The 144,179-nt window shown below is 36.6% G+C and overlaps 5 protein-coding genes, 1 long non-coding RNA gene and 3 pseudogenes across 7 annotated transcripts; 5 read left to right on the forward strand and 4 right to left on the reverse strand.

The window, feature by feature from the left end:
• Positions 1–8,393: 8,393 nt before the first annotated feature.
• LOC143571434 (uncharacterized) lies at positions 8,394–11,761 on the forward strand. Its single transcript, XR_013142093.1, has 3 exons — positions 8,394–8,547; positions 8,642–8,718; positions 11,293–11,761. It is a non-coding gene; the product is annotated as an uncharacterized LOC143571434 (long non-coding RNA).
• Positions 11,762–25,097: 13,336 nt separating this feature from the next.
• Positions 25,098–34,907, forward strand: LOC143571435 (putative F-box protein At2g36090). The gene is made up of 5 exons (XM_077056863.1): positions 25,098–25,236; positions 32,084–32,636; positions 33,454–33,556; positions 33,660–33,846; positions 34,542–34,907. The coding sequence occupies exons 2-5, from the start codon at positions 32,105–32,107 to the stop codon at positions 34,833–34,835; spliced, it is 1,116 nt and encodes a 371-aa protein (XP_076912978.1). The 5' UTR covers positions 25,098–25,236; positions 32,084–32,104; the 3' UTR covers positions 34,836–34,907.
• Positions 34,908–40,582: 5,675 nt separating this feature from the next.
• On the forward strand, positions 40,583–46,410 carry LOC143571446 (protein trichome birefringence-like 10; annotated as a pseudogene). Its single transcript, XR_013142098.1, has 4 exons — positions 40,583–41,577; positions 44,299–44,677; positions 45,507–45,665; positions 45,744–46,410. The product of XR_013142098.1 is annotated as a protein trichome birefringence-like 10 (transcript).
• A 2,208-nt stretch (positions 46,411–48,618) lies between these two features.
• LOC143571447 (general transcription and DNA repair factor IIH helicase subunit XPD-like) lies at positions 48,619–54,551 on the reverse strand. The gene is made up of 12 exons (XM_077056870.1): positions 53,940–54,551; positions 51,829–52,109; positions 51,603–51,685; positions 50,879–51,282; positions 50,440–50,633; positions 50,046–50,226; positions 49,845–49,969; positions 49,646–49,735; positions 49,485–49,563; positions 49,332–49,408; positions 49,129–49,237; positions 48,619–49,027 (listed from the first exon to the last, which is right to left on the reverse strand). The coding sequence occupies exons 1-12, from the start codon at positions 54,471–54,473 to the stop codon at positions 48,914–48,916; spliced, it is 2,271 nt and encodes a 756-aa protein (XP_076912985.1). The 5' UTR covers positions 54,474–54,551; the 3' UTR covers positions 48,619–48,913.
• Positions 54,552–60,259: 5,708 nt separating this feature from the next.
• LOC143571451 (putative aspartic proteinase GIP2 pseudogene) lies at positions 60,260–73,705 on the reverse strand (annotated as a pseudogene).
• A 4,219-nt stretch (positions 73,706–77,924) lies between these two features.
• Positions 77,925–81,727, reverse strand: LOC143571436 (uncharacterized). The gene is made up of 7 exons (XM_077056864.1): positions 81,569–81,727; positions 80,425–80,482; positions 80,035–80,340; positions 79,889–79,937; positions 79,692–79,786; positions 78,547–78,671; positions 77,925–78,220 (listed from the first exon to the last, which is right to left on the reverse strand). Exons 1-7 carry the CDS (start codon positions 81,721–81,723, stop codon positions 78,163–78,165), a joined length of 846 nt encoding a protein of 281 aa, XP_076912979.1. The 5' UTR covers positions 81,724–81,727; the 3' UTR covers positions 77,925–78,162.
• A 2,930-nt stretch (positions 81,728–84,657) lies between these two features.
• LOC143571452 (amino acid permease 6-like) lies at positions 84,658–86,266 on the forward strand. Its single transcript, XM_077056873.1, has 5 exons — positions 84,658–84,754; positions 84,869–85,057; positions 85,597–85,690; positions 85,771–85,985; positions 86,089–86,266. Exons 1-5 carry the CDS (start codon positions 84,658–84,660, stop codon positions 86,244–86,246), a joined length of 753 nt encoding a protein of 250 aa, XP_076912988.1. The 3' UTR covers positions 86,247–86,266.
• Positions 86,267–86,524: 258 nt separating this feature from the next.
• Positions 86,525–87,679, forward strand: LOC143571453 (amino acid permease 6 pseudogene; annotated as a pseudogene).
• A 914-nt stretch (positions 87,680–88,593) lies between these two features.
• LOC143571448 (preprotein translocase subunit SCY2, chloroplastic-like) lies at positions 88,594–94,597 on the reverse strand. Its single transcript, XM_077056871.1, has 13 exons — positions 94,298–94,597; positions 92,943–93,371; positions 92,778–92,866; positions 92,503–92,582; positions 92,308–92,403; positions 92,135–92,226; positions 91,157–91,240; positions 90,848–90,995; positions 90,623–90,739; positions 89,996–90,125; positions 89,793–89,916; positions 89,603–89,709; positions 88,594–88,990 (listed from the first exon to the last, which is right to left on the reverse strand). Exons 1-13 carry the CDS (start codon positions 94,395–94,397, stop codon positions 88,901–88,903), a joined length of 1,686 nt encoding a protein of 561 aa, XP_076912986.1. The 5' UTR covers positions 94,398–94,597; the 3' UTR covers positions 88,594–88,900.
• Between the last annotated feature and the right edge of the window lie 49,582 nt (positions 94,598–144,179).

Consider the following 144,179-nt stretch of genomic DNA (forward strand, 5'->3'; position numbering starts at 1 on the left):
GACTACAACAATGAATATAACTATTTACGCATTTATTAAAATTTAAACGAACGAACGTAAATAAACAAACACAAATAGAAAAAAAAACATAAACGAACATTCAGGAACACAAAAGACCAAACAAAACGTTTGTTCGTGTTTGTTCAATTAATCAAATTAACAAAAAAAAAAATTCTGTTCATCGGTTCATCCATCCGAACAGTTGATGAAAAATCGGTTCAATTTAAACGAACAAACGTAAATAAACAAACACAAGTGAAAAAATATATATAAACGGAAGTTCATGAACACAAACGACCGAACAAAACACGTGTTCGTGTCCGTTCAATTAATCAAATGAACAAAAAAAAATCTGTTCATTCATCTGAACAGTTGACGAAAAATCGGTTAAATTTAAACGAACGTAAATAAACAAACACATGAAAAAAAAACATAAACGGACGTTCATGAACACAAACGAACGAACAAAACACGTGCTCGTGTTCGTTTGACCAATCAAACGAATAAAAAAATCTGTTCATCCATCCAAACAGTTGACGTAAAATCAGTTAAATTTAAATAAACAAACACAAATGCAAAAAAAAACATAAACGGACGTTCACGGACACAAACGAACAAACAAAGCGCGTGCTCATGTTCGATCGACCAATCAAAATCAAATGACATAAAAAAGAATCTGTTCATCCATCCGAACAGTTGACGCAAAATCGGTTAAATTCATATAAGCAAAAAATAAACACACTAACCCAAATCCAAATCAAAATCAACTAAACATCAACTTCCATCAAACTGTTAACAACTTCACACTTACAATCAATTACATCAATTATACGTACGAAGTACGATCACACACACATCAATTGCTCAGTTCCAAACTAACAATTAAAACGAAGTTGAATTGATATTAACACAAAATTAACTTAATATAAAAATTGCAACAACAATTGGAATGTATCAATGCAATTGAAGGATTAGATCGATCAAATAAGCAATGAAATGGATCGAATTGCAGAATCGCACCGCGAATTTGGGTTTTGGAATCGGAATTTGACGAATGTTTTTTTTAGGGTTTTTGCCCGCCAGGCGACTGGTAATAATAATATTAACATTAATAGGTGGGCGAAGAGGGTACAAAACAAACGGGCAATTGAAAACCGCCTGAAGATGTGTTAAACGTCGTCGTTTCCCCATTTTTAGTAAAATATTAACATTTAATAACATACTTTATTATTATTATTATTACTATTTATTATTATATTAATTATTATTATTTATTATTATTATTATATAAACCTAGTAAGACTATGCGTTGTGGTCAAGCGAGCACCGGCTTCAGCGAGTGGCGCGAGCCAGGTGGCCACGAACACCACAACACCCTCGCCGCGAGCGGGTGCCGCGACCCTGGGCGAGTGTGGTTGCTTGGGCTTACGGAAGAAGATTGTGGGTTGGCTCGCGAATGGATGAATTCAGTGGGCGCGAATGACGACAGGGTGAATTCACTGGTGGCGTGATTGACAAGGGTTGAAGGGTAGGGTTCAGTCAGCGTCACGTAGCACAATATGATTTGATGAATTCACATGTTGAGTTTAGCGACAAAACACAACTTAAGGTTTTATATAAGGTGTTATTCCTTTATTGGTTATGGTTAGACCATGTGTTATGGTGATTCTGAAGGAGTGTCATTCTTGTATACGTAAGCATCACTAGGCACTAAACTGTTATAGAATAGAGCGATAAGCCGCTAAGGGAAATTGCCCATTTAAGCGCTAACTGGGTAACGACGTTAAGGGCAGGGGGTGCGAGGCCAACTCAGTTTTAAACTAAAGAAATCATTTTTTCGTAATTTATAAAATAAATGATAATTTGAGTGTTTGTTAGATAACAACCCCCCCCCCCCCCCCCCACACACACACACACACAGACAAGTTTTATGGGTTAGTTACTTAATGATAATTGGGGTTCTGGTTAGTTAAAGCTTATTCTCTAAGAAGTTTGATGAGTTATTTAGTAAATGTCTAACGATCTATGTGGCAATGACGTGACAACACTTTTGGTTAACTAACCATGCTCCATAACACATAGTCTTGAAGATCGATATCATTAGTTGGTTGATGATTATACTGATTTTCAAGTGGTCTTATAGTCGTGTGTGTAAGATGTTGATTATATGCATGAATTAGCGTGGGCATGTATGAATAGAAGTTAATGATATTTGGTCGAATAATATCCAAAGCGTATCTAATTTTCATCCATCAAGTGATTACGCATTTAAGTCGAGGAGATCTTGCATTTTATAATCTCGGCATTGAATTAGATATTTTAGGTTTAAGCTCGAGTTAAATTTTGTCTCTTATAAACATATTTTGTTAACCTAAATGTAGTGTATCATGTATGTAATCCTTCGTATGATATTTAACTTAAAACAAAAATCTTTATAGAAGTCTTTAAAAACTCAAATCGAAGTAGCCCAAACTCGTCTATCTTGGGTTTGTCTCAGTCTGGAATTATTAATTTGAAGATAAAAAAATATCCATTCTTCCTAAGATTAATTATAATTTTAGACTAATAAACAGTAGTTTGAATTTTGAAAGATAAAATATTAAATAAACAAATTAGAACCCCAAATAATAATAAATATCTACAATTAAATGTGCGTTTTCTTCGACCCAGTTTTCCATGATCCATCGTCTTCCCCATTTCCTCATTCTCTCTGGATGGTGTTACTGGATCAAGTTTCCTCATTTTTCATGTTTTTCTTCCTGCAAATAGGTGAAATTCGGTAAATGCTTCCCACCCGCATGCTCTTAAATTAAAATGATATAAAGTATCATACTTTTCCAAATCATTATATTATATATAGATCAACGGAGTCGGAATTATAATTTTCAGGCGTCTATTTGCTGTTAAAAGGATAAATAAAAAGGATAATATTATTGCCCATTTTCTCAAACATGAGTTATTTAATTAGATGAAATTAATACCATAGATACAACACAACACAACACAACACAACACAACACAAAACACCATTTGAACCATAACATATTAATTCCAACACTACATATGCAAAACAATGATCCTTGCTAGCTAAGTTTAGCACACAACAAGGATTAATAATAATAAGCCCACAAGCGTACAAGGAAGAGAAGGCGTGTTGTAATTCCTTACTACACCACCACCAGCTGGAAAACCACTACCAACTGGATAACCAGCACCACCATCATAACCACCAAAACCACCATCTCTGCCTCCACCAAAACCACCACCTCTGCCTCCACCACCACCTCCGCCTTCACCACCACCTCCTTCTCCCGGCCTTTCGACGACAGCGGATGCATGAAGATCGTTGTTAACCATGCAAATCATAATAAACATAAACACGATGATGATCATCTTCTTCTTCATCTTGATCTATGTTGGATACTTGGATCATGTAAGTCTAGCTAGCTATATAATTAAGTAACAAAATGTAACGATTCCGACGAAACCCGGTATACCCTAACCAGTAGACGATAGTTACGTCATATTTAATGTCGGGTACATGAATTACCATAGTAATTATACGAGAATACATGGTTCACTGTATTGATCGTACGTGAATATATAATTCATCGTATTGAATATGCGATTAATCGATCGATAGTTATTGAAACCCGAATGAATCGAGGGTTCAATTATAGACGAGATATATGATATTTAGTAATGTTTACGAAGTATTAAAGCTTCGGGATAAGTGAATTAAAGCACAGAAAAATAATTTCGATTTAATGGTACGTCGGTACATTAAACGAAACCTTTAATACCAAACCGAGCAAGAGACAATCGATCAAGCCGAAAAAGATGTGCAATTATTAATAACATGGTATTTTAAGTTAATGGAAGTCATGGTTTAAGTTTTTAAAGTGGTTTTATATAAATTTCATTTTTAGCCGAAAAACGACCGTTTTAGCCTCGTTTTAAGCCAAATTAAACATTTAACCGAAAAACGAACTGAACCGGATTATCCAAAACATTATCCAGATATCCGAAATCCAAACATGTGGCTAAAAATGAAGAGGTGGGTCCCACCCCACCCCCTCACTACTTCCGATCGGACTCCCTCTTACACCCCATTCATCCTCATTTTTTTTTTTTACAACCAATTCCACAAGATCATCAATTCTCTCAATAATTTCATCAAAAAACCGAGAGTTCTAGCAAGAAAAACAAGGTAATGATCGAGTTATTCACGTGTTCATCTTCGTTTCTTGAGTTTGTTTGCAAGAAAATGAGGTTTCAAAGATGAAAACCGATTCTTGCATGATCAAGTGATGTATACGGGTTATACAAGGGATCTTGGTCCAAGAAAGGAGTTAAACGAATCAAAAACGAATTTTTACGGTTAAATCTTTGTTTTGGAATCATAACCGAAACCATGAAAGAAATGGCTTGATCGTGAGTGTAACTTGTTTGGTATTGTGGTCTGTTATTTGTAGGCTCTGTGTTTAGTGGTTGATAAGGCGGAAAGAAGAGTCTGTAGCTTGTAGTGGCGGAAAACGAAAGGTATATTCGGTTTATGTTCGGTGTATGTGTTTTGGGACAGATTGTTGATGGTTTAGAGTTAGGTCATGAAATTTTACAGGGATGTTCTACACATGAAAATAAGAGTTCTGTGAATTTTTGGTAATTTTTGGATAAAGGATGAATATTTGGTGAATTTAATGCTCGGTTTTGGCTAAAAATGGTGAAAAATAGTTAAATATCATAAAAAATTCTGGAAAATTGCAGATAAGCTTTTTATATCATGTATAAGTCACACACAAAATTTGAGGTCAGTTGGAGAAGTCTAAGTAGGCTTTTCGGTTAAACGAGTTATAGGGTTTTCTAGCTCGGTTTTAGTGAAAATGGCATGTAAAAGAAGATTTTGGTTCTGGAAAAATTACAGGGGACTATGTGGATGGCAGGGGACATCCAGGAGAAATTTGGGATTTTTCTAAGGTCGTTTGGTGTTTACGACATATTTAGTGTTTAAATGGTGTTTAAAAATAGATAAATAAATTTTAAATATAAGAATTAATTCTGGAAATACTTTTATAAAATTCCCCACTGTTAAAAAGTGATTTTTTCAAAATTTCAAGATCCGAGATTAAACGGATAATTATTTGTGCTAATTATCAAACTTTTAAAGTTAAAACGCGTAAACCGGTGAAGTTCGCTTAAGCGAGCTGACTGGTGTATAAAAACCCTAAAAATGAACTATTTTCATATAATTGAGTTAAACAAGTAAAAATAAATCATCCGAACATAATTCGGATGATTTGAGTAATTTTAACCTATTTTAACAGTTTCCGGTACGCCAAAGACGGAAACGAGTCCCGCGGCCAATCGGGACGTCTAAACCGAGCTCTAATTTCACATCTTTAATTAAATTATCAGTCAACCACTACTCTCGGGTCGTGTGTGACCAAACTCATTTTTGAAACATAAAAACGGGTAACCGTGCTAGGCACGCAAAACGGGGAAAACAAGCTATTAGAAAATTTGACTGTTGAACTCTAAACGACATCACAATCTGAGTCCGGAGAAGTGTTTTCTGGGTTAACCCTGCCCCAGAACGGGTACAGTGCTGGGTTAACAGTGTCCCCAGATGTACCGGTTAACTTGGTTAAAGTTATATTAATAATGAGTGTATAGTAACGATCGTATGGATCATGTTACAGATTGGACGTGTTAACTGATAATGATTGTTGTTACCTGCTTGCATGTGCTAAGGTGAGTTTCACGAGCCCCTTTTTCTGAACTGTTTTCGAATATTTTTACGGGGCGGAAGCATGTTTTTACTGAAATGTTTAAATACATACTGAACGCATGGACTTGCGTGGATTTATATATATTTTATTGTACGGGAATCGTACGGAAATGTACTAAGATGGTAATTGTCTGAGTTGCTAACATTCTAAGGCCCCAGAACACGAGTGATTAACTGAAAGCCGGTAGAGTGTGGATAGTACTATTGGTTTGACAAACACAACTGGTCCGGCATGGATTTGCTGATGTTTCCCAGCCAGTTGCACATGTCTATTTTGTTGTTATTTATTTTGCTATGTAATGTTAGACATAGCGGTTTGGGGCAGTTCCGTGGGCGGGGGATATGCCACGGGCCCGTGGGCGGGGGGTATGCCACGGGGGTTGTGTGTGATAGTCAGAGGTTTCACTTGTGGGCTCAACATAATTACATCGTAATTTTGGGTTAACATTGCCCCCAGAATGAGTACAGTACTGGGTTAACAGTGTCCCCAGATAATATTATATTTTGATATGGATTTATCATGGTTTACTCAAATTGTGAAACTCACCAACTATTCGTAGTTGACCCGTTTTCTCACATGCTTTTCAGGTACAATTAAGATGAAGTGATTGCTTACGTGCTAAGTGCTTGATGTGTGTAAGATTTGCGTGCAGGATATTAGGATACATTATAACAAATAGAATTGTGTATCGTATTGTATGATGTGTGTATCACCTAGACGGTAATGAAATACAAGATAATGTAATTTGAAGTATATTAATGTATTCAGTTTTCTTTATAAACAATGTGGTTGATATCAGAGATGTCTGTTTCATCCCGTTTACGTTTCCGCTGCGGTTACGGGGTGTTACATAAAAGAAATTAATAATTACAAAACGACACCTTATCCATGACAAGTTTTAGGAATCACACGATTATAAAAAGTGTATGGCTATGCTTGATTTATAAGAATTAAAACAAGACTTACTGTACGTGATAGAATGTCAAGTAGATATATAGCTATTTCCTAATTCCTACTAAGTCTTAATTACTATCAAACATTTTAAATCAGAAATAAATTATTCCATTACATGGACCGTTTTCTAATTTTATTACTCGCGACTATTTCCAATAGTCAAACCAATTAACAAACGTCTTGTGGTAAAATTATGAAAGTGATGTCTTGAATCGAAGACCTCGTGTTTGAAACTAAAAATGTTTTTCTAACTCTTAAGTGATAATTGTGTTTGATTCCTTAATTTAACATATATAAATATCCTTTCTTTTTAACCATTAAACCAAAATATATTCATCTTTTACAATTAATAGACTCGACCATTAATATTTTTAGAATTTCTATTATTTCAATATTTTTAAATTAATTTTGACGTCATCCAGTTCAACACTTCAACGTCCGGTCCGAATTGTGATTCGGTAAGGCGTTTGGTTCAATATGTCCGGTCTTAGTATGAAAACATTGACTGTTATGTATCTCACAAAACCCGCTTATAACTAATATTTTTATTTGTATAGTTTTTAAGTTTTTATAAGTTGACTATAAAATATTTACTCAAACTTCATTACATCTATAGTTCGAAAGAAATGTATGTTATTATAAGTTATTTATCTCATTTTGTCATATACAAAATTCCTCTCAAAGCAAACAATAATTATTCGATTACGTATTGTATGTTTACCACATGTCAATGAAGCATCCGAGAACAGTCCCATGCTTAATGAGATCGACGTACCCAACAATGATTATGTTATTAAGGTTCGAGTCACAATACTTTCAGTCTGTTTAGGATCGTAGGTTTCCCATAGACGACTTCTTCATTGAAATGGTGTTCATCGATGAAATGATAAAGTTCATAATTTTGGTTGTTTGTTTTTTAAGTATAGTTGTTTCTAAGTGTCAACTGTTAAATGTATCTTAATCGTTCAATACAGGGAAACATAATTTAAGCTAGCGTGTTCAAATAATAATTTTTTTCATTTTCAAAGGGTCCTTATATGAAAATGCAAATTTGATTATCAGCAACCCAACCTTGGAGCCAATACTTCTATTTGCCTTCTTTACACTTTATTTTAATTATTATTTAGAAAATACACATGCGTGCTTCAACATATCACATATACTTTTCGTTTGTTCGAGCCTATTCGATTCATATTTTCAATGGCCTGAATGAGTTAAAATAAATCTTAACAAGATAATATAAAATTACTTTATTTATTCTTTACCCATTTTATGTCCCACCCACAGACACGGAGACTTGTAATAAGCTCAAAACTTATTTTATGTTCAAACTCTCTCTCTCTCTCTCTCTCTCTCTCTCTCTCTCTCTCGAGACCAAGTCTGTTAAAAAAGTTCGGGCTCGTAGCTTGCTCGAATAAAACTAGCTAAAAAAACTTGATTCGAAACAACGTGAGCCGAGCTAGCTCATTTTTGTAACCGAGCCGAATTCGACCCTAGCTCGGCTCGGGTCATGTCTCGGCTCAATATTAGGCTCGTTTAACTCCAATATCGAAGTCAAGCTTATCCGAGCTGTCTCTTTAATTTCAAGCTCGAGCTCAAACCCACCCTAACTCGACTCTTGTACAACAGTTAGAACATGGGCTTTTTAAATGGACCTTAACCGGCCCATATATATAAACAACCATACCAAAACATAACACTCATTATTATATTCTCGTGCCGAAGCCCTAAATCACTATTCACCAAAACCCTTCTTCTCCGGCGAATCGTTAACCGCAAACTCTCCGGCAATGAAGCTCGTCAGGTAGTTATTATTATTATTATTTACATCCTCTAACGGTTTATATAACTTATTATTGTTTCTTACGCGACTAATTGACTGATGATCTGTTCGTTAGGTTTTTGATGAAGCTGAACAACGAGACAGTGTTGATTGAGCTAAAAAACGGCACTGTTGTTCACGGCACTATTACTGGTACGTGCTGTTATGTTTACGTGAATTTGTTGCTGAAATTGTGTGTTCTAGGGTTTGATTTTGTTATGATTTGAATTTGTTGTGGTTTTAGGGACTTGTGTTGATATATGTTTAAAGTGGAATCGTATATTATTAGTAGGATATTGAATTGGTTAAGGTTATAAGCATATTAACAGTATCTTGTCTGCACTATATGTTATAATATAATGCTTCCAGGAAGTAGCTAAGTAGGAGTTAGGTAATTTTCACATGCTTCAGTGTACCAGCAAAATACATTTACGTATTCGGCACTATAGTTTCTATTGCTTATTTCTAGTTTTGTTTTTGTTACTAATGTTTCGTTTGCAATTTGTGTTTATGCAGTTCTGCCTTTTAACTTTTTTTTTATTAAAAAAACTATAGTAATCTTAGTAGTCTTACTACCACTATGTAGAATTGACACTCGATACTAGAAGTTCTATCACTAGATAATTGAGTTATCTACATATTACATACTACAAGATTTGATTTAAAGTTAGCATGCTAACATGACACATATTTAAGAAACATATGCGCAGTTGCATACGGTCAACAGTTAAGTGATAGTTACAGGTAAGTAAAAATCATACAAAGATTAAATTCAGTGGTTACCAAACATCAACAATGTAGGCTATGCTAAAAGATGCATAAAAGGCACAAAATTACTGTCACAATATTGTTACAGAGTTATGCCTAGTGATGTTTAGTAAGTGGATCATATCACATAAGAACCTTTTTAGGCCTTTTTTGAATATATAGCCGTACAGTTTTGTGTTCGTTCATTAGTGTTAGTCAGATTTGGATTTAGGCTACAAAGTCTGTTATACTATCATCATGCATTTACAATTTTAGACAGCTTATGGTTCAAATACTTGATATGATAACTAACTATCATGAATGTGTTTAATCATTTCTTTCTTCAGGTAACAACTAATAAGTGGTTGCAGTCAGTCAATCACATATTTTAAGTGTTAATTTACTTGGGTCAATGCTGCTTCATGTCTCATATAAAACATCTAAAGTTTACCATTACGTTCTATGACAAAATTTTGATTCCATACGCTATTAGTAAAACCAAACATTTTGGTTTGGAACTTTTAGTTCTCGTTGTTTATCTCTCAAAGTTATCTCTTTATAATATACTAAATCAAACTTAATAAAATCAATAAAGAACCTAAAAGACCCTTATTTTACTCATTCTATACTTTATTTACATAGAATAAAATCCCTCAAAGGATTATAACAAAGGATTATAAACTTTTGACTAAAAAATTGAGTCTTTTTTTAGTCAAACTTGAGAAAACAATACACCTTCAATTTGAAAATTTGAACGAGACTATTAATAAATCTGTTAAAGGATTATGTTTTATATATTATTAAAGTTGTGCAATTGAAGTCAATGTGTGCCACAATGCCAAACACATTAGCGAAGTTGGTCTGGTGTAACTAATAGCCTGCTGGTGTAATTTGAAGTTTTGATCCTAAATCTTAATGCATTACAAATATTGCTATGCGATTTGGCTTTTGTTTGACACTTGGTATTGGTCAAAATGTCAAATGCAAGAAAAAAGATATCTAAAACCTTTGTTTTTAGTTATGAAGATTTTAGATTTTGGAAATTGACATTGCAGGTTGATGGTTAGTCTGTTATTAGTTGCCGATTCGACAGATTGATCAATCAGCTTTTTTTGACTTTTAAGTATATAAAATTATACCTGAACATTTATATTTATAAGCATTTATTTTTTACTTATAGTTTTTGGACAATACTGCATTTCAGTTTTCTTTTTGTTTACAGTTTTAACATCAATTCGGTGGCAATTTCAATGTTTTTGTAGTTTTATTTTTTAGGGGTGTGTAGTTCCAAGTAGCAGTACTGTATTAATGTGGACTTTAAGATCTTGTTCCTTTTCAATTTTATTACAACTAGATCTTAAACTTTTGCTACCAATTAAAACAGGCCCGGGTGGGCCAGACTGCTTTGACCCATAATATATTACATCCAAATGTTTTGTGAGTAGTTGAATATAATTGCAGCAATTATATTTTTTTGGCAATAATTTATGAGGTTTTATGCATTAAAAGTACATTTTTGGTGACTTTTGGCCCATTTATGTTTAGCCTATTTTTTGTTTTTATTGTTTTTCCTGTTAAGAGATAAGAATATAACGTGCCACCTTATTTATTCCACTTATAAGTTTTAAGTGACCTAAGGTTTTGGCATTCTTCTTGTCTCTAAATGTTTAAATGCAATTACATACTTGATCTAACAAAGAATCAAACTAATTGACTTGCATATAGTTATACAAAATGTTTGATCGTCACTTGAAATCTCTAAAATGCCCTTCAATAAGTACAAAATAATGATCAGAACGAAACTTGCATTGATTGTGGTTGGTGCTTCCAGCTGTTTCAGTCATTAGTCCAAACAGATGAAAATTAATTAGAAAGATACTAGATGTTTTCTTTTGATTATCTTCATGTTCATAACCGGGACCATATGTCAATATCTTGCCACCGAGCTTTGATTTTGACCTTTGTTTTGTGATGTTACAGGAGTGGATATTAGTATGAACACACATTTAAAGACGGTTAAACTCACTTTAAAGGGGAAAAATCCAGTGACCTTGGATCACCTAAGTGTCAGGGGCAACAATATCAGATACTACATCTTACCCGACAGCTTAAATCTTGAGACTTTGTTGGTTGAAGAAACACCCCGGGTCAAACCAAAGAATCCAACTGCAGGCAATCTTGATTTGAAATTAATTACTCGTTTTTAATTATCTGGAATTGAAATTAGCCTCTAATATTGTATTTATATTCATTGTTTCAGGAAAACCGGTGGGACGTGGAAGGGGTCGGGGACGCGGACGTGGTCGTGGCCGAGGCCGTTAATTTCCAGAGACTTGTTATATTTGGTTTTGTAAACACTTGTATTGTTGTTGGACTGAACATGGATAGTATGATCGTCTTGCGAGTTATTTTCCCTTAATGCCAAACTTGCCATTTTCACCTTATGCCATTCTAGGCTTCTAGCCCAATGCTATAACTAGCTAAGTCATAATATATATCAGTGTCATATGCAAGTAATATTTTTTTTTTACAAATCCTGTTGTATTAATAGATATTTAACGGTTTTGTGAGTCTATTAAGCTGCCTTGTTAGGCTGAGCTTGTTTATATTCGTGAGTGGCTTGGTTACTTGGTTAGCTTACAATCTTAGCTTTTAAGTAAGATGTATACAAATTGATATTCTTAGTTCCATACTCGATTGTAAAATGTGAAGGTAAGGTATCAGACACATTATACAAACAATAAGTCATCTACTATACAAAAAGAGAAACCCGTAGAAGGATTATTCTCCGCGGGATGGCGCAAATCCGCCGCGGAGGAAATATTTGTAACGTGAGATAATAAGCACAACGAAAGATCCAGCATGGAAAGACACGTCATGTGGCAGAGAGCCACTGGTTAATAACTTAGTGTTTCTTCATAAAACAATGTTCTTAATGTGCAATTTAAGCTTAATTAAACTACTTAACGATAATAAGTGGTGTAAACTAGCTGGGCCCGATGTACTCGTCTGGTTTAAGTTAATAGAGTTCGAGTTTGGTTCGTTTCGAGCTTTATTTTAAAGCATGAGTTCAACTTGACTTGGTCATGTTAATTAAATATTTAATTGTTTTCATTATATATATTAGCAATATTTTTTATATAGTTTTATTAATAATGTATTATAAAATAATATTACTTATATACCCAATGTATAGAATAAAAGTTATTATATTCATATTAAACATCTTTGACTCTAGTCATATCATTAAACGGCTTAAATTTACACTCGAAACTAGTAACTTCGAATCTGCTAACTTTGTCCTTGCCGCCTCTATTGTAGTTATGATCTTTCATTCTGCGACACCCTTTTGTTGAAGCACATATGAAGCACTGAATCCTTGACGAACACATTTTTTAAAGATAGAATAGCTACATATGATTATTCTTAAGATTAAGAGTCAGTGTCAATTTATTATAACGACTCCACTTTAGTTATTAAACTTTGAAAGAGCCGGTTACCTACACTTATACTCACGAGTCGGTTCAAGCTTTTAACGAGCTGTGATATTTTTATTTTAAAATTCTAAAAAAGTAATAAAAAGAAACGTAGGTTATCTATCCAAGGAAGCCACGAATGGTATTGGTCCGTCTCAAGAAGAAACCAAAAATGAGGCGTTACTTGGTCCTCTTAAATCTAACCCTATTTCAATCCTATAATAATATTCAAACCTTTCAATCTCACAAACAGATCCAATAACAACATGACTAAAGGAGACTCATCACATCTCAAGCAAGTCGTGGTGGTCATCGGAGCCCTAGCGTTCGGCTGGGCCACAATCGAGCTAGCCTTCAAGCCATGCCTCCATCGATAAGTCGGATCCTGCTCGTGATCCTGATGACGCTGCTGTTGCTGATGTGGACACTGAGGATGAACTTGTGGCTGCCGCTGAAGAAGCAATAGCAGCCTCTGATGATTGATTAATAAGGGTTTGTTGTTCTGATTCAGTTATGTGACTTATATATATTTATGTGGTGTAAGGTTTTATCGTTTGAAATTGATTGATGATTAATATTTGGATTGGATTAGGGTTTTTTTTTAGTGTGTTTGCGTTTGGTTTTGATGAATCAATTTCTTATAATTTGTTGTTTACATGGATTGGTTGGTTATATCTTTGTAAATATATTCGTTTTGATAAAGCGTTGTGAAGAAAACACGATGCAAACATCCGCAAATTTGTTAGTTTTCACCCGATACCAAACACCCCTTAGGTGGGGTTTATTTATTTATCTTTATTATTACTACTATTACTAATATATATAAAAAATAAAATTTGGCGACGTTGATATATAATTGGTCCACTTAGTAAAGTTTTTTTGAGCCAAGGTTTTTTATATAATTTTTGTTTTTTTGTTTTGCTTTTCTTTTTCTAAGATAGATAATTATATTTCTAATTAGTTTTGTATGTTTTTTATTTGTTTTATTTTAGTATCGATACCGTGACGAATGTGATAAAAACTGACCTAATGTGTAGACTTATCGCATTTTGTTTTAGTTCCAATACCATAACGAATAACGAAAACCAACTTAATGCCATTTTTTTAGTTTCCAAATTCGTAACGGACGTGAAAAAACCGACCCAATTTGCATAGACTCACCACATCAACATTAGGGATCAACAACGCTCGAGTTTACCAACCGGCGTCACCCCATTGATCAATCTCAATTTTTATAACTTTTTGGTTTTGGTTCTCGTACAATAACACACGTAACCTAAACCAACTGTATTCACGTCGACTTACCGTCTCAACGCTTAGGACCTGTAATGCTTGGGTTTACCACTGTCCGGATTTATCAACTTGCCCGGAGTAACGCGCCGGGTAAAAAACTAGTTATTATTATTACTACATGAGTGACGACTTTTTTGTATTTAGGATATTGTAGTTGTCAGATTTTGAGAGTTTCATTGTCCCACTCTAGTCAGATTATGTTGTATTAACCAGCCCGTGCTGTTGGATTTAGAGTTTGGCTTAGGCGTTTTTTCAGGAAACCATACTTCACGGTTAGGGGTAACATTTTCAACAAATCAAATAAACAACACATCTCGTTCACACAAACAAATTGAATACAAGTAACATTTATATTGTTCGTTTTACTAATATCCTAAAGGTCTTGGTAACATTTTCATCAAGTCCTCGAGTCAACAAAAGTCAAACCTGTAACATTTCATAAAATAAAGTTTGTCAACACAAAGGTTGGTGAGCAATTTATAAGTTTGAGCATATAAGTATATAGTAATAAAAAACCACAAAACTTGTATACAAAACAATAAATAAAAGCAACAACTTGGATAAATTGACAATCGCTAATAGAATTACATTAGCGCCACCTAGCTACAAGGGGTTGCCAAGTAGTCTAGGATTTAATAGAATATCGTTAATTGAATTACGTTAACGACACCGTGCTATAAGAGAATACCAGATAGATAACGGATTTACAGACTTCCCCATGACTGAAAACGATAAACACATAGGCACATGGCATGTAAGCATAGAACACCAAGTCAAGCAATTATTCAAGTAGAGTATACAATCACGTTTGTGGGTTTAAAGATTCAAGTAATTGAAGCACTTAGTTTGATAAGTATGAAATGTCACCCCAAAATGAAAGATTGGAAAAAGAGGTATGAATGTACTCACCTCGATTGATGAATTGAGAACTAATTAATGATGGACATATAGAAAGCTTGTGAACAAAACGAACGAATCCGACTTGAAACGATAAACCTTATCTAAAAATAAATAATGTAATATATTAATGAACTTGAAACCATGATGAAACTATATTGGAAAACAATGAACGATGAGGTTCGGTTATAAATCGGATTACCGGTTAATTTGTTAATGATTAGGGACTCATACTTAATTAATAATTTAAAATAAAATAATATTATTTTATTGGGCTTTTAAATAACTAAACCAATATCAAAATAGAAACAAGACAGGCTTAAATTAAGAGTTCGGTTTTATAAAAATGAATTGATAAAGTTTATGATGATATTATTAATGATAAGATAGTAATGATAATAATAATGCTAACAGATATGTTGGATATATATATATATAGATATATAGGATAATGATGTTAATAATAATAACAATAATTATTTTTAATAATACTAATATAGTATAGTTTAGAATATAAATCTTGGTATTAATTATAATGTGGTTGATAAAAGATAATAATAGTAAATAATATTGATTGTAAATAATGATACCATATTCGATGTTGGCTCGATTTCTAAACGAGTTCACAAATTAAAAATAATAATATTATTGCTAATAATTATGAATAAAAATATGATTTTACTAAATAATAATAATATGATTCTTTATTAATAATAATAAAGATGTTAATATTTATAATATTAAGGCCCAATTACAAATTTTGTCCTTTAAAAAAAGCCAAATTACGGTTCGTGTCCTTTACTTGCAGGCGGTGTCCTTTAAACTTTTTTTTCCTACAAGTTTTGTCCTTTACGCTAACTGGGTTAGAAAAAGTCAGTTAAATGCCCTCACGTGAGACGCATGTGAGGGCATTTTTGTCCTTTCTTATATCTCCGCAACTAAGCCTCTGTATCACTCTTCCCCCTCCCTGTCGATCGAATCAATTCCCGGCGATCAGAAACCTTAAACCCTCGTGTGTCCGACGCGACTAATCAATTAGGGCTTCAATCAATTGCACATCATTCTCAGAACTTAAACACGTAAGATGGATGATCCTCCTCATCCTCCATTCTACATTCGTGAAGCTGATGAACAATCAAATGCTGATGCGTTTTATGGTAAGTTAAAACTTTAGGGTTTATAATTGGGTTTATTTAACTAACAGCTGTTTAATCTTGTTTGTATAGTAAATAATCCACATTTGTTCACGATCAAGATGCACCATGGTGGCAGTTTCACTAAATTTCCAGGACGGGTTTATAAGAGAGCCGTTGTCCATTATGTTGACATGCTAGATATTGACAAGTTTTCAGTTCACGAGCTTGATCGAATCTTGCTTGAATTATCCTATCCTACAGATAAGGTTAGATTCTACCATTATGTAGTACCGGGTTCAGATTTGGATTGGGGGCTTAGAGCTTTGGGAAGTGATGATGATGTTAGGGGATTTGCTAAGTATATTGGAGCTTTTAATCAGTTAATGAATGTGTATGTTGAGCATGAGTTCACCTCTGTACACACATACTTCTGCTCAACCTCAAAGTTTACCATTGAAGAGATAACAAATGAGGAGTTTCTTGCAAGCGAGGTCGTACTAGATAAAGCAAACTCAGTTAAGAAAATGTTGTTGTTGGAATGGCAAGATAGCACAAATGAGGTAGTTGTGGAACAAGACAAACAGGATGCAAATGTGAATGTTCAAGAAGAGAATAATGTTGGTGTTGTTGAACAACAAGACCAGATTGATATATGTCATGAGGATCCAGAATTTGACCCTATGTTTGGAGAGGATGCTTTTGGTGTGCAACCTACAAATGAGGTGGAGATTGATTACAATGGTGATGTAGATGGAGGTGGGGATGGAGGTGGATATGGTGTGCAGCCTACAAATGAGGTGGATATGGATTACAATGGAGGTGGGGATGGAGGTGGGGATGGAGGTGGATATGGTGTGCAGCCTACAAATGAGGTGGATATGGATTACAATGGAGGTGGGGATGGAGGTGGGGATGGAGGTGGGGATGAAGATAGTGAAGATTCTTCAATTTCAGATGAAGAAAGTGGAGATGAGTCTTCAAGTTCAGATGAAAGTGGAACTGATGATAGTAGGGATTCTAACTATGAAATGAGAGATGAGAGTTCTGATGATGATGAACATCTAGAGGGTTGTCCAGTTAAGAAACCAAAGAATGTGAAGAAATCTAAGAACAAAAAGAAATCTAAAAATGTTAAGAAAACTAGGGATGGTGATGAAGATTCAGAAAGTGATTCAGATAGTGACTTCAACTATGAAGATGGTGAAATACATGATGTAGATGTAGATATGAGGGATTTCAGACTGCATACTGATTTTGAAGTTGAACAGCAGGATGCAAATTGTGTTTTGGACATAGAAACGGATGATGTGATGTTGGATAATGATAGGATGTATAATGAGAAACAAAGAAATGAGGGGGACATGGATTATCTTTTCCATGTGGGACAAGTTTTTGGTACAAAAGCAGAGGTGAAGGATATGATCAAGGCACATGCAGTTGAAACAAGAAGACAAATTAGGATAAGAAAAGATGATTTGGTAAGGGTCAGGGCTGTGTGTGAAGGAGATATGGAAGTGCAGGGGGGTGGATCTAGCAGTGCTAATAAAGATGAGGGACCAGTCCAGAAAAGTATTGGGGGTAGGGGAAAAAGGAAAGACCCACTTGCTATTAGATGCCCTTGGTTACTGTTGTTGTCATACCAAAAGAGAACAGCTTCATGGAAAATTACAAGGTTGATAAATGAACATAAATGCCTTCAATCTAGGGAAATTTATGCTTGCACAGCCGGGTTCCTCTCAAACCATTTGGTTACTGATCTTCAAGATGACCCAAAGCTGAAAGTTAAATCCATCAAAGAAAGGTTTCAAAGGAGGTTTGAAGTTGGTGTGTCTGAGATGAAAGCTTATAGGGCAAAGATGTTGGCCAGGGAACATATAATTGGAAATTTCAAAGGCCAATATGGGTTATTGAGGGATTATATTGAAGAGTTGAAGAGGACTAATCCAGATACAACAGTGAAGCTTGAATTAGAAGAATGCTCAGATCCAACATCTGAGACAAGACAATTCAAGAGGATATACATCTGTTTGGGGTCTTTGAAAAAGGGGTTCAAAGCAATAGGTAGGGATCTGTTGGGACTGGATGGGGCTTTCCTTAAAAGTGCTTGGCCTGGTCAACTTTTAACAGCAGTTGCTCTAGATCCAAACAATGGATACTACCCTGTTGCATATGCTGTAGTTGAAGCTGAAACATTGAACTCTTGGGAATGGTTCTTGGAATGCCTTGGTGATGACTTGGATATAAACAACAGATCCAAGTTTACCTTTATGAGTGACAGGCAAAAGGGTCTTATACAGGCTGTAGATAAGTTGTTTCCTTCTGCAGAGCATAGGTTTTGTGTGAGGCACATTGAAGATAACCTAAGAACACTCTTCAAAGGAAAGCTTTTAAGGGATGCTCTTTGGAAGCTGGCTAGATGTACATCACCTACACAATATGAGAGAGAGATGAACAACCTAAAAAACTTGAACAAAAGGTGTCATCTTTGGGTATCTAAGATCCCACCAGAAACATGGTCAAGGTCACACTTCTCTGGTAAGTTTTTAATTTTGTATCCTTTATTCTCTCATAACTTTCAAGTTTTGTCCTTTATCTTTTGTGTTTTGTTATAATAGGTAGAGCAATGTCTGATGTGTTGACCAACAACATGTGTGAATGTTTCAATTCAAAGCTGGTAGATGGAAGGGACAAGCCTATTATCACATTGCTGGAATACATCAGAGAATATGTGATGAGGAAGATTGTTACTGTGTTGAAGGTAATTGATAGGTCATCAGGGTTACTAACACCATATGCTACACAAATTATGGAGTCAGTGAAGAAGGAAGCAAGCAGGTGAGTTGTATGTGAATATTTACTTGTCTTGTAAATGATGTGAATGGTTTACATATTTGGATGATAGGTACTCTGTGCATTGGAACGGTGAGGATCATTATCAGGTAACAGGTCCATATGGTGATCAGTGTGTAGTGAACATGAGCACAAGTACATGTGCATGTAGGAGATGGGAGATAACTGGGATACCTTGTAGACATGTGGTGGCATGTATTTGGTTGAAGGGTGCACATGACAGATCTGTTGGCAGGCCAGAAACATTTGTCAAACCAATTTACACAATGGATAGGTGGAAGGCAGTGTATAGCTACAAGGTGTATCCCATCAATGGTATGAGTATGTGGCCCATATCACAAGTCCCAATCCAGATCACAGCTCCTAAATTAAAAAAGCAAACTGGAAGGCCAAAGAAATCAAGGAAAAAGTCAGCAGTGGAAAGGGAAGATGGTGGTTCAAGGAAAAAGTCAAAGGTTGATGCAAAGGGCAAGGGAAAGGCTGTGGAGGGTGAAGGCCAGAAAGTGAAGGCAGTGAGAAAGACAAAGCCAAAAGGATCAAACACTTGTGGGACATGTGGTCAAAAGGGTCACAACAAGAGATCATGCATGAAAAATTTTGCAGATTAATGTGCCTACTGTTTGACTGTTTTTGTAGTTTTTATGACTTTATGGTATGGATATTTTTATGACTGTTTTTGCAGATTAAGTTGTTAGACTTTTTTTGAAGTTTTTCATGGTATGGATGTATTAAGTTGTTGTCTGGACTTATTTTAAGTTTTTCAAACACTTGTATGGATGTATTAAGTTGTTATGGATGTATTAAGTTTTTCATGTAATGGTTTGGCAGTTTTTACTTATTTGCAGATTGTGCATGATGTGCAGATAGATGGATGTGTAGATAGATAGTGCACAATGTGCAGATAGATGGATGTGTAGATAGATAGTGCACAATGTGCAGATTGTGCATGATGTGCAGATAGATGGATGTGCAGATTGCAGATTGTGCATGATGTGCAGATAGATGGATGTGCAGATTGTGTATGATGTGCAGATTGTGCATAATGTGCAGATTCTGCATAATGTGTAGATTGTGCATAATGTGTAGATAGTGCACAATGTGCAGATTGTGCATCATGTGTAGATAGTGCACAATGTGCAGATTGTGTATTCAATCCATCCAAAAGTCCAAAATAAACTAACCAAAGATTCAAAATAAACTGATGATACATTGCTTAAAAGGGATCCAAAATTACATCCAAAATAAAGTCAAAATACATAATACTTAAACTGCATAAAGTCCTAAATTAACTAATAAAGTCAAAATACAAATAGTCAACAACTTCAAATTCAGTCAACTAGTTACATTTTCATTGCAATTACAATTGCAATGAAAATGATCCAACTAATGACCAATCTGTTCTTCATCTTCATTGCTTGTTCTTTATAACTCTCTAAACTTTGTTCAACCTTGTTTTTCGACTTCAATAAGCCCGGGATAATCTCCAATGCCCGTTCACACATTGGTGGGTCACGCCATCCAAGAAAGGGGCAATCCGATGTCTGGAAAAGAGGAGAAACATGAAGTATAAACAATTGACTGGAACTTAAATCGAATTACACACTTACCATGTCCGGACAAGAGAAAAACCGACGACCTGGATTTCTATCAGTCCATGAAGTTCGAACAACTGCTACCTTGCCACAAACACAGTAAGCCATCATCAATTGAGCCCTGGTATTTGAATTTCGCATCGAGCCCTAATTGATTGAAGCCCTAATTGAGTCGCGTCGGACACGAGCCCTAATTGAAGCCCTGATTGAAGCCCTAATTGAGTCGCGTCGCCGGAGAATTGAATCGATTGAAGGACACACTGATGGAAAAGAGGGGGAAGAGTGATACAGAGGCTTAGTTGCAGAGATATAAGAAAGGACAAAAGTACCCTCACATGCGACTCACGTGATGGGATTTAACTGACTTTTTCTAACCCAGTTAGCGTAAAGGACAAAACTTGTAGGAAAAAAAAGTTTAAAGTACACCGCCTGCAAGGAAACTTAGAAAAGGACACGAACCGAAATTTGGCTTATTTTAAAGGACAAAATTTGTAATTCTGTCTAATATTAATTATAAAAATAATAATATTATTAATGGATACGTATAATAGTAAGTTAACCATAATAATACTAACGATAATTCTTATGTAGTAACATTAGTACTAATAATAACCATTATTTGTTAAGTATAAAGATAATACCAAAACCGGTCTAGGATGAGACGTGAACCCGAGACCTCTAGTTTATTAACTAACGTACAAACCAAAACGAACACAAGATGACGATTGTTAATTAAACCCGTAGGAACTTAATATATCTATTACCCGACTACTCATCTTTTCCCCAAATCAAACCAACTCTTTACCAAACCAACTCGTTTCAACGTATATGACCAAATATATATAAAACCGGTTATTAACGAACTTAAATCCGATAATCGATATATGAAATTTAATAACACTAACACCTAAATTATATACCTTTTTCGTTTTCACGAGTCATGGCTCTATACCGAGAAGGAACCGAGCCGAACTCGCTGGAGATGAAGCAACATCAGTCCCCGAGGCCGATTCCGGCCACCTGAGGTGCGCCGGAAATGAAGAAACAGAAAGAGAGAAGAGAGAGAGGGCGGCAAGAGAGAGAAAGAGAGGGAGATAGAGACTGAGCCGAGAGAGAGAGATAGCGTCGGAGAGGGAGAGACCGAAGAGAGACATAGGGAGATAGAGAGAGAGAACAGAGCGGCGGCGCGTCTAGGCTCGCCGGAAAAACGAGCCGGAGGTGGTGGGGGTGTTGCGGGGCTCGCCGGACCAAGGGAGGGAGGTGTTTGGCGGTGAGGGTGGTGGCTGGAGAAGGAGAAGGGGAGGCGGCCGGAGCTCAGGGCTCACCGGAATGATAACTTTACAAAACTCAGTTTGAACCCTATAAGTTTTCTTAACAACACCTTATTATGACAAACATCGATTTATTTAAGGTCGAGGTCCATCTTAATATTATAAAATAATACTTAAAGAAAGAGACAAAAGTGTTGAGTCGGTTTTACAAAATAAAAGTTTAAAAAACTAATACAACTCGAGACTCAAATTTGACGAATGTCACACCTGTTTTGGTGGTTAAATTCACAGCGGCGGTGTTTGAGTTTCGAGTATGATACCCGTTTTTGGTTTGCCACATACACCCCTCTTGCCCTAAGTTTAAGCTAATTATGTGAATGTCAGTGTTATCTAATATATGCCTATATGCCTCTTAGTTGATCTGAATGTTCTCGAACAATATAACAAAGACTATCACACGGATAGTGTCGATCGTCAAGCCAATAGCGTTGCAATAGTACCTCTTTGATGTAGTTGACTCATTGGACATATCACATATCTACAAATCTAGGTTTCTATCAAGTGAACATATAATTCAACGTCACGCCATATATGTATATGAACCTTACACGAGGATGCTAAATAAAAGGAAGTCAAATGAAGTCTCAGTAAGTGTTTTTTGTTTAAAAAAAACACAAATTAATTCCAAACAAAAATAACACTAATAATAGTAGTATTGATAGTCTTAACTTTATCTTGTAATCGGGTGTGAATTGGTGTATCTAGGTGGCTAGTCACTTGCTAGTCTCAAATTTTTTTTTAAATAAAAGTTGTTATAAAAATATAATATTGATTACTTTTCCTTTCTTTAAAAAATCCCACGTTATAATAAATTCTTATGATTGTTATTATTATGAATAGCAGTATTAATAAATAATAATATCAATGATAATAAATTATTGTTACTGTATGTTAACAAATGACAATATTATGAATTTTATATTAAAAAAAATTTCATAACAAAGAATTAAAAGGTGGGTTGTCAATTGTCATCTTCCTTGCTTTGAGTCTTGACCCCTAACACTTAACCAACTTAATTAAAGAACACAATTAAGTTTTCCCTTTCTATTCTAGCTTCAATAATTAGTTAGTAATCTATTAATCGATCTCCTACCGACTTAATTGATTTTTAGGGTTTAACATCCGCAAGGGCTAAAAGCATTTACAAAAAAAACATCAATTCTAAACACTCGTTTGAAAAACCGCTAAGTCTAAATGCTATTGTACTAGACGAAAAGACCAGAGAGAGGTGGGGTACGTTCAGTATAACTCTCTTTGAGAGTGTTTCTTTAACATGTCACTTTAATTAAACTTTATAATTTAGCGGAGCATCTAGAGCATCCCACATATGCTAAATTTTAATTTGGGAGAGATTAAAGCTAAAAGTCGGACCTTACAACATCTCTACAATGTCAGTTTTGTGAACTTGTTTTAAGAAGTATACATGTAACATGAGTGTTTTAAACCAACCAAATAATGAATGATTCAATGCTATAAAGTTGAAATGTCTGTTTATGTTTTGTTATTTTCAATATTTATACATTTAGCATATTTATACATTTAGCTATATGTTTCTCTCAAAAATTAATTTTCTTTATACCAAAAAAACAAATGTTGTAATCATGTACTATATTTGAACGATTAAGAACCAAGAAACAAATAGTAAACCATCTTTATAACAAAACTGATGAGGGTGGGTGGGGGATGCATCATCCATATACAATCGATATCTATCAAGATATAATCGACATGTGTTAAGGAACAACCAGACTATACACAACCACAACTCAAAACCTTTAATGCTACACGGTTGGAAGAGTTGTTAATTGATTTTGCGTCTTGTTAATTGATGGAACTTTATCATCCTTATGTGATCGATGTCTATAGACATTGAAGACTTAGTTTTCACAACCAACCGGATAACTAAGATCTTTGCTACAAAACTGAAGTGTCCAATTGATCTATGGCATGACAACTCTTACAACGGTTACACAACTTGCTTAAAAAACCAAATTGCAATAACGAATACCAAGAATTTTAAGATGACTAATAGACCGGACTAAGTCTCATAATTAAAGCAACCAATTAAAGATATTTGCCTTCACCAATTAAACAAGTAGATTCATCAATATACGTCGATGCTTAGTAAAGAAAAAAAAGAATAACAAAGCGTGAATCAAAACTCACTTAAAAAAATAGAATCATATATCTTTTATGTCAACTTAATCAGAGAAACATAGTATTATTTTTATTTTTTAAAAGCGACTACTTTCTTGTGTGTTAGGCCACCACACTCTTCAAAACTTCAAATTAGAGAGCCCTGTTGCCCCCACTCTATCTTGGATGTATTGTCTTTAGGGGTGCAAACGAGCCGAGCCGAGCCCGAGCTCGACCAGGCTCGAGCTCGGCTCGTTTAACTTACACAAAGCTCGAGCTCGGCTTGTTTCGAGCTATATTTTCAAAGCTCGAGCTCGGCTCGTGAATGGATTTTGAAGCTCGAGCTCGGCTCGTTTACTATTTATCAATTATTTTTTTATAATTATAAATATTTTATATATTTTTTTCTATTATAACTTTATGTATAAACAAATATATATTATTTAGTAATTTTTATTTATTTTTTCATAACATTATACTTATTAATTAATAATTATTAAACATATATTTTAAAAGAATTATATAAATAGCAAACTCGCTTAGGCTCGCGAGCCGGCTCGAGCTCGATAAGTAAAGCTAGGGCTCGAGCTTGTTTATTAAACGAGCTTATTTTTAGGCTTGAGCTCGGGCTCGGGCTCGATAAAGCTCGACTCGAACGAGTTTTTTAACGAGCCGATCTCGAGTAACTCGCGAGTAGCTCGGCTCATTTGCACCCCTAATTGTCTTAACCAGATCCACACTGACTTTAGAGTTTGACTTGAACGTTCACTGGGAAACAATTCCGTCTACTGTCACTTGACAATCATTGTGTTACTACAAGAGCAGAACTCATCGTTAAATAAGTGCAATTACTCATACAATGTGTTGCGATGCAAAACTACTATCAAGTTAGGAGGTCTTACCGGAAATAAACTCTTTATTAATGCGGACGGTCTTTAGATTAGATATTTACTATTTAGAAAAGGTTGACAAGATGTTTGTGGTGGACCCGAACAACAGAAACCGTTGTCTATAATCTCATAATAATAATAATAATAATAATAATAATAATAATAATAATAATAATATCTATTCATCTCATTTTATTCCCAAATTCCATAAACCCTAAAATTAGCTAACCTAACAATCTTCAAATTTCATCACCGGATCGCCGTCGACGGCGTGTTATTCACTTATTATTATTACGTTTCAGATCAAAGCCTGTTTACTAAAGGTGCGTTTTATAATCATTCTGTTAACAATTTGATATTATGTCAAAATTAGGGTTTGAATTTGATACTGTTTGCAATTCGCGTGACTTTAGTGTTGTTATTGAATCCATTTCCGTGTTATAGTATTTGTGATTATCGAATTTTAGATTTGTAAGTGTTGCAGTCAATTTATACAGTATCACACAATAACAGACATTTATACAATGGAAACTGAGACAGTGAATAGGAATCTATAATATAAATAAATATCTTGAAGCATGCTTCATATTGAACAGTTGGTCCTGTAAACGAGCTGAGTCGAGCCAGGTTGGGATCAGATCGGCTGGGTTTTTTTAGTGAGCCGAAGTGTTGAGCTTGATTTCAGCTCGTAAAAAACTCGAGCCAGCTTATTATTATTATTATTATTTTTAAAGTTTGTATATTCACACCTATTGATATATGTAAAACAAAATAACAAAAAAAATTGACATACAAATAATGCAGAATTTATAATATACTAGTTTGATCCTCCCGTGTTACGGGGGTTTATTCAAGTTTTTGTTTTAATCGTTTTGTTATTCTATGATGATTTATTTTAATTTTTAACGTAGTTTATTTTTAATTTAATACATATATATTAGTTTGTTATTATAGTTTTTAGAGTTTGAGTTTTTTCAATTGAGATGCGTAGGTTTTTTAGATTTTTAACGAACAAACATAAACGGACACGAGAATGTTGATTTTTTTAAATGAACAAACATGAACACAAATATTTGTCTAATGAAAAAGGGGTTGTTAGTGTAGTTGACAATGGTGGGTAGTATCGGAAGTTAACCGACGATGAAGATGATAAGGAGATAAATTAAATTAGGGTTTAATGATAGTGTTTACCAATAAATGAGATCTTATAACCCATTTTGAGCTATTAGGGTTTGTTAAAACCCATAACTTGTGTAAATTATTCTTTGATGATTAAGGGGTTATTTCACAAATAAATGAGATGTTATAACCCGTTTAGGAGTTATCCGGGTTTGGTGAAACTCATGACCCCCAAAAATTATTGTTTGATTATGAAAGAGTTTCATAAATATATGAGATGTTATAACCCATTTAAAGACTATCCGGTTTTGGTAAGACCCATACCCGTGAATTCGGGTCAAATGCATGAGAAGCCTCCATTTAGAAATCAAGCAATCTGGTGGCTCTAGAGAATGAGGGGAACAACCTGAGAGCGACACATAGGATATCATGGTAGGCAATTATATAGATAGTTAGATATAATAAACTTTGTGTTATACTTTTAGGTTGTAATTTATATGTATTAAAATTTGGGCTTTAATTCAAATGAGCCAACAAGTCAGCTAAACAAGCCCACAAACCAAGCTTACCGTGGCTTGGGCTCGGCTTTTTTGTCTTAACGAGCTGAAAGTTGAGGTTGATATCAGCTCGTAAAATGCTCAAGCTAACTTGTGTATTAAAAAAAACTAATTTCATGTTTTTACACATATTGATACATATACAAAATCAAAACATAACATGTTTATCATACACATAATGCAGATTTTATAAAGAAAGAATTTATAGTTTATGTATATTAAAATGTGCGATACTTTTGGGTTAGAACTTATATATTAAAATTTGGGCTTTAGTTTTAACGAGCGAGCCAACGAGCTGGGTGTTAGGTTCGGAGTCACACACAAACACGAATACAATAGTAAAACCGAAAGAATAAACGAAAGAGACACAAGGATTTAAGTGGTTCGGTCACGGTGTATGACCTACATCCACTGTCGATAACTAGGGTTTTCTTATTATTGAGTGATACCAACTTACAAGTACAGGAGAGAATATATAGACTAGACAATTAGGGTTTAACCCTTTAACTAAACTGGGCCTGATTAGAGCTTTTGGGCTTGGCCAAAACTCAAACAGCTTAATCTCCTAATTCTGTCTATTCGTCTAAACCGGACCCGACCCATGATGGATTGGAGACCACAACATAACAATCTCCCACTTGGGCTTCGAGACATCTTCTCTAAACCACCACTTGGATGCGTCAAACATTTCAACCTGCTCCCATTTGGAGACGTAAAATGTCTTCACCTGCATTGCCTTGTACATGTAAAATAAAACCCATCTGGTTTTGCACCTCCTAGTTACCCTTCGCCTTCTCAACATTATTCCTGAAGGCCTGCTGAAGCTCTGCACAGCTTCAGCTTATCCAGCATCACCGGCTTGGTGAACATATCTGCTGGATTCTTAGCACCTGAGATATTTTTCAAACTGAAAACACCATCACTGATCAAATCTCTGACAAAGTGATATCTCCTCCCGATGTGCTTAGTCTTCGAATGATAGACTGGATTCTTCGCAAGTTTCACTGCACTCTCATTGTCACAATATAAGAAGAACTCTGCCTGTTTCTTTCCCAACTCTTCAAGAAAAGTTCTCAACCATACTAATTCTTTACTTGCTTCGGCTGCTGCCATATATTCTGCCTCAGTGGTTGATAAAGCAACACTTTTCTGAAGTCTGGACATCCAACATACTGCTGTTCCCCCAACTGTGAAAACATAACCAGTAGTGCTTTTAAACGTCTTCTTACATCCACCCAGATCAGCATCTGAATAACCCCTGAGAATTGTATCCTTCCTCTTAAAACATAACCCCAAACTGGAAGTACCCTTTAAGTATCTGAGTAACCATTTCACCGCTTCCCAATGTTCCTTTCCCGGATCCGACATAAAACGACTAACTACCCCGACAGCATGAGCAATGTCTGGCCGTGTACAAACCATGGCGTACATGAGACTGCCAACAGCAGATGCATACGGAACTTTAGTCATCTCTGTTCTTTCTTCCTCTGTTCTGGGAGACTGGTCTTTGGTAAGTTTGAAATGACTTCCCAGAGGTGTGTTTCTCGGTTTAGTCTTCTCATCATTCATCCTGAATCTTTCTAACACTTTCCCTATGTATTTCTCTTGGGATAGTGTTATGGAGCCATCTTTCTTTCTGGATATACTCATCCCCAAAATCTGTTTGGCTGGACCAAGATCTTTCATCTCAAATTCATCAGACAACTGTTTCTTCAACTTGCGAATCTCCTTCATATCAGATCCTGCAATTAACATATCATCTACATAAAGAAGTAGAATGATATATGAGCCTTTAAACTTCTTTAAGTAGCAGCAATGGTCGGCCTCGCATTTCTTGTACCCAGTTCTCACCATAAAATCATCAAACTTTAGGTACCATTGCCTAGGTGCCTGCTTCAGACCATACAAGCTTTTCTTCAATTTGCAGACCCATTTTTCTTTCCCGGCAACCTGAAATCCCTCAGGTTGTGCCATATAGATCTCCTCGTCAAGATCACCATGTAAAAATGCTGTCTGAACATCTAATTGCTCTAGATGTAAATTTTCTGCAGCAACAATACTTAAGATCAATCTGATGGTGGTCATCTTCATAACTGGAGAGAATATTTCATTATAATCAATTCCCTTCTTTTGCTGGAAACCCTTGACCACTAAACGAGCTTTGTATCGTTTAGACCCATCATGTTCTTCCTTGACTCTATAGACCCATTTATTCTGTAGAACTCTTTTATCTGGTGGAAACTTGGTTAAAACCCATGTCTGGTTTTTACTCAAAGAGTTCATCTCCTCCTTCATAGCATGCTCCCATTGGAGCGAATCTTTCAACTTAAGTGCTTCATAATAACTCTCTGGCTCACCATTTTCAGTTAAAAGGAGATAATTAACTGAAGGTTTGTAACGTACCGGCTGTTTAGAAACTCTGGTGGACCTCCTAACCCAGTGCTGAGGCGGGTCAGGTTCTTGTGGAGACTGTTCATCCTCAGACTCTGAACTCCCACTGTCAGAGACTCCCTCTGACTCTTCATTTCCACCAATATCATCATCTTCAAATTCAGGAAATGTGGTTTCTTCAGTTTCTGTCTCGGGTTCGGTAGCTGACTCAACTGTCTTTTTCTGAGCATCAATTTCATATTCAACCTGCTCTTTCTGAACCCTTGATTTTGAAGTGTTTCTATCTTTGTATAACTCAGCCTCATTAAAAGTTGCATGCTTGCTTCTGACTACTTTTCTGCTTTCTAAATCCCAAAGCCTGTAGCCCATTTCGTTTGACCCATATCCAATGAAAACATATTTTTTTAGCTTTAGCATCAAGCTTGTCATTTTTCACTAGATCATAAGCGCTACACCCAAAGACTTTCAAATGCTTATAATCTGCAGCTTTACCTTTCCACTCTTCTTCTGGTGTCTTGAAACCCAACGGTACTGACAATCCCCGGTTAATTAAATAAGCTGCAGTGTTAACTGCATCTGCCCAGAACGTCTTTGGAAGCCCGGCATTAAGTCTCATACTTCTTGCCCTTTCATTTAACGTCCTGTTCATTCGTTCTGCCACTCCATTTTGTTGAGGAGTGCCAGGGACTGTAAAGATCATCCGAATACCGTACTCTTCACAATAATCACGGAATTCTTTGCTAACGTATTCACCACCGTTATCCGACTTCAAGCATTTCACCTTCAAATCAGTTTCCAATTCAACAGCAGTTTTCCATTTCTTAAAAGTATCAAAAACATCAGATTTATTTTTAAGAAAGTAAACCCATACCTTGCGTGTCGAATCATCAATGAAGGTGACATAATAGTGCGATCCTCCCAAAGAAGAGACTGAAGTTGGTCCATAGACATCAGAGTGAATAAGCTCCAATTTCTGAGCTTTCGGTTGTTTTCTGGTCTTCACAAAAGATACTTTCTTCTTTTTACCGAAAACACATGGTTCACAAAATTCAGATTCAACCTTCTTCAGTTCTGGAATTTTTCCTCTAGCAACGAGCATTTTCATCCCTTTTTCACTCATGTGGCCGAGTCGTTGGTGCCACAAACTAGACTGACTCGGTCCACTGGTCACTGCATTTACCCCATCAGCTGGAATTTCAACCATGTATAAAGTGCCCTTCTTTTTACCTCTGGCGATCACAAGATTCCCTTTCACAACTTTCCATTTACCCCCACCAAACATAACATCATATCCTTGGTCATCTAACTGCCCAACAGAAATTAGCTTTCTTCTAAGGCTAGGAACGACCCGAACATCCTTTAGAGTCCATGAGGTGCCCAATGAAGTTTTTAGTTCAATATCCCCCATCCCCGTGATATCAACAGCATGATTATTAGCCAAACGAACTTTACCAAAATTACCTGTTCGGAGATTCTTCATCTTCTTCGTGCTATAAGTGGCATGAAAAGATGCACCAGAATCCATAATCCATGAATCTGTTGATTCTTCAACACAGCAGATAAGAGTCTCTTCTGAACCTTCTGAATCATCTGAACCGGTGGCCAGATTAACTTCCTTCTTAGATTCTTTCTTTTCTTTTGAAATTGAGGGGTTAGGGCATTGGTTTCTGAAATGCCCCATTTCTTTGCAATTCCAACACTCAATGTCTTTTCTGGGCTTTGACTGACTTCTTCTTCTAGACTTTGACCTACCCCTGCCATTACCTTTCTCTCTTCTCCTACCTCTCCCTTCGGTGCTCAATATAGAACTAGATGTCTCACCAGAATTCCTTCTTCTTATGTCCTCCCCTAAAATCAAATCCCGGACTCCTTCAAAAGTAAGCTTAGTATTCCCAGAAGAACTACTAACTGCAGTAACAGTCCCTGACCAACTTTCGGGTAACGAGGATAACAAGAGTAACGCTTGAACGTCATCATCAAACTTGATATCAACAGAAGACAAACGAGAAATAATAGTGTTGAAGTCATTAACATGAGAGGTAACAGATGCCCCTTCCTCCATTCTGGTGTTAACTAGCTGTCTAATCAGAAATACCTTGTTTGATGCAGAAGGCTTTTCATACATATTTGACAAGGCTTTCATAAGACCATACGTGGTAGTTTCATTTACAATATTGAATGCCACATTCTTAGCTAGTGAGAGTCTAATAACAGCTATGGCTTTTCTGTCAAGTACCTTCCACTCATCATCTTTCATACTTTCCGGTTTCCTCTCTTCTAGTGCTTCCATTAAGTCTTTCTGACATAGCAAATCCTCAATTTGCATTTTCCACCATCCAAAATCCTGACCATCAAACTTCTCAATCTTGATCTTTCCGTCCTCAGCCATTATCCAAACTGAGTTTTGATTACAGCAAACAACCAAACTACCCAAGGAATAAAAGGACTGGAAACTGATCAGAAAAAACGAACCAGCAGCTGCGGAACCCTAATCAGCGGCGGCGGCACTGTAGCAGCGGCGCGGTACTGTAGCGGCGGCGGTACTGTAGCGGCCGAGGTACTGTAGCAGCGGCAGCGGAGCGGCGGCGGCGGAACTGTGTGTATAATCGAGAACCAGGCTCTGATGCCAATTGTTAGGTTCGGAGTCACACACAAACACGAATACAATAGTAAAACCGAAAGAATAAACGAAAGAGACACAAGGATTTAAGTGGTTCGGTCACGGTGTATGACCTACATCCACTGTCGATAACTAGGGTTTTCTTATTATTGAGTGATACCAACTTACAAGTACAGGAGAGAATATATAGACTAGACAATTAGGGTTTAACCCTTTAACTAAACTGAGCCTGATTAGAGCTTTTGGGCTTGGCCAAAACTCAAACAGCTTAATCTCCTAATTCTGTCTATTCGTCTAAACCGGACCCGACCCATGATGGATCGGAGACCACAACATAACACTGGGCTCGACTTGTTTACAAATCGAGCCAACTCGTCTCAGTGTGTTTACAAGCGAACCAATTTCGAGCGAGATACGAGCTTTATGAACAACCCTATTTATTTTTTTCAATGCAATTAAATATTGAAATGTATACTTCTTCAGATGATCGGTAAACTATAAAAAATGTCGATAGGACCTGCTGATACCATGGCGACACTAAGCAGTGATCTATTTTACGACATACTAAACCGGGTAGACGGTGCAACCCTAGCAAGCGCATCATGCGCGTGTGCAGCGTTTAGTTCAATGTCAAAAGAGGAAAGATTATGGGAAAACGTGTGTTCTTCAATGTGGCCTTCAACAAACCGAGACGATGTTAAAAACTTAATATCACAAATCGGGGGCTTTAAAAAGTTTTATGCAGATTGCTTCCCGCTTATTGTTAACAAGAATGTTTCTGAGTTTGCATGGAGTGATTATCCCGAGTTTTCTGAAGAACTTACGGAAGCGGAATATTATGGTGATTTTGATGGGTTTCAAAATGTTTCACCTTCTGATTTTGTGTCCATAGTGGATGTTAGATATAAAGATAAAGCAATATGTTCTAAGGTTATCTGGGGTATACCAAATGCTAATGGGTTTAATGGTTGGTTCTTTAATTGCCCGTTTCGGATCGATCTTTTTAACTTTTCGGGTCAAGGCGATGATCATACGGGTATGCTTCTTTTTCATGCATTTATAATGTGCGGGTAGGTTAATGGGTCAAAACAGTTAGTTTCATATACGGGTCAAAACACGCAGGGTCAACCTGCTGACACTTTTTTGTGCCTTTTTGAATTTGGAAAATAATTAATGTTCTAATCTAATTGTAATTAAAAAAAAATTGTTTTCTTATTATAGTAAGCTAGATTCTGTTAAATGAAACTACATACGACATCATAAGTATTTGAGTTCAGGTTACCCATTTGACTTGTTTCACACTTTCTGGATTTGACTTGTTTACCTATTATTAATAAACACAACCCATATTTGACCCGTTATAAGATATAACACAAATTGATTTATATTCACATCAATAAGTAGAATTCGCTCATAATTCTCAAAAAATTGTCACACGGATATTAGTAACAGGAAGGATGTGTCGTGGCAAAATGGTCGGGTTGGGTAATGGGTCAAAACATGTAACTTTTATGATACTGGTTAAAACGGGCCAATCCGCGTTTGATTGACCCGAAAAATCTCATGTTCAAATTTTGATTTTATATTTTATATTTTTTTATTGAAATATATGATTACAGAAACATATTCTTAGAATAATAATCTATACTTTTGAATAAATCGATTTGGTATAGATGAAACATAACCTTAATTAACCCAATTAAAAATGGGTCAAAATTGCCACTCATGGGTATCTAGTTTATGACTGATTTCTAAGAATTTACTAACAAAATCAATAAACTATTCTTGAAAAATAAAATTTAAAATCAGTTATTGATACTTCTTGCTGGTCTTAATTCAGATAATTTGTACAGGTGGCGTCACTCTTTCCGTAGCTGATGGTCTACCTCTGGTAACCTCCATGGAAAGAGAGAGAAAAGACGGGAAACTTTGGCAAGAACTTTGTGACGGAATCAGGTTATACAAACCGACATAATTATGTAAATTGTACATAAACTGGATAACAATATTCTCGGTTTATTTACTTGTGTGATTGCTGCATTTATGCATCTAACAACAGGCTGAGTTGGATAGTGGTGAACACAAAAGCTAAAAAAGCAGCCAATTTGTCAAGCTGGAGCCCGTTGGGCGGTCAAAGACACTGGCCCACCGAAAAGGACTTTTTGCTTCGGTTCGGGTCAATCCTCCCAGCCGAAGACATTCTTCCTTGCCAAATGGTCGAGTGCATCATCGCCATGAAGTTTCAGGTAAATGTTGCTAGATGAGCTGGTCGGGTTGGGTTGCGATTATCGGACAACGGGTCACCCCAATCCGACCCGTTTACATTATCATTGAACTGGTAAAGCCTGTTTTATCTAGGGCTGTTCAAAAAGCCTGCGGCTCGCTCGACTCTCGCTCGAAAATAGCTCGATTCTAAATGAGCTCGGCTCGGCTCATTTCAATTTCTAGACGAGCCGAGCTCGAGCCAGGGTCAGCTCGGCTCGTGGCTCGGTATTGGCTCGACTCGTTGGCTCGTTTAGATTAAACCCTAAATTTTAATATCTATATATAATAATAGCATACCAGTAAATAAATAAATAAAAATTATACATATATTATGTCACTCGATACCTAAAACCTTATAAAAGAATAACTAAAATATAACATATAAAGTTATAAATTCTCTAGTTTATAAATTTTATATAATATGTATGTTAAAATTATAATTTTTGTCTTTTATATATCAAAATTTGTAAAATATAAAATAAAAAATAATAAATAAAAAATAAAAAGATTTAAAAAAAATTGAAGGAGCCCGGCTCGACGAGCTCGAGCTCGATAAAGAAAACGAGCCGAGCTCGAGCCAACTCGATTAAGTTCGAGCTCAAGCACACTCTGGCTCGACTCGGCTCGGCTCGTTTACAGCCCTAGTTTTATCAAGCATTAACTCGCCCATTTGCAGGTAACCGAGGCTAGTGAGGTCGAGACAACTCTTAACCTGACTGAACTTTGTATGCAACTGGGTGACATGGAAGGTGCGCATGTTAACGGTAGAAACAGTCTGCTTGTGCTTAATGAAGCCTTGAGCTGTGACAGAAGCAAGAATTATAATTTGGCATTGGAATCTTGTCATTTATATTCAAAAGTGCAAAGTGCAATTAAGGAAGAAAAGATGAGGCATGAAAGCAGGTTGGATCAGCTCTGGATTTTAGGTAGTATAACTGTTTTTGTCACATTATGTTGTTATTTTATGTAAAATTAGCTGTTGGTTATTGGTTGTTAATCTTTCTTTTAGAAATTGTGTTGTAAATTGTATTTGTGTGTGTTTTTTTTAAATGTAAAAAAATAAAATAAAATTCCAATGTAGATAGTTATTAGAGCTTTAGTCTTGCTTTTTTAAGTTATTTTATTTTATTTAGAGTAAATTGCAGTTTTCGTCCCTGTGTTTTGTCCAAGTCTGCGGTTTTAGTCCGACAGTATTAAATTTGTGATTTTTGTTTTTGTGGTTTCATTTCACTTGCAATTAAACCCGATCCCAATAACCTCGTTAAGTCTGGTCGTTAAACCCATAAGTGTGCCCTTCACGTGAGGCACAATTTTGTCCTTTCCCCCCAAAATACATCCCGACCCTTCACGTAATGGGGGCTTGCGAGTTATGACTGGGGTGTTTTTGGGGAGAAAAGGGATAAAACTTCCCCTCACGTGAGGGCCACACTTATGGGTTTAACGACCAACCTTAATAGGATTAGTGAGGTCGGGTCTAATTGCAAGTGAAATGAAACCACATGGATGAAAATCGCAAATTTGAAACTATTGAACTAAAACCGTATATTTAGACAAACCACATGGATGAAAACCGCAATTTACTCTTTTATTTATATTTAATTACGTGTGTAAAGTCAAAATTTAGGGTGTTTATGGTCCGTATGATTTTTAAGAAAACTCTGAATTTATTTCAATGTTGTAGATTCGGTTGTTTATCGCTTTCCAAACGAGCCATAACGTCAATCGAAGCCTGTTATACACTTAGGAAGATGTTAGATTTATAAGGTTTGAAATACGAGTGACATGTTTTTGTATGTTTATAGTTGTGAACATTAGAAAACTTCATCCTTAAACGTGTTTTTATATAAAATTTGTAGTCAAGATAATATGGAAAGTATAATAGAATAATTGTCATGTTGTTGAATAATAATAACAGGTGAGGCCGGCAAGTACACTTAGTTGTTTTTTTGTTTTTTTTTTGAACGACCAACTAAGTAACGCCGGGTACTCCGTACGTGGCCTCCGTTGGTCAAAGGTAGCCCGAGCCGGCCATTATTCCGGACGGACGAAGCCCCTAGCGGTCCACCCTATTGAGGGATTCACCAGATAAAACCCGACCCCCACGCCCGCCTAATGGCACGACAGCGAGGAGCCGGTAAAACCGGGTGAGATCAGGACTCGAACCCTGGCAAACCAGGGTCATCCCTCATATCTCCCATATATATTGGTGATAGTGAGATTTGAACCCCCTACCTCTCACTAATAAAGTAAGTGCTCTACCATTGAAATTTATATGTACACTTAGTTGTTTGTTTTCTGTAATTTTTTATTAAAATTTAAAATATTTTGTTGAGAGTTCTTCTAAACACTTTTTTTCTTTCTTTCTTTCTGGAAGGCTTCTTGTAAACACTTGATAAATTATAGGGCCTACTGTAATAGTATGTTATTTATGAATTTTAATATGGTATTGAAGATGATTTAATATTTCAGTATAAATCAAACATTTTTAATCCATAATAAATAAAAAAGTTGACTTATTTTTTATTTTTTTACAAATAGCTATTATGTTTACCATAAATATAAACTTTTTATGAATCCAAGTTATGAAAAATAAATATAAAGAGTAAAAAATGTGAAAATATAAAGATTAATAAGTTGTTTCCTAAGTATTTTGTCGTTCCCACTTTAAAGAGATGGTAAGGTGGTTAGGGTATACAATGGGAGGTCAAAGGTTCGAGTCCTAGGGGCTAGGAGAGAAAATTTGTAAAAGTACGTTACAAAGACAATAATCCATTTATTGTTAAAAAAATGTCTTAAGTATTTTGAAGAAGCTAGAGCACATAGAGTACAATATCAAGAAAAAACATTAAACTCACACCAAACATTTCAATCTAAAATAAATGTAGTTTAGTCTTTTCTTTAATCGATATATAACAACTCTCCTTGGTATTCTCCATGATCTTTTCTGAATTACTTTTAATGGTGTTATAGAGCCAGTCATTTCTCGCGTTTCAAATGATAGGATGTATCTTTTTTTTGTAAGATTTATCCGGTATGATTATTGAAACTAAAGGAGGTCCGGTCCTTAAGACTTGAGAGTTCTCCATACCCGCATAGAGTTTACACCATGTCTTGACCTTACTCGAAACTTCAGTTGCAAATTGGCCGGTCACGAGTAAATTGTTAGCAAATTAAGGGAGGGCACATACTATATTTTTACATGATGCTTTATGTTCTTACAATATCACGAAATATATTAATCAAAATATTCTTAGTAAATAATATTTTATTTAATTTAAGGTGATTAACTATGATTAAGGTTCGAATTTCAATAATTGATGCTGCTTGTATTAACTTATATAAAAACAACGACAATTCTGTGTATGAAAATTGACTTTTGTTAGTCAACGCTAGAATATCCGATTTCATTATTTGGGCCGGGAATTATGTTATGACATTCCATCTTTAAATAAATTTAAACAATATATTGAGTCATCATAATTTGTATTTATTTAATGGAAAAAGGAAATTTTTTTTTAAAAAACAAACTTTGAAATAACACAAATTCGGGTTAGAAAAGCCTAACCCGAACGACAAGAATTACACATGGAGCAAAGGGTTTATGGCCCCTCTACCCAATTCAATTGTAACTTACGATTACAAGATGAAATCCATATAAAAGTAACCGAAACAATGAAATAAAAAAATAAGATCTTTATAACCTTCACGGGAGCCAAAAATAATCTCGTTTCAAGTTCTCCAAATGAACCACCAAGTAGTAAAAGACAATCGCCTCGGCCGCATCTTTTTTCTTTTTCAACCATCTACCGAAATCCAGCCAATCAACGATGCTTTCCGGACCTTTATTGGATGGAAATACCACATCCAACCACCTACCAGTCGCGCCCCAAATCCTCCCAACTTGAAGACAACCACCGAACGCATTATCCAAAATCTCCATCGAGTTCGAGCAAACCAGACATAGAAGGAATATCTATACCTTTAGGACTGAGATTTTATCTAGTAGGAATACGATTCAAAAGCAAACGCCAAACCAAGATATTCCATTACACAATATTTGAAAGTAATTAGAAACTCGTATGGTTATGAAAAAATTACCAACGATCATTTTTTTCTTCAAATTTTCTAATAATAAAGCTAGAAATGTACAAGTACAGGTCAAAAAGTTACATATACGTACCTCATTAAGTTGCATAGTTACTGTATCTTGTACGGGATATATACATGCGACTTCGTGATATACATATTTGTTTAGTTTTTTTAATTATATAAACCTTGTTATAAGAAAGGTATATTGGTTTTTATTAGTCACAACTATCCCCTTTTGGTCGCTGTCGATCAAAACTAACGAATTGGCTGCTGGTGGTCCCAGCTTTTAACGCATTTGGTCCCAACGGTCGCGACTAACAGAATCCTAACGTTGTTAGTTGCGGGTCGTCGGAAAACGTTTTTGGCCCTGAAAACTCACGTGTTTTCCCATAAAACACCACCCGAACAACGCCGCCACCACTAATTGACTCACCACCAACCAACCACCACCACTTGAGCACCACCAACCGTTTCCGTCGATGGTTCTAGGGTTCCAATGACCTTAATAATTGGGGCTTTTAATAGAAAAAGGTTCGTAAAGATCCGATACAAAGTTACAAAGATGTTTGGGACAAAAATGTTGAATTTTCCGGGGAAAAAAGTGAGTTTTCAGGCCAAAAGCGTTTTCCCGGCGACCTGCAACTTACAACGTTAAGATTCTGTTAGTCGCGAACCATTGGAAACAATTACGTTAAAATCTGGGACCGCTAGCAACCAATTCGTTAATTGGGATCAACAGCGATCAAAATGCGATAGTTGACATTAATAAAAACCAATATACGTATAAAAAAATATAAAAAACTAACTGGCTTCTAGTAGTTTATCGATTTTCTTCCAATAAAACCAAAACGACCAATTGAATACAACATGTCGGTTTTTCAGAGAATAAACAACTAAACAATAATAACTTGTTACAACAGGAATAAGCAAGTTTCATTTCATATAAGCCAAGAATTCTTTTTTGTCACTCCATCAATATTTAAATCAAATTGATTGATATCAAATAATATAACAAATGAATGTAATCTATATATTTATTTAAGGAATAAAGCGTGACACGTTTTTTGCACTCTTTTCTTTTCGTGTTTAATAAGAAATTATTATAATAGAATCACATTTGATCGGTTTTTTAAAATACAACAAATAAAGTGGTCTCAAATTTGTATGATAGATAAAAAATAAAATAAAAAAATACATAAAAAAAACATCATAAGAACATATATTCCGGCAGGTCATCGATTGTATTATTATTATTACTTAAAATATAATTTTCCGTATGAGATCTTTTTAAAAGTTTGTTTGGTATTTGATAAACGTTCACAATAGAAAATCAGACTACGACGTTTTCAACTTAAATATTAAAGTGACGTTCTTTAGGTTTGTATTTCGTAAGTTAATTTTTGATCGACCATTGAAATGAAGCTAGCAAACAGATAGAAAAGAAGCAAAGTTAATTATATGATAAAAGAGAGTTTTTCGATCAAACTAAGTGATCGGCAGTATTTACTATCTATATAACTTTCTCACCAAAAAGAGTAATTAGGAATATTATCAAGTATACCATATGTTCTTCCAAATTCAAGAGAATATCCTGTGTTGGTGAAACTAGCTACACGTAAAAAACAAAAAATAAGAGTTCAAAGCTAGAACCGTATTTGTAATTTAGTTGTGATAAAATAGTTGTGCATGTAGTTAGAAAATGCAAAATAGCATAAACATACAAGTATTTATGATTTTATATATCTTTGTTAAACTAAGTCCAAATAAGGAAACAAAATTTAAAATATACGGTAATTTTATTTATGTATTAAACTTAACAATTACTTTCAACGAATAAAATATATTTGAAGTAACTTTTAAGAACTTTTCTTTATCAAATAAAATATTCAATTTTCATTTACTTTATATAGAAGACCAAATCATTTGAAACTAAAAGCTCATATACAATTTTTATGTATTTTTTTTTTATTATTTTCGAACACCACCTCAAAAGCATTCCAGGAACAACCAATCAACCAGCTAAGTTATTAAAAAAGGAAAATAATTCTATAATATATTCATTTAAGTTCCATATTTGTTAAAAAGGTTAAAAAGATAAGTTAAATAACGAGACCGTATTTATTATTTATCCGTTAAAAATATCTTCCAAAGCATCTCTTTATTCATGAGAATCGTATTTCATCGACAACAAGCATTGTTGTCACCTTCTTTTACGCGGTCTAATATATCCAATATACAAACCCATATTATTGGCAACATAACAAATCACCTAAACTACCAACTTGTTAGATATGTTCTTATCATCAAATTATCAATTTGATTTTATGTGGGACAATATCAAACCTTATGATTAAAACACCATTTTTGTGGACACTCATCAAATAAGTTAATAACAACATTTATAACATAACTCCCACCATTATTACCCCACTAAACCCCACGACCCAAAGTGGGCCCCACTCTCCCTCTAACCAAAGTCAAAAAATCATTTCTCCAAATCCTTTCTTGATTATTATTTATATATCTTCCAACAATTAACATGTTTACATGCTCTTCACTAATCATCATCATCATCATCATCATCATCATCATCATCATCATCATCATCATCATCATCATCAAAATATTCAAAAACACACACACTACACAACACACACACACTAGTATGTGAAAATTATGAATGTTTGTCATCCTCACCTGGGCCCACCACTCTAAATTCTGTCCTATCTTCTCTCTCCACAAACCAAAAAAAAACCCCACCTCTCCTTTCCTTCCATGTCAAATTCCTTTTGATAAAACACACACACAAACACACACACCACTGTGTGTATCTATATGTTCTTGGTCAAGACTTAAACTTTTCAAGAAACACTTTCTGGGTTCTTACCAAAATCCAAAACCAACAAAAACCCATATCCCAAAATTTTCATAAAATACACACACACGCTTACACCCTTAACTGTGTGTATTTCTATTTTCTTGGCCAATACTTAACTTTTCAAGAAACACTTTCTGGGTTCTTACCAGAATCCAAAACCAACAAATACCCATATCCCAAAATTTTGATAAAACACACACACAGTCACACACACACACTTACACACACAAATGTGTGTCTCTCTATTTTCTTGACCAATATTTAACTTTTCAAGAACCACTTTCTGGGTTCTGACCAGAATCCAAACCCAACAAAAACCCATATCCCAAAACCAAATCTTTTCACAGGATCCGAATAAAAAAATGATGACCCATTTGAAAAAACTGAAGCTTTCTGAACTGGGTTGTATCTTTTTCAGCTTCTCCTTCATATTATGCCTGTTGTTCTTGGACTACCGGTCCATGGGTTCAGGGTTCAGGGCTCATGGGCACCGTGGGTTAGGTGCTTGGTTCGGGTTAAGTGGGTCTACTCATCCGGGTCATGAGGTTTTCGGGTTTCTTGAAATGGGTCGGGTCGGAAAGTGTGATATATTTGATGGGAGTTGGGTTTGGGATGAAAGCTATCCGCTTTATGAGTCTAGAGATTGTTTGTTGTTAGATGATGGGTTTAGATGTTCTGAGAATGGTAGACTTGATGGGTTTTATGCTAAATGGAGATGGCAACCTAAAGATTGTAACTTGCCCAGGTTCTAATCTTTTTCTATCTATAGAGTATATATATATGTACATATATACACGTATATATAACAGTATTGTGTGTTTTTGTGTGAGATATGAATTGGGTTTTGGTTAATTTGAATTGGGGGTGCCAGGTGTGTATGGTTTGGGTTGGTTTTGGGTTAAAACCGAAACTTTGGTTTTTGAAGTTTTGAAAACCGTTCGGCTTTCGATTTTTTGGTTTTCATCTGGGTTGGGTTCGGTTTGGGTCATTTTGGGCTAAACCCAAAACGTCAAATTTTGAATTTTTGAAAACTGTTTGATTTCGATTTTTCGGTTTTCATCTGGGTTGGGTTCAGTTTGGGTCATTTTGGGCTAAAACCAAATCAAAAACCGAAACTTCGGTTTTGAGATGTTGAAAACTGTTCGGTTTTGATTTTTCGGTTTTCACCTGAGTTGGGTTCAGTTTAGGTCATTTTGGGCTAAAACCGAACCAAAAAACCAAAACTTCGGTTTTTGAATTTTTGAACACCGTCCGGTATTGATTTTTTGGTTTTTGTCTTGGTTTGGTTCAGTTTTGGTTATTTCGGTTTTTCCAATTGAGCTCACATGCAAAACCAAAACCAAACCAAAGTCGAACGGCAAGTTCAGTTTTTACGAAAACAAAAAAACAACCGTCAATTTTATTTCAGTTCGGTTTTTTCAATTACGAATTTCGGTTTCATCCAAACCCCTAATTTGAATTATATATGATATAGTAAGGAAGATATGAATTCATGTTGATGTTTGCCACTTTTGGAATTTTTGGTCACATGTGTTGTTAAAGTATTTTGTTGCGACATGAGTTTTTGGATTATTGCAAATTTACACTTTGAGTTAATTTTACATTTGAATGAATATTGAGACACAAATCAGACTATTGCGGCTTTAAATTGCGTGAATTATTGGTGTTTGGATATGCTTTAAATTGCGTGAATTATTGGTGTTTGGATATGCTTTTCAAAAGTATTATTGTAGTTTAAAGATTTAATAATATAATAATTAAAAATGTGTAGTTTACACACAAGGGTAGTTAGGTAATTTTCCATTTAAATGATTGATAAGACTTAAGATTATTATGGCTTTTAATTGTGAGAATTAGGGGTGTTTGGATATGGTTTTACAAATAGTTATTTGTAATTTAAAGATTTAATTTTAATACAAGTATACAATCAATTGTATAGTTTAGATAAGGGTAGATAGGTAATTTCACATTTTATTTTATATATTTTTTGAACGGCCGATTTTATTAAAAAAAAGGGAATTCAAAAGCAAAATTTTTTTATAAATAAGTTATTATTTTTTTTGAAAGGCTATAAATTATTTTAAATATTTAGAAAGGCTATAAATAAATTATTTATTTCACAATTTTGAAATATTAAATTCAGATATTTAGAAAATAAATTTTTATTGTGATTTTATTCAATTGCTTTCATAACATATAATTCACGGGTTTGAGTTTAGTCTAAATATTCAATACAAATATACAATTAGTTATATAGTTTAGGTAAGGGTAGTCTGGTAGATAGGTAATTTCACACTTATTTATATATATTTTTTGAACAGCCGATTTTATTAAAAAAAATTCAAAAACAAAAATTATTTATAAATAAGTTATTATTTTTTTTGAAAGGCTATAAATTATTTTAAATATTTAGAAAGGCTATAAATAAATTATTTATTTCGCAATTTTGAAAATTATTTATAAATAAATTGATTTCATTAGGGGTGTTCATTGAATCGGATAACGGATTATTCGGGTTATTCGGTTCGGGTTATTCGGATTTGAAAATTTTTGGATCCTATCCGAAATCCGATCCGATCCGAATTAGGAAATTTCCTATCCGATCCGAATCTATCCGAATTCAATTCGGATCGGATTCGGATAATATCCGAATAATCCGAAATTATCCGAATAATCCGAAATAAACCTAAAAAAATTTCGTATTTTTTTGTTCCTAACATTTAATAGTTTAGAATCACAATAAACATACAAACCGAAAAATACGAATTACTCTTAACACAAATTTAAAGTTTAAACTTTTTTTTTTTTTTTAAACTCAAAAACACATTAAATAAATATATAAATAATCGAAGTTTTATATAATTTACTATAAAACGATTACAATAAAGTGGCAGGCAAACGGGCAACAAGCTGCGCCGCAACCCCCTTTTGAACAGCAAAGCCAATCCTGCTAAAAACGAAGCTTTGAGACCTAGAAGCTGAAGAGGTTCCGTGTACGACGCGCTGAACCCTACTCAAAAATTTCACAGCCTCTGGAGCCAGAAAACCAAATGTATCAAAGACAAATGGTAGAAAGACATGTTGATTATCTAAACAAGCTTTCTCGTGTTTTTAATTCGGATTAAACGGATATCCGAATAATCCGAACAATCCGAATTTTTTCAAATTCCATATCCGAATCCGATCCGAATCCGAATTAGTTATTCGGATATTCGGATTGATCCGATCCGAATATCCGAATAAGAATTTGGATCGGTTTATTTGGGTTTCGGTTTCGGTTCGGATTTCGGTTTTTTTCAGATTTCGGATTTCTTGAACACCCCTAGATTTCATGACATATAATTCACGGGTTTGAGTTTAGTCTAAACGGGCTCGGGCAGTTTCGACCTGTCAACCCAAACACGACCCGTTTAGCAGTCATATGAAATCTTACTAATGTGGTTATTTTTCATATCTTTGAATGCAGGTTCGATGCGAAAACAATGCTAGAAAGACTACGAAACCGACGATTAGCATTCGTTGGTGATTCGATTGGAAGAAACACTTTTATGCATGTTATCAACTGCTGTTACAAACAAATCTTCAATATATGAAGTTAACGGGAGACCGATCACTAAACATACCGGTTTCATGGTGTTCAAGTTCGAGAATTTTAATTGCACGGTCAAGTATTACAGGGCCCCGTACCTGATCCTGCAAGGCAGGCCGCCAGCTGGCTCACCGAAACAGGTTAGGACCACTTTGAAAGTCGATAAGATGGATTGGGGCTCGGTGAAATGGAATGTTATTGTGTTCAATAGCGGGCATTGGTGGAACTCTGAAAAAACGATACGCGCCTAAGTGTTGTTGTTTGTTGAATCTTTAGAATGATAAAAATTGGAACTTTAGTGAATCTTGAGAAAGTTAAAAATTGAAACTTTTGTAAAATCTTGAAAATGTTAAAAAAATTGAAACTTTTGTAAAATCTTGAAAATGTTAAAAATTTGAACTTTTTTAAAATCTTAAAAAAGTTATAAATTTGAACTTTTGTAAGATCTTGAAAAAGATAACGTTTGAAACTTTTTGCATGGTATGACGGGTCAAAACGGGTTTGGGTTGAAATGAGCGGGGTTAGATGGTGTTGGCCCGCAAAAACTTTTGTTGTTCACTATTCGAATCTTATATATAAATAACATTAGCATGTTAATTATGATTAAAAAACATTTTTATTACAATAATAAGTTGTATCTTTGAACAAAACCAGTTAATAGGTTTTAACCCGTTTTTCGCTTGGCTAGTTTTTTGTTTGACCTGTTTGAGATAAAAGTCTAAAACACAAACCAAATAAACTCATAAGTAATGGGTCAACACCATTTTTCTATTTTTTTATATAAATATAAGCAAGGTGCTAATTATGATTACCAACTCAATAATGATTAATATCTTTTAACTAAAATGATTTTGGAGTGACTTTGGATTTCCAAATAAATAAATAACATGCTAATCATGATTTATGATTACCAACTCATAAATGATTATTATAACTAAAATGATTTTTGGAGTGACTTTGGACTTTCAACTCGTTTGACCCGTTTCTCTTTTAGCTAACTTTTTTTTAACCAACCCATAAATAAACGGGTCGAATTTTTTTTTCTTCAGATTGTTTGATCTGATTTTGAGGTTCTTGTGTATCAGGGGTTGTTACTTTGAAGAATCAGGACATGTGAAAATGAATATGAGCATCGAAACCGCGTACTTAAAATCGGTTAATACAGTTTTGGATTGGATAAGTAAAGAAGTAGATACAAATAAGACACAAGTTATATACCGCGGGTATTCTCCCGTGCATTTCAGGTTCGTGTTCATAAGTAAACGGGTCAAAGTTACCACCTTTATTTTTTTTAATAAATATTTTTTTTTTTTATATTTTAGGGGCGGTGATTGGAAAACCGGGGGTAGCTGCCACCTCGAGACACTGCCCGACTTGAGTTCATCACCGGTTTCACCTAGCACGATGTTTTACACGAACATACTGGGTTCGGAGATGTCAAAACGAGCGAACGGGTCATTGTTAGAAACGAAGCTAGAGTTATTAAGTGACATATATGTCATCAAAGAGAAAAGATGGGCATGCTTCTGTTTATTATTTGGGCCCGAAAGATGGCGGGCCCGCACCTTTACGCAGGCAAGACTGCAGCCATTGGTGTTTGCCTGGTGTCCCGGACTCTTGGAACGAGCTTTTGTATGCGGTTTTTCTTAAACGCGAATATTCCCTTTTTGGGGAATAATTCAACGACCGCCACTAATGCCACCAGTTCACCGCCAATGTGATGTTGGTGAGGCGGGTTTACTGGTGGCGGCAGAGTGGCGGTCGGAGGCGGGATTGTGATGGGAATTCAGTGCAAATTGCATTGATGAGGATTTTAATTTGAGTTGTAAAGATTTTTAGCGGGAAGTTTACATGTAAAGTTGGGGTATAGAAAGCATTGATTCATTCATCTTTGGGTTGAATAGAAAAGAAATACATATACTTTGGTGTCATAATTGAAGTAATTTGTAAATGTAAGGACTGATTTGCAATTTCTTGGCTTGTTATTGTAAAGATGCAACTTAAATTGATTATAATAAAAGTTAACATTGGCAAATGCAAGAGTTGTGTGGTATTGCATGTATATGTATGGGTACGTGTTGAAGGGTGTTTATTCAGAACTAATTGTGAGAACTGCATGATAAATGTTTAATAGGTTCATATATGACGTGGGTTGACAAAAAACACTTTTTGTTAAATTTTTATACGCAATTTCCGTGTTAAATATAATTGCCAAAACAATAAAAAACATATACTTTTTTCTAATAATTTGTTTTAGCTGGTTGTATGCATCAAAAATACACTCGGGGTGACTTCCAACCCGATTGTTTATAAGTTATAACTCTTTCTTTTTAATTGATCTATATATATAGCCCGAATTGACCCATTTACCTTAGGTTTGTTAGTTCGTGTCTTAACGTGTTTAACAGGTTAGAGATGACGCGCATAACACAATTATCAAACATGAAAATGACTTGTTTAACAATTGACGTTGATAATTTGAGCATGACAGTTATATGTTTTATGTACCCTTACTAAAATTTCATTAAAAGCTAACATTAACCACACCTACAAAGAAGTGAAGGATAATTTGTGTGGCTGGAAAAACTTATTTCTATAAAAATTGTGAATAACATCTAGAGTGGTGCTCATTGTTGGTTGTTTGTTTTCATCATTTTAGGAAACCATTATGGCATTATATATAAGGAGTTAAAAGGACCACTTCATGAGATTTGGAGTATAGGTAAGTGTAAAAGTGGATATTTTTCTTGCGGGGGCAAAGGATTTGGATTAAGCTCAAGCTTGAGCTCGGCTCGTTTAATTTAAAAGAGCTCTAGCTCGTTCTAAAATTTGAGTTTGGCTATTGAGTAATTTGTCAAACTCGAACTTGGCTTGAGCTTGACTAGTTTATTACTTGGTAATTTTTTTATTATTTTATTTTCATACATGCATGAATATTTGTAGGCATACTTGTAATTATAAACTTATATATTGTACAACATAATATTTAGTTATTCTTACCATAACTATATATGTAACACCAGTTATTATTATAATTATTATTAGCTTTTATATAGCTGTTAAACTGTGATCTTATTATTAATATTATTATTAATATTATTATAATTAGTAGTAGTTTTTATATAGCTGTTAAACTTTGATTTCCTTTATTTTGCTTCATACACATGTACTTAGAGCCGAGGGTCTCTCTGGAAGCCACCTCTTTATTCCTTTGGATAGAGGTACGGTGTGCCTACATCCCACCCTCCCCAGACCCTACTTATAGCTTTGCTGTCGGTGGGATTTTACTGGGTATGATTGATTGATTGATATGTTAAAAAGAATTGTTTTATTTATATATAAGAGGCTCATGTAGGCTTGTAGGCCTAGTCAAGCTCGGTATATAAAGCTTGGGCTTGAGCTTATTTATTATATGAGCTAGATTCAAACTTTGACGAGTCAATCTCGAGTGCTTAATGTTGACACCACACAGACACTTAAGCAAATCCAAGTGCTCCAATCAGTTTGTCAAATTATAAAGCATACATACTTCAGATTAGGATAAGGTTATGTTTATCAAGTGCACCATACAATCATACACATCCACTAATATGACTGATGGAACATAAATGTTGTCAATACCTTTTAATTACTTTATATCAGCCAACAGATTTCAAATCATGGTCAACTTTGATACCGATTCCACGACTTTACTCAAATGGCTCAAGAACAATTGATCATAATCAAAATAACCCAAACCGAAATACTTGGTAAACAAGCTTAAAGCTTACAAATTCTTTATTAAAATCAATCACCTGATTTAACAAAATACCTAACAGCCATATTTATAACTAAAAATAAACAGTTGGACCGGGCCAACTTAATGGACCGGATGCTCCTGCATCATTTGGATTTTTAATATCTTTTATTATTCGTTTAAAATTCAAGTTTCCTAATATTTATATTTCTTGTTTAGTAAGATAGTCTTTAGTATAAATTGGATGTTAGGGTTTATTGTTTTAGTTAGTTTTTGGTTGAATATTATATTGAAGAACTTTGTTCTTGGAACCTATGGTTCAGTTTATCGGTCTTTGATTAACTAAAGTGTCATGACCCATTTGAATGCTTCCGTTCCAGCATCAAACTTCCTGATAGTGTATGTCACCACTAAGGTTGATACAATTGGGCAGGTGGATCGGGTAGCAGGTTAAAACGGGTTCGTATCAAACAAGTCGTTTTAAAATAAATATTGAATCAGATCAAAATGGGTTCGGGATTAGCTGGTCGATTACATATGCCCTTTTGACAGGTGAAAATACTGAAAATTTGTGGGAACTAATGAGCTTTTAAATTAAACAAAAATGTGTTTCATAAACCGAGTAAACGATAAAGACTGAAAATGATGTATACAACACACCCACCCTTCCGAAACGGGCTGGTAATGATAATAAATTATAAAAACGAGCAAAACCTGTTCAAGTAGTGAACCGACTCCACATCTCGATCCATTTCATCAAAACATCATTCCTTCAGCACCGTTCATCTTCTCCAAATCTTCTTGTGAAAGAAGGGTTTTCTTTCCACCACCACCAGTTTTGTCATACGGCTGTGCCATTTTCCGCAGAAACTACAAGCACAGAACAATGATCCTCGGTGAATTCGACCCGCTTCATTTATCAACTTGTTAATTTAAGTTAGACGATGGGTCAAACGGGTTGAAAGATTTACCTCTCTTGCTATATGAACCGCCATATCTGTACTCAAGTTAAGGTGTGCGTCACGCAGATGAGACAAAATCCATCCAGGCAATTTGGATCGTTTGTCATGTCTTGTATATCTACATATATTACATGTGACATAGATATAAAACCAAGTGTTTACAACCTCAAAAATTATATATATGTACAAAACGAACAAGCAAACATACAAACCTTTTGTCGGCAAATATCATCATTCCGTAATCCGCCTTTGAACGAATAACTCGTCCCACACACTGAGCAGCTTGTCTCTGTTAGCATTACCATCATCAGACAAAAAAAAATAAAAAATAACAAGCAGGGTAAAAATGTAAAATAAAAAAGTACCAATGCATCAAAAGTCAAAAAGTCGCCTTCTTTTATCTGAAAAGTCTCCCGCAAATACTCCAACCGAGTAAGTAATATCCTGCAAGCCCAAAATTATAAGATTTAACCTAAGGATGAAGAAAAGTGTTTTCGATACGCAGATAAACGCTTTAGTTACGTACTTGCTTAATGTGTACTGGAAAGGAACACCAAACATAATTACAAGTCTCCCGTAATGTCGGTCAAAGTCAATACCTTCTGCCACTTTCCCCCTGTGATAATAGATCACGGAAACAACAGTTAAACCAATTACTATTCTTTCGAGTAATTTATATAACTAAAACTTTTGTAGCTCTTGATCAAACTAAGTTACATAATTACCTGGCAACAGAGAAAAAGACAGCACCTCTACCACAATCGCAAGCTTTACGATAGTTGTCTAATGCTAAGGTTGTTTCAACAACATCTTGTGTCTCAATAAACACTAATTTTCTTTGCATTATGTCCTGCAACATAAGTTTAAGTCAGTAAGCTCTCCATAAAATGGGTCAAAATTACAAGGAAATGAGCCAAAATTGCCACCTTCAAGATTCCTGTTTCATTCCAACTGTTGACTATTGCATCCATATACGAGTAACTGACAAAAAAGCAAACAATTCCATCGGGAACTACCGACACCATTTCCAATAACAGCCTTCCATAATTTCTCTCCACTCCAGGATCACTTCTCAAATCAAATTTTGTGCTCACTGGAAGCTGATCACTATAATAAAATAAATAAATAAATAAATAAACAACATTTACTTCGTAAGCACATACTTAAAAAAAACAGCATAATATGCACGTTATTAAGAGTGTGTTTTTGTTTGTGGATAGTTATTTTGAGATTGATGGAATAACACATGACAAATTTATCAAATCTATAAAAGTTAACTATAAAGAAATGAAAGATACATGAAATTGTTAATTATTTTACCTTCCTCGTGAGAGAACCATGGGGCAAATGCAATCCCTTGTTAACGACATAGTGAAGCTTCGACTAACCACGGGATTGAAGTTGAGAAGTCGAGGATAGAGATTGATTGGACTTAGGGTTCCAGATGTGATCACAACTGATTGAAATCGGTCAAATACGGGCTTTATTGCAAGAGATGCGTCATGGCAGCTGAGCTGGAAATATATTATTTAAAAAAGATAAAAATTTAAGAAACTCGCATAAACATAACCGGTTTTCAGTTTTGGAAATTAATCAATCATCATACTTGTTAAGTAATACAGAATGCATACAAAAAAGATTGTATTTTTCACAAAAGAATACTATATAATCCTGATATAAACTTGTATTTGTTCACGGATTTCATCGTTTAAATATGTAAATGAAATAAATACTGGAAAAGGGGGTCGAAATAAAATACCTGCAACACGGGATCAGGAATATGAGGCATTCTCTCATCATAAGGTTCAATTATGATTGAAAAACCTCTAGTGTAAGTCCCCACAAGTGTTGCAAAGTCACAAATCGTTTGAACGTGCAAAAACTCATCGGTATCAGTTATTTCCAGAGTTAGCATAAGTGAGTGGAGACGATCATAGCAAAACTTCAGCATTTTTTGGTCAATTCCAACATGTGAATTTATAGCATTAACAAATGTAAGTGGGCCCTCCTTTTCGACATTTTCTGTTTCCAAGCGCCCTTTCAAGTACTGCACTAATCTGCGTAAAACTGACAAAAAATGCTCTGCTCGACGTATGTTTCCTGGTACTGCTTCCTTTAAAATGTCATCAGGTAAAGCAGGATTTGCAAGCCAGGTGTCACCAACTGTACAAATCAAAAGAAAAAACCTCATAAATTATGATGCACAAAGTGCAAACTTCATAAAAGCGTAACATGCTATATGTAAAGAACAGTGTTTCAAGAACTTTCAAAAAGAATATTTAAGGTATCTTTCAAGTTAGCCAGTTTTATATGCCACGCCACGAAAAACGAACATAATCAAGGTCTTAAATAAAACTTCTGAATGTTAGTTACCTTAAATAGAACTTTTGAACGTGGGTTACCTTAAATTGACACATTTAAAACATTTGGCCCTCAAAAATAAGAACAAAATTAATAATTTTGGTCTATAAATATGTAATTACCTGGCAAGTTCCCTCTTTGTGCTAAACCCTCAACAAGGCGGTTATATTCAGCACGCAATCTACCAGCATCAGTGGCCTTAAACCTTCCTACCAAGTTGAAAAAAAGTTAAAAACAATAATACACCAACATGCAAAACATATATATCTTCTCAAGGTGAATTGTGATATCCCGCATGCACTTTCCCCCAAAAATTAGATCTAAATGATTATTTATCCTAAAAAATACCTGTTAATCTCCTGAGCCATCTTATTAATATTTCGGGTTGCACCTTCAATTGTTTGCCTCCTTACACTAACACTCAGAGCCTCAATGCACACATTATCAATATTATGAGCCTCATCAAATACCACTACAGATTCTCTCTGCATTTCCTTTGATATAATCCCAGCTACCTTGGGATCAAGTAAATACTGGTAACTATAAATCACCACATTTGCAAATTGCACCATATGTCTTGCTAGAAAGTATGGGCACCACCCTTTCTCCTTCCCAAACACTCTTAAATCCTGCCAAAAAAATGAAATCTTTGTGAGACAATGATTAAATCAAGCCAACTATAAATGAAACAGGTTAAAAAAACTGGGAAACATAGTACAAAAAGCAAGAGGAAAACAACGATTATAACTCTTTCAAACAAATTTAATACTACTGCTCTGCAATGCTTAGTAATAGACAATTGGGTACTTCAATTTCAGTGCATAATCATATGCTAAAGGTAGATATACAGTCATCCAAGTGCATATTCATAGGTTGAAGATAGTTCAAGCTTAATCATAACAATTACTACCTTAATTGCTCCAATTTCAGTACAAACTCATATGTTAAAAGCAATAGATCATTATCATTAAGGTCATTTAATGCTTAATCATAACAATTATCTCTATCAACTGTTTCAGCTTCAATGCATATTCATAGATTGAAGGTAATTCAAGCTTAATCATAATAATTACTAACCTAGCTCTGATTTAAGTGCAAGTTCATATGTTAAAAGCAATAGATCACTATCATTAAGGTAATTCAATGCTTAACCATAACAAATATCTACTATATGGTGTATCAATTTCAGGGCATATTCATAGATTGAAAGTAATTCAACCTTAATCATAACAAAATTACTAGCTTAAATTTTCGTGCACATTCACATGCCAAAAGCAACAAATCACTATCATTAATGTAACTCAATGCTAAATCATAACAAATATCTCTATAAGTGGCTTCAATTTCATTGTATATTCACAGATTGAAGGTAATTGAAGCCTATTACAACAATTACTGCCTTAGTTGTTCCAATTTCAGTGCATATTCATACGTTAAAAGCAATACATCACTTTCGTTAATGAAAAATCTCTAATAGTTATTTCAATTTCAGTACATATACTAGCTCAAGTGTTTCAATTTCAGTGTATCTTTCAAATGCTGAAAGCAACAAATAACTATCATTAAGATAATTCAATGCTTATTACTAACTATTACTAGCTTAATTGTTCCAGTTTCAGTGCATATTCACATGTCAAAAGCAATAAATCATTATCATTAAAGTAATTCAAGCTTAAATATAACAATTACTAGCTTAATTGCTCCAATTTCAGTGCAAATTCATAGGCTGAAAGCAATACATCACAATCACTTAGGTAATTCAATGCTTAATCATAGCAAATATCTCTAGTGATAGTTGTTTCAATTTCAGTGCATTTCATAGGTTCAGTGTTGAGAAAATCAAGACTAGTTGGCTGGTGAATGACAAACTTTTAGCTAATCGACCAAATTACTTGCAAATTCAATGCTAATCATACAAATATCTCTACTAGCTGCTTCAATTTCATTGCAAATTCAATGCTTAATCATAACAAAATTGCTAGCTTAATTCTTCCAATTTCAATGCATACTTATATGCTAAAAGCAACAATATCACTATAATTAAGGTAATTCAAGCTTAATCATAACAATTCCTAACTTAATTCTTCTAATTCCAATGCAAATTCACATCTCAAAAGCAACAAATCACCATAATTAACATAAACACCAACACACCTGCAACATATACACTCCCGGCGGCAACACGGCCTCCCCTCCCTCAAAATTCAATACATGTTCACATGTTGGAAGCAATAAATCACAATCATATAGTTAATTCAACGATTAAACCTAACAAATATCTCTATCAGTTGTTACAATTTCAGTGCATATTCATAGGTTGAACGTAATTCAATGCTTAATCCTAACAAATACCTCTATAAGTTGTTCAATTTCAGTGCAAACTAATACGATCATTAACCTAATTCAACGCTTAATACCAACAATTACTATCATTAACATAAACATAAACACCAACACACCTGCAACGTATACACTCCCGGCGGCAACACGGCCTCCCCTCCCTCCCTCTCAAACCTCTCAAACCAGTCACACGTCTTCACACTCTTATCCTCCACCGCCACCGCCCGAATCCAGCTCGCCGTCAACCTCCTACACGCTGCATCCACCGAATCCCTATTCTCCTTCCCAACCACACTCTCATTCACACACAAGTTCTTCCTCGACGACAAACCTAACGCCAGCATCCTCGCACTCTCACCGACACACTCGGTCTGGTAATTATACAACAGTTTCAACTCCGCTAACGTTTTCTCCATCTCGTGGACGGTGCGAGTGCAGTAGATGAGTTTGACTGGATTAGATGGTTTACTGAGGGTGTAGCTGGTGATTAGGGATAATAAGGCGATTGTTTTGCCGGTGCCGGTTGGCATCTCGAGGAGGCAGTGGCCGCGTGCGTCTAGGGCTCGTTTGAGGTCGAGCATGTAGGCGTGTTGCTCGGGGTAGATGTGGTCGTATGGGAAGTAGACTGTTATGTCTTCGATTTGGAACTTCATTGTTAGGGTTTGCAGGTTATGTGATTTGAATTGATTTGATTGATGGAGAAGATGAAGGTTGTTTTGAGAAACTGAAGGCAAATGTGTTCAGTGTGTGGATTGGTGTGTACATGGTTCGGTTCGGTTACGGGCTTAACTGGTTTTAAACCGGAAAAAATCAAATCGAATTAGAAACCGACGGTTCGGTAATGAGATTTATTAACACCGTAATATTGGTTTTGGTGTGGTTTTGTGTTTTGTGAATAACCAAAAAAATCGAACCGAACTGAAATAATCAAAAAACTGCAAAACCGTAATAACTGAACTGAACAAATTGTAACCGTTAAAACTGAACCAACTTACAACTATTTGTTTAATTCTTCATGTGATTAATAATAATATTACTTTATTAAATGTGCATTATTTATGTTGAATTACTTTTTGATTGAATTATTTATGTTTTATCCATTTGAATATTTGTTTTATATTTAACGTTTGCTATAGAATTTATGACATTTTAATTTTAAAGGTGGGCATCTTTTTTAGCTATTAATATTCCATGCACAAATAAACAATATTTTGTTAATCATTATTTAAAAAAGATATTAAGCCCAATTCAATATCTTGGGTCAAACTTTTTTGGCCCAAAATACGAGTAGAAAAACCAAAAAACCGAATTCAAAACCACACTAAACCCGAAAACCGAAAATCAAAAAAACAAAACCAGACGGTTTTGAAAATCCAAAAGCTTGGTTTTCGGTTCGGTTTTAGCCCAAAACCGCACCGAATCGCACCATGCACACCCATATTTTTAAAACCTGTTATTTTGCCCGTATATGCGTGACCTCACAATAGTATGCGCGTAACTCGTTCCGACTCGGCATTGTTCTAACCTGAAATCCACTTTGACTTGACCCCTTTCGACCAGAACTTGTCTTGACTAATCTGAACCAGATTAACCTTTTTTGTATCAACCTGTTCCGACCTTAACCCTTTTAGACCTATGACCCGAACCGTAAAGTCTTTAAAAGATTCACATATATATGCTATTGGCCCCTCAAATTTTAGTTTCACATGTATACGTTTTTTGCCCATCAACTTTTGTTTTTCATGTTTCGCATATATATTTTGTTGGCTACTAAACTTTGGTGATGAAATTTTTGCCATGTAACTTTTGCCGATACGAATGGAACCAACACCGACCGAATTACGGTCGAGTATAATCGCAACACACGATAGCGTATGAATTGCCACACTAGTTTCACATTTATATTTTTTGGCCCCTCAACGTTTGTTTCACATATTTTATTTGTTGGCTCATTAACTTTAATGGTGAATTTTTTTACCCTTACATCTTTACTTTTTGGTCCACACAATACTTTTAGTATACATCCTGCGTTGGGGACTCAACTAATAGATTTCGCACAAAACCATATGAGTCCCAATCGTGTGGCGAAGCAAAGGTTGGCTTGCATATCTTATTAATGTTTAAAAAATGTCTCATCCATAGAGTTATCAAGCAACATTCGGGGACACTCATTAGCGTGCATTCATCGAAGCTAAGTCTCTGTATGTTACTATAAGACCATCTCAAATGCATTGCATTTAGACTGTGTGTTGTGGAATAACTAAAAAAACAAGAGGGTTCCTCATCTAGAAAGTAAATGGGCCAAAAGAAGCCTGAAAATGGATATTTCAAATGCAGTTTCGTTGCACTTTAATACTATAAAAAATGCAATTTTTCTGCATGTTATGCTATCAAAAGTGTGTCGTTTTTGTTGTATTTTAATGTTGTTAAAGTGCAGCTTCGCCTTATAATGTTGTTAAAAATTACAGTTTTTGCTGCATATTATTCTGTCAAAAGAGTGCAGTTTTTATTGCATTTTAGGGTTGTCAAAAGACAAAGAAAGTTAGTTTCTTTTACTTTATTGTCACAACATTGTTTGGTGTGTGTGTATATATATACACATGTGTGCGTCTGTGTGTATACACCCCTTAATTTTGTGTCACAGCCCCCGACCCCTATACCCCGGGAGGGAAGTCGTGAACATTGATTGGTGGTATCGGTGTTTATTAAATTACTTTGCAGCGGAAAATTTCATCAGAACCGTAGTTAGGAAAAATGATCAGAGTTATAAAAACACCATGATTATTATTATGATAAACCGGGAATTTAATCCCTTTTTATACAAACAAAAGTTTTATAGGGTTAAACCCTAATTTACAAAACACGTTTCTTTATTCTGGTCACAAGCCACTTATTTAAGCTGAAAGCCCGCAGGCGTCATTCCTTTGTCTTTAACAAGTCACCTGAAACATGTTTAAAATGTTTGATCAACAAGAAATACTGGTGAGTACATTCATTTGTAAATGACCCATTTTACAGTTACAGCATTAAGATGTTTTTACATCTGCATGCTTACAAATTACCGAAAGGTACTTGTCACTCGACCGTATCTATGACTGTGGTCATATTACTTATTGACTAACACTTGTCCAATAAGTAACGTGTAATAGCCCATTTGCAAGCCTTGTATACAAAACCCCACAATATCAGTAGTAACCATCCCGTAAGTCTACAGAGACTTAATCACTGTAATGTATTTAAAATACTTTTAAAAATATATTTGAAACATTTAGACCATCTGCCATGAGTTTTATAGGTTTTGAAATTATCAAGGAAGTGTCGAAAAAACAGTTGTCTCACGCAAATGTGAGTGGTACAAAAACTCGAATGTCTTACCTTGCAGGTTTACAATTAAAGAAAACCTCCTGGTATTAAGCACCTAGGATAAACACAATGTAGTATCACTAGATTAGTATAAAACCAACAATCATAACGATAATCACGAGAGTAGAAACTTTACACGATGGCACAATGTCATACCTTAACAGGCAGAGCTTTCGGATTCGTGTATATTTCTTTCGATCGGATAGGGTATCGTTACGACTCGGGTATTATACCGTTAATATGTATTAATATGTGTGTGAAATTTCAGAGAGAAAGAAGAGGTCTGGGCAAGGAATAAACGTCCCATTCTCAACCTATTTATAGCAGGTTTTGGACCCCATCACGGTACGCGATGGCCATAAATAGGAAGTCGTCGCGTACCGCGAAGCATCTATAGCTTCGCCGAGTCAGCCCTAGGCCTGCTACGTGGCACGCCACGTGGCAGGCTACGTGTCACATCTGCGTAACCTTCACGTCACGGTACGCGATGGAAGGATTTTTATTTTATTTTATTATTATTTTAATTTCCAACAAAAATACTAAGACGGCTCGCGACGATGCGAGCGTGCGAAGTGCAAAGTGCGCCATCAAAGCGCCACATTGCGCCCATCGCACTTCGCCCGAGCCCGTGCGCGTACGGGTGCTTCGCACCCTCCGCTAGGACCACTGGGTGTGATATGCCTTATAAGAACATTAACATAGAAATTTCCTTTCTTATAAAGAGCTCACTAGTTTGTTAATCTAGCGATGTGGAACAAGAGTTTACAAACCTATTTATACTATGGTGGTTCTTTCTCCATTTCTTTCCTCCACCAATGTGGGATGGAATTTCCTTCTGTAACATCCTAAAATTTTAATGTTGAATAAAGAAAGTTACGTTTTGTGATTTTGCGTTATTAATAAATTAATATCGAGTAAAGAACGGATCATGGACTTAGATTAATTGAGATGGGTTAAATGAGAATGGGCCTTAGGTCCATGGGCTTTAAGGGATATAAATATCCCCTAAACCCTAAACCATCATTCATTTCCATCTTATTCTCTAACACACACTCCAAAACACACACGACCCGAACCAAGATCCAAAGGCGAGGACCCGAGCTTGTTGGTGCTAGATTGTCATGACGAACCACCAGCTCGTGTTCGTAGTTCGACTCATTTACGGTACGTTTATATCGAGAACTTGTTCGTTTAGGTTTGGATTAGTATAGAAATGATAGATCTGTGTTTGTATGGTAAAAACGAATCCAACAAGGCTAAACTTACTGAAAATGGTTATGATTTGATGGGTTAATCGATTGATAAAAGAACCCGTAACCTATATGCCTAAATCGCACCCTTTAAACATCGATGTTAGGTCGATTTGATGGTTGGGGTTTGTAGGCGCTGGTCAGACGATTCCGTGGATACCTAAATCGAGTTATTTGGTTAAGAAACGAAGGATTTAAGAACGAACAGTAGCTGCAGCCGACAACTTCGCCTGCAAGCTAAGTTCGCCTGATGAACTTCGCCTGCAAAGCTAAGTTCGCCGGATGACAACTTCGCCTAAAGCTAAGTTCGCCTGACGACAACTTCGCCTAAAGCTAAGTTCGCCTGACGACAACTTCGCCTAAAGCTAAGTTCGCCTGATGACAACTTCGCCTAAAGCTAAGTTCGCCTGATGACAACTTCGCCTAAAGCTAAGCTCGACCCCAGCCAGGGGCTCTGCCCCTTGGACCCTGCTAGGGGCTGCCGCCCCTAGACCCCGCTACCAGGGGCGCTGCCCCCGGACCCCCGTTCGTTGTGGGTAGTAATTAAGACTAGAAAGATGATATGAGTAGTGATAGTTAATTGATATGTATACTTGTTATACAGTCAGCCGTGCACAACAGAAGAAAGGGATTACGATTAACGGTGAACGTAACCGTGTTCAGGTGAGTTTCTAGCCCCATTTATGTGTTATGTTTCGGGGCTGTGTGCATACTCGATATGTTTGTTAATACGCTTATCCTAAGAGATAAGTGTATGCCTTATGTGAATGATGTGATATGTATGAATGATTGCTTGGTGGCACGTGAACGATCTTCGGATATTGCACGTACTGTCAGGTTGTAACGCTAAGTATAAGGTAAGTATGATATGTATGCTTATGTGTATGAATGTGATAAAGTTAATAAAAGAAGGAAAGGATGGTTGTATGGTAACGAAGAGGGAATCGAACCCTACTAATATTCGAGAACTAGGGAACCGAACCCTACTAATATTCGAGGAAAGAGGGACCGAGCCCTAATAATACTCGAGGAAAGAGGGTACCGAGCCCTAATAATACTCGAGGAAGGAGGGTACCGAGCCCTAATAATACTCGAGGAAGGAGGGTACCGAGCCCTAATAATACTCAAGGAAGGAGGGTACCGAGCCCTAATAATACTCGAGGAATGTAGGGCGTAATGCTCTTTATAATGTAAGATATGAAAGTAAGTTAATACAAAAGAAAGTATGAATGAAAGAATATAAGTTTATGTGTATTGTATAGTGTATGATTAACTAGAACTCACTCAGCGTAGCTGACTTTTAGTATGCACGCAGGTGAGTAGGATGAGGCAGCTCGCTTGAGGAGACACGTGGCACTGAATAAGAAGCTGGCATCGGAAGACTCAAGACGTTTAAGTTTAATGTTTCGTTTATTTTGAAAGACAAAATGATGTTTTAAGACAAGACGTGTTTGTTATGAAATGTTTTATGAAAGCTTTTATATTCCGCGAATATTTTAATTAACTCTGATATTTAGAACTGCGTTTATGAGTAAATCCAACACGAAAGTAGGGTTACCGGTGACGGGGCCTTACACCTTCTTCCATTTCCTTACTTCTTCCTTTTATTTAATTTTTTTGGTTTGTTATATTTTGAGACCTAGTTCCGCGCTTAATTTAAAAATGAATATTATTTTAACTGGTTCGACCGATCAATGCAATCCATTCTAAAAAACAATTAGATTAACTATAATAAGAATGAAAAATTTTAGAGAAATGTTATTGATATCACACATTTTATTCGTACAACAATATAAATTTGCATGTTTACAACATAATAATCATGTTTAGGCATTAACCGTAAAGTTGAAGTTGGCGCAACTAGTTCGTATACCCAAGAGAGTTGAGCTGAACCCTAGAGTTGAAGTAGCAATATCGAACTGAAGAAGATTGTTCTCTAGTTGATGCCCGCCTATCACAACCGGTGTAATCATGTCTGACCCACCGTTAACGAACGCAAGACATAGTACATTATCATTTACTCGTACCATAGAATTTGATCCAGTTATTAACCAGATGGTGTTCTTGTTATGAAGAACTAATTCAATAGATGGAACTGTGGGTCCCACACGCGTGCCAAATATATTTGTTGCATTGAAGCACACGTCAAAGGGGCCCACAGATGCAACTCTGGTAATGTTCATGGTTGCAGCTTCTTTAATGAAGGTTGTAGTCAGTGAACTATAGATTGAGGTCTCGAGGACCGTGTATGGGTTTACAGTGCTGAGTTTGGTCCCACCGTTGCCTTCGTTGTCGATTGACAACAATGTGGTGTTTAACGGTGTGACAATTGCAAATTTTGGGTTAACTCCGTTAACCAAACTCAGTTAAGTCCGTTAGTTCATCATAGTCCACATGCATGTCACGTGTCAAACATGAGTCTGTCTGCATGTCACGTGTCAAACATGAGTCTGTCCGAGTACGTTGGTGGTCTTATAAACACAACAATAATAAATGATTATCATTATTACATGCTAAGAGTCACATGTTAAATACTATATGCTAAGTTACATGTTATGAACGATAAGCTACAAGATGCTACATGAAGTGTTATATGCTAAGTTATATATTATGTATGCTAAGTTATATTACATGAAAGGTGGAATTATATGTGTAAGTATGTTGCAAGTTATGAAGTGTTACATAAAACATTACATGCTAGTATATGCTAGACAAGTATGCTAGGATATTACATGTTACATGACACATTAGAACATATAAATAAAAGTTGTAACATGTCACATTATTTATAACATAAGTTGGAAAAATATATTTAATTATTTGACTTTTAATAAAACTAATTTTGGATGATAAAACAATATTTATAATATAAAAGACTTACCAAAATTAGGACCAAACCCCCTCCCCAAGCCAAGCCAATATGGCCGCCCCCCCCCCCCTGTAACACCCCGACCAAAGGCGGATTATACATCGGGGCGCCACATATTGCTTCATTACTCGCGACACTATTGGTGTCAATATTTATTAATACACATTTTATCGCGCACGCGCAGCGGGGAAAATAAAGAACATAAATCAAACATAAATCAATATATTATAAATTATAACATTCAAACATCAACTTGTCTTGATACATTTTAATTCTAGGTCCAAAAGTAAAAACGTCCTACGTGTCCACAAGCTCCAAAACAGCTACTGCAAACCTGAACATGTGTTAAAATAAACGTCAAACACTTGCGTGTTGGTGAGAAATCAAGTTTAATAGATAATCATAGATAATCACAGTAAATCTGCGCGCAACACGTGTATGTCTAGAGTTTAACAAGGGTGTAATCAGATTGTGATCAAGCCTAAGATAGTTCATAGATCATAGTTCAATCCATGCTCCCAATTGAGCATAAAAACGAGAAAACATCTGTGCAAGTGTAAACAAAGAAAACCGTAAACGATAGGTCTCCCGTGTTCAACTAATGGTACCAACGGAACTGCGGAATAGGCCGAACAAAGCGGTTAATGATACACACATACAAATAAACAGCCAAGTAAACGTCCTCAACACATGGGATACTGCGCGACTAAAGCTCATAAACAAGTTTAAGACTCTAAGTTTGTATGAACACATGAACATCCCAAAACATTAAAAGCAAAAAGGGATTAGGTACGAGATTACTCACTTGATAAACGATGCGGTGATAGATATGCAAGAATCAACTCTTAAACAAGCAAAGTTAACCTATAATTAAAGATTATTGTTTTTAACGATTGGTTTTAAGTATTGATTATAAGTTAGCATAATTAATAAGTAAATTATTATATATATTACCGGAAAAGCAGGAAGAACAAGGAGGAAGACGGAGGCAGAGAGGAAGACAGCAGAGAGAGCAAGGAGCAAGAAAGCAGGAGAGATTAAGTGTTTTGTGTGTGATGTGTTATGAAAAATAATACTATTATTTATAGAGAAACCCTAGGGAACACAATCCTAGAAAAGGGGAAAAGATCTCAAAAAGCAAAAGATATGGAAAGATATGGCAGCTGCAGGGGGCAAGATAAAGCTGACAGGGAACAGTAACAGGCATGGGCGGATCAGATAAAGGTACTGGTCAAGCATGGCAAAAGCAGATCTCAAAAGATAATGTCAGTCACTTTTTCTGCCAACCAATGGGGTTGGTGCGCATGCTGCGCCGAAAGTAACTTTTCAGACAAAGCAGATTAGGTCAACAGCACAAAGATAAGACAACACAAAAGCAAACGGCTAGATTTAAACAGAAGAAAACTCGAAGGATTCAGCGCGAGAAGGCTAAGGCGCGAAGGCAGACACAGAAGGTCAAGAGAGCGCGAGCGCGAAGGCAGACAGAACTATCCTTAACGCGTCGCGGAAAGAACTACATTTCTAAGCGCGCCGCGGGAAGAATCACATTTCTTAGCGCGCCGCGGGAGGAACTAAAATTCCTAGCGCGCCGCGGGAAGAACTATAATTCTTCGCGCGTCGAGGGATGAACTACGATTCTTAGCGCGCTGCGAGAACTACAATCCTTAGCGCGTCGCGGGAAGAACTACCGTTCTTAGCGCGCTGCGAGAAGAATTACAATTCCTAGCGCGCTGCGAGAAGAGTTCGTCTCGCGTATCGCTGAAACAGGTGGTCTTCACGCAGGATTCCTTGCGTGGAGCTGCGCAGACAACCTTAGGCGGGAAGGAACAAAGGACAAGCACAGAAGGAAAAGAGGGAAACAAGGCGGAAAGAGAGAAGGAAGAGGGACGGGACGGCGGAAAGAAAGAGAGAGAAAGAGGCGGGAAGGAAAATATATATTATTATTAAAAGTAAAATATAAGTATAAATATTAATTAATAAAAGAGAGATCGGGTCAGAGAAACGGGTACCTGGGTCGGGTCGGATCGGGGCAGATGTCACAGTCTCCCCTACTTTAAGAAATTTCGTCCCGAAATTTATCTCGAAGTAGGTTGCGCAGAGAACAGGTGCGGGTACTTGATCTTCATTTGATCTTCCCTTTCCCATGTAAACTCGGCTCCGCGCTTGGACTCCCAGCGAACTTTCACGATAGGGATACGACTGCGCTTGGTTTGCTTAACCTCGCGATCCATAATCTCAACAGGCTTCTCAACGAAATGCATAGTTTCATCAACTTGAACTTCATCAAGTGGAATGTGAAGGTTCTCGTCAGCTAAACACTTCTTGAGATTGGATACATGGAACGTTGGATGCACATTACTGAGCGCGGGCGGCAGGTCAAGTCTGTAGGCAACTTTTCCCACACGCGCGAGAATCTTGAATGGACCAACATAACGAGGAGCAAGCTTACCTTTCTTCCCAAAGCGGACAACACCTTTCCAAGGCGACACTTTGAGGAGAACAAGATCACCAACTTGAAATTCGAGAGGCTTTCGCCTACGATCTGCGTAACTCTTCTGTCGGCTTCGGGCAGTCAGCAGATGATCACGGATCTTGGCGATTTTATCGGTTGTCTCTTGAACAAGTTCGGGTCCTGTGATTTGAGTTTCACCCACTTCGCTCCAACAGATCGGGGAGCGGCACTTACGACCGTAAAGTGCTTCAAATGGGGCCATACCAATACTGGAATGATAGCTGTTGTTATAAGAAAACTCGATCAAAGGCAGGTGTGAATCCCAATTGCCTCCAAAATCAAGAACACAAGATCGGAGCATATCCTCAAGAGTTTGAATAGTTCGCTCAGACTGACCGTCAGTCTGAGGATGATATGCCGTACTCATGTCCAAGCGAGTTCCTAGTGCAGATTGGAGAGATTTCCAAAAGCGAGATATAAAACGGCCATCGCGATCGGATATGATGCTCAAAGGAGTACCATGGCGGCAGACAATTTCCTTGACATAAAGCTGCGCGAGATGCTCAACACGGTAGTTTTCACGAATGGGCAGAAAGTGAGCAGATTTAGTCAATCGATCCACTATTACCCAAATGCTATCATGTTTGCTTGCTGTCAAAGGTAACTTGGTAATAAAGTCCATCGCTATACCTTCCCATTTCCACGTAGGAATTTCTGGTTGTTCGAGCAAACCAGATGGCGTTGGTGTTCAGCTTTAACTTTAGAACAAGTCAGGCACTTAGCTACGAACACAGCAATATCCTTTTTCATGCCAGGCCACCAATAAGTTATGCGCAAATCCTTGTACATCTTATCAGCGCCAGGATGAATAGAATATCGAGACTTGTGCGCTTCACTCAGGATATCAGCGCGAAGATTCTCATCAAAGGGAATCCAGATGCGATTAAGATAGCAGAGAATTCCACTCAGATTAGGGACAAAATGCGCTTCCGCGCCACACGCTAACTCGGCGCGAAGGTTACCATTACTGATGGATGCGCGCTGCGCGTCACGAATACGCGATTCAAGGTTGCTTTGAATCGGCGCAAAGTGAAGATGCGTGCGCGGCAAGATACAGTTAAGCTGGCAGGGTTTTCGGCTGAGCGCATCGGCTACCACATTAGCCTTACCAGGATGATACCGGATCTCACAATCGTAATCGCTGATGAGTTCGTTCCATCGGCGTTGCCTCATGTTAAGTTCCTTTTGATCAAAGATATGCTGAAGGCTTTTATGGTCAGTGTAGAGGATACACTTAGTACCATAAAGGTAGTGTCTCCAGATCTTCAAGGCAAAAACAACTGCACCAAGCTCGAGGTCGTGAGTTGTATAATTCTTTTCATGAACCTTGAGTTGCCTTGATGCGTAAGCGATAACCTTGCCTCGTTGCATAAGAACACAACCGAGACCTTGGTTGGATGCATCGCAATACACGACAAAATCATCATTACCCTCAGGTAGCGCAAGAACAGGAGCTTCACACAACAAACGCTTGAGCGTCAGAAAGGCTTCTTCTTGCTTCGAGCCCCAAATATATGGTTTACCTTTGTGCGTAAGAGCTGTTAAAGGCAAAGCGATCTTTGAGAAGTTCGAAATGAAACGCCGGTAATAACCAGCTAAGCCTAGAAAGGAACGGATCTCAGAAGGAGAGGATGGCGTAATCCAGTTCTTGATTGCTTCAATCTTGGATGGGTCGACATGAATACCCATCTTGTTTACAACATGACCAAGAAACTGTACTTCATCAGACCAAAATTCACACTTGGAAAGCTTAGCATAGAGTTGCTCGGCTCTAAGCTTTTGCAATACCAATCGGAGATGTTGCTCATGCTCGGCCTTGGTCTTAGAATACACCAGAACATCATCGATAAACACGATCACGAATTTATCCAAGAAAGGCCTACACACCCGATTCATAAGATCCATGAAAACGGCGGGTGCGTTGGTTAGACCGAAGGACATGACCAAGAATTCAAAATGGCCATAACGAGTTCGAAAAGCAGTCTTCAGAACATCTTCATCGCGGATACGCAACTGATGATAGCCAGAGCGGAGATCAATCTTCGAGAAACAAGAGGCACCTTGGAGTTGATCAAAGAGGTCGTCAATACGCGGTAAGGGATACCGGTTCTTAATGGTGAGTTTGTTCAACTCGCGGTAATCAATACACATGCGAAACGATCCATCTTTCTTTTTAACGAACAACACCGGAGCACCCCAGGGCGAAGAGCTAGGGCGAATGAATCCTTTAGCAGTCAACTCTTGAAGTTGGCTGGCCAATTCTTGCATCTCAGCGGGTGCAAGACGATAAGGAGATTTAGCAACGGGGGAAGCACCAGGGACAAGATCAACACGAAACTCGACTTCACGAGCGGGAGGGATACCAGGAAGATCATCAGGAAAAACTTCAGGAAAATCACGCACAACAGGGATATCGCGAAGCTTCTTTCCTTCATCGGGTTTAACCACATGGGCTAGAAATGCAATACACTTCTTCCGCATGAGTCTTTGGGCTTCGGCGCAAGACATAAGCTTAAGACCACTGGAGGGTTTTTCGCCGTAAATATGAAGATCACCATTTTCTCGAGGTATGCGAATCAATTTCTTGGCGCAAATAACTTCGGCGCGATTCTTCGAGAGCCAGTCCATACCAATGATAACATCAAAGCTTCCAAGAGGCATAGGGATGAGGTCGATCAGAAAATCGTTTTCGTTAAGGTTAAGCGTGCAATCTTTAATCACAGCGTTTAATAAAATAGTTTCGCCATTAGCCAATTCAACTGAAAAATCTTCTTTTAAGTTATCGCGCGGTCGCGCAAGCTTCCGCTCAAAGGCGCGAGAGATAAAACTTCGATCGGCGCCAGTATCAAAAAGCATAGATGCATAAAATCCATTAAGCAAAAATGTACCATTAACTACGTCGTTATTCGCTTGCGCTTGGTGCGCGGTTATGTTAAAAGCTCGGCCACGCGTCACTTGGTTCGAAATTTGGTTCACCGGATTCGCTTGAGTAATCTGAACTTGTAGCCTTGGGCACGCGTTCCGGAAATGACTTGGATCACCGCAGTTAAAGCACGATCTGGGTCGTGGGTTTTGGTAAGTTGGCTGTGGGTTCTGCGGGTAGGCTGGTGGTGTTGGCGCAATCGGATTGGAGGGAGGGGTTCTACAGTACTCAACGGAGTGACCTACGCGGCCACATCGGTTACATTGTCGACACGGGACTTGAGGTGGGTGATGAAGTCTACATGTTGGGCAAAAGGGTTGGTTTCCTGTGTAAGGCTTCTTAGTTGGTGGGGCAGTAAGTGCTGGATTGGTTAAGGCATAGTTGTGGACTACAGGAGGTGCTGGGTAGGTTGACAGTGGGTTAGGCGCGTAAACTGGAGGTTGGTAAATGGGTTGTTGGGTAATGGGCGGGTTGGTAAGCGCATAGGCTTGTCTGCGCCTACGTTTCTGGTTATGGTTTGAGGGTTCTGGTTTGGTTTCTGTTGGTTCAGGGACAGTCTTGGTGGGTTTGGTCTTCTCAGTTCCCCGCAGGAACAGGGTTCCTGCTCTGACATGGTTGTCGCTGAGCACAGCGGCCAATTCGATGGCGTCAGAGAGGGTTACTGGGTTTCTGGCCCATACAGAATCTTGAATTTCCATGGGGAGACCCCCAAGGAATTTCTCGATGGCTCGGCGGGAAGGGGTAACAAGGTGAGGGACCAGTAAGCTTAGCTCGTGGAAGCGCGTCGCGTACTCGCGCGCTTCACCGCTGTATTGCTTCAAGTTCCAGAATTCTTCCTCCAGGCGCTTAACTTCGTTGGGAGGGCAGAATTCTCGCGTAAGAATTTCCTTGAATTCCTCCCATGTCATGCTAGAAGCAGCCTCTGCGCCACGCGCATGAGCTACTCCATTCCACCATGTAAGCGCTCTGGATTCCAGGACACTGGAAGCATATAGGGTTCGTCTTTCCGAGGGGCATTGGGTATGGAGGAAAGTGTTTTCAATCTTCTCAAGCCATTGGAGCATCACGGTGGCTCCTTCAAGACCTGTGAACTTCGGAGGGTTACCCGCATTAAAGGACTTAATGTTATAACTGGAGGTATTAGCATTGTTTTGGCTCAAAGTTGGGCTATTGCGGCGGCCATTTCCTGGGAACGTTGCTGTCTACGCATGCGCGAGGCTTCTCTTCTCTGAAATCGGCGAGATAGCGGAGGCATTCTATAAAAGTTTTAATTTTAGTTAATATCTTGGTTTTATCGCAAAGTATAACTTTATAAAGCTTGGTTTCACGGAGTTAGATGCTATCAAAAGTTAAAGTAAAATAAATGACCCAAATTGCAGACTTAATAAAGGTAACAAATTCGAATCAAGAACCGACAATTCACTCATCACCGTGACTTTCCGAGTTCTCAATTTAAAATAGCTAGTAAACGAGTATTGGAGATTGACGATTCATGTATCACCATGACTTTCCAATCTTCAATATAAAATATACAAGAAAATGAGTATTGGAGGTTGACAATTCATGTATCACCATGACTTTTCAAGTCTCCAATCTCAGAACATAATCGTAAATGGAAATTGAAAATCAACTATTCATGTATCACCATGACTTTTCGGATCTTCAAATCCCAACAAACGAATATGTAAGTAAAATCAATAAAAATCGAAATTCAACAAAAATCGAAATATCGCGAAATAGAACATAAAATTTATATACTGCGCAAGTGCGAGCATATTCATAAATAACGAGTAATTAACAATAAGCGCGCAAACATGAGATTTCTCTCATGCGCGAGAAGGGACTCTTAGGTATTCTAGGCCGTTACGTCTAACCACCTATCCTAAAGTCAACGAGCTCTGATACCAATCTGTAACACCCCGACCAAAGGCGGATTATACATCGGGGCGCCACATATTGCTTCATTACTCGCGACACTATTGGTGTCAATATTTATTAATACACATTTTATCGCGCACGCGCAGCGGGGAAAATAAAGAACATAAATCAAACATAAATCAATATATTATAAATTATAACATTCAAACATCAACTTGTCTTGATACATTTTAATTCTAGGTCCAAAAGTAAAAACGTCCTACGTGTCCACAAGCTCCAAAACAGCTACTGCAAACCTGAACATGTGTTAAAATAAACGTCAAACACTTGCGTGTTGGTGAGAAATCAAGTTTAATAGATAATCATAGATAATCACAGTAAATCTGCGCGCAACACGTGTATGTCTAGAGTTTAACAAGGGTGTAATCAGATTGTGATCAAGCCTAAGATAGTTCATAGATCATAGTTCAATCCATGCTCCCAATTGAGCATAAAAACGAGAAAACATCTGTGCAAGTGTAAACAAAGAAAACCGTAAACGATAGGTCTCCCGTGTTCAACTAATGGTACCAACGGAACTGCGGAATAGGCCGAACAAAGCGGTTAATGATACACACATACAAATAAACAGCCAAGTAAACGTCCTCAACACATGGGATACTGCGCGACTAAAGCTCATAAACAAGTTTAAGACTCTAAGTTTGTATGAACACATGAACATCCCAAAACATTAAAAGCAAAAAGGGATTAGGTACGAGATTACTCACTTGATAAACGATGCGGTGATAGATATGCAAGAATCAACTCTTAAACAAGCAAAGTTAACCTATAATTAAAGATTATTGTTTTTAACGATTGGTTTTAAGTCTTGATTATAAGTTAGCATAATTAATAAGTAAATTATTATATATATTACCGGAAAAGCAGGAAGAACAAGGAGGAAGACGGAGGCAGAGAGGAAGACAGCAGAGAGAGCAAGGAGCAAGAAAGCAGGAGAGATTAAGTGTTTTGTGTGTGATGTGTTATGAAAAATAATACTATTATTTATAGAGAAACCCTAGGGAACACAATCCTAGAAAAGGGGAAAAGATCTCAAAAAGCAAAAGATATGGAAAGATATGGCAGCTGCAGGGGGCAAGATAAAGCTGACAGGGAACAGTAACAGGCATGGGCGGATCAGATAAAGGTACTGGTCAAGCATGGCAAAAGCAGATCTCAAAAGATAATGTCAGTCACTTTTTCTGCCAACCAATGGGGTTGGTGCGCATGTTGCGCCGAAAGTAACTTTTCAGACAAAGCAGATTAGGTCAACAGCACAAAGATAAGACAACACAAAAGCAAACGGCTAGATTTAAACAGAAGAAAACTCGAAGGATTCAGCGCGAGAAGGCTAAGGCGCGAAGGCAGACACAGAAGGTCAAGAGAGCGCGAGCGCGAAGGCAGACAGAACTATCCTTAACGCGTCGCGGAAAGAACTACATTTCTAAGCGCGCCGCGGGAAGAATCACATTTCTTAGCGCGCCGCGGGAGGAACTAAAATTCCTAGCGCGCCGCGGGAAGAACTATAATTCTTCGCGCGTCGAGGGATGAACTACGATTCTTAGCGCGCTGCGAGAACTACAATCCTTAGCGCGTCGCGGGAAGAACTACCGTTCTTAGCGCGCTGCGAGAAGAATTACAATTCCTAGCGCGCTGCGAGAAGAGTTCGTCTCGCGTATCGCTGAAACAGGTGGTCTTCACGCAGGATTCCTTGCGTGGAGCTGCGCAGACAACCTTAGGCGGGAAGGAACAAAGGACAAGCACAGAAGGAAAAGAGGGAAACAAGGCGGAAAGAGAGAAGGAAGAGGGACGGGACGGCGGAAAGAAAGAGAGAGAAAGAGGCGGGAAGGAAAATATATATTATTATTAAAAGTAAAATATAAGTATAAATATTAATTAATAAAAGAGAGATCGGGTCAGAGAAACGGGTACCTGGGTCGGGTCGGATCGGGGCAGATGTCACACCCCCCCCCCTATACACATTCACAAAAAAATATTTTCTAACCTAATTCTCTCATTCTCTCATCTCTTTCACACCCTCCTCCAATCTCTTCCTTGCAAAAGCTTGAATATTGATCTTGATCAATACAAGTGCAAGTGATCCAAGAGAGTAAGTGGTGTGTATTGATTTGTATTATTCTTTGTTTTGGTTCTTGAGAACCTATTATCCAACAAGGGTGATGATCAATGGGGAATCCTTGTTCAATCAACAATTGAAAAGATTATGTTTTTGTAAAACTAGTGTCTTTTGTTGACTTGGGTGAAAACCCTAAAGTTGTATCTTTAAAAAAAATACTCAATGACATCTTGATGGAGAGTATAAATCTTTGTTTTGATGTTTTCTAGAGGTTGGTTCATGGATTTGAATCCTAGGAATGTTAATTGGTGATTTGTTTGAGTGATTGTTATAAATCTGATTCTGATCAGATTCGTATTAGACTATTGTTTAGCTGATAAATCGATGATAACTTAATTTTTTTGGACGATTTATGATTCTATGATATACTACTTGGTGTCTAGTTTCTGTGGATATATGATTTTTAATTTTTGGAGATCGTTTGATACGTTTTTATGATTTTATGAAATTGATTATCAAAACTGTTACGGGTTTCCTGAAATTACTTCTTACTATAAGTGTTATATCTTGACTATGGTAATTGATAATTGAGTGATTCCAAATCTGGAAGAATATTTAGGATGTTAGGAACATGCTCCAATTGGTCTCACATTATTTAGAGTTATATTGAATTTTTGGTGAATTTATACTTTTGATTGGTCACTGACAGACCTGATTGTGCAAGGCTGTAGTATATGAATTTTCATGATTTTTGTATGCATGAGAAAATTATAACAAAAATAGTTTTGAAATCCTAAGACATAGAGGTATTCTGTGTAAAATAATGAGAATTTATTGAGTTAGGGTGATATGCTAGAATCGTGCATCTTTGCTAGGTTATAACTCACTATATGACTGCTAGTTTGAAATTGCTTGATAAGTGTTGTCCAGGGCTATGAATCTTTGTTAAATGATTTGATGAGTTGCTAGGACACAAGTTTGACTTAGGAACCTTTTCGGTTTAACCAAAGGGGTTAGTCACGCTTGACCATTGAAATTGATACATGCTTGATGTTAGCCAATGTGTTATATCATAAGCCACCAATGTGTCGTCGGGTCAACTCGGTCAAAGTTTTGGTCCTTGGTCCACAGGAGTCAAACCTTGGTCAAAGGTCAACATAGAAGTCAACTTTAGTTAAAGTCAACAAAAGTCAAACTTTGGTCAAAAGTCTTTTTAAAAACAATGGGAGATTTTTGGATACTGGTGGTTCTAGGAACCATCCCACAAGTTACTTACGTACTTGCATTTTTAGGGTCTTAGAACGTGACGCATTTACTTCGGTCGGATTTGTGTAATACCCGAAGCACCAACAAGGTGAGTTTACGGCCCCACTTTTATACTCTTCCTTTGGGGGAGGAAACATGCAAAACTGTTTTACTTTACTTGCTCTAAATCTTTACACAACCGTTTGGTTGCTTATAACGTAGTGTTTCTTTGCCATGAAAAGTCCTCACAAACATCGGACCGTTAACTAAGGTTAACTGGCGTGGTAAATTTAAATAGTACTATTGGGTTTGACAAACCCCACCCTGCATTATTCTCGACTGGAGGTCGAACGGGGTGTAACTTTGACCAAACATTGTTAAGTTTTGGCAATACTTGACTTGAGGCAATAACTAGTCAGCTTCGGTCGTGATGGAAACATAACACTATGCGGCAACGAGTTAACTAAGTGTAGTTAACCATGGGCCACTTTTATTTATAAATGTTTATGAACTGATAGAGCATAACTTACTTTGAAAACCTGTGAACTCACCAACCATATGTGTTGACTCTTTTTAGCATGTTTTCCTCAGGTCACTAACAAGCACTTGGATTAGGATAACATTGCATGCATGGACTCGCATTGGTTTAAGTTTGAAAACCTTTATTTGATATTGGTTTTGCGCTTGTAGCGCCATGAATTATTTAAACTTGTTTTGGGAGATGGCTCCCGCACTTTGTTTAGCTTCCGCACTAGCACTTAAGTACTCTGAACATTTTATTTTGATTTGTGAAAACTTTTAAGACCATATAGATGTCGTTTGGTGTGATTAATGTGTTCGGATCCTGGTTTGTCACCCGCCTTACGGTAAAACTCCGTTAGTGGAAATTTGGGGGTGTGATAAACGGTATGGACTTACTGTTAACCCTGATTGAGCTCACTCCTATATAGTATTCGGCCGACGGCTCACCTGGGGAAGCCATGGAAGCTGTGTCCACGCGATTAATAATAAGTCGGGTTGTTTTCAGTAACGGTGAAATGTCAATATTTGGAAGGAAGCTGTATGGTCCATCCCCGAAGAATATAACACCGTCTGAGTTTGTAGACGACGACAAACAAATGGAAAATTTCCTGTCAAAGCTGAAAGCTGCAGCCAGCTGGGTAGGAAGCCCAATCTTGGTCTGGCCCAGTCCGGCCATTCCAGACACCCCACTTGCAAGTTCTTGCAACAAGAAAGTGGGTGCACAAGAAAACAAAAGCCTAGGAACACTGACGGGTCGACCAGGATTCAACCCGTCATTGGACCTGACCTGAACCAGGTCTGTGGACACGTCACCACTTGTGAAAGTCCTAATAATCGGGTTATGAGGAAACATATTACACGTGTTGTTACTACACCCAGGTCTAGGTGAACCAAAGCAGGACCCACAACCGTCTGTTCCCGCTCCAGCCAATGAGCATTGAGCAGACCGGCAATGAGCCGGTCTGTAAGTTGACGATACATAGTTATTATCACAATCAACCCATAAAAACCAGCCACCAAGATTCACCACTAGGGTTTCTTGCACCAAAGGTGTCCTTTGGTTAATACGAGTAACGTATTGGTTAGTCGCGGCATCTTTCCTCACTGGAACCACTAGTGCGGATGGCCGGAACGACGGTTGTGCTGAAGTGAGACATATTATTAAGAGAAAAACATTGAACATGAGTGATTTACTGAAGTGAGACATATTATTAAGAGAAAAACATTGAACATGAGTGATTTACTAGCAAAGGAAGCCATTAATAATATTATTAGTGAAAATTGTTGTGTGGTGAATTGGTGCACATTTTGTCTGAATTTATAGGCATGAATGCATGATGAATGCTACGTATACTTACATGATCATGATAATAATATTTTATTCAATGAAAGCTGGCTTAAGTATATAATTAAAATGACCACTAATGATATAAGCTACAAAAATTTGACTTACTTTATTCCTACATACTTTTGAAAATAAAATGTTGCCAGTTTATCACAATTATTTAAAATAAATACTTTAGATTAAAACTTTTTTTTAATATTTTTTATTCATTAAAAGTAGTAGCGTATACATTGAAATGGAAGGTAAATTGGTAACAAGTTGTGTCGCTAGCTCTATTTTAGCAGAAAAGTTAAGTTGTTTTAAAATTACATTCGTAGATCTTAGGGTTAAATATATGTTTTGATAAAAGGAAACAAAACGCTTGTTAGATATTCGAGATGAGCGTGTGTTAATAATTTGAATCAAGATGAGTTTAAATAAGTTTACGTATAAGCTCAAGTATAAATTAAAGCTCACTTATGAACGTAATCAAGCATAAATAGGGCAAACTAAGATTTAAATACCGAGTGTGTCTATACTTATGAACGTAATCAAGCATATTATTTATAAAAATGTTATAAATTTTAAAACGTAAAAATATGTGATTACATAATAAAAATTATTATATATAATTATGATAAAAATAACCAAATAAGACATAATGCATTATATCTATAAAATATAGCCATAAATATATATAAAATAACTATATCTTGATAAAATTAAACTATTTAATAAATAATAAGCGTGCGTTATCCAAGTGAAACTCAAGTTTTCTAAACTTAAGTTTCGAATAAAAAAATTTGAAATGAACCGAACTCGATAATTCGACCAAATATACCCCTTACATTCATCTTACCTTCATAGTTTCCAATCATCTAGTTATATTAAAATAATTCCATTTGATGACATGCTTTTTCCTTATCTTGAACCAACGTGTGATAGTGCAGTTTAATTAGTTCAAATAATTAAAAGATTTGACGGTATTTGACTTAATCAAATATTAAATTTAAATATTCGGTCAGAAAGTAGCCATATTAAAATGGGGATAATTTCCAAAATGATCCTAAATAGGAGAGAGGAACAAAAAAATCCTAAATGGATTCACATTCCCAAAGTAACCCATGCATTTGTACTGACCAGACGCTTTGGGAAAATAAACAACGAGATTTGTAATCCAATCAAAAGTTGACACGTGTAAAGGTTCTTACACACCAGACGAGATTTTTAAAAATCTCGTCTGTTCCAACCATATTCTTAAATAAATCCACTTTTTAAAAAACAGTCCACCAAGACTGTTTAAAAATGTTTCTTCTCTGACCAGTCCATATTTTCTTTTTCTTGAGATTTGAGCATTTTTAATTTCGTCTTGGTAGACGCATTTGCATTGAATTTGTACCAAAGAGTTCATATTCTCATATTTTCTTTTTATAAGTTTTAAAAGTTTTAATATCGTCTCGACCGATAGGATTTTTAGTATTCCGTCTTGACCGACAATATTTTTTATTATTCCGTCTACTCCGACGATATTTTTTAATTAAGTTTTATGTGACCCCACTTTCATAAATAAGTATTGATCTTCTTCCTTGTTTTTAATGTTCTTCCATGTTCACCTAATAAAGCTTCAAACTTCTGTAATTATCTTGTTAATCTTCAATTAGGTTTCATGGAATTTGATAATATTGTAGTGTGTTATGGTGGTGAATGGCAAAACAATGATGATGGAAGTTGTGAATACGTTCATTTTGTAATGTGTTATTGTAAGAACCAAAAAACCCGGGACCCAAATCCGCAACCTCGACCTGATCTCCTCTCTTCATTTTGTATGAATTGTTAATGATTATGGATCGGATGAAAAGTAAAAAAACAAGAAGAATATATAGGAATATTGTTATGAGATTTGAACTTTAAAGATAAGAAAATATGAGAATATGAACTCTTTGGTAAAAATTCAATGCAAATGCGTTTACCAAGACGAAATTAAAAAGGCTCAAATCTCAAGAAATTGAAAATATAGACTGGTCAGAGAAGAAACATTTTTAAACAGTCTTGGTGGACTGTTTTTTAAAAAGTGGATTTATTTAAGAATATGGTCGGAACAGACGAGATTTTTAAAAAGCTCGTCTGGTGTGTAAGAACCTTTACACATGTCAACTTTTGATTGGATTACAAATCTCGTCGTTTATTTTCTCAAAGCGTCTGGTCAGTACAAATTGCATGGGTTGCTTTGGGAATGTGGATCCATTTAGGATCTTTTTTTTTCTCTCTCCTATTTAGGATCATTTTGAGAATTATCCCATTAAAATAACTTATTTATCCCCCACTTGACACTTATGATGTAGTGGTAGTAGGGCTTGGGTTCTTCAGTAGAAACTCAAGTTCGAATCCAACTTGTGTCACATTTGGATGGATATTGGTAACGAATGATCTGAGCTAGGCCTTGAGCAAAAATTGTAAGTTCGAACCCTGAGCTCACTCGGGTTTTGTCCCACCATGTGTTAAGCCAGAGAGTTCTGCTCTTGTGGTGACACAACGGTTTTTTTAAGTGGCAGTCGGCGGTATGGGATCCCGAGGGAACACCCAAGCCAAACTCTGAAGCCAGCGTGGGCGCCCACCCAGGTTTTCTTCTCACCATGTGTTACGCCAGAGAGTTCTGCTCTTGTGGTGGCATAACGGTTGTCAAGTGACAGTCGACGGTATGGTTTTCCGAGGGAACACCCAAGCCAAATTTTGAAGTTAGCGTTGCCCCAATTATGATAATATAATCTAGCCAGAGTGTGTATTGTGACTCTCTAAATTTATAAAATACGACGGCCTAAATATAAGAAGTAATCGTTCTAAAAAAAATTAAAATAACTTATTTGATGACATGCTTTTTTCCTTATCCAACTATTGTGTGATAGTGTATGTTTGACTGTTTGCATGTTTCAATTAAAACAGTTAACGGTATTGGACTTAACTAAATATATTTAAATATATGTCATAAAGTAAAGTAGAGAATATTTTGGCTTTGATTATTAAGGAATAGGAATAAAGACTTTACAAATAAAACCAGGGAATTGGCAAATATATATATATATATATATATATATATATATTCACATTGTATCAATGCAAGTGGCAATTTGTAATCATATCCAAAAACACACAAACACCACATATATATATTCATGTTTTTGTTTGTTAATTGTTAGGGTTAATCTGTTTAACTCATTTAATCTAGCAAATCGACCTGTCAACATGTTTATTCAAATTAGTTGACCACTGAACCATTTTGACTCATTTAACCATTTTTTACAGCTCACCAACCCAGTTAACTTGTTTTAACTTGATCATTACATGCCAACTTATTTGGCACGTGTAGAAAAATACACTAAACGTTAAATCGCTCGTATTTGTGTTACATGTTATGATTTTGAGGGCGAGGGTTAATATTGTTGATAATAAAAGAATATGGACCATATGGTTGTGTACTTGTGTTTGGTTCAGTATTTCGTGACGTTTGAATATTTTAAGTGATAGGAACTTGACTTGGGATTGAATAATAAAAAGTGTTTCATAGTATTAACTATTCGGTAATCTTCATCTCCAAGACTCATATGATAGTTTGAAAACGAGGGATCCATGGTAGCGAATACGAAAAAAAAAAAGAATGGAGATAGAGAACTAGGATTGGATGTGAATACATTCTTGTTCTATCCAATATATATAATACATAGAAGTAGACAACAAACCAATAGAGTGTGGACAAATGACATATAAGATAATATCATAGTTTTATATATAAAAAAATCCTTGAATTTTTACAAGTATTAAGAAAACAAAATTTACATATAATAATAATATTATAAAATACATATTTTTAAAAGTGCTTCGTTTTTTAAATAAAATTTATATCAAAATGTTCATAAAAATAAACTAAAAAAGACCGTGTTTTTAGATTTTAAAATAAGTTAAATAACATAAATTATTAATAAAAAATCAAATTATATAGAAAACAAATTTGAAACAAAAATAAGAATATTTAACTAAAAAGTGGGTTGTGACATGGGTTGGGGTCACGAGCGGATCGCCGGAAAAAAAGGATTTAATCTTTTTTTGTATTCCTTAAATGGCGCCATGACCTCATGGGAGACCACCGATAAACTTAGTCGGTACATGGTACAACCACAAAATGAACTTTTCTTTTGGATTACAAGCAAATATCATGGTACATATTCGGCATGATGAAACTCCTACTTTTATATCGTTCTTCAGTATCGAACCAAAACAACCACATTCGCTAATTATGTTCCCGACTACAAGGAAGCCAACTTCTAACCTATTTTGTTGTGTACCTTTCACTCTTCTGGTGATGACTTGGATACCAAACCTTTGATAACATGCCGACACTGAAACCTGTAATGTGTGACGGATCAAAATGAGTTCGAGTTGACCCACAAACACTTTTTATCCAAGTAACATATAAATAAAAAAATCACTAAGATTACAAAAACAATAATCTAAATATTTGAATAAAAAAAGATATTGCGTATTAAAATTAGACTTTTACTGTTTTTCAAACCATTTTGACCCGTGTTGTTTATTTGACCCTTTTGGAAAAGAAAAACCCGAACCGAGAATTTTTCATAAATGGAAAAGTGGCAAGATAACTTGGCAGGTAAAAACAAGAATTAAAGAAGATCATGAAGTCTACTAAAGCATATATTACAAAGAAATATTACCAGATGTAATCATTTGAAGTAGAGTCCAACATGTTGCTTGCGTTTGCAGGTTGGGCGTCACCATTTAGAGAATGGATCGTTCGGTCTTGGTTTCTACATTTGATTCTTAATCTCATAGGCACTATCTGCAAATACAGAAAAATGTATGTTACATTTTACTAGACAAAAACTTCAATAGTCACACTTAAAACCACTAGTTTTATTAGGGAAGTGATATTTACATGAAATTTAGTTTTATTCATACATGTAAAGTACAAACTCCAAACATCTTGTAGCTAACTAGCTATAGTACAAGTAAGTTATGCATACATTTTATGTGTATGCAACTATGCATCATATTTAACACGTATATATCACCTCCGTTATTTACAAAATATGATTACAGAATATGTACAGCAGTACAGATACCAATATAATTACTGCAACAAAGATAAAAACAAAGTGTAATAGAGAACCTAAAGTTTTGCTCAAATTGTCAGCTGAGTCAAGATTATTCTGGATGATATTTATTCTCTAACGGGTCAGACGGTAAAGATAGTAAATATTAGTTAAGAAGTATTTACCTTTTTAATGCATAAAACCTAGGGGTGGCAAATGTGACTCATGGGTTGAATGGGTTGTATTAAAATGTATATAATGAGTCAGAATGGGTCAAACTAAAAAAAGAAAATGATTGAAACGGGTCAAAACGGGTTGAGATTTCTCGAGGTTTTTATTTTTATTTTTTTATGGAACCAGAAAAACGGAGAAAACTTTTTTGTATTTTTACTTTTTTAGTTTTTGATTTATATTTCAAGTTGTAATTTTTTAATTATTGTTTTTGAATTTTTTAATGAGGTGTTTTTGAAATCTCAACCCATTTTGACCCATTTCAAAAACCCCTCATTAAAAAATTTAAAAAAATAATTAAAAAATCATAACTCGAAATATAAATAAAAAACTAAAAAAGTAAAAGTACTAAAAAGTTTCCCCTGTTTTCTCGTTCCATAAAATAAAAAAATAAAAAATAAAAAAAACCCTTCAAGAAATGTCAACCCGTTTTGACCCGTTTCAGTCGTTTTCTTTTTTTAGTTTGACCCGTTCTGACCATTATATACATTATAATACAACCCACTCTCTTACATGTTCTAATCATGAAATATTACCTTTTTGTTGTGTCTAAAATCACGTTTGGGAAGAAAATGCAGCGGCATATTGAACGAAGAAGGAGCTTTGACCAACAAGAATAACTTTGAAGGGCCTAAAAATTTGCAAACCTTCAATATAGTTTCAACTCAGCGTCTTTTTAATATATTTACGGTCTTTTAATTATGCAGTTTTCTAGCTCATTATAAAAAAATACCTGCATAAGATTCAGATCCAGCACCTTTGGATATCAGTGTCCTGATAACCTGTTCAGTGTTAGAGTTGACTAGGGTTAAATGGTTAAATAATATCTTTAACGGGCCAAACAGGTTAAGCTATAAAAAGATATTAACCAAAAAGGACCTTTCTTGAAATCACTTCTGCAACTCTTGTTTTAGTGAAATCACAAGCTTCAGAAGCAACATCTTTTCCGTGTGAAAAGCACAGCTCGTAAACGTGTCTAGGCCGAACCGGACTAGCTCCAAGAACCAAAATGACAGACTCAACATGTGGAATTTCAGTGAAGGCCAGTTGGAGGGCTGTTTGGGTATTGGCAACAGTTTTCATCAGCTTTTCAAGTCTTTTTATCACATATTTCACTTCTCTCTTTCTTCCCATTTGAACTCTTTGTTGAGACGCCTTCATTTCCGTTTGTGCAATAACCACTTCCTGTAAATCAAAATTTTGAAAGGTCAATAAAATGACATTATAGACTTCTTTAGGAATACTGTATATGTATTACATAGTACATACAAACTCTTTAAACTCTGTATTCATTGCATCAAACTCAAGACTGAGATCTTGTAAGATCCTGTCAACAATCATATTTATAAAAAATAAAAAATTGAAACAAATGTAATAGGCATTCTTTGAACATTGAACATAACCTCAACAATCATGGAAAACAGCAATTCTATGTAACTGGAAACCGAGAACTAGCATTCAGTTAAGCTTAAATAAGCTTCATCTTTAATCCAAACCACAAAATTCAACATAACATTAGAACTCAGTTAACAGTTTATGCAAAAGTTTTAAATTAACACGATTCATTCAAAATTTACATCATGACTCTACCAAACAAAATCATCGTCATTCATTCATTCATCCAAAACACGTGTTCATGCTAGTAAATAAACGAACATAAACAAACATAAACGAGTGAACACAAATGAACAAAAGTTAAAGAACGTTCACGAACATGAAAGAACGAACAAAACACGTGTTCATTTTCGTCCGTTTAACTATAATACTACTAAATGAACAAAAAAAGTTTGTTTACGTTCCTTCGTTTACGAAATAAGCAAACATAAACGAACATCCCACCGAACAGTTCATGAACATTTGGTTCGTTTACAGACCTAAATACATGAAATAGAGGTATAAATACATAAAATGAAGGTATAAGAGCTAAACATATATGAAAATAGGTATTGTTAGTTTCGGCTCAGTTCAGTTCAGTTAAGTTCGTTAACCGAGTATATAAAAACAAAAAACCGCTTCTTGTCGAACTCAGTTCTCAGTTAATTTCAGTTAGGTTTCGGTCATTCACGCACAAATACTCAACGAATCAAACAAATTGTGAAAATTAATGAAATAAGCAAACATTAACGAACAGTTGATGAACATTCGGTTCGTCTACAAACCTAAATACATGAACTGCATGTATAAATACACGAAATAGAGGTATAAATACACGAAATGAAGGTATAATAGCTAGAAATATATGAAAATTTGAATTCAGTTGAGTTATTTCGGTTAACCGAGGGTAGAAAAACAAAAACCGGTTTTCGTCTAGCTCGGTTTTCAGTTAATTTCAGTTAGGTTTCAGTTAATGGTTTGGTTATTGCTCTATATCTAATTTAAACACAAATAATAATAATAATAATAATAAGCTTACGAAGGTATTTGTTGATGCATAAAGAGAAGAAACCCTAGAAGGTCCATAAGGAGATGAAACATGACAGAGGCGTTAATCGAGTCGGCGGATGCTTCGATATCGGTGTACTCCATCTCCGATCTGCCTCCACCTTCCATAGCTTCTCGATTCATCATCGACATTATTATGAAACTGGAATTTGAAATGGTAAAAGGCGGGTGGTTGGTTATTGGTTAAGCAACGGCTAGGAAAGATTTATATATGTCTCACCGGTTTTATTATGTCAAGCTCAAAACTAACTGGACCGTGTTTTTTTATTTTTTTTATCTAATGACTGAGAGACACTTGTCGAGAATGTTTTCTGTTGGCGTCTCGTTTCTGACCCGCCCGACAAGGTTTCAGGCTTGCGCCGAGTTTTTTCAAATCTAGGCGCCGGGTTGATTTATGAAGGCGATGGGTGAATTAATCTATAGGTGGGCAAATAAACCGAAAACGAACGGGTTTGAAACCGATTATGTAGGAACCAGTTTGGAACCGATTGAAACCGCTGATTTGGAACCAGTTTGTGATTTTCTCCCCCAAAACCGGTTAACCAAACCGAAACCGGCCAAAACCAGTCAAAACCCGAACCGAAACCGATCGTAACCTGGTCAAGAAACCGGTTTCAACCCGAACCGAAAACCGATCATACACCGGTTTTGACTTTTGTTGACTAAACCGAACTGGGTTCAACCCAAACTGGTTTGTGCACCTCCAGATTAATCTAGTAGCCAACTGGATTTTAAAAATCCACCCGGCGACTAAAAATTCACCTGACGCCTAGATTTGAAAAAACCAGGCGCCGCCTAAAACATGTTTTTGGAGCGGATCAGAAAATAAGGCGCCGACAAAAAAATTTCTTGACAAGTGTTGCTCGATAATTGGGTTAGAAAAAAAAAAGACGAATCAGTAGGTTTTGGGTTGGACATAATGGAACATGTGGAATTTGTATGGACATTTTGGAGATTACCAATTACCATGGCTAAAATGAACAATTTTATCATTTTTTTTCTTTATACATATATTTATTTACTAGCTTTTGAATCAATGCATTAAACAAGATTTGTCAAACAATAAAAATAAATAAGGTTGTTATTTGAAATACAAAAAAAACATAACTAAAGGTAAAATAATGAATTATATAGCACAAGCAATAAAAAGTCTAAAATCATAAATTTATACATTTGATAAAATCTCTTTACATACAACATTTGTCGTTTTATCACAAGTAGATGAGGTCCATAATCACAAGTAAAGAAGTCTAGAATCTCAACATTTTACTTTTAATTTTATGACTATTTTATAACTCAATTTTGATTATTATTTGTTAGAGAATTTCGAAAGCGATGAACGAGAAACTTCTTGGAGGCAAAGATTGATGGGGTCATATGAGATATCAAGTATTTAGGTTTCTTTGGTGTAAGCTTAGGACTGAGTGTAAATCGCTAAAATGATCTGATTGGTGTAGTTTCAAATTCATGTAGTTTGTAGTTTTGTTATGGTGGTTGGTTAGTTGGGTTTTCTCCGAGTTGTGGAGGAGGCCTATTGTTGCTGTTGATTTGTTTATAAAATCTTACAGTTTAGTTTGAAAAAAAATGAAAATTAAAATACAATGAAAGTAAATAATGATGGAGTTGAAGTTATTATTAATATGTATATTTTCAAACAACTATACAAATTAATGTTCATTGTTTCCTTTTGATAAGACAAAATTAAAGATAGCATCTTGTGACAAACTTTGCCTTACTTTATTCATGTTAAATATTAAAATAAAATAGTTATATCTCCATTTTAAAAGAAGTAAAATTATTTGACTTTTCATATAAAATAAACATATAAAACACATGAATGCTTGAAACATTACAAAAACGTAAATTGATGGTTGTCATCTGTCAAAAGACTGGCCACATTCTAAGGTCCTAAATGTTTTCATTAAATACTAAACTCGCATTAAATTGTGTTACAGATTAATTGTACCAACACCTATTAGTTAGCACAATTTTGTTCAAATTTACATATGAATGAACTTTTATTTCTAAAATACTATAAATTGATTCTACGATGAATAAAAAATATAAAGTTTATAGATTTTTATGTGTTAAAAACTTGTTAATGGACTTTTTGTTAATAAAAAGTTAATAAATATTTTTTGATATGACAAAATTAGAGCATTCTTGTTATATTTTTAAATTCAAAATTACACTAAAAATATATTATATTTTCTCTCTTATTTTCAATTAAATAAAATTTTTATACATTTATCATTACCATTTCTTTTTCATTCAATCTCAACCACTTTCATGATATATTAAAAAATTATAGGGCATAAACACTAACTTTTCAAATATACAGAAAAATCACTGCATGTCGCTCTTTTGCACTCATAACACCATAAACGACTCTCTGTATTAAAAAAATTCACTCATTTATTTTAACGAATTGAATATGAATGCTCTTAAAAGATATCATATTTTATGACAAGCTTTGTCTTACTTTATTCATGTTAAATATTTAAATAAAATAGTTATATCTTCATTTTAAAAGGAGTAAAATTATTTGACTTTTCATATAAAATAAATATATAAAATACATGAATGTTTGAAACACTACAAAAAGTAAATTGATTGTTGCCCTAAGACTCGCCACATTCTAAGGTCTTAAATGCTTTTAATCGCAATTAGTTGTATCAATAATTATTAATTAGTCACAAACTTGTTCAAATATAACATCTAGATAGAATTTATTTTTGTAAAATAAAAAAAACATAAAGTTTATAGACTTTTATGTGCTAAAGACTTGTTAATGGGCATTTTTTTAAAAAAATTAATAAATATTTTTTTTACCAAAACACTTTTTCTTAAAAAGAAAAAAAAATTAATTTGTTTCGTGAAGGTTGATTCATTTCTGTATTTATTTAATGTAATAGAAAACACATTGATTGCCATTAAAGACAACCTTAAATGCAGTTAAAACACATTTGATTACTAATGAATGCCAAATTATATTTCTTCTCTTAAATTCACCTTCAGTTACATGTTCCAACCCAACAACCAAAGCACACTCCAAGACTCATGGATGCACACATTCACAAGAACAAGACATCAACTCTTGAGGTTGTCGACAACGATCTCAAAAATCTAGACGATGACGGGCGAGAGAAACGAACAGGTAATCCACATGATCTTTTTTTTAACAGCTAAACACACACCTTTTTTTTATTTTATTAAACGCGTTACAGGAACTTTGATGACTGCAAGTGCACATATCATTACGGCTTGATAGGATCTGGAGTGTTGTCTCTAGCATGGGCTATTGCACAGTTAGGTTGGGTTGTTGGGCCTGTTGTCCTCATGGCATTTTCTTTCATTACTTACTTCACCTCCACCCTACTTGCCGACGCCTACCGGACACCAGACCCTGTGTCCGGCAAGCGTAACTACACTTACATGGATGTTGTTCGTGCTAATCTAGGTACGTATCCGCCCCGTGTCCGGTCTTCATGTTTCATTTAATTTAATTAATAAAGGTTTATTGGATTTTAATAATTCTTAATAATTTGTCGTCACTGGCGGTCTCAAATTTTAAAAAGTTGGCACCAATGGTCCCTCGTTAAAACTGTTTAACGGCGTTATATTTTTTTTCCCGAATTTCAAACTAATGTTTTAGGTCTTTTGATCGAAAGGAAGATACGAGTCGACTGATGTAAAACTTAGCTCGAAACGATGATCCAAAGGACTTGATTTTTGTTAATTGTAATTTATAATTTCAAACACTTGATTTGAAGCATTGTTTCGTCTCCTTATTCCAATAAAAAAAACCCTAAAAATTAGTTTGAAATTAGGGAAAAAAAATCCTAATTACTGTGGGGCCGGTGTGGGCCAACTTTTTTAAATTTTGGGCCGTCGGTGACGATAAAATGTATACAGATTATTATCGGCCAGTGCTATTTAACAGTGATTATTAAAATCCAATAAACCAGTAGTTATTAATTCATTTATTTATATTTTCAGGAGGGAGTTATGTGCACTTATGTGGATTAGCTCAATATGCAAATTTTATTGGTGCTACAATAGGATATACCATCACTGCTTCTCTTAGTATGGCGTATGTATGTAGTTTTGATCCATTATTCTGAAATACGTTTTGACTCCGCACTAAGCCATTAACTAGATTATATTTAACAGGGCCGTTAAAAGATCGAACTGCTATCATTCAAAGGGACATGCGGCAACTTGTAACGCGTCAAACTATCCATACATGATATTATTTGCCGTTGTTCAAATAATATTATGCCAGATTCCTAACTTTCACAAGCTCTCTTGGCTCTCCATACTTGCCGCGGTCATGTCTTTTTCGTACTCTTCCATTGGTCTCGGCTTATCATTGGCAAAAGTGATTGGTAAGTCAGTATATTATATTATATTATAACTTGTTTAGTTTTTAATCAAGTATTAAAAATGTAATGTAAAAGATGATATGGTATGATATGATGTGATATATAGGTGAAGTTGGAGCTAATGTAAAGACGAGTTTAACTGGAGTAGAAGTCGGATTGGACGTGACCGGAGAAGAGAAAGTTTGGAGGACATTTCAGTCTATTGGTGACATTGCTTTTGCTTATACTTATTCTACTGTTCTTATTGAGATTCAGGTACTCTAGCTCACACATTTTTATAATTTTAATTATGCTTTCATTTATTTTATATACATAGATAGATAGATGAATACAATTAATTTGAACTTTATTAATATCTACAGAAATTAAGAATAAGCTTACATAAAATTTTAAGTTAGTCATCATCTACAGACGTCGGCCCAATGCTATTCAAACAGTAGGGCCGAGCATGGTTTGGTTCGGTTATTAAGTGAAAACCGAAACCGAAGTCATCAATTAATAAAAAATGAAAATACTACATATATATTGAATTCCAAAAAACAATGAGGTTACGTATAACTATACGAATAAAAAGTTGCTAGAGCAGTATAGTTTAAAATCCAACAAAATTCTTAATCAAAAAACAAATAAAAGTTTAGTCCCAATCTCTATTTTTTTTACGGTTTGGTTTTTTAAAAATGGGTATAACCAAAACCGAAAGTCGGTTTTACAAAATAATAATAATAATAATAAAATAACCGTCGGTTAGTGTTTCTGTTCGGTTTTTTCGGTTAATTCGGTTTCGATTCGGTTAATTCGATTTTCTGCTCACCACTACAAAATAGGTTGAAGCTAGTTGACACTTGATATTCAAATTTGGTTGACTTATATTTTTCATTTTCATTTTAGCATTGCATCCATCATGCCATATATAATTATATACCACTAAGTTAATGGTACTAAAACATATACAAAAGTTTCACTAATCATATAAACATGTCCTTGAAACTGTAGGACACTTTGAAATCACACCCACCAGAAAACAAGGTAATGAAGAAGGCTTCATTAGTAGGAGTCTCAACCACCACCATATTCTACATGCTATGTGGAACCCTTGGCTACGCCGCATTTGGCAACAAGGCGCCAGGCAACTTCCTGACTGGCTTTGGCTTCTACGAACCCTTTTGGCTCATCGACTTTGCCAACGTTTGCATCGCTGTTCACCTTGTTGGCGCATACCAAGTCTTTTGCCAACCTTTATTCGCTTACGTTGAGTTAAAATCTAAACAACGATGGCCTAATAGCAACTTCATAACAACGGAACATATTATGAATGTCCCATTTTACGGAGAGTACTACATCAACGTGTTTAGGTTGGTATGGAGAACAGGTTATGTGATATTGACGGTTGTCGTGGCTATGATCTTTCCGTTTTTCAATAGCTTCGTGGGATTGATAGGTGCGGGTACTTTTTATCCTATGACGGTGTACTTCCCGATTGAGATGTACATTGCTCGGGCTAAGATACCGAGGCTTTCGTTCACATGGGTGTGGCTAAAGATACTAAGTATGGCTTGCTTGGTGGTTTCGTTGGTTGCGGCTGTTGGATCTGTTCAAGGATTGTTGACAGATGTTAAGAAATACAAACCATTCCAGACTTGATTAGTATTTGTGATTTTGTTCAAGTTAGTGTATTAAACTTCAATTAGCTTAATATTGTGATATCTATCTGCAAGACATACATTTTTAGTTTAAATTTCAAACTCTAAGTTTGTATGAATGCATTCCTATGTATGATTGTAGCACCAACACTAGTAATTTAGGACTTATCTATCACCCACAACTAATTAACATGTTGTGTGCTTTACAAAAATCTATCCAAAGTATAAACAATACTATGTTTCAAATGCTCCAAAGTTGTGTGTGTGATTAATTGATTATTATTGAATGTTAATCATAAACAACTTAAGTTGTGTTGATTATATTAAGTTTAAATCATTTGGGTCAAAATGTAAATATGTTTTACTCTATGCATTCCAAACACTTATGTTTTATAACAAAGTTTAATGAAAGAATGTGATAGTATAAATTTTAAAATGGATATACTAAATAACCAAGTCTTCAATAACCTTTTGTTATGTAACCTTTTACCAATTGAAAAATTCAATATCATTTTTACAATAAACCTTTTAACAATAAATTTATTTAATTCCTAAATAATCATACATCAAAGCAAACTGTAAATAAATCGTAGCGTTCGTGAGTTGTTTTAGATTGGCAAGGTAAATGCGTAAACAAGTAGAATCTTAATCGGGTCCAAATTTGAGTTCATTTATCGAGTTTGACTAAGTTCATAAGACTAAACGAGCATATTACAAGCTTAAACAAGTAGTCTTATAAGTTCAGGTCTATATCATATATCAACTTTGACCAAGCTCACAAGACTAAACGAGCATATTAGCTGTACATGTATAACAAGCTTTGTTTAATATAATAAAAGAAAGTAAATAATATATTTTATTTTGTTTTACTATCTATATACTTATATAAATAAAATATTTAAAACATAGATACACGAACATATCCCATGCTAGAAATATAACTCACGAATCAATCTCAAGCCTTAGACAAAACGTGAAGAAAGCTGGCTTAAGCACAAGGTTTGGAAAAACTCAGACTCGGTTCATCCACATCCTTTGGTTAAGAACATAGGAGCATTAAAAGGTGTATGCTAGACTGCTAGGCGGTCAAGTCAAAATAAAAACACACGTTAACTCATTTTTACTCAGCTCAGAATCAAAATGTTCCCTAAACAATAAACAATGTTCACAAAAGTGGTATATACAAACTCTTCCTTCCCAGTTTTCTTGTTTATAGGTAAACTCTTTCATATACGGTTCGCTTAAACAATTTAGCTTCTCGGTTTCTGATTTTTATTTTTATACGCCGTATCTTTTTAAAGCTTTGCTTAAACTTGGCATTACGTTGTATGCTTGATAAGATCTTCTTAGTTCGATGATCGAACCCACCTGGTAAATCCAAAAAAAAATTTCGTTAAAACAGAATGGGTTGAACAGGTCGGAATACCCTAGAGTGTATTCTATTTTTTTTTAATGTTATAACTGAAATATAACAAATTTAATATATTGAGCATTTACGTGTTTTGACCCATTACCCAACCCAAATCAACTCCATTTTGATCCTACTTTATGTAAGGGTATTTAAGACATTTGAAAGACGATCGAGCTTTCCTAAAACTATGGCCTCACTTAAAAGATGAAATATTCATGGCATTAAGGTATGATTTATAGGTCTTAACCTATAAATTTATTAAAATGTTGGTGCAACACTAATAATATTTTTAAATGGCAATTCAGTATATACCATTGAAAACTTGCCATATATACCCATTCAACATACTTATAATTTTAAATTTACTAATTTCATTAAATAAATATATAATGTCTATTGTACGGTTTGTACCCTTCTCTTTCTACTTTCCATATATAAATGCCATAATTTTGAAAATAGGTATGTTTGATATAATGATTTTTGTTAGGTAATAATGATATTATATTCAATTAGCACGAGGATATATGAATTATACTCGATTGTCACCAAAAAAAAACTGATGCACTTACAATGATAAGAACTGATGTGAATCCAATTGAAAACCCATCATTTCTTTTGCGCAAATAATGATCAAGGATCGTTGACGATGTGGCCAATACACTCAACAGCAAACCACCTGAAAATAAATCATAAAACAGCATTCAATTAACTTTGATGCAACAAATAACTTAAGTGAATTATTTTGGATAGAAAAGATACCCCAGAAACGAGTTGAAGCTTGAACTTTTGCCAGATACTCAACAGTGGCGTTTCCGGGCTTTACGTTTGGTATTCTTGCACCCATTTTGTTTAAATACTCAGCAATTTCCTTTGGCATGTTGGCCTGAAATACAAATAATCACATATATAACATTTTTTTGAACACTTTGAAAACAACAAAGAAAGATTAGTAATTTACTTACAATATCAAATATGTTGAAAACGAAAACGAAGAACGCATAGATTGTATAGTAGACCCATGGTGCTGCTCCAAGAGACGATTCAGGATTTAGAATCTCTCTCACATTTACCCAAAACCTTGAAGAAAAAAAACTGCAAAGTAAAACGTAACAGGTGTGTGAGTCCAACTAGAATACGGTTCTAATTTTGGAAAAACTATGGCTACCACAATGTGGAAGATACAATCACATCAAGATGTTACAATACTCTGATATTTTGGGTATAGATAGCAAAAATGGGTTTGGGTCAAAACAAGTTGGACCGGGTCGTGTAGACACACCAACAATTGTTTTACCTTCTTTTTCCTTTCTAATTTTGTAAATAACTATTATATTATATGAGTACAATAACGATACACATATCCCGGTATATTTGATAAAATAGTTACGAAGTTGTACTCGCTTAAATACACTTAATTGACTGTTAAACTGGTTGATCCGTTTCCTTTTTAGCTGACTTTTAAATTTTACCCATTCGACCAATCAGCAATAATAAATCACGACAACTGAAATGGTCTTACGAAAAAATGCCAACATTGTAACATATGAAACAAAATAAACAAAAAATATTAATTTATTGTTTGATCAAACCTTGCCACGATAGCAGGAAAACCCAATAAATAGCTGGTAGTGAGAACAGGTTGCATTCCAGAAGGATTAATATTAAATGGAATATATTGCTCCACCTCTGTAACTGGTGAGTCTTTTCTGTTCAAACATAAATTTATGTTAGTAACATTCTACAGATTAAAAAAGTTACGTTTTATAAGTAACGGATCAGATAAAAAACTTATCATAATGAAGTCATTGATTCACCTTGTAGAAGATGCAAGTTTGAAGCCATAGTATTGTAGCTTAATTTTTCTGCAACCTTGTGTTACAATAACTGCCCACATAGTGACGATAACGAAGACACCAGATACTGCAAATAAATAAGGCCACAATCCAACACTACTTCCACCACCTTCATATAACAACAATATAAAAATTCATCAAATTAGAGTTAGATTTGCTTTCATAGCTATTTACTAAAAACACATTTGCATTATATCTATGGCTAAATAATGCATTATACAAAATGCTTAAGAGATAACATTTTAAAAGTACTAATAATATATAGTTTACCTGAGAGCTGAGATAACATTTTGTGTAATGTCTCGACATAGCCGGTCAAAATATTCACACATATGAGCAATGATGATCCATGACCTGCATCATCCATCACAGTCAGCGAGTTGAAATGAGTTGAAAAGTAGTAGGGCCCACTACAAAGATCATATAGAGGCTCAACATTCACAACCACAATGGCATTTGGGACCGGATGCTACAACCGACCCATGTGCGATATTCTTAAAGGATTGATTAATTTCATGTGTATCGTTTCAAAAGTCTAAATATTCAAACACACACACATATATTATCTTTTCAAATTTTATAATGTCCTAATAAGCTTGATAATATTTAACGCGTGCTGTGTATTTACCATACAAATAAATCAGCTGATGTTTAGGGCAATGGTTGAGGATAGGAATTCGTGGAGAAGTAGAATTAAAGTTAAGGATTTTTAGAGAGAATTGAATACCTTAGGGCTTAGACTTATCTTATTTAGGTCACATACCATAATGGTATTTCCCTTACATATATTAACCTCTCCGAGGACATGGTTGAGGATAGGAATTCGTGGAGAAGTAGAATTAAAGTTAAGGATTTTTAGAGAGAATTGAATACCTTAGGGCTTAGACTTATCTTATTTAGGTCACATACCATAATGGTATTTCCCTTACATATATTATTATTATTATTATAATTATTATTAGCTTTTTTATAGCTGTTAAACTGTGATCTTATTATTAATATTATTATAATTAGTAGTAGTTTTTATATAACTGTTAAACTTTGATTTCCTTTATTTTGCTTCATACACATGTTCTTAGAGCCGAGGGTCTCTCTGGAAGCCACCTCTTTATTCCTTTGGATAGAGGTACGGTGTGCCTACATCCCACCCTCCCCAGACCCTACTTATAGCTTTGCTGTCGGTGGGATTTTACTGGGCATGATTGATTGATTGATTGATATGTTTAGGGCAATGATTAAAGAAATTACCAAAACCAGAGTCCGTTATTTTATCACAAATCCATGTCGTAGTCATTGCACCAGAAACCAATAACATCGTAGTCAACATGACATGTTTCACCCTGCAATCAAAAAAATTGGACCAAATATAAACATACCCTTCTTTGAGTAATTAAATATTAACTATAGAAACTAGAAATTACCTATGACCGGCAGTCGCTGCATAAATCGAATACGAAAGTGAAAAATAAGAAATAATCAGCGCCTCTACTATTGCAAAGCCGAACGATAGCCACCATCTGAAATAAAGCAAAAAATGCAGTGGATTAAACCAATGTAATTAACTATATAATATTATAATATTCATCTCTCTGCTTATCAAGGATGATTAAACATACATATAACTCTTTATCTTCTCATTAGCATCCAAGCCTTCTTTTCGCAGCTTGACCAATGAAGGAACAACATAGCAAAGTACCTGATCCCATAACCACTTCAATTAGCTTATATCGAAAATTAAGTTTAATGTCAACATAAGCAAGAACCAAATCAACATATAAAAAATATAAAACTAATTAGTAATTTGTATCAATTTATGCAGTTATACAATGATCAAAAGCATTAGAAATAACTTAAAAAACAATAAATACCTCAATGGAATTAAAAGTTTTACCTGCATAACAATTGATGCTGCAATTTGGGGACTAATTCCAAGTTGGAAGAGAGAAAGTTTAAGTTCTGGTGCCAGCTCACCAAGCTCCTCTGTATAAAAATATCCAGTTAATTACTTGATTTAAACATAAAAAAACAAATCAATCAAGAGGAGAAGAAAACATACCAACTGAGCCTGAAACAAAGCTAAGATAGTTTTCTGGCACTAATCTTCTATCAAACCCGGGAAGTGGAATAAAATATCCAACACGACTAATCACAAGTAATGCAGCAGTAACAAATAATCGCCTTCTTATCTCACTTTTGAAAAAAGATTCAGCAGCATTGTTAATAAAAGAGCTTAAGCGTGCGATTATAAGGAATCTGTTTTCGAATTTAGGTTTAGGCTGCAGAGTCTCGTCAGTATATGAATTAGCTTCAAACTCATTTTCAGAAGTTTGAAAAATAAGTTTGTTACTTAAAGACCCTGAAGCTGCTGCTTGAATTCTCATATGGTTTCTTTTGGGCTGATCGTATATAAATTTATTAATCTTGAGGGAAAATCTTTTTGTAACACGCGGTGTGCACCATAAGTGAAGACTATTAGCATTTCCACCTGTCCACCAGGATAATAACAAATTACACTCATATTCAAAACATAAGCGTAAAATCAATAATAATCTGCTGAGGTTTGAAAATATAGCTAAACTTATTTGCAGCCATATTAACACATAAATAGTTCCCTAACAGTCTCTTATAAAAAAAACATGCATGTGTGTGCACGACCTTGTGAAATAATCGGATTAGATCGAACCATAAATACTTAGCTCGTGCTGATAGTTACTGCTAAGTAATTAAATTAACGAATAGCAGCAGCACCTTAATGATCTTTCCACACCAAAACATAACTACGTGAATCGTGATGCCAAGAACAATGTAACAAACAATCTACCAGCATCTGTAGTTATACCTACTTTTAAGGCTGTAAACGAACCGAACGCTCCACGTCCTATTCGTAAACAATTCAGTGGGAAGTTCGTTAATGTTCATCAGTTTACTAAATCAACGAACACGAACAAGAAATGTTGTTCCATTAACTAAATGAATGAACACGAACAGAAGCCATGCCTGTTCAATCGTGTTTGTGAACGTTCGATATTGTGATTGTTTACGTCCGTTATGTTCGTTAATATTTGTTTATGTTTGTACATTAAAGGTTTTTAATACTTTTTAACGACTTTTACGTGATTAATTTATATGTAGAATTAACATATGAATACGAATGTTAACAAACTTGGTAGCCGAACCGAACAGTTAACACCGACCATTTTCTGTTAAGCCAAATCAAACTAACAAATAACTTCATTCAGTTAGCTATTCGCGAACCGTTACAAGGCCTCGTTCGATTTGGTTCAGCTCATAACACACGATACTACACTATATCACTTCAATTGACCTAACAACTAACAATAGTCCAACAAACTAACTAACAATTTCACCAAAATTCAATTAAAACACGAATTAAACAGAAATTAAAACTACCTGAAACGCGTAAACGACGTCGTAACGGAACGTATTCTGCCGATGACGTATTAGTTTTGCTAAACCACGGGTTAATAATACTCTGCATTTGCAGATTCATTTTGATAATAATAATAATAATAAACCCAGGGGATACTTATAAGCAATTGTGAAATAACTGTGTAAGTTTGTTGAGCTTCCGTTAACGGCGTAAACCGGCGGGATGTTATTATGTTCAAGTTAAAGATAACGCCGGTAGCACGGAAGAAGACGGTGGTGTTAACCCAGGGTTTTCGCTTCGTAATATTTTGGGGTTTTGACTTTTTATAACATTTTAACAAATGTTCATGATATTGTGAAAATACATTTTTCATCCCTCGAATTTGTTTACAATGGTGTTCGTGACTTTGCGGGCGGGTTGGCGACTTGGCGCGTCCAATCTGACATGAAACCGAACCTCAAAAGCTGAAAACCAAACCCGAACATGCCCGTGTAATTGTAGATTGACCTGAATTCGACCCGTTTGACCCGAAAGTCTTTTTACTTTTTATTTTTTCACGTAATAAAACTCTAAATTTATATAAACTCTTGTCGTTAAACTCATCAGCGTGCCCCTCACGTGATGGGCAGTTTTGTCCTTAATTGGTTGTGTAATCGTTTGACCCATTCATCTAGTGTCATGATCGAAGCCAACATGTATGAATCGTAATCCTTGTTTGCTCATGTAGGGTTTGTGGAAAACGAAGGAAAGAACAACGACGAAGATGTAAATGGGATTTGCGAATCAAGGCTGGGGTTATTTGGGAAGAAAAAGGACAAAAATGTCACTGATGTGAGGGGTACACTGATGGATTTAATGACCAAAGTTAACATGATTAGTTGAGTCGGGTTTAATTGCAAGTGAAAACAAAAGTATTTGATAAAAACCGCAAATTTGAAATTACTGGACAAAAATAGCATCTTTTGTCAAACCACAAAGACGAAAACCGCGTTTCTCTCTTGTTTTTATATAGAACAATTGCATTTTAGTTTTAATCTTATTTCAATTTCCTTTTTAGTCTTAAATTTTGGCATAATCTACCCGACCAATATAATTTATTACATAACATACATTTTAGATATATAGAATAAAAAATAATTGGATTAAACGAGTCAACCTGTAAACCTACTAGGTTGACCCAAATCCGACCCGTCTGGCAAAACGATTTTGCGAGTTCGACCTAAAACCGACTTTTACCTATCTATACCAATTCCGCGAATTCGTGTCGCGTTCGCGTCTTGTTTTCGTGTCACATAAGTTCACATCCCTGATAAAAAAAGAAAAAGGAAATGTCATTGAAAGCCCCATTCATCCGAACCACAACAGGCTCATGCGGCTTCAACATGGGCTCTATCAAATATATGGCCAGCGACATGTGGCGCAATATTACTGGATGAATTCAGGAGGGGGCTTCAACGATGACACACATCACATTGCGTACAAAACAACCTGTACTCATGAAGTTGATATATGAAATCTCCTCACATGATCTCGAAATCATCAATCCATATCTCAATAATCATCGGTTCAACCAAACAAAAATATATGGATCATCAATCAATCATGTTTTTACTTGTTCTTAATGGAAAACTTTTTTGAGCGTCATTATAAATTTGAGCGTACTTATGAAAACCAGATCTAGATTTGAGCGTAACTGGAGTTTAATCTTGAGCTTAATTTGTATATGGTAGTCCAAATTGAAGTGAAACATAATACATAAACGAGAGAAATGATGGTATATAATGTCTGTATTAAGTGTATTTAGTATAAGTTTTAGAACACTCCCTCTTAGACATGTTATACCCAAGTGAGAAATTGTGAAATAAATATATATACTAGTCCAAAATGAAAGTGAAACATAGTACATAAATGAGAGAATTTATGGTACATATGTTCGTATTAAGTGTATTTAGTATAGGTTTCATAACATTAAACAATTAATTCAATTGAATGGCTTTCATATGTTTACCTTCATAAATAAATTAACCTGTTAAGTTTTAACCTTCATGGGCTAACTTTGCTTATAAATACATGTTATCTTAGACAAACATACTCAAATACTCATTCTCATTACTTGAAGCGTGAAAAATGAGTATATATGTTACAAAAAAGCTTTATTTCGTTTACATCGTATTCACTTCCTTTATTATACCGCCTTCTCATAGCAAATATTGTTACAACGGTGAGTTTGCATTTTATATATTTAATGGATTTCATGATGGTTCAACAATTGATCTTCATGTGAAATCAAAAGACGACGACCTAGGGCATCACATCATCACTCATGATCAAGAGTATCATTTCAGCTTTTGTGAAAACTATTTTTGGCGTACTCAATTTGTCGGAGATTTTGTTCATGGATCTCAATCTGCACATTTTAAAGTATTTGACAATAAAATAAGACACGTTGTTGAAGGCACTGATGATCATGTTACAAATGTTTTATGGTTGCTAAAACCAGATGGATATTACTTATCAAAAGAAAATAAAAATGAAGATGATCCGGCATGGATGTTTAGAGGAAGTTGGTCGTAAGAAATATTCTTACTTGTTTATCCAGTAATAATGTTGTAATAACATTATACTAATACTATGTTTGTTAGTTCTCCTATGGCATTAATTTTCAAATTTTGTGTTTTGAATTTATTATAATCATCATATTGTTTGATTTAAAAACTTACTACCACCACCAACCTCAACATTAATTTATTCGTAATAGTTGTTTTTTTTAGAATGATAACATCAATTTAGTAGTGAACTAATAAGAAGTCTGGCTTATTAAACAATATTTACTGATTCTGAAATTACCAAACCACTCATTAATTTACTTCACGGTCCATGAGGAACTTGATAAAAAATAATAATATATTCTAGTAAAATAATCTAACATAATTTTTATTTTTTTAACTTCAAAATAAATATATTTTTATATAGAAACAAAGATATTACAACATAGCAGGTAGGCGGACAACAAGCTGCGCCGCCACCCCTTTCTGAATTGCAAACCCTAACCTGCTAAAGACATACCCCTGCCCATTTGGAGTCGACACATTGCTATGCACAACCCGTTGGACCCTGGTTAGGAAACGGATAGCTTCCGGTGCCAAGGAGCCAAAGGTATCAAAAGTCAGAGGGACAAAAACATGTTGGTTCTCTTCGCAGGCTTTAGCATGTTTCTCCACCTTCTTTGTTTCAGCCCTTTTCATTGTTTGCCCAGCTACAAACCCATTATCCCTCAAACCAGCTAAAGGAGATACCCCTGTGAGGTCAACACAAGTGTGTTTTCCCCCGGCCCAACCAAAGATGAGCAAATCTGCCGGTCGTAGAGTGGATCTCCCTTCCGAGGGGTCTGTAAGGAAGTTTACGAGGGGCTTCCTTTTTAGCTGATATCCCAACCCGCCTTAAGATGTCCCAAAGAACGTCCCGCACCCAATAATGTCGGTATTTGAACCCAGGCATCTCTTTGCAATGAACCGCATGCTCTCTGAATTTATCCAGGCAAGCCTTACGGCAGATCGGACATGTTTCGTCTTCTGGGTACATTGGGACCATCAAATGGTACTTAAGAATGACCCTATATTCGAGCGCATGATGACCCAAGCCATCAATCGGGATAACGGTCAGAAAATCTTGGGCATGATGACCTTATAAGCATTCAATAACCGCCTTCTGTCGGGGGTATAATCCAAAAATTTCTCCCAGACTCTGAGCGATTATAGTGAAATTGTGAAATTGTAGATTATGTAGGTTGTAAACAAATTTAATTTATTTTATTATTGTTTCTATCATCAATAAATCTTTTAACCATTTTTTCTAATGAACGTTTTGTCTTTTAGACATCTTCATATGTGACACGTGACATTCTTTTGTCTCCTGCAACATCACTCACGTGGTCCTCTCACTAATAATTGATTTCTTTTAGAAGAATCTTGGCAGTAATAAGTAGGTGATAAGTTAAGTACCATACATGTACAGGTACATAAAATACGTAAATCAATATAGTAGCGGTTTGGTGCCATTAATGTAAAATATCATAATCAACTCATATCAAAACCAGAAACCATAAAAATAATACATGTACCAGTAATAATATTGTTCGGTCGGTATTTGTTTGATACCGATACTCGAGTAAACAATGTTAAATCACTAGGAAATAATATATGTTAGGCTAATTGTATGAAACTGACGCGGCATTGTGTTTTCCCTGTAAATGGTGACGGTCTAGGTCACCAACATTGTCTACAATCAAAAGCTTGGCAATTTATCAGTGAATTTACAGGGCTTTGTTGCTCTAAAATAAAAGTCAACTTTAAGTGGTTATAGTCAAACAGTATATGTATGTAGATACAGATTCGATATCAAAGTTGTCGGGTCAAATATTTGTGATTAAGTTGACCATTGTCATAAATTAAGTTGGTCAATCTTCTTCTTTTTCGAACGGTGACTTCCGCAGTTAAGATATATCACACTCCTCGGTCCAACAGGAGGAGGAGCCCCGCCACCCCCACTCGGGCCATACTATGTTGACATAATCGGGATCCACGCTGGCATCCGAGTTTTGCTTGGCCGTTCCCGGTAAAACCCAGTTGGCTCATCCCGCCCGAAGGCACGACAGGTTTTTTTGCTCTGGAAAAATCCGGTCGAAATCAGGACTCGAACCCAGGACATCCGGCCATCCATCATGTTCCTGGCCATTGAGGCAAGCCCCGCTGGTTAAGTTGGCCAATCTTCTAATAGGTTATGTATAATTAACTTTTTTCTTTTTCAAATATATATGAGAGAGAGAGAGAAAATAACTAAACTAAAACAGGAGAGAAATTTAATATTCAATATAAATAAAATCAAATATACATTTACTATTCTACCATTCCTAGGTATAATCTAAAAAGAGGAGAATAGTTGTAATTTTTCTTTTCTGGGTTTAAACTTTAAACTATATATTGCCTTAAATTTAGAAAATACTGAAATTTAATTAATTAATGATTTTGCGAGGCCTCTCCCTCCATTTTGATATACATTCTTCCGGGTGCGTGCCTAAAAATGCATGTCATTTGAGATGGACATACTTATTTTTGGAGCGTGAAAATGAGTATATTTATAACAAAAAGCCCTCATTTTCACTATATTAACTTGTTTTTTTTATAGTAGTACCTTCTCACAACATATCATGTTGACTCTATTAGTATATAGTTCATATATTTAATGGCTTTCATGATGGATTAATAATTGATCTTCATGTGAAATCAGGAGATGATGATATAGGACATCACAACCTTACGCTCAATCAAGATTATAATTTCGGATTTTGTCAAAACTACTTTAGAACTACTATTTTTGCAGGAGATTTTGTTCATGGCCCGATTTGTGTATTATAATGTCTTTGATAGAAAAATAGGAAAACTTATTGGTCATGATCTTCTGGTGTGCACAAATGTTTATTAATCATGATCTTGTGGTGAGCACAAATGTTTATTGTCAAGAAAATAAACCGGAAAATATAAAAGAAAATACAGGGGTGAATAGTAGTTTTTCAAATATACAGAAAAATAATTGCATTTTCTCTCCCTTCTACTCAGAACACCCTAAAACACTCCATAAATTATAACCGCTCTCATCAAATTTGATGTTTTGAATGTGAATGCTCTAATTTAGTAGCTGCAGTTCCCAAAAAGTTTTCATACATCTTCATATAAGAGCATTCACAGTCCATCCCCCATCTCTATCCCTATAATTACACTACAAAACACTACATTTCTCTTTCCTGTTTAATTAAATAATACTTTTTATACCTTTATTATTACAGTTTTCTCTCTCCTCTACTCACAACCAATTCAACAAATATTAAAAAATAAATAGGGGCAAACAATGTTCCCTAAATGTTTCCCCAAATTTACAAAAAATCACTACATTTCTCTCTCCACCCTATAATTTACACTCACAACCATTCAAAACTCTACCCTATAATTTACCAATTCCCTTCACATAATTATGGGGGATAGGTTGGGAATGCTCTAATAACTGTAAAATAAATTAAACATAATTGTGTAGCACATCCAAAAATCATTCGCGCTAAGGATGAGATAAGTATCACACAATTACCGGTTTATAAAATACATAAACCAATACGGTACCATTTTGGTATCGTTAGTGTAAATTACAAAACCAATATCGAAATCGGAAATCACAAAAGTAACATATATGCAATGGTACCAATGTTATACCGGTTCGAATATATTTTGTGACAAAATGTTATGCGCAAACCAAATGTTTTACCGCAATGGGTTTTCCCTGTAATTGATAGCATGTCGGGTTACCCGTGTTGTCTACATTCGTAGACATGGATGACTTTTTGTTAGTAGATGTACTTGATGATCGGACTTTATTGATCGTTAAAAAAATAAAAAGGAAAGAAAGTCAACTTGAAAGTAGTTATAATCTAACATACATGTAGATACAGATATGTTAAAACGTTTTCGGTCAAAGATTTGAAATTGGTTGGTCACTATCATAAATTAAGTTGACTAATTTTCTAAACAGGTCATGCATATTTAATTTCTCTCTCATTTTTTTTCAATATATATATGATAGATAGAGAAAGTAACTAAATTAAAACAAATGAAAAATTAATGTTCAATATAAAAAAATCAACATCATAAATTGAGATATTAATGAAACTTTATTTAGTTAATGCTTTTACGAGCACCCCCCCCCCCCAAACACACACACACACATGATATATACATCCTTCTGAGCGTGTGCCTATAAATGCATGTCATCTAAGAAGGATATACTTATTTCCAGAGCGTGAAAATGAGTATATTTGTAACAAAAACCCTCCTTTTTATTTTCACTATATTAACTTGCTTTCTGATAATACATTCTCATAGTAGATCATGTTTACTCTATGAGTATACCGTTCATATATTTAATGGCTTTCATTATGGATCAATAATTGATCTACATGTGAGATCAAGAGATGATGATCTAGGGCATCACAACCTCACGGTTAATCAAGATTATAATTTCGGTTTTTGTCAAAACTACTTTAGAACTACTCTTTTTGGAGGAGATTTTGTTCATGGGTCTCAAGCTGCGCATTTTCATGTCTTTGACAGTAAAATAGGAAAAATTATTGGTCACGATCTTCAGGCGATTACACATGTTTATTGGCTACTGAAACCTTATGGGTATTACTTGTCAAAAGAAAATAAACCCGAAAATGATCCGGCATGGATGTTTAGAGGATCTTGGCAGTAAAAGATATTTTCAAGTTTTTTATTTAATAATATTTATATATTCGCTTCCATTCTAAAATGCTAATAATAATATTCAACGGAGATCCAAGTTTGAACCCATTTATGTCATTTTTGGTGGATATTAGCAATAAAAGATCTAAGCTAGGCCTACGAGGTTGTTAGTTTGAGTTTCGAGCCCATCCAATTTTGTAAAAGTAGGATTACAAGGCCGAGTACTCGCTACAAGGTATGTCGCTGAGACGCGTTTTAGTAAATCCGCCTAGTTACTAAGAATCGGTCAAATGTGGTCAACCTCAGCCATAACTGCATCTTATCAGTGAACTTGGACCGATTTTGACTTAAAAAAATAAATCATAACTCGTATTTCAATAATATTAACGAAGAAATATCATTTTTTTAATTAGTGATTAGTAACTTTTAGAATATTTTATTATTTAAAAATGTATTTCTTTTATTTATTTTGATATTCACCTATTTTGTTATAAATATCAGTAAACTTATGATATTTGACATATATATAATATCCAAAAATTAATTTTTTTTTATATTTACCATGTCCAAGTACTCCGAGTACACCCAACTCCCCAGTCAGTCGCCTAGAGTCCGCCTAGCGACTTTTGCAACCTTGAGCCCATCCATGATTTAGTCTCGCCGTGTGTTACGCCAAAGACATAAAAAGCTTAAGCTTAACTAATGACATAAATAGCTTAAGCAATAATCAACTAATGACATAAAAAATGTATGCTTCTTACCGTTAAATATAGGGGTAAATTTGTCTATTTAGAATGGTGTAAATTTTCTTTTAAGGTGTCTTTCTTTATGTGTATTGGGTAACCAATGCTTGTAGATTCTTGCTACTTTACGTTTTAATGAATCGTTGTTAATAAAAAAGGCTGATGTCTTCAATCTTGATGTCGGACAAATAAAATTTAATGTCGAGATATCATAATATTAATTTTTTTTTTTTTTTTTTTTTTGAAAATTGACTTTCATTAAAAAAAGACACAACCAACGACTATCACCAAGACGGAGAAAGACGCTGAAATCCAAAAACCAAAACCAACAATCACGTTACATCAAATAAACACCAATTTTTCCAATCCACCACCCCTATCTTAGATCTATTTTTGTACCAAAGAAAACCCAAAGATTTTATATCCGCAACCATTTCTGCCACGTTAGTGCTCTTGCCCGAAAAAATCTTTTCATTCCTAGCCCGCCAAATCCTCCAACAAGTAATGATGACAATTCCATGAATAATCAACCTTTTATTCCCCGTCGCACCACAAACCTTATGCACTTCCACCAAATCATTGACATGAAAAACAAATAGTCTAGGGATGTTGCACCATGAACCAATCGCATTCCAAACGGCCATAGAAATGGAACACCCGGTTAACAAGTGCTCGAGCGATTCCTCATTACTCTCACATAAAGCGCAACTATGATCATCACAATACAAATGACGTCTAGCTAAAGCCTGCTTGGTTGGAAGGCTATCCTGAACGGCCCTCCACATAAAAATATTACATTTTTTCGGGACCCAATCGCTCCATTGGAAACTGGAACTCCCAGCGTCCACAACGGACCGCACCATCCATCTTTTAATCGCCGAAACCTCAAACTCTTTGCAGCTACCAACCGCCCAAGACCATGAATCTTCACGGTCAACCATCACCACCCCTTGAAGGAGATCTTCCAACTCCTGCTTCTCGCTGACCTCCTGATGGGAGCAAGGAGCTCTAAGCCAATCCCACACAATGCGACGAGAAGATCCAGTGACCACCAACCGATCAGCTAACAAGACATTTTTATGTTTTTCTACCGCATATAAGGACGGATACTTGTCCATAACCGGCGCCGAACCCAACCACAAATCCGTCCAAAACCTAACTTGGCGACCATTCCCGACTGTGGCCCGGATCACTCTATTAAAACCCACACCATCAACCTTAAATTTGTTCCAGAACATAACACAATTCTTCCAAACCCCGGGAACCCCATTATTAACCGGAGCAAGCCCCCAACAGCGCGAGGTCCCGTGAATAGACAACACTACTCTTCTCCACATCGCGTGCTGGTCATTTAGAAATCTCCCAAGCCATTTAGTAATCAGCGCTTGATTATTAACCTCTAAACGAGCGATACCTAAACCCCCTTCTTTTATAGGTTTGGTGACTACCTCCCAAGCCACCCAAGACATCTTCCTCACTTCATCCGAACCTCCCCATAAGAACCTTCTCATCAAAGCTTCTAAATCATTGGTAACCTTCTTGGGTGCCTTAAAAAGCGAAAAATAATAAGTGGGAAGACTATCCAGCACCGATTTAATAAGGGTTAACCGACCAGCAATAGATAACGAATTAACTTTCTATTTAGAAAGCCTCTTCTTGAACTTGGACACAACCGGTTCCCAATTAACCACCCTATTCATGTTAGCTCCAACCATAATCCCAAGATAAGTAAACGGGATTCTACCCGGCTTACAACCCATGAAACCGGCTTGGATATCGATCTCACCATCTTCTACACCTACTCCAAATAACACTGATTTATGGAGATTAATCTTTAGCCCCGAACACAAGTAAAATATGCGAAGAATACGTTTCAAGTTATCAAAATTAAAAGAAGACCACTCTCCCATAATCATAGCATCATCCGCATAAAAGAGATGGGATAAAGTAGGACCTTCGTTAGGAAGAGTAATACCATGAAACGCACCTATATCACAGGCTTGTTTCAACATACCTGAAAAAGCCTCCATCATAATAATAAAAAGAAAAGGCGATAGCGGGTCACCTTGACGAATGCCTTTATGACATCCAAATTCGAAAGTAGGAGATCCATTAACAAGAACAGACGATCTGCTCGCCAACAAAATACCACTAATCCAATCGCACCAGACCGAAGGAAAACCCATCTGAGAAAGAACCGACAACAAGAACTCCCAATTCACATTATCAAAGGCTTTATCGAAGTCAATCTTGAACATAAAAATTCTTCTTTCCCTCTTTTTAGCCCAAGCAATAACCTCACTAGCCACCAAAGGGCCATCAAGAATATATCTCCCGGATAAGAAAGCCGACTGATGCTCTGAGACAATCTTATTCATAACCGTTTTGAGTCGATTCACTAACACCTTCGACACAGTCTTTAAGATACAACCAATGAGACTTATCGGTCTAAAATCCCCCAAAGAAGACGGATTGTTTACCTTAGGAATTAAGGTGATAAAAGACGAACCAACCCCCGAGCAAAAACTTTTAACCTTATGAAAATGATCAAGAATATCCACAAAATCCTTCTCGAACAACTCCCAAAAAAACCGAATGAACCTAAAATTAAAACCATCCGGCCCAGGAGCTTTGTCACCACCGCAATCAAAAACCGCCTTCTTGATCTCATGCACGGAAAAATCACTGATCAAAAAATCCGCCTCCACCGAAGACAAGACCGAAAACCCATATCCAATCAACCGAGGCCGGAGTGTAATAGATTCTTTAAACTTACCAGCAAAGAATCGCAAAACTTCCTTTTTAATGAGAACCGGGTTTGTTTCCCACGCCCCATTCACTTCCAAACCCGGAAAATAATTTGAAACTTTACGTTTATTAATAAAACCGTGAAAAAATCGAGAATTTTCGTCTCCATGAATCGCCCAATTACAACGAGCCTTTTGCTTCAAATCCCGGTAGTAATGATTATCCAACTCGCCTAGCCGTCTTTTAATTTCGCTTAAAGACCATGTCTCTACTTCCAACAAATCCCGGACCTCCAAGGTTTGGTCCAAGTCCCGCAACTCTTGCTCCAATAAAACCCTTTCCTCCTTTTCTTTGGCTTTACAATCGATCGCCCATCTAGTAATAGCAGCACGCAAAGCTTTAAATTTATACAGCAATCTCGCGTCCGGAGAACCATGAAACGAGCCATCAACAAGCGTCTTCTTAACCAACGTCCCAAAATCCTCTCTACCAAGCCATGAATTGAAAAACCTAAACGGTTTGGGACCATAATTCTTGGAAGAACCAATTTTCAAAACCAACGGACTATGATCCGGCTTATTCCTCTCGAGAGCAATATACTCCGCACACGGCCATTCCATAAAAAAATCCCAATTAACGAAGATTCTGTCAATACGGCTTAATTTATTTCCTGCGACAAAAGTAAAACGCCTCCCTTTCAAGGAGTACTCGTGAAGATTCGAATCATCAATGAAGTCGTTAAACTCATCGGCCTCACCCACATTAAACAAAGAATTCCGCCTATCCTCAGCACACCGAACGGAGTTAAAATCTCCTGCCACAATCCACCTCCCATTACCCTCCTCGATCAAATCACGAATTTCCCCCCAAAGAGCTCTTTTAGTAACTAGATTTTCAAATATTAATTGACTTAAGTTCTTTTCAAATAGACAAAATAGTAAAACTAGTTTTTATGTTTGCAAGTTTTTTCAATGCTTGTCTTTTATCAAACTTAATAACTATAAAAACATCCTTTATGTCTAAAATCCATATCGTGTTATGTGATTAGACCTTAACACAGTTAAATTTTCTTGTCAATTTTGGTCATGTGCATGACACGGGAGGATAATTTGTAATTTTACAAATTTATCTAATAATTAAAACAGAATAATAAATATATTAAAATAAATTAAAAACTCTCTCTATATCTATTCCATTCTAAAAAAAGGCAAAGGATCTTCCCACACCACCCATGATCCTCCCACACCATTATTTTTCCTATACGGTTCGTATAGGGCTATACGGTCGTATAGCATATGAATCGTGTCAGTTTGTGTATGATATTGCCGGCCATCGTTTGTAGTGCCTCGTATAGGCCTACGGCCGCACATGCACTTTTTTTTAAATGATGACCATATATCCAAAATATGTGATTTATACGGGTCGCATCTGGCTCGTTTATCTTAACGGGCTTAAATGTTGAGCTCAAGCTTAGCTCGTCAAAAGCTCAAGACTTTTTGTGGCTGGTTGACCCAACTTGTTTATTATTAAATTTTCAAAAAAATTATGAAATTTTTTAATATTCTAGGCATATTTGTAGTTTACATATAATAAAAATTTGAGGTTTTTTAACATCTGGACCACATACATTAAGCTTAGAGAACTAAAAATGTCGTATAGCACTATACGGCCCGTATAGGCGCGTGTAGTCGTTTTTCGGAAGCAATTAAGACAATCTGAATGTTTCAACAAATGTTTTCTATATGGTCGTATAGCCTTATACGACCGTATAGGTTTTATGGCTTGTCAGAGAGCAATACGAGACATTTAATGCCTATACGGCTCGTATAAGCCTATACGGTCGTATAGGCTGCAAAAAGCTGTTTTTTTGTCCCCTTGTCAGTCATTCGTACACTATACGGCCGTATAGACCTATACGAGCCGTATAGACATGTAGAGGGTGGTGTATGAGGATCACATCCCAAAAAAAAGAAGTAAAAGAGTCAGGCCAGCCAACCATCAACACCTGCCACCTGACCAAACAACCACCTACCGCCTGACCTAACCACCACCCACTGTGCATGCAAAACTTTCATCCTATAAATCAATATCCGATTCATCCCATAAATCCATTATATTGGTGTTTAAAGCATTATGGAAGATTTGGGTGTTTTACCACGGTGGTCACTATAATACCAAGGTCCTTAATTTGATTAGTCACCTTCTAATTTATTTTGATTTTATGATATTAAATATTGGCCAATATATATCTCACGTGTAATTAAATTAATTAAGAATTCAAGAGTTATAATGTTATACTGACACTGACCTTTCCAATGTAATGGAGTGTTCTTCGGTGACCTCGGGACATCACTACTCTACGTGTTCTCCAACAAATTTTCAAATGTGATCAAACATGACGACGATGTTTTGGGCGTTCTCTCCTTGAAGATAGTATCAAGGAGAGAATGCCCAAAACATCGTCGTCGTGTTTGATCCCATATGAAATTTGCTGGAGAACACATACATCGGTGATGTCCCGAGGTCACCAAAGGCCACCCTGATACATTGGAAGGCTAGTGTCAGTATAACTCTCCAGTTCTTAATTAATTTACACATAGAGATATATTTTTGTCAATATATGATTTCATAAAAATAAATTCACAGGTGATTAATCAAATTACGGACCTTGGTATTATGGTGACAGCGGTTGGCCTAAATATCTAAGCGAGCGCGTCATGTCGGTAGGATGATGATAAGCCTCGACTCCTTGTGTTGAATGGGTTTCTTTTTGTTTCTTCGTGTTTATTCCACGATAATAATATTTTTACATTAATTTTAATGTTTTTGACAAATTGATATGTAACCAGGATAATAATAATAATAATAATAATAATAATAATAATAATAATAATAATAATAATAATAATAATAATAATAATAAAGGTCAGCACAAAGAAACAAATTGGGCAAAAAGCCGAAGGACGGTAACAAAAATTAAATGAAATCGTATGGGTTGTGTTTTTGTTGGAGGTTAATTTCCACCAAGCTTTTAATTTTTATAATAAACTTTGTTTTTAATACTTTTTATAAGAGGTTAACTACTATTAAATTTTATAATTATAATAAGATGTATTTTTATGGAGGGAGTTTTTTAATGGAGCTCAAGGTTGGTTATGGAGGTTAGTTTTTCTATTACATGATTAGTTTTTATGTAATGGAAGACCGGACATACAATGCATGTGGCTTCCAACGCCACATGAGATGTACGAGTTTTTATGGAGGGAGCTTCTTAACGGAGCTCAAGGTTGTCTATGGAGGTTAGGTTTTCTATTATATGACTATTTTTTGTGTAATGGAAGATCAGATATACAATGCATGTCTCTTCCAATGCCTCTCTATACAATCACATTGTCTTACCATGGCCAAACTTTTAGGGCCCGCCTCCACTGTCGAGTCACTCTTTTTAAAACCAAGATTGATGAACCGAGTTAGATTAAAATAAAATCACAAAGTTATTTGAACTAAATTTGTCGGTTCAACAAACACAACACAATCAAATGGTTACATATATGATGGTTGTACCTCACGGTTCAAAGAACAGACAACATAAAACATTAAGGTACTATGATTATAAATTTAGAATTTAGTTGTTTAAGACTGTTGGTTTATGTTGTTGAGTTCATGCATGTAGTACAACAATGGTTGTTCAATGATGGGAGTGATTGGTTCATGTAATGAGTAGGAAGAATCTTATCCACTTTAAAGTGGCTAGATATATGATATTATGGGTAGCTGATATTTGGTTAGAGAATCTTGTTGTTAAGTTCAACAATTCATAAACATTTTTGTTGAGTCGATCGAGACTAGTTTAGAGAATAAATACTTAGTTTCATCAAGAATACGACAATAACGAAAACGTCAATTCATTTGATAATAACAAACTTTTATATTTTATTATGTTATATACTTAGATGTGATATGTGAAGTACATTTAGCTACAGTATTTTTTGTTAGAGAACTTAAAGTTGCATTTTATATATATATATATATATATATATATATAATATGCGGTACCATCACTTTCTTAGTGGCCATTAGTATTGAAATATTTTACATCATTTTAGTTTTGAAGGAAAATTAGTATATTTGTCTATGGTGGTGTTTGAAGGAAAATTAGTATTGAAATATTTTACATCACTTTCTTAGTGCCATTGTCATGTGGTCACGATAGATAATACAAACTCCTAACTCCCTGCATCATTATACTAACACCGCCTTTCAATACATGTTATGTTCTCCCTATTTCCGCCGACTTTTTGACTTTAAAAACACTGGTTTTAAGAATGAGTGATACTATATGTGTTGTTTGCCACACAACCACCATTATCACCACTAGAAGTTTTGAAGTCGACGTCTCAACAAATATAATCCTTTTAAACCTTTTACAAATAATATAGTATTTAAGTAACACCGTTTTTCTTAATCATGTTGACCCAAATTATTTGTAAAAGATCTTAAAAGAGAAACAAAATTTCGGGTCAACCCAATTCCATCCATACAAAAAATTATCCGTTTTAACCCATTACCCAAACGAAATGTAAGATGGATTACCCTCCAATAGAGCAAAGCCCGAGAGCAAATCTTCTAAAGTTTTCGGTAGCACCAGCGTCAGGAGTGAAGCTAATAAACTAGCGGATAGTAAGATGGTGTTGCTGTTTCTAGCAGTTTTTTAACCGGAACCGAAACGGGAACGATTTTCACCCAAATTTAAGATCTGGACCCGAAATAAACAATACGGTTCAGGTTCGGTTTCGGTTTCTCGGTTTTGGTAGTTTAGAACCGTGAATTGCTCACCTCTACTTGCTATCCAAGTAAATTACCTATGACTGAAATATCAAATAAAGGTTAAGTGACCTAATTCGAGAAAAAAATTACACTAGCGATTTAATTGGGATACTTCTGAAAATTAGTTACCATATTATGAGATAATCCCCCTTTTTTAAAGGTATTGGGTTAATGGGAGATTGGGCGACCTGTCGTGTTATTCTTCACTATTTTTCTTGCGTTGTGGCCGAGCATTTATTAATCGAAAAACCACATCCCGAATGGCCTTGAGTGTCTCAATTCTCAAAGCAGGGTAATGTGGTGGTATATCGGTCGGAGATGAAATTAAGTCCGGCCGCAGATTGTCCTATTTGCCTAAGAGAATTTAGTGAAGGTGAGAAGATAGAAAATTTGGCCAAAGTGTAAGCACTTGTTTCATGTTAAATGTTTAGGTAAATGGCTTGTGTCACATGACTCACATTCATCTTGTCCAATATGTAAAACAACAATGTTTAGGTAAAATGGCTTGTGTCACATGACTCACATTCATCTTGTCCAATATGTAAAACAACTTATAATGTGAAAAAACAACTGATAGTGTTAATTAGTGGTGTAGGAAAACTTATAATGGTCACATGATAGGTAAATTAATGAAGACACTCATGACCTTACACAAAAATACATTATGTATTATATTGTTGTCAGTTGCCATAAATATACAGTAACACTTTAATGTTAGAGAAGATGCTCTATAAAGGGACTCAGGGAGGTGCGTGATGGGAAACCATCACGCGTTATACCATCACCAACACCGCCGCCACTCCTCTCATCACGCGTGATAAGAGGGTTTACGTGATAGCCATCACGCACACGAATCCCCATACAAAACCCATCAAACACACACAAAAACCTATATATATATATATATATATATATATATATATATATCAAAACTATCACATTAACACCACCCCCACTAAACTAGTACTTTACCCATCCGGTGGACGGGAGTATCAATACGGGAATGTGATAACATTAATTCAGTAAGGTGACGAAGTGTTCTCGAAAGGTGTCCAGTGCCGCCCGACCCCAACGGAAACCGGGAACACCGGGTATAAATGCCGAAGACACCGCTCCTCAAACGGTCATATCACATATGATTGTTTCAACAATCAAATTTAAAAGAAAAAAAGTATATAAATTTTATCCTATAGATTGCAACCCATCGTCAACCACTTTCTACACAAAATTTCAGTCTTTAATCTAGGTTTCTTCTCTCAATAACTCACTTAAAATTATTAAATCAAGCAAATAAGCGGAAGTGTTGAAATTTGCAAAATTCAACTGTTAAAGCTAATGCTATACGATGACGGGAATATTAATGCGGGAGTGTGACCAGGTTGCCTCAATATTGAAATCGATTATTGATTTAACTTCTAATTAAGCAACTGCAAAAGTTAACATTATTCAAGAAAAATACGAACACAACCATAGACTTGACTTCTTAAGTGAAGTCAACTTTCACAAGCAACTAACTGAGTCAGGTTTTACTAAAAAACAAAAAAAAACCTTTGAATAGAACAATCTAGGTTCAAACTTAGAACCTATTTACAATTGTCTATATATTTACAATTCGTAAAACTTATTTGCATAATGTTGAATGTTTCAATTCATAAACGTATATATTGTTGAATATATTTAATTCATAAATGTATAAATGTTCAATAATTTCAATTTTTAGTTTGAATTCTTAGAGTCAATTGACATAACTACATGTCCAAAAAAATTATTCAACCTCATTAATATAACTATATTTAAAATGTAATTCACAAACAACTTAACATCATCATATTCTGTGATGATATTTACATTAATCTGTTTGAAGATAAACTCCATTATGAAGATAAATTGTATCACAGTTGACTTCTTAAAGTGACCAGTTGCTGGTTCGGTAACATCGTTCATAACTACCGTATGGTCGCTTTTGAGAGAACCATCATGAACTTCAGTATTGCTATTATTGAAAGCGTAGGGGCCGGGATAATTGGTTCGCCGTAGTAGCCTTGCAGTGACCATTTCTTGACAGTTAACATGCAAAGACCTGTTGTTCGGTTTAGTTTCAACTTTTCGAGTTTGTGTCGGGTTGAACCTAACACGTGAGCGCGACCCGTTGAACACCCCAAGTATTAACATCTCAAAGAAAAACTTGACAGGTCAAGCGGCCCGTGTATTCGGTTCAGCCTTTCAGATTCAAATCGTGTTCGGATGGGTTTAGATAAGCGCCATTCTTCAAATAAGGTGTTTCAGTTTTGCCTATTTGTTTACACTTAACTATTAATGTTTTATTAATTTACCTTAACTCTGTTGCAGATAGATTGCCTATTTAAAGAATGTTGTATTTTTGAAAATTTAGAATGGGTCAAACTTTAAACGGGTCAAAATTTGCTATACCGACAACCTTGGGTTATGAAAACTGTTCCAGCTTATTGATAAGCTAACAACTCACCCAATAAAAAAAAATAAAAAAAAAATTAATAATGTCATATTTAGAAGGCAGCAAATGTGTTAAACAAAAAAAATAGATAACATTGTAAGATTATGTTAACCAAAAAACCACATTGGCATTGGAACCCATACCGAAATAACCCTTTTTTAAGTTAGACCCGTTATGACACGAACACGTTATGACCCACACACGCTCTTACCCGTAATCGAATCCGACCCAAACCTACCCAACTTGCCACTGCACTGAACAATAAAATAACTAATTATGCACAAGATGCTAAAACATTATGCAAAAGATTGTGAAGTGGAACTAACATATGCACCTATCAAGCAGAAAGTTACATATACCAATTATAAAGTTTTTTCGCCTGCAAATTGTCAATGAAATAACATCAGAACATATAAATCGGTAGTAATAACTAATAAGGTAAAGGAAACATTATAAACCAGATTTAGTAGGATATACAAAAGCAAATGATAGCAAAGCATTTCTCCAATATGATGTCTTCACACCAGCTTATAATTATAAGATATTTGTAATAAGAATTCACTAATTGATATGCATTTCGAAAAAATTTTAATAATCATATTTAGTGCGAATTAAATATGAACTTACTTCAATAACTAAAAAAACCTTGCTCTTTGCCACAAGCATAACCAAGTGCTGATTTCTCAATCTTCACAAAAATGAGGAAAACTTTTTAAACCCCAGGATTAAATATTTAAATGTAATTGAGGGGGAAAAAAGATGCATACCCTAAATGGGTTCGTAAATAAAGAACTCCTTAAACTGTTTTCTTCGTCTTGCATGATCCCGTTATAATCATCAGTGGGACATATATCGGTTCCAATACCTTGTTTATGCCATATATGAAACCGGTCATTAAAGAAATAAATAGATTCAGAGTATTCTGGTAAACCGTAAAGAACAAAACGGTGGTGCATTATGTCGAAAAATTAATCTCTTTGATGTTAATGGCTATATTTACTTGAATGATTCTTGAAAATTTTTATCTCGGTTGGACTTGGTTCCATCTAGAACCAGTAGCTTCATCTCTACCTGTCATTAAAAATTTGTAGCAGGTGAACCCATTTTGATTTTTTTCCCCTAAAATGACTGACCCATATGAAATTATTACCTTTTCCCACCCTAAAATGACCCATATGAAACCATTTTGGCCCGGACTAAAATTACTACTATTTTTTTTTAAATCCCGTTTTGACTCGAACTCATTTTTACCCTTTTTGACCGAGATTAACTTGATGCTTTTCTAGAACAACCCAATTTGACCTAAACTTAACTTGCCCATAACCCATGTTGGCCCCAACTTGTTTTGATCTGTCACCCAACCCAAGTCAGGCTTAGAATTGGTTGCTGGTATGCGCAGTAGCTAAAAAAATGAAGAGCCACTGCAAATGTATGTTTTTAAATGACTGGCAACCCCAAATTTGTTATTTGCAACATTCTTGTAAGAAACGAAACATGTTAGTAATTAATATGTTTGTTTTACATAAACCAAATAATGTGGTTATTTTTAAACATAAATGCCCAATTATTAATCTTTAGCATTAAAACTTGAAATATACTGAATTTTATGTAGGTGTGTTACCCGCAGAACCCCTTGTGCGTATAGCAATGAATTGTAGGGACATTGTTGCCTCTTGAACATAAATACATAATTGATCTTATATACACGGCTCAAGCAAAGTCAAAGCATAAGAATATTCTACTATATAGAAAGAACGCACCTGAAATATCATAGTGGATAAGTTAATTTGTTATGGATGCTGGTTATCCTCTTAACTAACCGGGTATTAGTTGGATCCTGCAACCTGTTAGGATTAAACGCACACACGAACCGAACACGACATGCGAAAGCAATAAACGACACGAGGAATTAACGTGGTTCGGTCTAAACTGACCTACGTCCACGGGTGGCAACTAGGTATATCTTTATTGAGTGACCACGATTACAATTATATAACAATCATATATATAGAGAAACACTTAGGGTTTGTATCTTATTAAACAAGAAATCTAAACCGGGCCGGGCCTGCCCTTTGGACTTCAAATAATAAACCGGGCCTACACCGAAAAGGCCTACGAAACCCAACAAACTCCCACTCGGAGGCCTTGAGTACTCTCGTCTGCACTCCTGATTGTACTTCTGTAATCCGAACATTTAACTTCTAGTTGCCACCGCCTTCTCATCAATTAACCTGAAGGCCCGTTGAAGCTCCCTAGAGCTCCAACACGTCAGTCACGGCTAAAACTGCCCCTGACCCGTTCTCTGTCCCTACCGGCTCCCACTGAAACAAACTACCGGATCCTGAGATACCCTGAGAACAAACACTCTCCATATTCAGCAATTAATCCACTGGAGAGACTTTTACAGCTGGAATGCTGGTTTTCTTAATCCACTGTCGACCTGGAACTGTAACTGAAACACGACCTATGCTCCCACTGTCACGATGTCCTCTAACTGATTTAACCTTCCTAGCTCGTTCATCCTGAATCTTCACTTTGGCTCTGGGTTTGTTACTTGCAAAACGAACCTTCTTCTGCCCACAAGATTCTGTGAACCGGACTTTGTCTTTCACCAAAACTGGATCCACTCCTTTCGGTGACATGTCGACCATATACAACAAACCCATTTTCTTGCCACGAGCAACAACGAGATTCCCTTTGACTACTTTCCACTGCCCATTCCCGAACTTAACATCGTAACCCTGGTCATCCAACTGCCCAACTGAAATCAAACTTTTCTTCAAACTTGGAATAACCCTAACATCTTTCAAAGTCCAAGAAGTACCGGCTAAAGTTATCAAATCAACATCTCCCATACCCGTAACCTCTAGAATATCATCGTTCGCAAGTCGAACCTTTCCAAAATCCCCAAACTTTAGATTCTTTACCGTTTCACTACAGTGAGTGGCATGAAACGATGCACCAGAATCCATCACCCAAGCATCAACGTTATCCTCAACACTAAGAACATAAAACTCATCCTCTGGGCATTCTTCTGCAGTGTTGACTTCTGTAACGTTCACCTCTTTCTTACCATTCGGACACTGATTCCTGAAGTGTCCCTTCTCTTTACAACCCCAGCATTCAATATCATTACGAGTCCTAGACTGACTCCTCTTCCTACTCCCACCTCTTCGTTGTTTTCCCCTACCTCTGTCTTCTGTGACTAATATATTACTTGATGATTCACCTGAATTTCTGAGTCTTGAATCTTCTCCAAAAATCAAATCCCGAATCCCATCAAAAGTAATTTTTGTAGACGAACTACAAACTGCAGTCACTGTTTGCGACCAACTGTCGGGCAAAGATGATAATAGCAACAAGCCTTGAACTTCATCATCAAACTTAATACCGACTGACACTAAGCGGGAGAGGTTCGAATTAAGATTATTGATATGCGTTGTAACTGACCCACCCTCTTTCATTCGAGTTGTCACTAGCTCTCTGATAAGATAGACCTTATTCGCTGCCGAATGCTTCTCATACATGTTGGATAGCGCGTCCATCATACCACGGGCCGTGGTTTCTTTCATGACGTTAAATGCCACATCTTCCAACAACGACAATGTAATACAAGCCCTAGCTTTCTTGTCTAACTTCTTCCAATCTGCTTCTGACAACTTTTCTGGTTTTTCATCTTCAAACACTACATCCAAGTCTTTCTGACAAAGTAGTGCCTCAATCTGCATCTTCCACCAACCAAACTTCTGTATCGAAACCTTTCCGTCTTCTGCCATGACAATGACTAAACGAAAAGCTGGATAAAACAGAGACAGACACAACAATCGCACGGGCCTGAACTTAACAACTGTTCTACTGAACTCTGTTAAATAATTAACCTATTTTAAACGCAACGGAAATACGAACTGTAAATCAGAAACCGAAACTTTAAACTGAAACGATAAAACCTAACAAACGCGGTTGGCACTGGTTCTCGGTTTCTTTAACGCTTCTTCTGACTTGACAACTGTTCTTCAACAAAAATAAGATCTTGATTCAACTGTTCATGGCTTGTACTTGGCAAAATAGGCTATCGACCCAAATTTCTTTACGGGCTAAACTGCCCAAACTTTGGCCCACACAATCAATCAAATTTGGGCTTGTGGTTCAAACAAAAGAACTAGGTTAAACTTATCTTGATGGTGGCGGTGGAAATTTTGACTTTTTGCGGCTATCACTAGATTTACGTCGGCTATGGCTGCCGGCGATACAAAACCTAGATCGACCCAACTCTTCTCTTGCAATTGTTCACGTGCGAAACGAACACCAATCTCTTGTCAGTGGTGGCAGCGTATTAGACATATTTGTCACACCCCGACCAAAGGCGGATTATACATCGGGGCGCCACATATTGTTTCATTACCCGTGACACTATTGGGCGTCAATATTTATTAATACACATTTATCGCGCGCGCGCAGCGCAATACAAGATAACATAAATCAACAAAAATCATTATATTATAAAGCAAAGTATTCGATCAACATATACTTGTCTTGATACATTTTAATCTAGGTCCAAAATAAAAGAAAACTTCCTACGTGTCCTCAAGCTCCAAAACAGCTACTGCAAACCTGAACATGTGTTAAAATAAACGTCAAACACTTGCGTGTTGGTGAGAAATCAAGTTTAATGCAATACAGTAAATCTGCGCGCAACACGTGTATGTCTAGAGTTTAGCAAGGGTGTAATCAGATTGTGATCAAGCCTAAGATAGATCATAGCTCATAGTTCAATCCGTGCTCCCATTTGAGCACAAAAAACGAGAAAACATCAGTGCAAGTGTAAACAAAGAAAACCGTAAACGATAGGTCTCCCGTGTTCATCCAATGGATCCATGAAAACTTCGGAATAGGCCGAACAAAGCGGTTAATGATACACACATACAAATAACAGCCAAGTAAACATCCTCAACACATGGGATACTGCGCGACTAAAGTTCATAAACAGTTTAAGACTCTAAGTTTGTATGAACACATGAACATCCCAAAACATTAAAAATAAAAAGGGATTAGGTACGAGATAACTCACATGATAAACGGTGCGATGAAGATAAATAAAGCAAGAACCAAACAAGCAAAGTTAACCTATAAATAAGATTATCGGTTTAACGATTGGTTTTAGTGTCTTGATTATAACTAACCATAGGTAATATGCATAGATTTACTTAAACAAATTATAAACATTTACTAACCGAGATCTGGGCAGAAAAGAAGAGAAAGAAAAACAGAGGCAAGGAGAGCTGGAGTTATGTTGACGGCTGTGCTGCGAGGATCTTCAGCAGGGAGAAGGAGAAGAGATTAAGTGTCTGTGTGTGAAATGTTAAAGAAAATGGCTGGGTATAAATAGGCAAACCTTAGGGAACACAATCCCGGAAAAAGGGGAAAATATCTCACCAAATCTAAGCAAAAGATATGGCAGCAGGAAAAGGGGAAAAAGCTGTCAGGTTACTGTTCACAGCACATGGGATATGTCAGGCAAACACTGTTCAAGATAAGGAAAAGAAGATCTCAAAAGATATTGTCAGTCACCTTTTTCTGTCAACCAATAGGATTGACGCGCATGCTGCGCCGAAAGTAACTTTTCAGACACAAAGCAAGTTAGGTCAACAGCCCAAAAGATAAGATATCACCAAAGGTAAACGGCTGGATAAATCAAGATAAAAGACACAAGACTTAGCGCGAGAAAGCTGAGTGCGCGAGCGCGAAGGCACACACAGAAGGCTGACACAGACAAACCTTAGCGCGCTGCGGGAAGAACCACAAATCCTTAGCGCGTCGCGGAACGAACTGAAATCCTTAGCGCGTCGCGGGAAGAACATAAATCCTTAGCGCGTCGCGGGAAGAATTACAATTCTTAGCGCGCTGCGAGAACTACAAATTTACAGCGTGTCGCGGGAGGATCTACAATTCTTAGCGCGTCGCGCGGAGAAGTATCATTCTTAGCGCGCCGCGGGAAGAACTACAGTTCCTAGCGCGTAGCGCAGGAACAGTCAATCTTCACGCCGGCTTCCTTGTAAGGAGTTTAGCGCGTGGAGCTGCGCAGACCTCCTTAGGCGGGAAGAGCCAAAGGACAAGCAAGGAGTTAAGAGAAAGGGGTTCAAGGCTCAAGGTTTAAACAAAGGGGGGGGGGGGGAATGGCGACAAGAGAAAAGAAGGCGGGACGGCGGAAAGAAAAGAGAAGAAGAGGAAGGAGAGGCGGAAGAAACATTTTAAAAATATATATATACATAAAGATTTATTAAAGGTTAGATTTATAAAGATTATAATTAATTTTTAAATCATAAAAAGAATCGGATCAGAAAACGGGTATCTGGGTCGGGTCGGATTCGGGCAGATGTTACAGTCTCCCCTACTTTAAGAAATTTCGTCCCGAAATTTATCTCGAAGTAGGATGCGCAAAGAAAAGGTACGGGGATAAGGTCGATCAAAAAAAAATCGTTTTCATTAAGGTTAAGCGTGCAATCCATGATTATAAGGTTTATTAAAATAGTTTCGCCATTAGCCAATTCAACAGAAGTTTTCCTTAAGTTAATGCGCGGTCGCGCGAGCTTCTGCTCAAACGCGCGAGAAATAAAACTTCTATCGGCACCAGTAACAAAAAGTATAGATGCATAATGCCCCTAAAAAAAAAAAATGTACCATTAACTACGTCATTAATCGCTTGCGCTTGGTGCGCGGTTATATTAAAAGTTTGTCAGCGCGTCACTTGGTTCGAAATTTGGTTCACCGGATTCGCTTGCGTAATCTGTACTTGTAACCTCGGGCACGCGTTCCGGAAGTGACTGGGATCACCGCAGTTAAAGCACGATCTTGGTTGGGGATTCTGGTATGTTGGTTGTGGGTTCTGCGGGTAGGTTGGTGGTGTTTGCACAATTGGGTTGGCGGGAGGGACTCTACAGTACTCAGCAGAGTGACCAGCGCGGCCACATTGGTTACATTGCCTACACGAGGCTTGAGTTGGGTGATGAAATTTACAGGTTGGGCAGAAGGGCTGATTTCCTGTGTAGGGTTTCTTAGTTGGCGGGGTAGGGAGTGCAGGATTAGTTAAGGCATAGTTATGGACTACAGGGGGAGTTGGGTAGGTAGACAGTGGGTTAGGCGCGTATACTGGAGGTTGGTAAAGGGGTTGCTGGACAACGAGTGGGTTAGTAAGCGCGTAAGCTTGATGATTGGTTTTGCGCCTTCGTTTATGGTTTGAGGGTTCTGGCTTGGTTTCTGTTGGTTCTGGGTCAGTCTTGGTGGGTTTGGTCCTTTCAGTTCCCCGCAGGAACAGGGTTCCTGCTCTGACATGGTTGTCGCTGAGCACAGCGGCCAACTCGATGGCGTCAGAGAGGGTTACTGGGTTTCTCGCCCATACAGAATCTTGAATTTCCATGGGAAGACCCCCAAGAAATTTTTCGATGGCTCGGCGGGAAGGGGTAACAAGGTGAGGGACAAGCAAACTTAGTTCGTGGAAGCGCGTCGCGTACTCGCGCGCTTCGCCACTGTACTGCTTCAAGTTCCAGAATTCCTCCTCAAGGCGCTTGACTTCGTTGGGAGGGCAGAATTCTCGCGTCAGAAGTTCCTTGAATTCCTCCCAGAGCATGCTAGAAGCAACCTCTGCGCCACGCGCATGAGCTACTCCGTTCCACCAAGTAAGCGCTCTAGATTCCAGGACACTTGAGGCGTATAAGGTTCGTTGGTTTGGAGGGCAATGGGTATGGAGAAAAGTGTTTTCAATCTTCTCGAGCCACTGGAGCATTATGGTGGCTCCTTCAAGTCCTTTGAATTTCGGAGGGTTACCCGCATTAAAGGATTTAATATTGTAACCAGAGTGGTTGATATTGTTTTGGTTTAAGGCTTGGGCTATCGCGGCGGCCATTTCCTGGGAACGTTGCTGCCTACGTCTGCGCGCGGCTTCTCTCCTCTGATAACGAGCTGATAGTGGAGGCATTCTATAAAAGTTCTAGTTTTAGTTAATATCATGTTATGAGAAACCGTTTTAGCGCAAAGTATAACCTTGTTAAAGCTTGTTTCGCGAAGTTAGTTGCTAACAAAAGTTAAGGTAAAGTAAATGACTTTATATGCAGACTTAATAAAGGTAACAAATTCGAATCGAGAATCGACAATTCATGTATCACCATGACCTTCCGAATTCTCAAATTTAAAAAAAAATATACGAGCAAACGGGTATTGGAGATTGACGATTCATGTATCACCATGACTTTTCAATCCTCAATATAAAATATACAAGTAAATAAGCATTGGAGATTGACAATTCATGTATCACCATGACTTTTCAATCTTCAACTTAAAAATATAAAGTAAATGGGAATTGAAAGTCAACTATTCATGTATCACCATGACTTCTCGGATTTTCAACTCCAACAAACGAACATAAATAAAAATCGAAAGATCGCGGAATAAAACATAAAATCATATACTGCGCAGGCGCGAGCATATTTATAAATAACGAGTAATTAACAATAAGCGCGCAAACACGAGATTTCTCTCATGCGCGAGAGGGGACTTAAGTTTTCTAGGTCGTTACGTCTAACCACCTATCCTAAAGTCAACGAGCTCTGATACCAATCTGTCACACCCCGACCAAAGGCGGATTATACATCGGGGCGCCACATATTGTTTCATTACCCGTGACACTATTGGGCGTCAATATTTATTAATACACATTTATCGCGCGCGCGCAGCGCAACACAAGATAACATAAATCAACAAAAATCATTATATTATAAAGCAAAGTATTCGATCAACATATACTTGTCTTGATACATTTTAATCTAGGTCCAAAATAAAAGAAAACTTCCTACGTGTCCTCAAGCTCCAAAACAGCTACTGCAAACCTGAACATGTGTTAAAATAAACGTCAAACACTTGCGTGTTGGTGAGAAATCAAGTTTAATGCAATACAGTAAATCTGCGCGCAACACGTGTATGTCTAGAGTTTAGCAAGGGTGTAATCAGATTGTGATCAAGCCTAAGATAGATCATAGCTCATAGTTCAATCCGTGCTCCCATTTGAGCACAAAAAACGAGAAAACATCAGTGCAAGTGTAAACAAAGAAAACCGTAAACGATAGGTCTCCCGTGTTCATCCAATGGATCCATGAAAACTTCGGAATAGGCCGAACAAAGCGGTTAATGATACACACATACAAATAACAGCCAAGTAAACATCCTCAACACATGGGATACTGCGCGACTAAAGTTCATAAACAGTTTAAGACTCTAAGTTTGTATGAACACATGAACATCCCAAAACATTAAAAATAAAAAGGGATTAGGTACGAGATAACTCACATGATAAACGGTGCGATGAAGATAAATAAAGCAAGAACCAAACAAGCAAAGTTAACCTATAAATAAGATTATCGGTTTAACGATTGGTTTTAGTGTCTTGATTATAACTAACCATAGGTAATATGCATCGATTTACTTAAACAAATTATAAACATTTACTAACCGAGATCTGGGCAGAAAAGAAGAGAAAGAAAAACAGAGGCAAGGAGAGCTGGAGTTATGTTGACGGCTGTGCTGCGAGGATCTTCAGCAGGGAGAAGGAGAAGAGATTAAGTGTCTGTGTGTGAAATGTTAAAGAAAATGGCTGGGTATAAATAGGCAAACCTTAGGGAACACAATCCCGGAAAAAGGGGAAAATATCTCACCAAATCTAAGCAAAAGATATGGCAGCAGGAAAAGGGGAAAAAGCTGTCAGGTTACTGTTCACAGCACATGGGATATGTCAGGCAAACACTGTTCAAGATAAGGAAAAGAAGATCTCAAAAGATATTGTCAGTCACCTTTTTCTGTCAACCAATAGGATTGACGCGCATGCTGCGCCGAAAGTAACTTTTCAGACACAAAGCAAGTTAGGTCAACAGCCCAAAAGATAAGATATCACCAAAGGTAAACGGCTGGATAAATCAAGATAAAAGACACAAGACTTAGCGCGAGAAAGCTGAGTGCGCGAGCGCGAAGGCACACACAGAAGGCTGACACAGACAAACCTTAGCGCGCTGCGGGAAGAACCACAAATCCTTAGCGCGTCGCGGAACGAACTGAAATCCTTAGCGCGTCGCGGGAAGAACATAAATCCTTAGCGCGTCGCGGGAAGAATTACAATTCTTAGCGCGCTGCGAGAACTACAAATTTACAGCGTGTCGCGGGAGGATCTACAATTCTTAGCGCGTCGCGCGGAGAAGTATCATTCTTAGCGCGCCGCGGGAAGAACTACAGTTCCTAGCGCGTAGCGCAGGAACAGTCAATCTTCACGCCGGCTTCCTTGTAAGGAGTTTAGCGCGTGGAGCTGCGCAGACCTCCTTAGGCGGGAAGAGCCAAAGGACAAGCAAGGAGTTAAGAGAAAGGGGTTCAAGGCTCAAGGTTTAAACAAAGGGGGGGGGGGGGGGAATGGCGACAAGAGAAAAGAAGGCGGGACGGCGGAAAGAAAAGAGAAGAAGAGGAAGGAGAGGCGGAAGAAACATTTTAAAAATATATATATACATAAAGATTTATTAAAGGTTAGATTTATAAAGATTATAATTAATTTTTAAATCATAAAAAGAATCGGATCAGAAAACGGGTATCTGGGTCGGGTCGGATTCGGGCAGATGTTACAATATTAGATTAGATATTACACTAATTATAGTAGAGGGATCTAATCGTAATATAGTCTAGTATATAAACACTCTTGTATAGAATATTATTAATTCAATAATACAAGATCACAATTACACACGTTTAACTTGGTATCACAGCCAGGTTTGTTAACCCTAAACAGCCGCCAGGTTTTTTTTCCTCATCTCATCATCATCATCATCATCAATATATGGCTCTTCTTGCTGCCTTTATTACCCAAGAGAAACCATCCCACAATTCCCATAAGTTTGCTTTTACCCTATCCCCTACAAACTACATGTATTGGAAAACAATGATTCATCCGTTTTTTGTTACAAACAACATGTTTGGCTATATCGATGGAACTATTCCATGCCCCTCCCCTACAATCACAATCGAGGGTTCTGGTTTAGACAAAGATGCAACCTCAACCGTGACCCGCAATAACCCTAATCATGCTACGTGGGTTGCCAATGATGCTCATGTCCGTATGTTGCTTATCTCTACAGTTTCTGAAGCATCTTTTCATCATGTTCAGGGGGACACGTCTAGGGATCTCTGGCTCTCCCTTGAACGTGCTTACGCACCACATACTTCGTCTCGCGAGTTTATCTTAAAACAACTAATCCTAAGGATTGAGATGAAAGGCGATGAAACACCTACAACCTATCTCTCTAGGGCTTAAGAATATGCCAAAGCCCTTTTCAACATTGGTGAACCAATCAAAGACAAAGATTTGGTCATATTAGCTATCTCTGGTCTTCGTGAAGAATACAATGGACTGAAGTCAAATCTTTTGGGTCGTGAAAAACCCATCACTTTTAATGAACTACCAGGTTTACTTTTTGACCTTGATTTTATGATTCAAAAAAATCAGCCCACACCACCATTATCCCAAGCATTCATGGCAACAACCAGCACCCATCTTAACACCCCTACTGCTGGTTCCGAGAGCCACACTACAGCTAACCAAGCTCATCTCCTTGCTGTCCAACAATTAGCCTCACAACTCGGATATCACCTTACACCATCGGCTCCCTCACAAGCTTTCTGTAGCTCTCGGTCTACTCAAAACCATAGGGGGCGTGGTTAAAATAATAATCATGGCCGTGGACACAATTCCAACAATAGACAAACTGGTGGCAACCGAAGTCAGTTTGAATAGGCCTCTAACACAAACACAGTTTACGGTTCATGCAACGGATGTGGTATTGGTCACATCCCATCTCTTTGTCCAAACAGGAATCCATCAACAGTTCGTACACGACCCTCTGCCAACTTTGCTGACCATCAACTTCAGTCTATTCGACTCTAGCAACTGCTAGCGGCGATGCGACAGCGTAAGAGGCTGGTTCAACGTATTCTTCGTGTGATCCGAACCTAAGCTCTAGATACCACTTGTTAGGATTAAACGCACACACGAACCGAACACGACACGCGAAAGCAATAAACGACACGAGGAATTAACGTGGTTCGGTCTAAAGTGACCTACGTCCACGGGTGGCAACTAGGTATATCTTTATTGAGTGACCACGATTACAATTACATAACAATCATATATATAGAGAAACACTTAGGGTTTGTATCTTATTAAACAAGAAATCCAAACCGGGCCGGGCCTGCCCTTTGGACTTCAAATAATAAACCGGGCCTACACCGAAAAGGCCTACGAAACCCAACACAACCACCATAATATCACAATTTATAATACTAAACTCATAATAAAGCAAACAATTTAGCTAAGTTTATTGTTTCCATTAGATCCTTTAGTTCAGGGATAGCTATTATAAAAAAAATCTACAATTAGAAAATCCAACTAAGTTGCATGCTTTACCAGTAGAGTTATCACTATCCACAACTTTTTTGGTTTTCAAACCAGTAGATTGCTTGACGTCGCACTCCGCCGGCTAATCTTCTCTGTAGACGCTCGACTATGTGAGAAGAAGCACTCCCAATATATATGAGAACTTTCCAATAACCAATATCCAATAACCAATACCTAATACCCAATAAAAATAACAACAATGATAGCAATAATAATAATCACTATTTTTGAGCACATAATATATAATTCCATCACTATTGATAGAATGTGGTGGGGTGAGGTGGCTGGGTGTGGTGAGTGATAGATTTGGAATCACCTCTTCCCCCTAAGGGGGTGGGGATGGTCCAAAACCATCACTTGCAACATCCAATGGGGAATGGGGTGTGCCACCTCACCCCACCACTTTCCATCACTAGTGATGGAATTTTAGTGGGGGTGGTGGTGTGATGGTTTGGTTTTTTTTGTTTTGTTTTGTTCACAACTTAAAAATTAAAAACAATATTTTACTAGAACATATTACAACTTAAAAACTATAATTAAAAAATAAAAGTTACATTAAACAATCTACTCCTCGTCCGAATCCGGAAATTCCAAACCTAAAGAACCTACAACTTCAACTAGATCATATCTCAACCGATGGTGAATATCTTCATCCCGCAAGTCTAATTGCACATTCTCAGGAACGAGAACTTGAGTAGGAGGATCCAGCACCCAATCTGGAGAAATTGCACGTCCATATTCTTTTATTAACATATTGTGTAATATGATGCATGCATATACTAAGCTAGAGATCGTGGGTTTTTTCATTTGCACGAACCGGTCAACTAAGTATGCGCTATCTACCCTTTAAGACACCGAAAGCTCTCTCGTCATCTTTTTCTTGCCGATTCTTGCAACTTCTTGTACGCCTTTTCATTGGTCTCGATAGGAAATGAAAAGGCTTTCACAAAAATAGACCATTGCGGGTAAATACCATCGACAAGATAGTAGTCACGTCTGTAATATCTCCCGTTGACAAAATACGAACAGAAAGGTGCGGTACCATTTGTTATGCTTTGAAACAACGGTGATGTGAATAGAACAGTGATGTCGTTGTTTAAGCCAGGAACACCAAAATAAGAATGTCAAATCCATAAATCATTTGACCCAACCGCTTCAAGTGAGATGGTCGGTCATTTGATATCACCCCTAATATAGGCCCCTCGAAACTCACGTGGACAATTTTTCCATTCGATATGTGGACAATCGATACCACCGAGCATCCCTGGAAAATGTCATATAGCCTCATGCGCGGCGTAAAGACGTGTAATGTCATGTCTTGTTGGTTTTCGTAGAAAATCTTTGCCATACAAGTTAATAATCGCGTTACAAAAAATTAGAGACATTCACGTGAAGTTCTCTGAGACATTTGTAAGTATTCATCGAATTCGTTGGGAGGGTTACCTGTCGCTAATTGACGAATAGCGGATGTGCATTTTTGAAGCGGCGAAAAACTTCGTTTTCCCCTCGCGTCGTAAGATTCTTGAAACCATTCTTCGCTTGCTTTGACGTCGGCTACAATCTTTAAAAATAAAGATTTCGACAAACGAAATCGATCCCTAAACGTCTCGTCATTGTATTTCGGCCCCTCCACAAAATAGTCGTTCATTAGCACTTTGTGGGCAACGATCACGATCCACCATTTTTTTCTTTGGACAACTCGAGCCTTCAAGTTCGTTATATAACAACGGGAACCATTCAACAATGTCATCGTCCGAAGACGAAGAGCTATCGGTGTTTAGCGGAAACGAGTTGCTCGGAAATTCCATATTTTTTTGTTTTGAATTGAAGTGGTGATGAAATAGGTTTTTGTAGTAGAAGATTAAGAGTGTTTTGAGTTGGATTTGATTTTGAGTTGGATTGAAATAGTTGTTTATTTATATTGTTTTAAATTTTATTTTTTTTAGTTGGATTTTATTTTTTAGCGGAAACGAGTTGCTCGGGAACCATTCACCAACGGTCACCCCTCTCCCCAACGGTCAATTTTCTTGGGCTTCACACGCGATGGCCATCACGGCCGGACCCCATCACGAGTGATTGGGGGACCGCCGGCGGTGTTCCACAGCGGACCACGCGTGATGGGTTGGCCATCACGGACCACCCCGTCCCCCTAAGCCTATAGTGAGATTTTGAAATTAGTCACATGTGTCCATCGCCATTTTGATTTTTGAAACAAAAATGAAATTAAGAATAGCTAGAAAAGGAAACTGCATCAAAAGAACATGAAAAGAAACATTGGGAGGAAACTTCATAAAAACAAAATATGTAGTTTTTACCTTTATATTCCTAGGTGTGAATATGAGATTGACAAAAAGTTCAAAACCGACTTGGGATAAGTTAGATACAAATTATTTAGATGGAAAGCAAACACGCTTATATCCGTAACGGAACTCAACAACATTCTCTACCCTTTATACCCGAACCATATTATTATTATTATTATTATTATTATTATTATTATTATTATTATTATTATTATCCTGTGAACTATATTTAAGTATCAATGCTAGGACATGCTGTATGAATGGATTTTAGTTCAAATATCGACGAGAAAGGCCTTTGCCTCAAGAGGAATAACGGTTCTTAAAGGAGAAGATAGATGCGATTCAAGCAGTTATCACGGTGACACTTTGGACAATATGGAAATGGAGAAATGAACAAGTCTTTACAAGTAAGCAATGGCCAATCTCAAAGGTGATTTGAGGATGATAAAAAATGCTCCTTTTATAAGTTAAGAACCGAGAAAAAAAAAAGCAATTTGGATTGGGAAGCTTGTTGTAGGTCCAACTTTGTTAACCGAAACATTTCTTGTTTAATGAAATGTGGAATAGGGAAAGAAATTATTATTATTCTTTTGCAACATCTTCACTCAATATATATCCTACACGCACACTTATATTCCCTAAAGAAACCAACAACATTTGTAAAGTTATCCAACCGGCCAACCTATATGGACTTGTTAACCATGTTTAAGTATGAATAGATATATAAGGAAATGGTTCATTTTGGCAGCTCATAAATATTTGAAATCTCAAAACTATGAAAAAAAAAGTATTTAATTGTTTTCTGTTTCAAGAAATCAATCACAATTTAATTTCAAAACCTTTCATCACCTGCAAAAGCTTGACACAATATTAAACAAAAATATTCCCTTACAAAATTTAATTATCATATTAAGTCATTTATCTTTAATTTAAAAAATAAAGCACATGTAAATCCATAATATATCGCTTTATTAATCAGTAACAACACTCTTTTTAATTAATAATTACATTACTAGTGTTTATCACAACAATACAAGGATATTGGTGATAATAATAACTAGGAGTAAGCACACTAAGATAGCGTTTGGTATATAGTGATAATACATGAATGATATGGGGAATGAAATGATTCATTACGTGGAAATGAAGAAAATGGTGTTTGGACGTAACTCAAAGGAATGAAATCATCCATTACACATGGAATCTCATTCCATCAAAACCATTCATTCCTACCCCCTTCTTTTTTTCATTTCATTTCTCCTTCACCCTACTTTCTCAACACTACCACCATTATCATCGCCACCACCACCTCCGCCGCCACCGCCACCTGATCACAGCCGCTACCACTGTTGTTGCCTGACCACCACCACCGTCGTCGCCATCCTACCATCACCACCAATGCTACTACTACCACCCCCACCCCCACAACCATCCCGCCGCCACCACCACCGTCGACCTTGCAGTTTTTTTTTTGTAAAAAAAAGTATTTTTGAGATAGGAATATTTTTATTATTTTTATTTCATTCCTACTATTTATGTTGGATACCAAACAACATAAAGTAATTATTCATTTCATTCCTATAATTTATTTTACATATATATTTTAAAAAAAATTATATAAACGGTAGGCTTGTTTAGGCTTGCGAGCTGGCTCGAGCTCGATAAGTGAAGCTCGGGCTCGTTTATTAAACGAGCTTACTTTAAGGCTTGAGCTCAAGCTCGGCTCGTTTGCACCCCTAAAGACACCAGAGCACCTGCATGAATCCACCGTGTAAATTTCTTGAAATCTCAAGAACGAAAGCAAATGGGGTAAGCTAGCGTATTTGATTTGGTTCACGTTTTAACTTTATTTACTGTGACGTGAATTGTATTTTTAAAGAAGACAAACTGGGTTTGAGTATTCCTGTTTAAATATGAAGATTAACATGAATATAAAGTTTTATATAGATTTCTTTTATTCAGTTCTATATATTTTTATAGATATATATATTTTGGTCGTTTTTTTATATTTAAACTGGTTTCACTATTGTCACGAACAGGCTAACATACTGTTACTATCACTCAATGATAGATCAGCGAACACCCATCAGCATCCGGATTCAGATCCACCCTTCAACAATAATAATATAGTACTTAAAGTTCTGGGTTGTTGGGTTAACGGGGCACCCAAAACCCGCGAGAATTAACACTAAAATGAGTAGTCAGGTATAAGTAATGATTAATAAGGAAATGATCTACATGGCATCCTATGTGGACAACCTAGGTGAATGCCATGTGGACTCATTGTATTGCTTTAATATATTAGTAAGACCCAAGCTTACTTTTAAGTAGGGGTGCAAATGAGCCGAGCTGCTCGCGAGCTACTCGAGATCGGCTCATTAAAAAGCTCAATTGAGCCGAGCTTAACTGAGCCTAAGCTTAAAACTAAGCTCGTTTAATAAACGAGCCCGAGATTCACTTATCGAGCTTGAGCCAGCTCGCAAGTCTAAACGAGCCTGTCATTTATATAGTCTTTTAAAATATATATTTAATAATTAATATGTATAATGCTATGAGAAAATAAATAAAAATTAACTAAATAATATTTTATACATAAAATTATAATAGAAAAGAATACATAATAATTATATAAAAAGTAATTAATAAATATTAAACGAGCCGATATCTGTGTAAGTTAAACGAGCCTAGTCGAGCTCAGGCTCGGCTCGTTTGCACCCGTACTTTTAGGCTCGAGCTCGTCTATTAAACAAGCTAGAACAGAAATCACATCAAATCGTAAATCGCGCATAATTCAGTTCATATCAAGCAATAATTTGAGTAAATTAGCAAAATGTAGTGAATCTATCTGTATACGTACATATAAATACATAAACACACATAATACCCCGAATTCTGGTGACGGGTCCGGTGAATTTAGCTTCCAGCGGTGGTGGATCCAGTGAAGAAGACGGTGGTTGAGTGCAATAATTGGCATCGTTTGGAAAGAAGAAAATGAATTAAATTGGCGGTAAGTGAGAATGAGAAATGAGGATGGTATGGACTTAAATAAACGCACTCGAAAATCAAACCGGTTTGAAAATTTGTGTAGAAACCGGTTTGGAACTTATTGAAACAGTAGGTTCGGAACTGGTTTTGTAATTTCTCCATCAAAACCGGTTCCAACCATGTCAACCTAAACCGAATCGTAACCTTGTCAAAAAACGGTTTTAACCGGTTTTACGATTCGGTTAAAACCGGTTTCTTAACAAGGTTACGATTCGGTTTCGGTTGACATGGTTGGAACCTGTTTTGATGGAGAAATTACTAACCAGTTCCGAACCTACGGTTTCAATAAGCTTCAAACCTGTTCGATTTTCGAGTGAGTTTATTTAAGCCCATACGAGTCTCCTTTCTCATTCTCACCCACCCCCAAATTAATTCATCTTCTTCTCTCAAAACGGTGCCAATTATTGCACTCAACCACCATCTTCTTCACTGGATCAACCACCGCTGGAAGCTGACTTCACCGGATCCGTCACCAGAAATTGAGTATTATATATTTATGTATGTATATGTACGTATACAGATAGATTCACAGGATTTTGCTAATTAGGTCAAATTATTGTTAGATATGAACTGATTTGTGCACGTTTTCTCGATTTGAAGTGATTTCTGTTCTAGCTTGTTTAATAGACGAGCCTGAACCCGAGCTCGAGCCTAAAAGTACGGGTGCAAACGAGCCGAGCCTAAGCTCGATTAGGCTCGTTTAACTAACACAAATCTCGAGCTCGGCACGTTTTGAGCTCTGTTTTCAAAGCTCGAGCTTGACTCGTGAGTAGATTTTCAAGCTCGAGCTCGGCTCGTTTAATATTTATCAATTACTTTTTATATAATTATAATTATTATGTATTCTTTTCTATTATAATTTTATGTATAAAATAATATATATTATTTAGTTAATTTTATTTATTTTCTCATAGCATTAAACATATTAATTAATAATTATTAAATATATATTTTAAAAGACTATATAAATGACAGGTTGCGAGCTGGCTCAAGCTCGATAAGTGAATCTCGGGCTGCTCGATTGAGATTTTTAATGAGCCGAGCTGCTCGTTGTACCCCTACCTAAAAGTAAGCTCGGGACTTACTGATATATTAAAGCAATACAATGAGTCCACATGGCATTCACCTAGGTTGTCCACATAGGATGCCATGCAGATCATTTCCTTATTAATCATTAACTATTACTTAAAATACCCGACTACCCATTTTAGTGTTAATTCTCGCGGGTTTTGGTTGCCCCGTTAACCCAACAACCCAGAACTTTAAGTACTATATTATTATTGTTAGAAGGGTGGATCTGAATCCGGATGCTTATGGGTGTTTGCTAATCTATCATTGAGTGATAGTAACAGTATGTTAGCCAGTTCGTGACAATAGTAAAACCAGTTTAAATATAAAAAAATGACCGAAATGTATGTATATATCTATAAAAATATATAGAACTGAATAAAAGAAATCTATATAAAACTTTATATTCATGTTAATCTTCATATTTAAACAGGAATACTCAAACCCAGTTTGTCTTCTTTAAAAATACAATTCACGTCATAGTAAATAAAGTTAAAACATGAACCAAATCAAATACGCTAGCTTACCCCATTTGCTTTCGTTCTTGAGATTTCAAGAAATTTACACGGTGGATTCATGCGGTGCTCGGGTGTCTTTAGGGGTGCAAACGAGCCGAGCTACTCGAGATCGGCTCGTTAAAAAGCAAGAACGAGCCGAGCTTAATCATGGACGAGCTCAAGCCTTAAAGTAAGCTCGTTTAATAAACGAGCCCGAGCCCGAGCTTCACTTATCGAGCTCGAGCCGGCTCGCGAGCCTAAACAAGCCTGCCATTTATATAATTTTTTTAAAATATTTATTTAATAATAATTAATTAATATATATATACAATGTTATAAAAAATAAATAAAAATAACTAAATAATATATATTATTTATATGGAAAATTATAGTAGAAAAAAATATATAAAAATAATTATATTATTTAAAAAATAACTAATAAATGGTAAACGAGCCGAGTCGAGCTTGAAAAACTACTCACGAGCCGAGCTCGACTAGGCTCGTTTAATATTTATCAATTACTTTTTATATAATTATAATTATTATGTATTCTTTTCTATTATAATTTTATGTATAAAATATTATATATTATTTAGTTAATTTTTATTTATTTTCTCATAGCATTATACATATTAATTAATAATTATTAAATATACATTTTAAAAGACTATAATAATAATAATATTTTTTCTCTCGTTTATTCTATTTTGTATGTTCATAATTATTGGTGATTTTGATAGTTATATTTCTAGATCTTAATGAAATCTGATTGTTTATAAGTCTAACATGCGTTATTTAATTTTTGATCCATCCATTGATTAAGCAAGAGACGGATGTTGAACAGCCATCGACGGTCCACGTTGTTGTCCTCCGCCTCTCTGTCGTCCGGCTCTCTCTCTCACTATCTTTCTCTGTTCCTTTCTTTGGAATTTCGGGTAGATGGTGATGACTAATAAGAGTGTGGTTGGCTAGTGGTTGAAGAGTAAATGAACAGTGGTGTTTGGCTAGTGGTTGAAGAGCAAATGAAGTGTGTGGTGGAAATTTGAAATTTTCAAGAATAGTTATTTAATGAGAGGGAACAAAAGAGTTTTCTGATATTTATATAATAATAATAATTGTTTCTCGTTTATTCCATTTTGTATGTTCATAATTATCAGTGATTTTGATAATTATATTCTGGATCTTAATGAAATCTCGATTGTTACTAAGCCTAACCTGCGATATTTAATTTTTGATGCATCCATTGATTAAGCAAGAGACGGATGTTGAACAACCGATGGCGATCCACGTCGTTGTCCTCCGCCTCTCTGTCGTCGATCTCTCTCTCTCTCTATGTTCCTTTCTCTAGAATTTCGGGTATATCGTGATAACTGATAAGAGTGTGGTTGGCTAGTGGTTGAAGAGTAAATGAACAGTGGTGGTTGGCTAGTGGTTTAAGAGCAAATGAAGTGTGTGGTGGAAATTTGAAATTTTCAAGAAATAGGAATTTAATGAGAGGGAACAAAAGAGGTTTATGATATTTATATAATAATAATAACAATAATAATAATAATAATAATTTGTTTCTCGTTTATTCTATTTTGTATGTGCATAATTATCGGTGATTTTGATAGTTATATTTTTGGATCCTAATGACATCTGATTGTTTATAAGCCTAACCTGCGATGTTTAATTTTTGATGCATCCATTGACTAAGCAAGAGACGGATGTTGAACAGCCACCGGCGGTCCACGTCGTTGTCCTCCGCCTCTCTCTCGTCCAGCTCTCTCTCTTTCGGGTAGATGGTGATGACTGATAAGTGTGTGGTTGGCTAGTGGTTGAAGAGTAAATGAATTATATAGTAAATGAACAGTGGTGGTTGGCTAGTGGTTGAAGAGCAAATGAAGTGTGTGGTGGAAATTTGAAATTTTCAATAATAGTAATTTAATGAAAGGGAATAATAGAGGTTTTTGATATTTATACAATAATAATAATAATATTAATAATAATAATAATTTGTTTCTCGTTTATTCTATTTTGTATGTTCATAATTATCGGTGATTTTAATAGTTATATTTCTGGATGTTAATAAAATCTGATTGTTTATAAGTCTAACCTGCGTTATTTAATTTTTGATCCATCCATTGATTAAGCAAGAGACGGATGTTGAACAACCATCGATGGTCCACGTCGTTGTCCTCCGCCTCTCTGTCGTCCGACTCTCTCTCTCTCTCTCTCTCTCTCTCCCTCTCTCTGTTCCTTTCTTTGGAATTCCGGGTAGATGGTGATGACTAATAAGAGTGTGGTTGGCTAGTAGTTGAAGATAAATGAACTATGCAGTAAATGAACAGTGGTGGTTGGATAGTGGTTGAACAGCAAATGAAGTGTGGTGGAAATTTGAAATTTTCACGAATAGAAATTTTATGAGAGGGAACAAAAGAGGTTTATGATATTTATATTATAATAATAATAATAATAATAATAATAATATTAATAATTATAATAATTTGTTTCTCGTTTATTATATTTTCTATGTTCATAATTATCGGTGATCTCGATAATTATATTTCTGGATCTTAATGAAATCTGATTGTTTATAAGCCTAACTTGCGATATTTAATTTTTGATGCATCCATTGATTAAGCAAGAGACGAATGTTGAACAGCCACCGACGGTCCACGTCGTTGTCGTCGAGCTCTCTCTCTCTCCTTGTTCCTTTCTCTGGAATTTTGGGCTGATGGTGATGACTGATAAGAGTGTGGTTGGCTAGTGGTTGAAGAGTAAATGAACCATGGAGTAAATGAACAATGGTGGTTGGCTAGTGGTTGAAGAGGAAATGAAGTGTGTGATGGAAATTTGAAATTTTCAAGAAATAGTAATTTAGTGAGAGGGAACAAAAGAGGTTTCTGATATTTATATAATAATAATAATAATTTGTTTCTCGTATATTCTATTTTGTATGTTCATAATTATCGGTGATTTTGATAGTTATATTTCTGGATCTTAATGAAATCTGATTGTTTATAAGCCTAGCCTGCGATATTTAATTTTTGATGCATCCATTGATTAAGCAAGAGACGGATGTTGAACAGCCACTTGCGGTCCACGTCGTTGTCCTTCGCCTCTCTGTTGTCCAACTCTCTCTCTTTCGGTTAGATGGTGATGACTGATAAGAGTGTGGTTGGCTTGTGGTTGAAGAGCAAATGAAGTGTGTGGTGGAAATTTGAAATTTTCAAAAATAGTAATTTAACAAAAGGGAATAATAGAGGTTTTTGATATTTATATAATAATAATAATAATAATAATAATAATTGTAATTTGTTTCTCGTCGAACTCGCAGAGATGGTTTATGAGGATCTGGCTGCAGACGATGTTGTGGTGGGGGAAGAGAAGAAAGACAAGAAGTGGGTCGCTCCTGTTAAACGACCGGGTACCCAGTTGTGGAACTCTAAGGACAAGAAGGTGTGGGAGAGAAAGACGTGCAAGACGTGTGGGAAGGTGCACGATGGAGAGTGCAAGTGGGGCACTGGTTCGGATGTGTGTCACAGATGTGGAAAGGCTCATGGCGGAGAGTGTAGGCTTGGGACAAATGCCTGTTATAAGTGTTTGAAGGTGGGGCACTATGCTAATGAGTGTGATGTGAAACCCACATGCTACAAGTGTGGTAAGACGGGTCATATGGCAAGGGAGTGTACTGATGGTGGAGCTGGAGGTAGTGGAAAGAAGGATACCGATCAAGCTAGGCCAAGGACTAGAGCCTACATGCTGACCCAGGAACAGGCTAAACAGATTCCGGATGTTGTAACTGGTACGTTTTTAGTAAACGGTATTTCTGCTTCAGTATTATTTGATTCGGGTGCGAATAAGAGTTTCGTAGCTACACCATTTAGTAAATTAGCAAAAATGAAATGTTGCCGAGTGTCTGAAACTTTTATAGTAGAAACCGCTAGTGACGCTTCGGTTAAAATAATGAAAATGGTTAAGAACTGTAACATAGAGTTAGAGGGACATGAGTTCCCGGTTACCTTGTATGTTGTGACCTTAGGAGGGTTCGATGTAGTTTTGGGAATGGATTGGTTGTCTGAGTACGAAGCTCAGATAGTGTGTAAGAGTAGGATAATAAGGTTAAAGTCTTTGGATGGTAGTGCGGTGACGGTGTATGGTGATAAGGAAAGTTCGAGGCTTAATGTCATTTCGATGATGAAAGCCGAGGGATTGTTAAGGCGAGGGTGCGGTGCCTACCTGGCGTATGTTGTCAACGCTACTGCCGAGATGAAAGAGATGAAAAATGTTCTGAGGATCTTCCGGGGTTGCCACTGGAGCGAGAGATAGAATTTCCATTAGATTTAGTACCAGGAGCCCAACCCGTCGCGAAAGCGCCTTACCGTCTAGCACCGTCCGAGATGAAAGAATTGATGTCCCAACTGCAAGAGCTCCTCGACAATGGTTTTAGTAGACCAAGTGTTTCCCCGTGGGGGGCACCAGTGTTGTTCGTGAAGAAGATGGATGGAAGTATGAGAATGTGCATAGACTATCGCGAGTTGAACAAGCTTACGGTAAAGAATAGATATCCTTTGCCAAGGATTGATGATCTGTTTGACCAACTGCAAGGTTCAAGTTGGTTCTCATGAATAGATCTCAGATTAGGCTATCATCAGCTGAAGGTGAAAGAGGCAGACATCCCTAAGACAGCGTTTCGGGCGCGGTATGGACACTACGAGTTCCTCGTGATGTCATTCGGTCTAACGAATGCTCCTGCAGCATTTATGGACATGATGAATAAGGTGTGTCGGCCAATGTTGGATAAGTCAGTAATCGTCTTTATCGACGATATATTGATCTATTCCAAGAGCGAGTCCAATCATGCTGAGCATCTGAGAGAAGTATTGGACACTCTGAAGAAAGGGAAGTTGTACACTAAGTTTTCGAAATGCGCGTTCTGGTTGCGAGAAGTGCAATTTCTAGGTCAAGTGATCAATCCTGAAGGGATTACCGTGGACCCAGCCAAGATTGAGGTGATAACAAACTGGAAGACTCCACAGAATCCGACTGATATGCGAAGCTTCCTAGGGTTAGCCGGCTACTATAGGAGATTCATCGAAGGTTTCTCTAAGATAGCCGCACCGTTGAGCGGTATGACCCGAAAGTCGATAGTATTCAGTTGGGGTAATTTTCAAGAAGAAGCTTTTCAGGAGTTAAAGAAAAGACTCACGCAAACCCCAATCCTTGATATACCCGATGGTGACGAGGATTTGGTTGTTTGTACTGATGCTTCGCATCGTGGGTTAGGTTGTGTGTTGATGCAACGAGTAAAGGTGATAGCTTACACGTCTAGATAGTTGAAAGTTCATGAGAGTACTTATCCGACGCATGATTTAGAGCTAGAAACAGTAGTGAATGCCTTAAAGATATGGAGACATTATCTGTATGGTACTAAGTGTACCATTTACACAAATCATAAGAGTTTAAAGTACTTCTTCGAGCAGAAGGAATTGAACATGAGGCAGAGAAGGTGGTTGGAGTTGATTAAGGATTACGACTGCGACATTAAATACTATCCTGGTAAAGCTAATGTGGTCGCCGACGCGCTAAGTTGTGACATCTGACCCGATCCGACCCGACCCAGGTACCCGTTTCCCTTATCCGATCTCTTTCTTTTATGATTTAATATTTATTTATACTTATACTTTACTTTTAATAATAATATATTTTCCTTCCCGCCTCTTCCTCTCTCTTCCTTTCCGCCGTCCCGTCCCTCTTCTTCTCTCCGCCTTCTTTTCCCTCTTGTTGCCGTCCCGCCTCTTTCTCTCTCTTGTCGTTGTTCCGCCCTTAAGCCTTGAACCCTCCCCCTTCTCTCTTTGTTTGTCCTTTGTTTCTTCCCGCCTAAGGTTGTCTGCGCAGCTCCACGCGCCAGACTCCTTACAAGGAAGCCTGCGCGAAGACCAGTTGTTCCTGCGATACGCGAGGCGAACTGTTCTCGCAGCGCGCTAAGAATTGTAGTTCTTCTCGCAGCGCGCTAAGAATGGAAGTTCTTCCCGCGACGCGCTAAGAATTGTAGTTCTTCTCGCAGCGCGCTAAGAATGGTAGTTCTTCCCGCGACGCGCTAAGAATTGTAGTTCTTCTCGCAGCGCGCTAAGAATGGTAGTTCTTCCCGCGACGCGCTAAGAATTGTAGTTCTCGCAGCGCGCTAAGAATGGTAATTCTTCCCGCGGCGCGCTAAGGATAATAGTCCTTCCCGCGGCACGCTAAGGATTGTTCTCTGCCTGCCTTCGCCCTCGCGCGCGCGCTCGAGCCTTCTCGCGCTATGTCTTGAGTCTTTTCTTCTGTTTAATCTAGCCGTTTGCTCTTGTGATGTCTTATCTTCTGTGCTGTTGACCTAACCTGCCTTATGTCTGAAAAGTTACTTTCGGCGCAGCATGCGCACCAACCCCATTGGTTGACAGAAAAAGTGACTGACATTATCTTTTGAGATCTGCTTTTCCATGCTTGACCAGTACCTTTATCTGACCCGCCCATGCCTGTTTACTGTTACCTGTCAGCTTTTCCTTATTTCCTGCAGCTGCCATATCTTTTGCTTTTGGAATCTTTTGCTTTTTGAGATCTTTTCCCCTTTTCTAGGGATTGTGTTCCCTAGGGTTTCCCTATAAATAATAATGTTATTTTCCTAACACTACACACACAAACACTTATTTTAACCTCCTCCTTGATCTCTCTGCCGCCTCCCTCTCTGCCTCCGTCTTCCTCCCTGTTCTGCTCTGCTTTTCCGGTAATATATATTATATATAATAATTTACTTATTAATTATGCTAACTTATAATCAAGACTTAAATCAAATCATTAAAACAATAATATTTAATTATAGGTTAACTTGTGCTTGTTTAAAGTTGGTTCTTGCTTTATCTTACACCGCATCGTTTATCAAGTGAGTAATCTAGTATCTAATCCCTTTTTATTTTTAATGTTTTGGGATGTTCATGTGTTCATACAAACTTAGAGTCTTAAACTTGTTTATGAACTTTAGTCGCGCAGTATCCCATGTGTTGAGGACGTTTACTTGGCTGTTTATTTGTATGTGTGTATCATTAACCGCTTTGTTCGGCCTATTCCGAAGTTTTCATGGATCCATTAGATGAACACGGGAGACCTATCGTTTACGGTTTTCTTTGTTTACACTTGCACAGATGTTTTCTCGTTTTTGTGCTCATTTGGGAGCACGGATTGAACTATGAACTATGAGCTATGATCTATTTAGGCTTGATCACAATCTGATTGCACCCTTGTTAAACACCAGACATACACGTGTTGCGCGCAGATTTATTGTTATCTATGTATTGTATTAAACTTGATTTCTCACCAACACGCAAGTGTTTGACGTTTTATTTTAACACATGTTCAGGTTTGCAGTAGCTGTTTTGGAGCTTGTGGACACGTAGGAAGTTTTCTTTATTTTGGACCTAGATTAAAATGTATCAAGACAAGTTATTGTTGTTCGAATATTTTGCCTTATAATATATTGATTTATGTTGCTTTATGTTATCTTGTGTATACTTTGCGCGTGCGCGAATGAATGTATTTATTAAATATTGACACCCAATAGTGTCACGAGTAATGAAACAATATGTGGCGCCCCGATGTATAATCCGCCTTTGGTCGGGGTGTTACAGATTGGTATCAGAGCTCGTTGACTTTAGGATAGGTGGTTAGACGTAACGGCCTAGAATACCTAAGAGTCCCTTCTCGCGCATGAGAGAAATCTCATGTTTGCGCGCTTATTGTTAATTACTCGTTATTTATGAATATGCTCGCGCTTGCGCAGTATATGATTTTATGTTTTATTTCACGATATTTCGATTTTTGTTGAATTTCGATTTTTATTGATTTTACTTACATGTTCGTTTGTTGGATTTGAAAATCCGAAAAGTCATGGTGATACATGAATAGTTGATTTTCAATTTCCATTTACGATTATGTTCTGAGGTTGGAGACTTGAAAAGTCATGGTGATACATGAATTGTCAACCTCCAATACTCATTTTCTTGTATGTTTTATATTGAAGATTGAAAAGTCATGGTGATACGTGAATCGTCAATCTCCAATACTCGTTTGCTCGTATATTTTAAATTGGGAATTCGGAAAGTCATGGTGATACATGGATTGTGGATTCTTGATTCGAATTTGTTACCTTTACTAAGTCTGCATTTAGGGTCATTTATTTTACTTTAACTTTTGACAGTAACTGACTCCGCGAAACCAAGCTTTTCGAGGTTATACTTTGCGCTAAAACCAAGATATTAACAAAAATTAAAACTTTTATAGAATGCCTCCGCTATCTCGCCGCCATCAGAGGAGAGAAGCCTCGCGCAGACGATCGCAGCAACGTTCCCGGGAAATGGCCGCCGCGATAGCCCAAGCCTTAAACCAAAACAATGCTAACACCTCTGGTTACAACATTAAGTCCTTTAACGCGGGTAACCCTCCAAAGTTCACAGGTCTTGAAGGAGCCACCGTGATGCTCCAATGGCTCGAGAAGATTGAAAACACTTTCCTCCACACCCAATGCCCCTCAGACAGACGAACCCTATATGCTTCCAGTGTCCTGGAATCTAGAGCGCTTACGTGGTGGAATGGAGTAGCTCATGCGCGTGGCGCAGAAGCTGCTTCTAGCATGCCCTGGGAGGAATTCAAAGAAATTCTGACGCGAGAATTCTGCCCTCCCAACGAAGTTAAGCGCCTGGAAGAAGAATTTTGGAATCTTAAGCAATACAGTGGCGAAGCGCGCGAGTACGCGACGCGCTTCCATGAACTAAGCCTGCTTGTCCCTCACCTTGTTACCCCTTCCCGCCGAGCCATAGAGAAATTTCTTGGGGGTCTCCCCATGGAAATTCAAGATTCTGTATGGGCCAGAAACCCAGCAACCCTCTCTGACGCCATCGAGTTGGCCGCTGTGCTCAGCGACAACCATGTCAGAGCAGGAACCCTGTTCCTGCGGGGAACTGAGAAGACCAAACCCACCAAAACTGCCCCTGAACCAACAGAAACCAAACCAGAACCCTCAAACCGTAACAACCTCAAGCGCAGGCGCAAAGCCTATGCGCTTACCAGCCCGCCCATTGTCCAGCAACCCATCTATCAACCTCCAGTTTACGCGCCTAACCCACTGTCAACCTACCCAACACCTCCTGTAGTCCATAACTATGCCTTAACCAATCCGGCACTCCCTGCCCCGCCAACTAAGAAACCTTACACAGGAAACCACCCCTTTTGCCCAACCTGTAGACTCCACCACCCACCTCAAGTCCCATGTCGACTTTGTAACCGATGTGGCCGCGCTGGTCACCTTGCAGAAAACTGTAGAGTCCTTCCCGCCAATCCAATTGCGCCAACACCACCAGTCTACCCGCAGAACCCACAACCAACCTACCAAAACCCACGACCTAGATCGTGCTTTAACTGCGGTGATCCCAGTCATTTCCGGAACGCGTGCCCGAGACTACAAGTTCAGATTACGCAAGCGAATCCGGTGAACCAGATTTCGAACCAAGTGACGCGTGGCCGAGCTTTTAACATAACCGCGCACCAAGCGCAAGCGAATAATGACGTAGTTAATGGTACATTTTTGCTTAACGGATTTTATGCTTCTGTACTTTTTGATACTGGCGCCGATCGAAGTTTTATTTCTCGCGCGTTTGAGCAGAAGCTTGCGCGACCGCGCAGCGATTTAAAAGAAAATTTTTCAGTTGAATTGGCTAATGGCGAAACTGTTTTAATTAACTCAGTGATTAAAGATTGCACGCTTAACCTTAACGAAAACGATTTTCTGATCGACCTCATCCCTATGCCTCTTGGAAGCTTTGATGTTATTATTGGTATGGACTGGCTCTCAAAGAATCGCGCCGAAGTTATTTGCGCCAAGAAGATGATTCGCATACCTCGAGAAAATGGTGATCTTCACATCTACGGCGAAAAACCCTCCAGTGGTCTTAAGCTTATGTCTTGCGCCGAAGCCCAAAGACTCATGCGGAAGAAGTGTATTGCATTCTTAGCCCATGTGGTCAAACCTGCTGAAGAAAAGAAGAAGCTTCGCGATATCCCTGTTGTGCGTGATTTCCCTGAAGTTTTTCCTGATGATCTTCCTGGTATCCCTCCCGCTCGTGAAGTCGAGTTCCGTATTGATCTTGTCCCTGGTGCTTCCCCCGTAGCTAAATCTCCTTACCGTCTTGCGCCCGCTGAGATGCAAGAATTGGCAAGCCAACTTCAAGAGTTGACTGCTAAAGGATTCATTCGCCCTAGCTCTTCGCCCTGGGGTGCTCCGGTGTTGTTCGTTAAAAAGAAAGATGGTTCGTTTCGCATGTGTATTGATTACCGCGAGTTGAACAAACTCACCATTAAGAACCGGTATCCCTTACCGCGTATTGACGACCTCTTCGATCAACTCCAAGGTGCCTCTTGTTTCTCCAAGATTGATCTCCGCTCTGGCTATCACCAGTTGCGCATCCGCGATGAAGATGTTCCGAAGACTGCTTTTCGAACTCGTTATGGCCATTTTGAATTCTTGGTCATGTCCTTCGGTTTAACCAACGCACCCGCCGTTTTCATGGATCTAATGAATCGGGTGTGTAGGCCTTTCTTGGATAAATTCGTGATTGTGTTTATCGATGACGTTCTGATTTATTCCAAAACCAAGGCCGAGCATGAGCAACATCTTCGGTTGGTGTTGCAAAAGCTTAGAGCCGAGCAGCTCTTTGCCAAGCTCTCCAAGTGTGAATTCTGGTCGGATGAAGTACAGTTTCTTGGCCATGTTGTTAACAAGATGGGTATTCATGTCGACCCATCCAAAATTGAAGCAATCAAGAACTGGATTACGCCATCCACTCCTACCGAAATCCGTTCCTTTCTGGGCTTAGCTGGTTATTACCGGCGCTTCATTTCGAACTTCTCGAAGATCGCTTTGCCTTTATCAGCTCTAACGCACAAAGGTAAACCGTATATTTGGGGCTCGAAGCAAGAAGAAGCCTTTCTGACGCTCAAGCGTTTGTTGTGTAAAGCTCCTGTTCTTGCGCTACCTGAGGGTAATGAAGATTTTGTCGTGTATTGCGATGCATCCAACCAAGGTCTCGGTTGTGTTCTTATGCAACGAGGCAAGGTTATCGCTTACGCATCAAGGCAACTTAAGGTTCATGAAAAGAATTATACAACTCACGACCTCGAACTAGGCGCAGTAGTATTTGCCTTGAAGATCTGGAGACACTACCTTTATGGTACTAAGTGTATCCTCTACACTGACCATAAAAGCCTTCAGCATATCTTTGATCAAAAGGAACTCAACATGAGGCAACGCCGATGGAACGAACTCATCAGCGATTACGATTGTGAGATCCGGTATCATCCAGGTAAGGCTAATGTGGTAGCTGATGCGCTCAGCCGTAAACCCTGCCAGCTTAACTGTATCTTGCCGCGCACGCAGCTTCACTTTGCGCCGATTCAGAGCAATCTTGAATCACGCATTCGTGACGCGCAGCGCGCATCCATCAGTAATGGTAACCTTCGCGCCGAGTTAGCGTGTGGCGCGGAAGCACATTTTGTGCCCAATCTGAGTGGGATTCTCTGCTATCTTAATCGCATCTGGATTCCCTTTGATGAGAATCTTCGCGCTGATATCCTGTGTGAAGCGCATAAATCTCGGTATTCTATTCATCCCGGCGCTGATAAGATGTACAAGGATTTGCGCATTACTTATTGGTGGCCTGGTATGAAAAAGGATATTGCTGTGTTCGTAGCTAAATGCCTGACTTGTTCTAAGGTAAAAGCTGAACATCAACGCCCATCTGGTTTGCTCGAACAACCAGAAATTCCTACGTGGAAATGGGAATGTGTAGCGATGGACTTTATTACCAAGTTACCTTTGACAGCAAGTAAACATGATAGTATTTGGGTAATAGTGGATCGTTTGACTAAGTCTGCTCACTTTCTGCCCATTCGTGAAAACTACCGTGTTGAGCAACTCGCGCAGCTTTATGTCAAGGAGATTGTCTGCCGCCATGGTACTCCTTTGAGCATCATATCCGATCTCGATGGCCGTTTTATATCTCGCTTTTGGAAATCTCTCCAATCTGCGCTAGGAACTCGCTTGGACATGAGTACGGCATATCATCCTCAGACTGACGGTCAGTCTGAGCGAACTATTCAAACTCTTGAGGATATGCTCCGATCTTGTATTCTTGATTTTGGAGGTAATTGGGATTCACACCTGCCTTTGATCGAGTTCTCCTATAATAACAGCTATCATTCCAGTATTGGTATGGCCCCATTTGAAGCACTTTACGGTCGTAAGTGCCGCTCCCCGATTTGTTGGAGCGAAGTGGGTGAAACTCAAATCACAGGACCCGAATTTGTTCAAGAGACAACCGATAAAATCGCCAAGATCCGTGATCATCTGCTGACTGCCAGAAGCCGACAGA

This window comes from Bidens hawaiensis, unplaced genomic scaffold, assembly GCF_021521415.1.
Source record: "Bidens hawaiensis isolate Kalapana, Puna unplaced genomic scaffold, B.hawaiensis_p1.1 tig00025376_1, whole genome shotgun sequence".
Classification (NCBI taxonomy): Eukaryota; Viridiplantae; Streptophyta; class Magnoliopsida; order Asterales; family Asteraceae; genus Bidens; species Bidens hawaiensis.

Excerpts from the sequence above, each read along its gene's own strand:
- LOC143571452 (XM_077056873.1), top strand. The coding sequence starts at position 84,658 with ATGGATGCACACATTCACAAGAACAAGACATCAACTCTTGAGGTTGTC. Across the intron at positions 85,691-85,770 it reads ACTGCTTCTCTTAGTATGGC|GGCCGTTAAAAGATCGAACT; the intron begins GTATGTATGTAG and ends TATATTTAACAG. Across the intron at positions 85,986-86,088 it reads ATCATTGGCAAAAGTGATTG|GTGAAGTTGGAGCTAATGTA; the intron begins GTAAGTCAGTAT and ends TGTGATATATAG.
- LOC143571448 (XM_077056871.1), bottom strand. The coding sequence starts at position 94,397 with ATGAATCTGCAAATGCAGAGTATTATTAACCCGTGGTTTAGCAAAACT. Across the intron at positions 91,241-92,134 it reads AATAACGGACTCTGGTTTTG|GTCATGGATCATCATTGCTC; the intron begins GTAATTTCTTTA and ends TGGATGATGCAG. Across the intron at positions 90,126-90,622 it reads TTTCCTGCTATCGTGGCAAG|TTTTTTTTCTTCAAGGTTTT; the intron begins GTTTGATCAAAC and ends TTTACTTTGCAG.
- LOC143571436 (XM_077056864.1), bottom strand. The coding sequence starts at position 81,723 with ATGATGAATCGAGAAGCTATGGAAGGTGGAGGCAGATCGGAGATGGAG. Across the intron at positions 80,341-80,424 it reads ATACAGAGTTTAAAGAGTTT|GAAGTGGTTATTGCACAAAC; the intron begins GTATGTACTATG and ends TTTGATTTACAG. Across the intron at positions 78,221-78,546 it reads ACTTCAAATGATTACATCTG|GTTTCAGTGTCGGCATGTTA; the intron begins GTAATATTTCTT and ends CACACATTACAG.
- LOC143571447 (XM_077056870.1), bottom strand. The coding sequence starts at position 54,473 with ATGAAGTTCCAAATCGAAGACATAACAGTCTACTTCCCATACGACCAC. Across the intron at positions 50,634-50,878 it reads TTCCTGATCCCGTGTTGCAG|CTCAGCTGCCATGACGCATC; the intron begins GTATTTTATTTC and ends ATATATTTCCAG. Across the intron at positions 50,227-50,439 it reads ATGGTTCTCTCACGAGGAAG|TGATCAGCTTCCAGTGAGCA; the intron begins GTAAAATAATTA and ends ATTTTATTATAG.
- LOC143571435 (XM_077056863.1), top strand. The coding sequence starts at position 32,105 with ATGTCGATAGGACCTGCTGATACCATGGCGACACTAAGCAGTGATCTA. Across the intron at positions 33,557-33,659 it reads GAACTTTGTGACGGAATCAG|GCTGAGTTGGATAGTGGTGA; the intron begins GTTATACAAACC and ends ATCTAACAACAG. Across the intron at positions 33,847-34,541 it reads TCATCGCCATGAAGTTTCAG|GTAACCGAGGCTAGTGAGGT; the intron begins GTAAATGTTGCT and ends GCCCATTTGCAG.